The sequence below is a fragment of the Lemur catta genome, chromosome 8 (assembly GCF_020740605.2).
Source record: "Lemur catta isolate mLemCat1 chromosome 8, mLemCat1.pri, whole genome shotgun sequence".
NCBI classification, from domain to species: Eukaryota; Metazoa; Chordata; class Mammalia; order Primates; family Lemuridae; genus Lemur; species Lemur catta.
In genome coordinates this window covers 13937242-14081420 of record NC_059135.1, presented here as the reverse complement: position 1 = coordinate 14081420, position 144179 = coordinate 13937242, and the positions used below count along the sequence as shown (strand labels likewise).

The 144179-nt window shown below is 41.2% G+C and overlaps 1 protein-coding gene across 2 annotated transcripts; it reads left to right on the top strand.

The window, feature by feature from the left end:
- Positions 1-33709: 33709 nt before the first annotated feature.
- Positions 33710-138992, top strand: SGPP2 (sphingosine-1-phosphate phosphatase 2). 2 transcript variants are annotated; one of them, XM_045559228.1, is made up of 5 exons: positions 33710-34001; positions 76127-76285; positions 108059-108238; positions 109661-109750; positions 135603-138992. In XM_045559228.1, the coding sequence occupies exons 1-5, from the start codon at positions 33810-33812 to the stop codon at positions 136152-136154; spliced, it is 1173 nt and encodes a 390-aa protein (XP_045415184.1). In that variant the 5' UTR covers positions 33710-33809; the 3' UTR covers positions 136155-138992. The 2 variants fall into 2 exon arrangements, with proteins under 2 accessions (XP_045415184.1, XP_045415183.1); XM_045559227.1 differs by having other exon boundaries at positions 108044-108238.
- Positions 138993-144179: the final 5187 nt, after the last annotated feature.

Below are 144179 nucleotides of genomic sequence, written 5' to 3'. Positions count from 1 at the left end.
AGACTAAGGAAGGGGAAAACTTAGAATAGAGCATGTAACATCTGTGTCACAATACCATTCAGTCTAATGCATATTAAATTTGATTCCCAGAACTAGAGAAGAGAGAGAATGGTGGCAAAAGAAATGTGTGAAGAGAGGATGTCAAGAACATTATAAAACTGATGAATGATATTAATCCACAGATCCTTGAAACTCAAGTAACCCAAAGCAGGCTAAATAACTCCCAGCATAAATATTAACGTTGTCAGTGCAACCACCAAAATAATGCCCATTGCTCCTCACATTTCCAAATGGTCCTGAAGGCACTATACCACTGGATATGAAAGGGCTCCCAACCTTAGCAATATTGACATTTCAGGCCATATGATTCTTGGTTGTGGGTGGCTGTGTTGTGCATTGTAAGATTTTTAGCAGCATTCCTGGCCTCTGATCAATCAATGTCAGGAGCACCCTTCTCGCAGTTGTGATAACCAAAAAGATGTCAAGACATTGCCAAATGCCCTTTGGGGGTGAAATCCCACCTCCCTTTCTCCCCATTAAGAACCACTTGTATTTGAGATAGCAAAAGGAGTGAATCTTTAAAAGGAGGGAATGAAGCACAGTATTAGGAACAAGAAAGAGGTAAAGGAGAATGTTTGCAAAAAAGAAGAAAACACTTTCAATACAGCAGTGGATACTGAGGTCAGCTTGCAGAAGGGAATGGGTTCTGTCAAAAGGCAGCAATAGGCTGAGTGTGGTGGCTCCTAACACTCTAGGAGGCCAAGGTGGGAGGATCACTTGAAGCCAGGAGTTCAAGACCAGCTTGAGCAACATAGTCAGACCTACAAAAAAAAAAAAAAATTAGCCAGGCATGGTGGTGCATGCCTGTAGTACCAGCTACTTAGGAGGCTGAGGTAGGAAGATTACTTGAGCCTAGGAATCTGAGGCTGCAGTGAGCTATGAGGATGTCATTGCACTGTAGCCCAGGGGACAGAGCAAGACCCTGTCTTGAAAAAAAAAAAAAAAACTAGCTTTACTCTGAAATCATATGAATACAGCTGACAATTAAGCAAGTAGGTAGACATGATGTAGGAATTATATAAGGTAGTGTTTCTGCACCTTCTGAAACCCATCTGCCATTTTATAAAATAAGGCTGTTATCCCTACTTTGTTTATGACTGAGACAAATCAATGGGTCAGAGGTTTACTTTGTTTTTAATCTACATATGACTCTTCCTCTCCCAGATCTAATACCCTTCCTGGGTGAAGTGCTTCCTCCAATCCCACTCCAGTTAGAGAATCATTGATTTGCAGCATATAGGTAAAATCAGTTTTCTCACTTGCAGACAGTGACTAATGAGATAAAGGGGGAGGAGCTGGAAGGGAGAGGGGTCGAGAGAGGGTGAGGGTTAGAGAGAAAAAGGGAGAAGACAGAGAAGAAGAAAAGGGAATGAAGAAAGAGAAGGAGGAAGAGGAGAAAGACATGGCTGAAGAGGAGATATTTAATAGATTTAGCTGAATTTTAGTAGTGTCAGTAGTTAATGTACAGGAACCACCCCCACTAGTAAGAAATAGAGAAAGATAGTAGATAAGTCTAAATTGGATAGGGGGAGCTAAGTTCCTATCTCACCTCCTATACCAAAATAAATTTCAGATGGGCCAATATTAAACTTAAAAATTGAAATTATAAAAGTGTTGGAAGAAAATGTGGGTAAACTTTTAAAAATAATGCAGGCATATAGAAGACCTTCTAAAGCACATTACAAAATCTAAATTCCACAAAGGAAAAAAAGTGCTAAAAACAACCATAAAAATTTTAAAATTCTACATGGTAAAAACAACATCATAAAAGTCAAAATACAAAAGACGCTGGAAAAAATTGCCACACATATTATGGACAAAGAGCTACTTTTGTGACTATACAATGAACTCATAAGCAAGTAAAAAAATATGGATAAAGAATATAAAAATGAGCAAATGACTCAGCAGACCATAGCAAAAGAGATACAAAAGGGCAATGAACATTTATAATTACAAAAATGCAAATTAAAATAACATGCCTTTTCCACTTACCAGATAGGCAAATACTTAAAATATTGAAAATGCTCAATATTGGCAAGCATGTAGCAAACTAATTTCATATCCTCTTAGAGGGCTTTTAAATTGATGACCTTTCTCTGCAGGATAATTTCAGAATATCTTTCAAAATTAAAAGCACACAACCCTTTGACCCAGCAAGTATACTCCCAGGAGATTTTCCAGAGACATTAACAGAAGCCTGCACCAAAATGAACACCACAGCTGAAAGCCCACTGCAGCCTTGTTTCTGAGAGCAAATGCTAGGAACAACCTTAAGTGTCCCGCAGCAAAACTGAGTCAATACTGATGCCGATTCCTCTTTTCAGGGCCAGGATTTTTTCCTAGAGAGTGAAGCAGGGCTTAGAGCAGTGAAGAGAAGGCCGAGGTGGAAAATCACTGAGACAACACACAGCATCACCCAATGCTTATTCTCAGCTATTTTAATTTTTTTTTAAAGCATCAAATAGAAAAGCACACTAGCATTACTCTTACCACACTGCATCTTTAGTAAGCATAGGGGCTTGAAAAGCCACATTGAAATCCATCTGGGGTCCTGCTCTAAGCCATGTCCTAGTTGAGAACATGGTTGGTATCAGAGCCCACATAACTCATCTTCCAATCCAGTACGTTTTCACTAGAAAAGGCATGGTCATATTTATTATTAATATCTTCTATGTTGGAATGCTCATACATTTGAATAGGACTTGAACAATATTCTTAGCATTTCCTACTGATTCTTGAAGCTTTACACTTTAAAAATAAATGCTGTAAACCTCTTGTTTTATGTTATCAGTGGCAAGCTACTCCTGTCTGTTTCACATGGGAGCGAATTTCTGGCTAATTATGCTAATGTGAAACTGGTTACCCTGCTTAAAAGCTAATTTACATCAGAACAATTAATTACTGAATTAATTTCTCTAGTATGAATAAGCTCATGTCATATTTGATATCATTAAATTAGAGTTTGGAAAAAGTGATTGTTTCCATAAAGACATTTCATAAAGATAAAGTTGGTGAACCAAAGACTAAATATTTGAAAAAAAACATGTATATCCAAAATACTTAACATAAATTAGAATGGGTGGAGTGCCTGAGAATCTTGAATAAATTATATTGAAACTCAGTGTTGCAATTCCCATAAAATGGAGACAGATTGCAACGTTTCATTTGGAGAGTATCTCACATCAATGTTTGTATCACTTTTGGCATTTTAAATAATACCTACCTATGTCTCTTGCCCAGATTTAGTTCAAGATGTGGATCAATACTTAATTCAATAGTTCTTAGAAGTTTACTCTGAATATATTCTATACCAATGAAAACATTTTCTATTTTTCAAAAGCACAAATCAATATATGCTTTCTTAGGGCATGTTATTGCTGTTTTTGTAATTCGCCTAATGTATCTATGGTAAGGATTATATTATGGTCAATACAGAAGTAGAAACTTTTCATTTTGCAATGAAAGTGATGGTCACTGTAATTATCATTTGTATGCCTGTATCCTCCTTCCTCCCCAACACACACACACACACACACACACACACACACACACACACACACACACACATCTTTGTAAACCTTGGGCCTTGCCCTAATATGACATACCCAACAAATATTTTTTGGATTACTGATAAAATGATCTGTTCAATGGTGGGAGACGCCAACTGTAATTCAGTCAATATCCATTCTTTCCTCTGCTTCTCCTGTGAAGAAAACCTTGATTTTTCAGTTGATTACTGGGTTCTCTACCCTAACCCAAGGCGATGAATTGTGATTGGTCTAAACCAGTCATTGTAATCTCATTCCCTTTTGCCAATGTTGGTCTAAGAGTGGCCACGAAACCCAGTTCTGGCCATTGAGATGTAAGTGAGTCTTCTGAGTGAGGTGTTTAGAACGTCTTTTGCTTTCCCAATACAACAGATCAGACTTTCTTCCTGACTAGAATGCATGCGGGTGCCTAGGGGGCAGCAGCCATCCTCCAATCATAGTAAATAAAGACAAAACGCCAACACCTTGGAAATGGCAGAGATTCAGAAAGATAGAAAGAATCCATGACAGTGTTATTGAGCAGCTGCCCCGTCTCTGAGAGGAAAATTGCTTATGTATTGTTAGTTGAAGATTTCATTCCTTGCAGTCAAAAGCATTGCTTACTGATACCCCCCTTAAATGTATATAATTATAAGAAATGTATGTACTTGCTGACAGGGGAGGCCACTACCAGCTCTTCCTATCCTCTTACTCTTTATAGTCCATTAGTTGCTGAGTTTCCTTTTGTAATATATCTTGCCCAAGATTCTTCCTGTACTAGTTTTCTGTTGCTGCATAAAAATCACTCCAAACTTAACAAGTTAAATCACTAGCAATTCATTATCTCAGAGTTCCTGTGGGTTAGGAGTCCGAGCACAGCTGAGCTGAATTCTCTCCAGGAGCACCTGGGCAGGCTCGCTCTTGCATCTCATTGGTCAGGATTGGGGCACGTGACCACCCTGGCTGCACAGGAAGCTAAGAAAGCATCTTTGGCAGAAGGCAGCCGAGGAAAAAGGGGACCAGAGGTATCTCTTGGGTTTCTGTCCTCATGGGATTTATAATTTTTTTCACTGTATATGAGTACTCTGCTATTCTTTTTTAGAGACATTCGTATTTTAGTGAAGAGTTAGGGTTATGTCTAGCTGTATATAATGTCTCTCCACGAAGAGAGTCACATTTAACTGACTCTCAGGAATTATTTGAGGGTACGAAAATAGGATTGTGATTATTTCTAAGACCTCTATCTTTTAAAGATACATTCTGAAATGCTTACAGGTGACATTGTATGATATCTAGGATATGTACTGGGAAATAATCTGGGACGGGGGAAGCAGATGGGGGTACGATGGGGCAGCGTGGGCCGCGGGAGGTGATTGTTGGGGCGAGATGAGGGGCAGGCAGGGGGTTCGTTACCCTATTCTGTCTGCTTTTGCATGTGTTCTACATTTTCAATAACAAAAGTATTTAAAAGATAACTCTAGACCGGGCGCGGTGGCTCACGCCTGTAATCCTAGCACTCTGGGAGGCCGAGGCGGTGGATCGCTTGAGGTCAGGAGTTCGAGACCAGCCTGAGCGAGACCCCGTCTCTACTAAAAATAGAAATAATATTATCTGGACAACTAAAAATATATGTAGAAAAAATTAGCCGGGCATGGTGGCGCATGCCTGTAGTCTCAGCTACTTGGGAGGCTGAGGCAGTAGGATTGCTTAAGCCCGGGAGTTTGAGGTTGCTGTGAGCTAGGCTGACGCCACAGCACTCACTCTAGCCCGGGCAACACAGCGAGACTCTCCCTCAAAAAAAAAAAAAAAAAAAGATTACTCTAACATCAATCACAGTAGTAGCAGGCCTGACTAGAGCCTTAGTGATGGTGATGACCCGTCTATGGAAAGACTGTATCTTCTGACGGGAGAGCACATGCCGGCGGTCGGTGCAGCCAGGCTGAACCGTGTTCACCTGGTATCGTCTGGGGGGATCTGCCGGTCATAGGGCTCGAGGAACAGCCCCTGGTTCGGGTCAATCCTCCTGCAGATTTTGAGTCTTCAGGTTTCTGGCTAGACCCGGCTGGCGAAGATTGCTCAGCTAGTGGCATTCCACTCTACTCCCCAGAGGGATTTTCAGAGGAGAGAATATATAGACTCAGAATTCGAATGTCAGGCCCCACGGGATTTGTAGTCACTTTTTCTCTGTAAATAAATAATTTGTAATTTTTAAAATATACGTTGGATTTCTAATTGTTTTTTCACTGTAAATGAATAATTTTCTATTCATGTTTATATACATTAGTGTTTTGGTGTAAGAATTAGGGTTATGTTTAGCTGCATGTAAAGAGAATCCAAAATAAGAATGACTTACATACACAGAGTTTCCGCTCACTTGCAAAAGAAGTTCACAAGTAGGTAGACCAGGGCTGGTATGGCTCCACAAAGTCAGTAGAGACCTAAAGCTATTTCTGTCTGTCCCACTGTATTCGTCTGTTTGGGCTGATATAACAAAAATGCCACACACTAGATGACTTAAACAACAAACGTTTATTTCTTGTAGTTCTGAGGGCTGGCGAGTCCAAAAGCAATGTGCCAGCAGACTTGGTGTGAGGTGAGGATCTGCTTCCTGGTCTGTAGATGGATGTCTCCTTGCTGTGTCCTCATATGGTAGGAAGAAGTGAGACAGCTTTCTAGGGTCTCTTTTATAGAAGCACTAATCCCATTCCTAATTACCTAATTGCCTCCCAAAGGCCCCACCTCCAAATGCCATCATATTGAGGATTAGGATTTCAACCTATGAATTTGGGGGTGGGTGGATACATAAATATCCAGTCTATAGCACTTACCATCCCTAGTGATCAACTCTGTAGTCACCTTTTGGTTCAAGATTGCTGTTGGAGCTCCCCCTATCACCTGTATTTCAAGAAGCAGGAAGAAAGAAGAATGTAATACTCCCCATTGGCCAGAACTTTGATGATTGCCGCATTTATCTGAATGAAAGACTGAGAAAGGTAATTCTCAGCTGAGCACATTGCCATTCCAAGTAAAACAGGGTTTAATTACTAAGTGAAAAAATAGAGGGAAGGTATGGTGGGTTGGCAACTAGCAGCCCAGTGACTGTTTACTATGATCCGTCTTCAGAGTCTAGTTGACCATGAAGTTGACTAACCCAAGTTGTTGCACTTGCAAAATCAAAGGAAGGAACTGGTAGGTTCACCAAGGCAATACCTCTACCAAGAAATTGAAAGAAATTAAAAGCTTGGGTAAAATGAGGGTATATTTGATAAAAGAAATTTAACTAAAAGAAAAATATAATAGAACACTCTGGAGATAATCAGGTTTTAGATTTAGTTTGATCCAGAGGTTCATGTGGCCATTAGGCTTTAGCCCTGATTATTTGTGTTTCTTAAAGCTGTGCTCTCCTCCAGCTTCACTCTCAGGATGACTTTGGCTGTGGTAGTTAAGGTGGCTGACAACAGCTACTAAGTCATCTATTCCTTCCCTCCTTCCTTCCTTCCTTCCCTCCCTACTTCCTTTGAAGTGTAAAGCCTTAGTTTCTTAATTTAAAATTTCCCAACCCTTTCCCAGCAACTTGTAAAGTACCTTTAATAGAATAATGGCTCCCCAAAATGTCTACATCTTAGTCCTCATAACCTGTGAATATGTCACTTTCTATGGCAAAAAGGGCTTTGCAGATGTGATTAAGTCAAGGATCTTGAGATGGGGTGATTATCTTAGACTATTTAAGTGGCCTGGTATAATTGCCAGGGTCCTTAATAAGAGGGAGGCAGAAGAGTTGGAGTAAGGGAAGGTGACACAAGTGGAGCAGAGGAGAATGTAAGCAGCCTCTAGAAGCAGAAACACAGCTCTGCAATACCACGATTTTGTCCCCATAAGACCCATTTTGGACTTCTAGTGTCTGGCACTGTAAGACAACACATTTGTGTTATTTTAAGTCACTAAGTTTATGATACTTTGTTTCAGCAGCAATAGAAAATTAATAGTCCTCAAACCAATGCTCCAAATTATAATGTTCTGTGAACTTGCTTTACATTATCCCTGACTAAAGGGCCCAAATGTTTTAATCCTATTTTAAAGTTGTTTTCACATATTTACCAATTGTAATATTTAGATATGTGATATCTGGTAGCACAAAATAATATCTACTGGATAGATCGATAAATACTTGTGAACCCACTACCAATTTACAAATGAGAGCATTACCAATTTCATTAAAGCTATCTGCATGCTTCATCTGATCTTATCACTCCCCCCAAAGATAACCATTAATACTACCTTGAATTTGCAATTTATAAAATCTTTATTTATATATAATTTTAAATGTGTCACTAAGCAAGACGTCGGTCGCTTAGTTCTCAATTTTGAAAAGGGTGGTATTGTAAGTTGTTTCCTATAAATTACTTTTTTAGAAAAATTGTTTCTAATATTTACCCATATACTTATGTGAACCTATAGTTCATTTAACTTCACTGCTGAAATGTATTCTGAGACTGTATCACAATTCATCCATTCTGCCGTAGGTGAATATTTACAATGCTTCCAGTTTTTTGTTGTTATGAACAATGCTACTATGGACATCTTTGTATATGCCTACTGGTACACACATGTAAGAGTCTCTCTACTTTACAAGATAATGCCAAATTGTTCTTCAAAGTGATTATAACAATTTACATTTGCACTAGCAATGCCAACATGCTCCCATTGCTCTAATTACCAACATATGGCATTTTCATACCTCTTGATTTTTGCCATTTTATGAGTATGAAATGAAGTTTCATTACAGTCTTAGTTTGCATTTTTATGACTATTAATAGTGTTTAGCATCTTTCCACCATTAGAGTTTCTTTAATTATGTGTTTCAGGTCTTTTATTCATTTTCTATTGGATGGTTTATCTTTTTTTATTGACTTGCAAATAGGATATTGTTATATAGACTTGTAAGTATCTTCTCTGAGTGTTGGACTTCTCTTTTTATTTTCTTTATAGCATCTTCTGCTGTGCATAAATTATTAATTTTAATATATTCAAATTTATCAATATTTCCTTTCACAATTAGTAATTTTATCTTATTTTTTAAAAAATCCTTCCTATTCTGAAAATATATTTTCTTATATGGCCTTCTAAACATTTTTAAGGTTGGCTTTTCATGTGCAAATCTATGTTCTACCTGACATTTATTTTTGAGAGTGGTGTGAAGTAAGAGTTCAGATTTATTTTTTCTATATGGATACCCAGATGCTGGCACCAACACTGAATTTTCCATACTTTTCCAAACGATCTGCAATTCCATATTGTCATATTTAAAGTTAGCATAAGCGGGTAGATACATTCTGGGGTCTATATTCTTTTAATTTAATTTTAATTTTAATTATTATGGGTACATAACAGTTGTATATCTTTATAGGGCATATGTGATGTTTTGATACATGCATACCATGTGAATTTATCAAATCAGGATAATTGGGGTATCCATCACCTCAGACATTTATCATTTATTGTGCTAGAAACATTCCAATTCCACTCTTTTAGTTATTTTAAAGTATACCCTAACTTATTGTTGATTATAGTCACTTTATTGTGCTATGAAATATTATTCATTCTATCTAACTATATTTTTGTACCCATTAACCATCCCCACATTATCCCCCATCCCGTTACCCTTCCCAGCCTCTAATAACCATCATTCTACTCTCTCTTTCTCCATGAGATCAATTGTTTTTAATATTTAGCTCCCACATGTGAATGAGAAAATGTGAGATTTGTCTTTCTGTGCTTGGCTTATTTAACTTAACAGAGTGTTCTTTAGTTCCATCCATGTTGCAAATGGCAGGATTTCATTCTTTTTTGTGGCCATATAATATTCCATTGTGTATATGTACCACACCTTCTTTATCCATTCATCCACTGATGGACACTTAGGTTGATTCCGAATCTTGGCTATTGTGAATAGTGCTGCAATAAACATGGGAGTGCAGATATCTTTTCAATATCCTGAATTCCCCTCCTTCGGATATATACCCAACAGTGAGATTACTGGGTCATATGGTAGTTCTATTTTGAGTATTTTGAGGAACTTCCATACCATTCTCTATAGTGGTTGTGCTAATTTACATTCCCACCAACAGTGTGTGAGAGTTCTCTGGGCTCTATATTTTGTTTCACTGGTCAATTTGTCTCTCCCTGAGCCAACACTAGTGGACTTAATTACTCTGGGTTTGAAATAAGTTTTGACATGTGATACTGTGGGCATTTATAAAACTGGAAAAATATGTAATACAACAGCACAGGGCTGTGATCCCTGAGAAAATAAAACACAGAAGGGGAGTTCCAAATCTGACTATCTTTCTGCCTGAAGGCATTTTTAAAACCATAGCATAAAGAAGTAGAGCCTAAACAGAAAACTGTGCTCTGGCTGAATGGAGGAAAAGAGATTGGATTTGGGGGCTGCTGAGGCCTGGAATTTGTGAAGCAGGTATGGGAAAGAAGGGAGGTACTAGAGAAGGACTCTAAAAATCTGAGTGTTTGGTTGAATACTAAGCTCAACCTCTGAAGGTTTCACAGTGCTGAGGTCACTAAAGTTCTAGCCAGAGTGGAGATCCCTTTCTGGACACACCAAGCAATGAGTTGAGATCCCAGAGAGACTACTTTAATGAGTGAAGCTACTCTAGCCTCAAAGTCAGGGCTTACAAAGCTGATCTTCCAGCAAATTAACTCCCTGCAAGAACAAAGCTCAACATTTCTTAAAGGGGGAAAACAAAATCCAGACTCTCAACAACATAGTACAGGTCGAGCATCCCAAATCTGAAAATTCAAAATCCAGACGTTTTTGAGCAACAACATATGATACCAAAAGTGGAAAATTCCACACCTGACCTCATGTGATAGGTCACAGTCACAACATAAGTGCACAACACACTTCAAGAAACAGAAGGAAAAACTGTCCCAAGTTTTATGCTGAGAGTGATGAACAGAAGTTAATTAAAACTAGAAAAAATAACACTGTATAAAGCTAAAAAATGAAGATCTCAATTGTGTATTGAAAGAGTGGGTCCATTTGCATCATAGTGAACATGTGCCACTTAACGGTGTGTTGATCATGAAACAAAAAGATCTATCTTAATGAACTGAAAATAGGACACTGTGAATATTTAACAGCTGGTTGCAGAAATTTAAGAAAAAACATGGCATTAAATTTTTAAAGATTTGTGGTGAAGCATCTACTGATCACAAAGCAGCAGAGAAATTCATTGACAAGTTTGCCAAGGTCATTGCTGATGAAAATCTGATGCCAGAACATGGCATGGTTTCTAGCATGCTGATGAAACATCACTGTCTTGGCTTTTATTGCCCCAGAAAGAAACTGATTACAGCTGATGAGACAGCCCCTACAGGAATTAAGGACGCCAAAGACAGAATAACTGCTGGGATGTGGTAACGCAGCAGGCACTCATGAGCGTAAACTTGCTGTGATAGGCAAAAGCTTGCGTTCTCACTGTTTTTAAGGAGTGAATTGTTTTGGCATTCCGTTATGATGCTAACAAAAGGCACGGGTCACCAGGGGCATCCCTTCTGATCGGTTTCACAGACATTTTGTATCAGTGGCCCATGTTCACTGCAGGGAAGCTGTACTGGATGATGACTGTAAGATTTTGTTATTCCTTGACAACTGTTCTGTTCATCTTCCTGCTGAAATTCTCACCAAAAGTAATGTTTATGCCTGTACTTCCCCCCAAATATGACTTCATTAATTCAGCTGTGTGACCAGGATATCTTACAATCAATGAGGACCAAATATAAAAGCACTTTATTGAACAGCATGCCAGCAGTGGGAGGTGTGGGAAGTTTTCAAAAGGAGTTTAGCATTAAGGATGCCATATGTACTGTTGCCAATGCTTGGAAAATAGTGACTAAAGACACAGTTGTGCACACCTGGCACAACCTCTGACCTGTGATTATGTTCGGTGATGATGATGGATGAAGTGGTGACTTTGAATGAATATATATGTCAAGTGAGGAAAAAAAGTCCGACCTCCTTACATATGGAAAAAATATGCCTTCAGAGTCCATCAGTAAACTGGAAGAAGTGGATACCAAAGAAGTTTTTAACATTGATAATGAGGTTCTGGGTGTTTATTCAATGACCAATAGTCAAATAGCCAAAATGGTCTGAATCAAGGAGATTGTGATAATAGTCATGATGAAGATGATATTGTTAACAATACAGAAAAAATGCCTTTGTATGGCATGGTGTAAATGTATGATGAGCTTACTGAAGTACTAAAGCACCATGCATTTGTAACAAACAGGAAATCCCATCAGTTTATAAAACCAAAGAGAGTCTTCTAAGACAAAAAACTGTTGTTAATGAAGCAAATGATGCTGGAGGAAACATTTTTTTTTAATTCTTATTTCAGCATATTGTGGGGGTACAAAAGTTTAGGTTATGTATATTGCCCTTGCCCCCCCACCCCTCCGAGTCAGAGCTTCAAACGTGTCCATCCCCTAGACAGTGCGCATCGCACTCATGATGTATGTATACACCCATCCCCTCCCCTACCCATATCTGTCCAACACCCGATCAATGTTATTCCTAAATGTGCTCTTAGGTGATGATCAGTGAAACCAATTTGATGGTGAGTACATGTGGTGGTTATTTTTCCATTCTTGGAATACTTCACTTAGTAGAATGGGTTCCAACTCTTTCCAGGAAAATACAAGAGGTTCTATATCACCATTGTTTCTTATAGCTGAGTAGTACTCCATGGTATACATATACCACATTTTATTAATTGGAGGAAACATTTTAAAAAGCCATCCAGGCCGGGCATGGTGGCTCACGCCTGTAATCCTAGCACTCTAGGAAGCCAAGGCGGGTGGATCGTTTGAGCTCAGGAGTTCAAGACCAGCCTGAGCAAGAGCGAGACCCCCATCTCTACTAAAAATAGAAAGAAATTATATGGACAACTAAAAATATATATAGAAAAAGTTAGCCGGGCATGGTGGCACATGCCTGTAGTCCCAGCTACTTGGGAGGCTGAGGCAGGAGGATCACTTGAAGCCCAGGAGTTTCAGGTTGCTGTGTGCTAGGCTGACGTCACGACACTCTAGCCTGGGCAACAGAGTGAGACTCTGTCTCAAAAAGAAAAAAAAAAGTCATCCAGCAGAAGGCCTCCTCACCACTAGAGGACTCACTTTCTGGTCCCTCAACTGCTTCTGATGTTTCTTGTCACCTAAAAAAATAAAATACAGTGTACGGTATCTTTCTAATCAAAGCACAGAATCCTAGGTGGAGACTGAAACCCTGTCATTATTTGTTGTTGCTGTTGTTCAGCAACTGATATGGGTATGCTGGTGATGCTACTGTGCTGCTTAGTTACCCTGAACACATCTTTTTTTCACAGTATTAATGATATGTCATATTTTGTGCCAAGTCTTTATGTGTGAGTAAGTGTAAGAAATGATTCCTTACCAATGGCATATAATTTCAGAGTCTGGAATGATGGTAACATCAAGCAACCACAGGTTGTCCCTATGGGTGGCTGAGACAGTGATACCTTTGCTTTCTGATGGTTCAATGTACACAAACTTTGTTTCATGGACAAAGTTATTAAAAATATCATATAAAATTACCTTTAGGCCATGTGCATAAGGTGTATATAAAATATAAATGAATTTTGTTTAGACTTGGGACCCATCCCTAAGATATCTCATTATGTGTATGCAAATATTCCAAAATTCAAAAAAAAAAAAAAAATCCAAAATCTAGAACACTTCTGGTCCCAAGAATTTTGGATAAGGGATTCTCAATCTGTATCAACAATGGCCAGCATACCATAAAAAATTACTCAATATGTGAAGAACCAGGAAAATGTGAGCCACAACTGGGAAAGAGAAAGTTAGCAAACAGAGATCAGAAGATGAACAGATGTTGGATTTAATAGATGAGGACTTTAGCCATTAGAAAATATGTCCAGGGATATAAAAAAACAACAATCCATGAATATAATGAGAAATCAAAATGGAAAATGTTAATGCAGAAATGGAAATTCTAGCAATTAATAATAAAAAATTTGAAATGAAAAAGTCACATTTTCAGAAAATAATGAATGGATTAAGATTGGAAATTGCAGAAGAAAAGATCACTGAACTTGAACAGAGAACAATAAGAATTCTGTACTACTTTGGCAGGGCTGCCAGAGCACAATACCACAGGCTGGGTGGCTTAAACAAGAGCTAGAAGTCCAAGATCAAGGTGACAGCAGGGTTAGTTTCCTTTGAGGCCTCTCATTGTAAATGGCCACCTCTTGCCACGTTTTCATATGGTGTCACTCTGTGCACATATACCCTTGGTGTCTCTTCTCTTCTTCTAGGGACACCAGCAGGTCAGATTAGGACCCCACCATAATGTCCTCATTTTAACTCAATCACCTCTCTAAAAACCTTATATCTGATACATAGTATTTGTACATGTTTATAAAGCACATGTGATTTTTTTGTTACATGCACAGAATGTGTAATGATCAAGTCAGGATATCTGGATCTCCATTACCTCAAGTACTCATTTCTATGCATTGAGGACAATATCATAATGCTTAAACTATCTAACTGTTCAATAATTAAGAATATTTAAATAACCACAATGTGTCCACATAATGAAATGGCATGCAAACATTAAAGTAATGAGTGTGGGGTCTTACTTTGGAATGATAAAAATCTTCTAAAATTGATTGTATTAATGGTTGCTTAACTGTGTGAAAATACTTTGTGCACTGTAGTCTTTAAATGAGTGAATTGCAGGATATGTGAATTATATTTCAATAAAGCTGTTACCACATAAAGAAAAACTAAATATAGAAGTAAAAAGACCTTATCTCTAAATATGATTACAACCTGAGATACTAAGGATTGAGACCTCAACATATAAATTTCGGGGGGACATAATTCAGTCCCTACCACTATCCAAACTGAAGACAAGAGAAATTTTACAAAGCTGAAAAAAATGGAAAGCACCTCAGTGACCTGTGGCAAATATTAAGCATTCAAATATATAAGGAATTATAGTCCCAGCAGGAGAGGATCCAAATATTAGGACAAGAAAATATTTGAAGAAGTAATGCCCAGAATTTCTCCAAATTTGATGAAAAATATCAAAAAGCCCAGCAAAGCCCAAGCAGAACAGGCCCAAAGAAAAACACACCTACACACACATTAGTCAAATTCCTGAATTAAGTAAAAAGATATTACATTTGGGAAATAAACATAAGAATGACCACAGGCTTCTCATCAGAAATAATGGAAGCCTAAAGATAAGAAGAAAACATCTTTAAAATGCTGAAAGGGGAAAAACTCTGTCAACACAGATTTCTATGTCCCGCTAAAATATATTGCAATATAAAAGCAAAATAAAGACCTTTTCACATAAATGAAAGCTGAGACAATTTATCTCAGCAGACCTGCATTGTAAATTTTTCAGGCTCAAGGGAAATTATACCAGAAGAAAAGTTAGATCTTCACAAAGGAATGCAGAACACACAAAAATGACAAACATGTAGGTAAATTGAAATAAATTTTATTTCTGGTAGGATAAATCCCTTTATTCCTTCTCCTCCTCTTCCTCCTCCCATTTTTTTCAGGAGTGTCTGGACTATTCTTGGTCTTTTCTATCAATTTTAGAGTCAGCTTGTACAATAGACATTCATATTGCATAGACCTCCTTCAGGGAAGAGTTTGCTGGCTCACTGAAAGGAATGCGGTTGGTTTAAGGTCAGCCTTAGCTTCAGAGAACCACTGCAGATGAGGCTGTGCCTTTCCAGGGGCAGCCTGTATCTGGTGATTGAGTGCGATGAGGGCCATTTTGGCCTGAAGTAGGATGCTCCAAAGGGCACACTTGTCTCAGAGCTCCCTGCAAGGTTGGCTGAGATTTGTCAGAGGTGCATCATAGTTTAACTTCTTCCTCTGCCCAGTCTTGATTTCTTCGTATTCCTATCACAGGTTCCTAGTAAACATCTAGCACCTCAAACTCCATCTCAACATCTGCTTCTGGAATACCCAACCTATCAAGTTCCTTGAAAAAACTTATTATAATTTTCCTCGCAAATTCATTGATAGTACAGAACAAGTTAGAAGTGAAACTTTTTTATATTGCCATTTCAACTTATTAATATGATATTTCTTCATTTCGGTCTTTAATGTCTTTCAATTAAGTTTTTATATTTCTCATTAAAGGTCTTGTGCATTTTAAAAAATTGTTTTGATTGATATATAATAATTGTACATCTTTATGAGGTACATGTGATATTTTGATACATGCACACAATGTGTAGTGATCAAATCAGGGTATTTTAGGCTATTTATCACTTTGAACATTTATCATTTGTGTTGAGAACATTTTGAATCTTTTCTTCTAGTTATTTTGAAATATATAATTTATTATTGTTAACTATAGTCACCCCACTGTGCTACCAAACACTAGAACTTATTCCTTCCATTTAATTGTATATTTGTACCCATTAACCAACCTCTCTTCATTATGCTTCTTCCCAGACTCTGTAACTGTCATTCTACTTTCTACTTCCATGAGATCAGCTTTTTTAGCTTCCACATATGAGTGAGAACATGTGATATTTGCCTTTCTGTGCCTGGCGTATGTCACTTAACATAATGACCTCTGGTCCCATCCATGTTGCTGCAAATGATAGGATTTCATTCTTTCTTATGGCTGAACAGTATTCTACTGTGTATACAAACCACACGTTCTTTATCTGTTCATCCATTGATGGACACTTAGGTTGATACCATGTCTTGGCTATTGTGAATAGTCTTGTACATATTTTGTTAGATTTTTTCTTCTAGGTAGCTTATACTTTTTACTATATTTGCATATACATGCATACACACATATTTGTTTAAAATATGTTTTCTAAATATTTGTTGCATGTTTGTGAAACTGTAACTTGCTTTTCTATATTGATGGTATGTACTTTCTTATTCACACGCAGGGCAGAGAGTTATTTTCATACTGTGACAACCAAACGAAAGAATTAAGCAACTACCAAACAAAAGAATTCAGCTGCACTTTGATTGGACCAACTTGACAAATATTTAGGTTGAATTCCTTATTTTATTTTCCACTCAATTTAGATTCAAGAGAAAAAAGATGAGCATAGTTTCTGTCACTCTGTTTTGTTATCTTATTCTACTTCCACAGTGTCCATTGATTTTTATTAATTCCATTTTATAGAAGAGAAGACTAAGTCTCAGAATAATCCTGTGGATTCTTACCCTGAGTAATACAGCTACTAATATATTGTGACTCAAAATCTAGTATCTACTAAGTTGCAAAACCCAATCAGGTGAATCTGGTCTTATTGTATTAAAATAAATGGTCCCTGTAACAATGACTATTTTGAGGATAGAAATTGTTACTATGTACATAGTATCATTTGCATTACTCACTCATCAGATCTCATATTTCTGTGAGCATTTTCTTCCACTGGCATGTTGATGATTTTGTGTTATTCTTCTTGATGTTCCTCATAAGTGGAAAAGCTGTACGAGATACTTTAGTTTTGCCAAATGGGGTCTGACAGCCAAGATACAGTGGTCTATTATTTCAACTGTGTCCCAGCGTACCTTGTTGCAGCTATTTTGCAAGGTATTCTTAGCTTCATGCATATGGTCCTGTGTCAGCCCATTTGTTATCTTAAGAGCCACACGCTGGTGTGTATTTTTAGCAACTTGATTATTCTTCTTCCTTTATCTGCAGAAGCCGATCTCTTTGCCAATTATAGGATCCATTAGCTGACCAGCTGCCATGTGAGCTCTGCCCCTGATAGTAGACACATTTTTCTTCTTTATGATCATTTTTAGAGGAGGAGCTATCCTCTCCTGAAGCAACACAAGTTTTGCCAGATAATATACCTGAGGTAAAGGATTCACTTATATAATCTTTATTAATGTCAATACAGTGATACAATGAAGCTTTTTTTCCCTATATTTTGAGATTAACATATTCAGATCTGAACCATTTGAGAAAACAATGGATTCTAGGCCATTTTTATGGTGTTATATGAATCAAGCACATAATTTTTTTTTTAAATGTCCCATTTATGTGACCAACATCTACTGGTACTGACTTCTGAGCTAGGGCCAAAACATAGGGAAATCCTTCTTTAAAGTATTTAATCACTATATGGGACCCAGTCTAGTTCTTAAGATGATAACTGGTTTCACTTTCATGGTTTTATACTAATGCATGTTGTTTAGGGACTATGCTTGTGTTGAATAACAATATTTTTTGAAAATTAATATTTGGTAAAATGTTATCAGAGTCCTTCATAATTAAATTTACTAATTAGAAAAATATTTGCACTTACAACTATCATATATAAATTTTTAAAATATACAAAAAGAAAAATATTTGGACTATTGGTGAGAATAAAATGATTTGATATTTCAATTTCATCCTCATATAGCCTGTCTGTCAATGGCCACCATTTACTGAGTGCCTACTGTGTGCCAGGTACTTTCTAAGTTGGCAGGTTATAAATATTATCTCTAATTATTGCAGCAACTGAAAAATTAGGAAAAGTTACCACTACCCTATTTGACAGATGAGAAAACTGAGATTTGGAAAGTTAAATCACTTGGTATAAAATATAACTTTAACCTATTAGAAACCATTATCAACACACTAGTAGCCTAACCATTAAGAAATAATCAAGTACTTTAGGACAAAAAACCCAACTTTTCTTTCTTTAAGCTGTTGTTGGTGAAAAGTTCCATTTAACCCTCCTATCTGACAATCACCTATAAAATTATTGGGAAGGCCAACATTATATGCTAGACTGGTAAATAATTTTTTGCACAAAGTGAGGAAGGCAGGCTTGAAGTCCATTCTGAAGGGATGCCCGGTTGGATGGTCTGCTCTCCTCTCCTCTCCAGTTGGTTTCCAACTTCCTTCAGGATGTGGGACTGTCCCTGTACATTATTTGGTGATCCCGTGTCTGTTAACACATTCTCCCAGGGTTGTTTAAAGGCCATTTTAATTCCAGGATCTACAAAAACCATGCAGTGGAGTCCCTAATTCCTATTAGAGAAGATCAAGGAAAAAAAGAAAAATAGGATTCCAATTCAATGCTGAATTTTTCAGCACCAGCTAAATGGAAAACACTATTTTAATGCTTTAAAAGTAGAAAGTTGAAAAAAGAAATCAACATAGTTCTTGTCATACATGAATAGTCTGTATATAGGTAGGTACGGTAATAACTATAACAGCCAAACTGTGATCTAAGATGGTACAATGGAATAAGGGAGGTAGAAATTAATTACAATCAGGAGATCACAGAAAGCATGATGATATCCCCTGAGAGGCTTGGAGTCCGGCAAAAAGGGACGGTGAAGCAGTTTTTTTCTCCCACACTCACATCTCTGACAGTTGGTGGGCTTCCAAGCTGCTGGAGAGGCTTTCTGCCCCTGCGAGTCCAAAAGCTGCTGCCGCTGGGGAACTGGGCGCTTCTTGCGGACGAAGTATTAACACCAGGCTCCCAGCCCCTGCGGGGTGCTTCCCATCACCACAGACGGAAACTGAGACAGCAGGAGCCATATTGCTTCTCTACCCGCTGTACACCTTTGTCCTCCCTAGGGGGCTTCAGCCTCTCAGTTTTTGGTTTGCTCATTCCCATGCAAACATTTCCCACCTCTGGCCCCAACTGCAGGAGTCACGGGGGGGGGGGGGGGGGTGTCCCGTGAATCCCCGGGGGATTTGCGTGACCCTGGAGCCTGGACATTCCAGGCAGGCTGCCTTGCGGAGAGGGGGGCAGAGATGACCAGAGTACTAGCTTTCTCCATCCAGACCCTTTTCCTCCCCTTCCCCTCCACCATCTGCCGCTGCCAGAGAGACAATTAAGCCACCACACCAAGACTTCTACAGAGAGTGGGGCTCAAACCATTTCCTCTTAAAGTCCTGCAGCAGACTAAGGAGTGCTTGGATTGTGAGCTCTCTGCTCACAAGCCCTCCCTGGTGCTCCATGCTTGATAACTCCATCAGAGCAGGGCACACACCAAAATGGACAGACAGCAAACCTGTTTGAGTACCCCATTGGCAACTAGGAACCTGCACACTTCTTCCTGGCATGGTCGGGGATTGATCTTTGGGGACCCAGGGGCAGGCCTGCGGGACTGATCCCATACCCCCAGGACTTGATTGTGTTGCTTGGAGGTAGGGAGGTGAGGGAGCCTGCGTGGGCAGAGCTGAGAGGAGAGGGCAGTGCCAGTCCCAGGTGTGGTGTACTCACTGAGAACCCCTCCCCCCATAGGAAGGCCATGCTCTCAGCCCAAGCTGCGATCTTGGGTGGGGAAGTTCCCCAGCCTGCAGTGCAACATGGGGGAACTTAGCTAGTTCAAGCTCCTGCCTGCTGGCAGAGGTTGAAGAAAAACTGTGGAGCAGGGAGCAGGGAGCAGGGTGAAGAGCCAAACCCACTCCTGACAGCCAGATTGTGAATCTCAGATGGCTCTGTCTCCACAAGCAGTCTTTCTGCTTGGGTGGGCCCACTTCAGCCCCTCCCTGGTGGCTTTCACCAAAAACTGGGAGTGGACCTTTGACCCCTGCCAACACAGCTATATTGCCAGCTTTTATAGAGCCTGAGGGCAGGTTCATCCAACCCAGCCCAGCCCAGCCTCACTCCCCCACTCTGCTGTAGCAGAGAATGGGGACACACCTGGAAGTTCTAGGGCCCCACCCACCACTTGGGGCATTTGAGTGCATTTCCTGAGGGACTAGAGCTGGTCAAAGGTCCCCAAAACAACAGTGCAGTTTATGTCTCCTGGCAAGCACCACCTATTGACAAGGAGATCAATTTGCACAGCCCTTTACAGCATCTGTTGACTGAATCTTACAGGGTGTGGTTGATTCTCACCCACAAGCACCTCCTACAGTCTCAGAGATTAAACTGGGTGTGCCAGTACAATTCACACTGTTAAGAAGCCCACAGGGCTGGGGAAAGAGAAAGGATTTCAAAGACCTCTAGCCTCCCCCATCAAAGAGAGAAAGGGAATCTGCCCACTCACATAGCTCACCACTGCTAAGCCTACAAATGTCTAGCAACTGAGAAAACTATCACATTAAGGATATCTATAACTAAGGTATCCATCAAGAAACTAGAGTGCCATCAAAGCACCCACAAACAAAGCCAAAGTTCTTACCCAACATATGCTACAAACATGCCCATACAAGTGAGGGAGGAGGGAAAAGCCCCACCTAAGCAAAAGAAAATTCAAATATAAGAAGCAACAGCTGCTCCAGATGAGAAGGCATCAGTGAAAGAACTCTGGGAGTATGAAAAATGAGAGCAAAAGGACACCCCCAAAAGGGAATACCAGCTTTCTTAGCAATGGATAGCAATCAAAACAAAAATATTGAAATGACAGATAAAGAATTCGAATATGGATTGCAAGGGAGCTCAATGAAATCCAAGAGAAAATGGAAAACCAACTCAAAGAAACCAGAAAAACAATTCAGGAAATGAATGAAAAATTCACTAAAGAGGTCGACATATTAAAAGGAAACCAAATGGAACTTCTGGAAATGAAAAATTCACTTAAGGAATTATAAAACACAGTGCAAAGTTTTATGAATAGACCATACAAGGCAGAAGAAAGAAACTCAGAGCTTGAAGACACCTCTTTTGAATTAATTCTGTCAGTCAAAAATAAAGAACAGAGAATTAAGAGGAATGAACAAAGCCTCCAACAAGTATGGGATTATGTAAAATGGCCAAATATAAGAATCATAGGCATCCCTGAGGGTGAAGAAGAAAATGCACAAGGGCTGGAAAATTATTTGAGAGAATAATCGAGGAAAATGTCCCTGGTTTTGCTAGAGATTTAGACATCCAGGTACAGGAAGCTCAATAAACACCTAGGAGACTCATAGCAAAGAGGCAATGAGCCTTCAGGCTGGAACTACAACATTGGCTTTCCTGATTCTCAGGCCTTTGGCCTCAGACTGGCACTGCACCATCGGGTCCCCTGGGCCTCTGGGTCACCAACTCACCCTGCAGATCCTGGGACTTGCCAGCCTCCATAACTGCATAAGCCAATTCGTTATAGTAAATCTCTTTCTTTATATATACACAACCTATTGATTTTGTTTCCCTGGAGAACTCTGACTAATACACTATTTGATGTAGCAAGAGGTTTAATACAGGAGTTAGAAGCTCATTACCCATCGGAAGGACTGGAGAATCATAAATTATGGAATGTACCACTGACTTTTAGATAATCAGAACATGAAGGAATCACAGGATCCTGTGGTGATTCACAGGATGTGGGTGATTCGCAGCAAGACACCCAGCCAAACTTCATGTCTGTCATCTGCTGAAGTGCTCACACCAGGCTGCCTGTGCCGCAGGAGCACGATGGCATCTGTGTTTCTCTCACCTTCAACCATCACACCAGCGTCTCGCAGGAGAGGAATCGAAACCAGAATTCTGCCAGTAAGGGTGAGTGTGGAAATGTAGTTTTTAGGGCTCCAACCCCTGTGATAAAGGGGATGGCTTAGAAGGATCATAAAGAAAATATTAGAGAATAAAAATGAATCCATAGGGTGAAATCCCATTGACCGGAACAATGACAACAACAACAACAACAAAATGTCCTTCCTCACACACAGCAGAAGCACCCGATTTGGGCGGGGGTGGGACTCTCGCAGGGGGTGTGAGCACTCCTGCACATTGACCCCATGCAGTGTCCATGTGATACCAGGAACCCAGCACTCTGATTCACAGTGGCAAAGCCACTTTCTCCTGGAAATCCCTAAGACATCATCAGCTTTCCTGGTTCTCAAGGCCTTCGCACTGGGTAATATTTGCTGTTTGTAGGTCAGTGACATTTGAACAGATTCGGCTATACTATTTCCCTGACACTGACCCCCATAGTGAAGAAAAAGAAATTAGAAATTTAAGCCAGGCTAGGGAGAAGATTTTACATTCACTAAAAAGTAGAACAAGCTCCTGGCCCTTATGATGCATTAATAGCCCACTGCTGTGGAAGCAATCTGCAAAACAACTAAAAGAACTCTCTAGCATTCTGTCTAGTGGTCAGCGAATCCAGATATCAATTACATGTACACAAATGGTATTTACCATGGTTAATAAACTCAGTTCATGACAAGACTGGATCTATAAAGCTCTGTAAGTGTTTATTAACCAAGTAATACACCGGTATTTTAATGGGGAGCACAATGGCAACAATGAAGCATTTTGTAAAAGCTGTAAGTACTGAAGACTCTACAACGTGCAGGTAATGCGTGCAGTTCAGAAATCAAAGTGTGTCTGATCATCTGGTTAGCCTCCTGTGACCAGCTGGTCATCACGAGGGCTGTCCTTCATTGCGCACTAACCACAAAGGTTAGCAATATGCAGTTTTATGGCATTCAAACAAAGCTCTTTATTTCACCTAACAGAGTGGCTCCAACCATGAGTTAACTTAATGATGTAGGTTAAACTGTGTTTACAGCAATGCAGATAGGAAAAAGTTTGGAGAGCTGGAGAAAATCCTATTATGTTTAAAATAAGGAAGAAAGAAGTATCCCATTAACTCCATGAAATGCCCCTTTGAGGAAAGTATCCGGGTGGTACAGATGGTTCAACTGGGGCACAGAGAAGTAAGAAGAATTGCCAAGGACTAAGAGACCTGGATTTGGATCTGGGTGTACCTGACTCAAACCCATGCTACTAGATCAGTCTGCCTTCCAGCATTATTGGTAATAGAAAGGGCATTATTAGCAATAAGGAAGGATATTATTAGCAACAAGAAAATACCATGTACAAAATTATAAAGAAACATTCTGTTAATTATTTTAATGGGGAGATAAGTATTTAAGACAACATACCTTGTTAAAATTGCTAGTAAACATGCTGACTCCCCTTGAAAGAAACTACTGCAAATGTGAAGATAGGTAAAATTTAAACATATGTAAAAAAATTCAAATGCAGGATCATTTCCTAACAGACACAAACTATGTGAAGGAAAGCAAGATTTGGGGGCCAAATATATAACTAATTTAAATGATGCCTGTCCTATCTCCTCCACTGTATTGTAGATTCCTTAAGGCAAAGGCCTGTGATTTCTTTTTGGATTAAACATTGGGAGATGGGATTCCAAATAAACAACATTGCTAATTGGCCTTTCTTGTTTTAAGTGTAGTGGTTGTAAATGCAAATGCTTCAGGGGGAAGCTGGCAATGAAATGAGCAATGGGGCAGGATGTGAAATAATACAGGGTGGTGAGAACTGTGGAAAACCCCCCAGGCATGTCTTGTCTAAGGAGAGCAGTGGACCTTCAGCTCCGGGGATTGTTCACATGAATGCTGGCCCGGTGATGTCAGATCTTCCAGCTTTTTAAGAGAAGTAGAGATCTACATTTTATATGAAATACTCTAATTCTTGATATTTTTATTTCTTTTTTTTTCAAATTGAAAAAATTGCATATATTTATGGTGTACAGCAGGAAGTTGTGAAATAAGTGTATGGTGTGGAGTGTCTAAATCAAGCTAATGAACATATCCATTACCTCATATACCTTTTTGATATGGTAAGAACTCTTAAAATCTACTCGCTTAGCAATTTTCAAATATTCAATACATTGTTGTTAGCTATAGTCACCATGATGTACAATAGATCTCTTGAACTTATTCCTCCCATCTAACCATAATTTTGTATCCTTGGACCAACAATTCCCCATTCTTCTCTACTCTCAATGTCCTGGTAAGCACTATTCTGCTCTCTGCTTCTGTGAGTTTGACTTTTTCTGATTCCACCTATAAGTGAGATCATAGGGTATTTGTCTTCCTGTGTCTGACTTATTTCACTTAGCTTAATGTCCTCTAGGTTTATCCATGCTGTCACAAATGACCGAACCTCCTTCTTTTTAAAGGCTGAATAGTATTCCATTGTGTATATATGCCACATCATTTTATTCATTCACACATTGATAAAGACTTAGGTTGATTCCATAGTTTGGCTATTGTGAATAATGCTGCAACAAATATGGGAGTGCAGATATTTCTTTGACATACCGATTTCATTTCCTTTGAATCTATACCCAGTGGTGGGATTGCTGGATCATAATTTTAATTTTTTGAAGAACCTCCACACTGTTTTCCATAAAGACTATACTAATTTGCTTTCCCACCAATGAAACCATCTGAATTTTAAAGGTTGGCAATTAATTCCATTTTTAAGATGACAGTGTGGGCTGTCCATGTGGGTTCCCGCGTATGGGCAGCTCTGATGTGGGTCTGAAGCCTGTTCTGCAGACATTCACTCTGATGAGTGAACACCAATGGCTAAACTAAAGCCACAGTGTAGCCTGCAGTTCCTTCTGGTTCTGAGAACCTACACTGGCAGGCATGATAGCCGGGGCCTCTGTATAGAGTGGGCGCTGGAGTCTATGTGCACAGGCCAGCTATAAGATTGGTCACTTGCCCATTGTAGATAATAATTGGAATTACAGATGCTTTAGTTGGATAAGCCTCTGTTAACTTGCCTCTTGACATGGAAAACACGGAGACCCAGGGGATTACGAGGCGCCCCCAGCACCTCCACACTCCCCTCCCTGCCCTGGGCCCCTCTCACCACTGCTAGATGACTTAGAGATCACTCAGTTGGAAACCCACGTGTTTAAAAATAATTTTATTGTTTATCAGGTGAGTTTGGCAGGGGTATTGTAACTTTGCAAGAAAGATACACTTGAGCTGTGTGGTGGAGCACGGCCACCTTTCAATGACTGTAATCTCTCCGTGTAATTACTCACAATGATCTCTTTTACATAAGCATCTTAAAAACCTGTTTCTCTCCCTAACCAAGCCTAACCAGTTAGCACAGTTTTAAAAGAACAATAAATCTTTTTAATTACAAAAGTAATACATGTGTGTGAAAAATTCAAACAAATCCCAGGTATGCAGAGTGAAAACTGGAAGTCCCCCTTAGCTCCTATTCCACACCTCTCCCTACAGGTAGCTACTGTTAGCAAATGGGTGTTTTTCCCTCTGGATCTTTTTCTATTCTTGTGTATGCAGACACACACACACATGTATACACACATGTATATTTTAATATTTTAGACATAAATAACAACATGCTATATATGTGCTCTATTATTCTGGGATGTGCTTTGTTTATTTGACAATGTGTGTTAGAGGTAACTATCTGTGAAGTTTTCCAACCAACTTTTAGCTTTTAGATTATTCACGTAGTTGAATATATTAGTGTGTATAAAATATAACCAAAAGTGCTTCACTTAGATTTGGAAGCTTATCCAGAGGGACATGAGGCTTTAAAATTTTTGATAACTAAGTGGTCCAGCTCTACCCAGATTTATGTAGTAAATGTTGTCTTAGAAAGTGTTGTTGAAGCATAAAGGTGGGAAGCAGCTCAGCTTTGAGTCTCAGAGACTCTCTTTCCATGCTCTGCCAGTTCCTGGCATCTGAGTATGGCCTCTTCAGGCCACAAGTAACAGAAATAGGGAATTTGTTAACAAGAATTTAGGGGTAGCTCAGGGAACCCAAAAGCAGGAAGAACCTCACAGAGGCTGGAACCAGGCACCAGAGACTGTCTGTCAGGGGTAGGTCTCTCACCTTGTCTGATAAAACAACCCTGCCGACATATTGATTTTGGACTCCTGACCTCCAGAAGTAAGGGTTTTGTTAATAAATTTAATAAGTTTCTGTTGTTTAAAGCTACTCAGTTTATGCTAATTTGTAACAGCAGTCCTGGGAAACTATACCTGATCAATTGATGAAAGTTAACATTATTTATGTTAATAATTTAGCTACCGTGGCAATAACCTAACTTCCAGTGGTAAAGGAGGCAAGCGGTAACCACACGACTACTTTTACTGGGAGGATTCTCTACAGCTTTGCTACCAGACCCACCCACTTAGCCCTGGGTTGGAGCAAGTTTTCTAGACCAGGTTTGGTCCCCTTCCCAGTCCCCAAGGTAGTCCTATGGCTTCCAAAGATACTCCAGGACGAGCATCAACTCTAGCACTGTGGTAAACATTGGACTGGAGCTTCCTGACATAGTAGGGTGAACATGGCATTCAAATCAGAAGACTAGGGATCTAATACTTTCCCTGCAACTGACTGGGATAGGACAGTGTTCTTACCCAGATCTGTCATTCGGGGACAAGAATAGACCCTGATGTTTCTGTCCAACTCCATGAGAAAAAGATGGCTAGCCTCACTCACAGTAAGAGATATGCAAATTAAAATTACCATGAGATTCTGCAGTTGTAATATCAGATTGGCAAAGATCAAAATGTTTGGTAATATGGTGTAGCCAAAAGTATAGAGGAACAAGCAATTTCATTGACTGAAGTGGAAGTTGGTACATCATTCCCTAGGGGTCAGTTTAGCAATATCTAACAATTACAAATGCACGGATCTTTTGACTCAGGAATACCATTGCTGAGAGTTTATTGTATAGAAGTATAGGTGGGGACAAAGGTTATTTATTGCAGCACTATTTGCATAATAGTATCATTGTTTAGGAACCACCCAAAGGCGCATCACTGGTAAAATAAATTAAAACATATAGAATAGAATACTGTGCTGCAGCAAAAAGAATGAAAGAGGTATTTTTATACTGATTTGGAATAATTTCCAAGTATATTGTAAACAAGAAAAGCAAGACAGAGAACATTATGTAAGAATGCTACCACTGGTGTAAAAAAAAAAAAGAGAAATCAGTAGATTCATGTTTGCTTACATATGCAATTGAGTGAAATTTCTTCCACTTGAAAAAGCCCTTTTAAATCTGAATTATAGAAATGGGCTGGTAATGAATTCCCACATCTCCAGCATTTCCCTGCTTCCGGACACCACTCATCCAATAGCAAACTGCCTAATTAATTTTATGGAAACACTGCCTTTTTCATGTTCTTTATTTTCTTTTCAAAGACTTCTCATTGCCTCAAACATATACTATAAACTATGTAAGCTATGAAGCCTGGAATTCAGGACTTATTGCTGGGAAGTCATGATTTATCTTTCCCACATTATCTTCCATTACTCAAATACATAAACTTTCCACCCATCCAAAAACATTTGCCCACTGACCCCAGACACACCAAACATTCCTCATTTAATAAGGAGTTTTGATAAGAGTGAGTGTTAAATTTTGACAAATGACTTTTCTACATCTATCAAAAAATTGTGCATTCATTTCTTAGGGCTGTTGTAACAAAATACCACAAATTGGGCAGCTTAAAACAATAGAAATTTGTTGTTTCACAGTTCTGGAGGCTAGAGGTCCGAAATGAAGTGCCATGCTCCCTCTGAAATGTGTAGGGGAATCCTTCCTAGCCTCTTCCTAGCTTCCAATGGTTTGCCAGCATCTTTGACATTCCTTGGCTTGCAGCAGCAAAACTCCAACCTCTGCCCTCATCATCACAGGATGTTCTCCCCGTGCACGTCTGCCTTCACATGTGTGCAAAAGCACATAGGGCATCATGCATCACAGGTCCACTCTGTCACAGGACCAGTATCTCTTATCCAAAATGCTTGGGTCCAGACATATTTCAGATTTCAGTTTTTTCGGATTTTGGAATATTTGTATTATACCTACTAGTTCAGCATCCCTAATCTGAAAATCTGAAAGCTGAAATGTTCCAATGAGCACTTCCTTTGAGCATCATGTCAGTGCTCAGAAAGTGTCAAATCTTGGAGCACTTTGAATTTTAGATTTTCGGATTAGGGATACTCACCTGTAGAGTATGACCTCATCTTCTTGACTAATTACATCTGCAATGGCCCTATTCCCAAATAAGGTGACATTCTGAGATACTAGGGGTTAGGATTTCAACATATCTTTTTTTTTATGGGGGGGCGGGGACAGTTCAATTCATAACAGAGCATATGATTTTTCTTCTTAGCAGTATTAAAATGATGGATAATATCGATGGATTTTCTAATATTTAACCTCCTTGCACTACTGGAATAAATCTCACTTAGTCATGAAGTATTGTTTTTTAAATGAGCTGCTGGAGTCTGACTGCTGATATCTTAAGATTTTTGAATCATATTCACAAGCAAAAGTATTCTGTTTCATTTTAGTATGATTTCAGGTTTTAAGATCAATAAAATTGCTTTATAAAAATAATTTTGGAAACTTTCTTCATCTATAATCTGGAGTGGGTTAAGTAGCATTGAGATTATCAATTTTTTTTTTTTTTTTTTTTTTGGAGATAGGGTCTCTCTCTGTCGCCTGGGCTAGAGTGCAGTGGCATCATCATAGCTCACTGCAACATCAAACATCTAGGTTCAAGTGATCCCCCTGCATCGGCCTCCTGAGAAGCTGATGGTGTGTGCCAAGGTGTGCACCACTATGCCCATCTAATTTTTCTATTTTTTGTAGAGAGGGGTTTGGCTCTTGCTCAGGCTGGTCCCAAACTCCTGACCTCAAGCTATCCACCCGACTCGGCCTCCCAGAGTGCTGGGATTACAGGCGTGAGTCACTGCGCCTGGCCTAATATTATCCATTCTTTAAATGTTGGGTAGAATGTTTCTGTGAAACCATCTAGGCCTGGTGCTTTTTATGAAAAAGCATTTTAACCCATTCTCTAGCTGTTTTATGATAAATAGTCTGGTTAGATTTTCTTTTACTGGAGTCAATTTTAGTAAGTTGTGTTTTCCTTTAAAAGTATCCATTTCATCTATATTTTTATTTTCATATAGGTGTACAAAGTAGTCTCTAAAGCTTTTAAAAATTTCCATGTTTGTAATAATTTTCCCTCAATATTAATAATTTGATGCTTTTTTGTTCTTTCTTTATTAGGTTAGCCAATGGTTTGTGTATTTTGTTGATTTTTTTCCCCAGGGATCATATTTTGCATTTATTTGTTTCATTATTTTTCTCTTTTCAATCTTAAGAATTTATGCTTTCTTTTGTTTTAAGGTATCTGTAATTTTGGCAGATTTGTGAGGTAATTCTGATCCCAGATTTGGGAATTACAGCTGTGGTGCCTGTAGTTTTTTTACAGAAAACTAGTCATCTGATGCCCTATTTCTTCCATTATACCATTGTTTTCAAATTATTGCATATTTTTTTCTGTGTGTGTGCATCTTATTTCTGCAACAGATGGAAGCCCTTTGAAGTCAAGACTGTGTATAATATTTCCTTTGGACAAAAAATACTGATATTGTGGCTAAGTTAGAGAATTAATGGAAATGTGAAGAACTTGTATTAGACAGCTTCTGAAATGGCTCCCACCAACCCCTGCCTCTCAGTGTTCACATTCTTGTCTCACTCTCTCTGTCCTTGAGTGTAGGCTGGACCTAGAGACTTGCTTCTACGAAGTAGGATATGACAAAAGTATTGGGATGTTACCTCCAAGATTAGGTTATAAAAGTCTTCTACTTTGTCTTGTTTGGACTCTCTGTATCTCTAGACTGGCTTGTTTTGAGGAAGAAAAGGGCCATACGATGAGCTGTCCTATGGGCAGGAAGGGAAAGCAGCCCCTGGACAATAGCCTGCAAGGAACTGAGTTCTACCAGCCACCACTTGGGTGATCATGGAAACTGATCCACCTCCAGCTGAGCCTTGAGATGACTGCAGTGTAGACGGACACCCTGATTGCAACCTTGTGAGAAGCCCAGAGCTGGCTAAGATGCACCTGGATTCCTGACCCACTAAAACTTCAAGATGGTAAATGTTGTTTTAAGGTATTAATACTATTTGTGGGGTAATTTGTTATGCAGAAATAATCAATACAGACCCCCAACTTTGTATAACTCTCTTGATCCAGGAAACATTGCCCAGTTGAAAACTGAGTAGTCTAGTTGTAATTTGGAAGCAACTTGCTCTGTAGAGAAATAACTCTAAATCAGAATTTAAAATGCAGTAATGCCATTAATACCCAAACTTTTCATTTAAAAGTGAAGGTATTTTAACATCATTTGCTTTTAATTCCTTCATTTTAATTCATTAAAGGCATACCCGTTGTCCCTTAAAATGACTTTTCACGCCTTCTTTTAAAAAAATTGTATCTGCACATGAGTATATAGAATGTGCTGAATTAATCACAAATTACCTAAATAAAATGCACAGATCACGGCTGAATTATAACACGGAATTTTATTGTACAACATTTTAACCAATATTAGTTTGTTTCTATACTCTGGTGGAGACTGCTGGTTGTCCACCAACAAATATGTCTTCCTCTTCTTCTTGTTTTAAAATAGAGATGGCGTCTGTGCTCTGTCACCAAGGCTGGAGTGCAGTGGCACCATAATAGCTCACTGCAACCTTGAACTCCTGAGCTCGAGTGATCCTCCTGCCTCAGCCTCCCAAGTTGCTGGGACTATAGCCAGGACACTGTGCCTGGCTGTCCTCCTTTTCTTCCACAATAATATAGTTTAAGCTGGACATAAGGCTGTTGTGCTAGAGATGACATTTCCAATTCTTTCTTGAGGCCATGTGACTACATTCTCACTGATGGAATGTCAGTGGCAGGGATGGGTGAACTTCTGCCTCACTTGCTTAATAAGAAATTGCTGCTCAGGACACTTGTTCTCTTCTCTCTTTCAAGGGTTGGACCTCAGATGTCCTATAACTCAATTTCAACCATGCAAAAGAGGACAATGCCCTAGGGCTCAGTCCCAGGGCATAGTGAAGCAATAAGATAAAATGTACCTAAGTCACTGAGTGGTGTCAGGGAGCAGAGCTTCCTACCAACCTCAACTGCTGGCCTTGGAACTGTTCTATGAAAGGGAAATATTCTTTAAGCCATTGAATTTTGAGGTCTCTTTGTTATAGCAGCTTAACTTTTACCCTAAGTAATACATCCATCATTGATTCTTTTAAAGTATGTCATTTTGTATATAATTGTTATATACACACAATTGAGTGAAGTACAAATAACTGGATTTCTGTTCTGGAAAAAAGAAATCAAAATGTATTCTCCCAGGAATGACTAATATTAAACTACCAAAGAACTACAAGTTATTTCTTTGACATCAACTTTTTGTTTTGTTTTTTGTTTGACTTCATGCTATTATTAATATTTAACATCTCTGCACTGCTAGATCAGTCTTTTAGCCCTATCACTTCTCAAAGATATTGATTTTTGTTAGATTGGTTCAGAAATTTATGTTCATCAGCCTGTGCTTGAAAAGAAAGGCTCCGGGAAGTGTACCCACCACTGCTCACGGGCTTCTCAGTATCACTCAAGATGTTGAGAGCCAAATTCTCCTGAGGATTCTTCCCTAAAATGATGGGTCCAGCACAATACACATTGTTATGGCTATCTCACTTTATCTTGAGATTTTTCACCAGAGCCTTACAAGAAAGGTAAGAAGTGAGGATTCTTGTCTCATTACAGGAATGAACCCAGGCACCCGGTGACTTGCTCCAGGTGATGCCATGAGTTGCTGGAAGCTGCAATCAGTACCTGCTCCTCAAAGGACATAAAATGCTCTGCCTGCAAATACACTTCTTTGGCATTAAACTTATGTCATGTGTGCCACATTTTGCTTTGTTTCTTTTTCTTAATTGGGAGGAAAAAAATGAAGCACTAAATTTGGGAAGTTACACCATGCCAGTGCCTTCATGGGAGAACATATTTCTTTAACACAAACAGGACAGGTCCTGCACTACCACAACTCCAGCTTTTAAAACTAAACCACGGGGTTTTGTTTCAGCGCCTTTCAATGACAGCATTGGGAAGAGAGGCTTCTGCCCCCTGAGCCGGACAGCTCTGTGTGTGACACAGCTGAGGTATGACAGCATCTCTGTGCTCCTTCTGTAAGAGGAAAATGCTATCCCTCCAGTACTTTCTCAGTCCCTTTGACCTTGCTCTCCAGGCAAGACTGAAAAGCAAGAAAAGCAGAAACTAGGGCTTTGGGGAGAGCAACTCATCGCAGAAAGTCACATCCCAAAGACTCCCAGGCCTAAAAGGACAACTGGTTAAATATTTACAAGGTAATGGCAGGTGTTCACTCATCATCATTTATACAACCAAATACTTAGTAGGCTTTGCACGGGCAGCCAGGAAATTCACAGCCTTCTGCTGCAAACTGAAGACAGGAGGACTGAATTGCACTTTTATTGCAGGCTGATCACCTCGGCCTAATTTGACTGTTGCCTCTCACTCCCTGTGAGGAGGTGCAGAGGGCCTCTCCCGCGGGATTTCAGAGCCCCAGGAGGGATGTTTAGGAGCAAGGAGGGAAACCCAAGGCCTATCTGTAGGTCATTTCCTCTGCTGCTCTACCTTTGAAAGCTCTAAAGCTGGGGCAGGTGCAGGTGAGATGCCCAATTTTTTTCCCAGTCCTTCAGCACCTTGTTTTCTTTGGGCCTGAAGTCCCCAAAGGGTCTGGGTCTGTTGTCCCAGGGTCATTTTTTAAATAGAACGAAAAGAAGTAGGAGAGAGGAGTAAGCGTCTTCCTTCTCAATGCGGAAAACCGGAAAGGAAGCTGGTCTCCTCCCCACCCACCTAAAAGTGTTCCCGTTGCCAAATCACAAGGGCAGGGGCAGCTATGAGGAGGGTGACTCAAGGCCCGCTTTGAACTTTCTCGGTTCTTGAGCAAGGTCGAGGGTGCTCGGGCCTCTGGGGAGACGTTGCATCACGCAGAGTTTGGAAAGGACTTGGGAATTTTCCCTAGGGGGCTCGCTGGACTTCCTGGGAGCGAGTCTTGCAAGAAGCCACAGAGGTGAAGTAGTGGGCCGGGTGTGGGAAGCTGGCATGGGGGGAAATCCGACCTCGCCCTGGGCTCAAGAGTTGAAAGGAAGGTCGCTACAGGATGGGCCAGCGCCTGCAAGGATGGACTCGCGCGGGTGCACGCGTGGGCGGCTGCCGCCCATTAATGTCACATCTGCGCCCGGCGGGAGGGCGGAGGGCGCGTGCGTGCGAAGAGAGGCGCAGTTCAGACACCTGTACGTCTCCTCCCAGTTCCCGGCGGGCCGGACGCCGCGACCGCCCGAGCACGCAGGGTCGGAAAGGAAGGGGGACGTGCCTCGCGCAAGGTGGAGGCGGATACCTGGGCCCCCGCGCGCGGGCGGCGGGCGCTAGGACCCGGGCTGCGCACCTGTTGGCCCGGCCCAGGGCCCCGCCCGGACTGCGGGCCCCGCGTGTGCCAGGCGTGAGCGGCGGCGCGAGCGGAGGGCACCGGGCGGCCCGGCGCGGTGGCAGCGGCAGCAGCGGATCGCGGGCCCGGGGCTCACCATGGCCGAGCTGCTGCGGAGCCTGCAGGATTCCCAGCTGGTCGCCCGCTTCCAGCGCCGCTGCGGGCTCTTCCCGGCGCCGGATGAAGGCCTGCGGGAGACCGGCGCGGACCCCGCGGAGGGCGCGGCGCAGGCCCCCGGGGTCGGGCATCCCCCCGCGGCCAGCCGGCTGCAGAGCGCCGCAGTCCCGCAGGTAACCGCGGGCAGGTGTCCGCCGGGGAGGGGGAGGGCCGCGGCCCCGCAGCCTGCGGACGTGCGGGGCTGGGCGCCTCCAAGACAAGCCAGCCGGGCGGAGAGGGCGCCGTCCCCGGCCGCGACCTGGCTCCCGCAGCTGTGTGTGGAGGGGGCGGCCTGATGCTTCCAGTCAGCAGGATGCCACCTTGTAACGCTGCCAGGTGGCAACCGGGTCTATTCGGACTCTAAATAGACCCAGAACATTTAAATGCAGTCTATGTAGTCTTTCTACTTTAAAAAGTAGTTAAATTCACGTCCATGTATATTCCAGCAAATATGCAGGAGTTACGTAATTGAAAAGAGCGCAGATGTCCTTGGCGCTTACCTGGGGAGACATTCTTAGAATCTCCGTGTATTCTTGAGTTCCCGCCCCATCCGCACAAATGAGGGTGTAGCTGGGCTCAGCCTCCTCTGAACCCTGCTGCACCGCCCGCCCGGAGGACGGAACTTCAGGTTTACATATAACTCCCAGAGAGACTTACAACCTCCTGGGCTGCCCCCCCCCGCCCCCCGCCGTGATGATGGTCTAGCAGCACCTCCCTCTCATCCTCCCCCTGAGTTTCGGGGTCCCTGCCTGGTGGGTCTTTTATTTAACTGGCAGTAGTGACTTTTAATAATAGATGATTTGGGGAGGGAAGCTCCCCACGCTCCCCGCAAGGTGTTCAGAGTGTGATTATACAACCCACTGCAGCTTTGGGGAAACCAGCATGTGTTGTCGCAATGCACAGGGACTCCAGACAGAAGGGACAAGGCAGACTGCACATGGCTACCGAGGACAGTATCTACCCCGGGCACTGGCAGAAGCTGCCCTTTCCCTGGGCAAAGTAAAAAGTGTAGCAAATGAGAACAGAAACAACATATTAACAATTCTAATTCCTTTCTAAAAAGCCACATTTTGTTCTTCCTGGAAGGTTTTGGTGACAGGAAGGTGGCATTTATTTATGTGTAGATTTCTAGATCTAGTAATTGAGGAAGAACCTGGCTTCTTCTATGTGAAAAGAAATATTATGGGCATTAAATTATAGAATTTGTTGGGGAGAGCAGGGGTGGGATGTGTGTTCCACTCCAAAGAAATCCCCCTCTGTGTTTTTTCTCCTTTTATTGTTTCTTCTTTGTCCCATGTGACATCCCACTAACTTTTAGATGAGTTTGAGACACCCACCTTTCTTTCCTCTTGCCTTATCTTAAAACCGGGGCAGAGTAGAGGGATAAGAACCAGTGACATGGCTGAAGTATGCCATGGCATCTGTGCACACACTGTTTACACCCACTGGTGTAACAGAAGGACACATTTCTTGTGCTCTCTCCACTAGCTTCTATGCTGTTTCTCTCACTTAGGAAGCTGAAAAAGAGTGAATTGCTCCACTAGTGCTTTTCAAACTGTTTGAAACATTACCCTTGGTGTCTTAATTTTAAAATCGAGAGAGGGATCCTCTTTTAAAAGCCAGACAGGCAGCTTTCTTGCAGTGCTGTCGTCTTGCTGCTAGAAGGGCCTGGGTTGTCAGTGAGTCAAACTGTGGGGATTTCCCCCTTCCCGTCCAACACAGGACTTCTACTCACAGATCGAGAAAAAATAAGAGAGAGCTAAAAATCCAAGGTAAGAAATCGCCGTGCTGGTATATAATGGGGAAAAATGAACTTGAGAGCATTTGATAAATGAAAGGTTAATGAATGCTTTTAAAGGTGGGTTGCTTTCAACCCACTTGGAAGATACTAATCTTTACAAATACTCGTGGATTTCCCAAAAGAAAATGATTGCCTACCTGCCCCCAGGTAATTTACGGGACTTTAAGGGGACAGTTGGGAAAACTTCTCTCCAGCAGCTTTGCTTCCCTCTCTGCCTCAGGCTGCACCAAGGCTGTGGCCCACCTGAGCCGCCTGTCCTTTCTCTAAATTCCCTCCACCCACGCTTCAGTTTCCAAAGGTCAATTCCTTGATAGGCTAGCTAGGAACTGACCCTGGAAGCTAGCTCCCCCTTTTAGAAACTCTCTCTGCTTGCTGTGTTTCTTCATCCCTGCATGGTGTAAATATGCCTTTGTGTGGTATCTGATTAGTGCCAGCTCCTCCAGTGGATGGTAAGCCCTAAGAATGCAGGAAACTTGTCTGTTCCACTCATTATTTTCTTCCCACGGTCTGGCACACAGTAGGAACTCAGTGACTTTTGTGAATACATGACTGCACATTGCAGTATAAATATAAAGTCTGTAGTTTTTTTAAACAGAAGAGTGAATGCTGAAAATCAAATGATTTTTCATATAGCCTAGAAGGCAGCACTAGGACATTGATTTAAGACCCTTCCAACAATAGAGAAGTTGTTTTCTTTAATGAAGTGTTTTTAGATCTCAGTGAATCTAATTCACCTTCTATGTTTTCTATATTTATTTTAATCCGTAAAACAGGAAAAATGCGAAAATGATTAACGACTTCCTCTACAAATTCTCTTTATAACACACAGCTAGTTTAAAGCTTAACTGAGTCCTTTAGAAACCAGGGCTGGGCTGGGCTTGCATAAACCTGTCATGAATAAATTGGACTGGGTCTTGGAGACTGCCTAGTAGACATGAATTTCACAGAAAGTCTAAGTCCCAAAGGGTTAAGTGATTTGTTGAGTACTTCTCAGATATCCGCACAGTAAGAGGAAGTCAGATCTTTTGACTCCCAAGTCTAAACTTCTTTCCACTGTGCAGCTTCCAGGGGAAAAGTCCAGGGCCTCACGTTATCTGGTTCACTGAGAAAGTGTGAGGCGTTGGTGCTGGCTGGGGGTGAAAAGAGGCAGTATTGCTTTTAGTTTGCAAGAGTAACCCATTTGTGAGTATAACTATACACAGGAGGACATTCTTGGTAGTTGCCTTGGGAAGTATTGCCCTGAGCAAAAGGCAGAGCTCCTAGGACCTGGCTATGAAGGCAAAGTCATGTTCAGAATTGTTTATTTATTCTGGGGTAAAGCCAGCTTTGGATACAGTGATATTTTGATTTTCAACATCTTTGCTTGCCCAACAAAGTTTTATTTAGTTAGACTTTGCAGTTCCTTTCCCCATCATTACATTAGACTAGAGCTAATCTTTCCAAATATCATTATGTTCAATATTTTTTGATAACTGCTCAGACATAGTTCTAAAGTTGGGTTGGGAAGAAAATCAAAGATAGGATGTTTTTAGAAGTCTATACTCCTAGTTTCCCTCTTGAAATATTTGGGGCTTTCTAAATGTGTTAATCTATAAAACCCCACCCTTGATTTCACTGGATTGCTAAAGTGCAAAGAATATATCCTCAGTCGGGTGTAGTGGCTCATGCCAGTAATCCTAGCACTCTGGGAGGCCAAGGTGGGAGGATCCCTTGAGCTCAGGAGTTTGAGACCAGCCTGAGCAACAGTGAAATCTCATCTCTACTAAAAATATAAAAAATTAGCTGGGCGTGATGGTGCGTACCTGTAGTCCCAACTACTCAGGAGGCTAAGGCAGGAGGATCGCTTGAACCCAGGAGTTTGAGGTTGCTGTGAGCTAGGCTGATACCACTGCACTCTAGCCCTGGTGACAGAGTGAGACTTTGTCTCGAAACAAAACAAAACAAAAAACCCCAACAATACATCCTGGAAATTAGGAAACCTGAGTCTGGGTCTGCCTCCATGTCATTTTGGACTTTTCTGGGCTTCAGTTGTTCCATCTGCAACATGGGCAGAGTAGAAAAGAACCATGGTTTTCCAACCATGCCTCTACATTGCAGTCACTGAAAGGAGCTTTAAAAACAAAACAAACAAAAAACCAATGGCCGGGGACCAGGTTAGAAGTGAGGCCCAGATAAGCTGGCACAGAGAGGTGGAAAGCTCTGGATTCTCTTTTCCTGGGACCCATCACCCTTAGTGTGTGCAGTATAAGGATGGCAGTGGCTGGAGGCAGAAGTCATGGCAGGTGTGACATTTTGGCTTCATCATAACTAAACTGGCCAACAGGTCAAACTTCAAGTTCTTTAAAAATTATGATTTCTTTATTTTTTGAGATGGGGTCTTGCTGTGTTGCCTAGACTGGTCTCGAATTGTTGGGCTCAAGCAGTCCTCCCACCTCAGCCTCATGAGTAACTGGGACTGCAGGCACACACCACCACACCCAGTAAACTTCAAATTTTGATTACCCTTAGTTGGATGTTCAGATCTGAAGTGGCAAAATGAGCCGCTTTATAAATATACATTTGATCATTTTCTTTCAAGTTACAGATATCATTGTTCACAGGAGACCTAGGGGGAAAAAAAACAAAAAGTTAAATCCATGCCCATTATACCATTCCCAAAGATAATCACTCAGTAAATGTTCAGCCTGATTTTTAATGGCTGTGTATTCCTCCATACCATGGATATGCTATAATTTAGTAGGCCAGTTCCTGGGCCTTTAGATTGCTGCCAGTTTTTGCATTAACAATAACATCTTTGTATGACTATCTTTCTGCATATCTTTGATTATCTTCTGGATAAAATTCCCAGACTTGAAATTGCTAAGTGAAAACTATGCATATATTATGGCTTTTAATGGATATTACCAGTTGCCCAACATAAGGGTGTGCTAGGATAAACAACTATGAGTGCAAGTGTTCCCACACCCTCACCAATATTAGGTATTAATACTCTGCTTAATCTTTGGAGAAAATAGGCTGCTTCTGTTTCTGCTCATCTTTGCTTCCTTCGTTTCTAACCAGCATTAATTGATTAGCTGTTATATTCCTGGGATAGTCCTCAGCCTTAGAGATATAAAGAAAAATAAAATTTAACTTCTGCCCTGGGAAAGCCCAAATAAAACGGTGCAATACAAAAAATACTGGAATAAAAGTATGAACACAGGGACCGAGAGATAGCAGGAAGAATTTGCCTTCCCTAGGGGAGCCCATGAAATCTTGAGTTGGTGCTTAAAGAGTGAGTAGGAGTCAAATAGGCAAAATTGGGAGAAGGTCTTTCTTTTACCTGGTATTGTCCCATGCTAAAACATAAAGACACATGTCATTTTTGGTGAATGGTGACAAGTTCGGCTTGGGTATCATCAGAGTCTCCGCAGGAAATAGTTGGCCTACTTAACAAGGGTAATTGAAACACTTAAAAATAGCTAAAACGGTAAAATTTTATGTATATTTTACCTCAGTTAAAAAATAAAAAGAACATAGACTCTACTACACCTTTAGGGAGGTGAAGCATAGCTCCCTAATTCTTAAATGTAGGCCGCACATGGTGACTTCCTTCCAAAGTATGCAACGTGGAAAGAGGAGGGGAAAAGTAATTTTACAGCATAGAAACTCGCAGACACTACCTCGGCCGGATGATCAAGGTTAACATCAACAGTGGTAAGTCATGTTGATAGTATGTTCTCTTGGTGTGTATTGCAATTATGTACTCTTGAAATATGTTGAGGGACATTCTACAAAATGCGTGATCAATACTCTTCAGCACTGCCAAGGTCATCAAAAACAAGGAAATTCTGAGAAACTGTCACAGCCAAGAGAGGCCTGAGGAGACATGATGACTAAACGTAATGTGGTATCCCAGATGGGCCTGTGGAACAGAAAAAAGGACATTAGGTAAAACCTAAGGAAGTCTGTATAAAGTATGGACTTTAGTTAACAATGATGTGCCAAAGTTGTAACAACTGTACCATACTAATGTGAGATGTTAATAATAGGGGGTAATTGGCTGCAAAGTATCTGGGAAGGATGGAAACGTATGGAATTCTCTATCATCTTCTAAATTTTTCTCTAAATTTAAAACTGTTCTAAAAAATAGTCTATTTAGAACTTTTAAAAGGTGGAGGTAATTGAAGGGAGTTCAAAGATGGGACTGTTTACAAAGATGTAATCAGGGTTGGGTGGGGGAAAACTAATTACGGGAAAATGAAGCATCTTGGAGCAGGCAACTCCAGCCTAAAAACGCAAGAAGCAGGCGTAACCCTAGACCCAGCAAGAGCTTAGATGTTAGAGAGCAGCTGAGGCTGTTAGTAGGGAAAGGCAGCCCCAGCTGGGCAGGGAGGAGTGGGGGAAATACATGTCAAGCTCATCCCCCATGTGCCCACTCTCAAACCCTGCACCCCTTTAGCCAAATCCGATCAGAAGCCAGGGAGCCTGGGAGCCTGGCTGATCCCTGGAGAAAGGGGGAGAGTGGACCTGGAAGGACAAAGGGAGACTGTCTAGCACAGGTTGTGTAAAGAAATTTGTGTGATAAGACAGCCGAAATTTTGGGCTGCACCCAGAGTCTTAGGCTGAAGCCTTAATGAGGCTTACTGCAGAATTGGACTTCATCCTATAGACAGGGGGTTGGCAAATCAGCCTCATCCCGCGTGCAAAATCAGAATTGGCAACTTGAAGCACTGTGTAAAGAAGGGATTTCAGGGTGTCTCTGTGCTGAGTGGGAAAGAGTGTGGGATTGACGGGGATGCCTGCGTGGGTACTGAGGGAGCCTAGTGCCGAAGCCTCTAGGAAATGGTGATGTTGAAATCAAATGGCAACAAATATAGGACTAACATGAAATCAAACCTTAATGTCTGTTTTGGGTTCTTCATGATACTTGTATTGTCACTTCTACGCATCGACACCTTGTGGGGGAGAGAGAGCACAAATGCTTTCTTAAGATATAGGTTGCAATGTCCTGAGTCCTGGCACCCCATCACTATGGCTGCAAGCTGGTTGGGTCAGGGATCAGCCTTTGATTGAAAGGCAGCTTTCCATTGTCTGGTCAACATTTTATGGCATGAGAACTTCATCCAAGTAAGATGTTGCATCTTGGATATGCAATAGTGACTAACAGAGTCAGTCAGATTACTCCCTTTAGGGAGCCTGAATGTAAGACCCAGACACAGGGGCATAAATGGTAGAGTCCTACCAAACCTCAGAGAAAGGGGGGAGGCCATAAAAAGAAGCCTCGAGGTTCAGAAAGCAATTGGAGCACAGAAGCCCAAGGTAGAGAGGAGAGCAAAAAGTCTGCAGAAATAATCAAAGCAGAAGAAAAATTTCTGAGTGGAGAAAGAAGCTGAGACTTGAGTATGGTGGATTCCACTTCTGAGCATGAGCTGCCAGAGATAGTCAAATTTCAGGGTAGAACTGTTCTGGAGGGACCTTGGGAAAGGAACTGGCTGCATGGCTGTGGCTGCTGTTTCTTTACTTTTTTTTTTTTTTTTTTCAGCTCATCATGAGGGTACATAAGTTCAGGTTATATACATTGTCCATGTCCTGCCCATCCCCCTGAGTCAGAGCCTCAAGCGTGTCCATTCTCCAGACAGTGCGCCTGGCACTCACCATGTAGTCATACCTCCATCCCCTCCCCCCACCCCTCACCTCCCCGAGTCAGCACCTTCAAGCATGACCATTCCCCAGACGGTGCGCAATGCACTCATCATGTAGGCATATGCAAACCTCTCTCACTGGAGCGAGCCTGTGTGCATCTCCCTGTGCAGCCCGAATGTGCTGGTCCCTACTACTTTGCAGGGTTTGCACATAATTGCAATTAGGTCATTATTTCTATCACTTTTGTTTAGTTGTGAATAATCAGGAAGTTAGCGCCCTCCCGCTCACCTGTGTAACCTCAGGGCCTAACCTGTGCCTGAAGCACGGGCAGGTACTTAATACTGCCTTTGAATGGAAGCTTGAAGGGAGAGTTAAACCTGCTCTCTCCTACTTGGCAGAAATGCGATCTTCTCTCTCCTCTCATAGCAGGGGTAATTTTATCCCTGAACACTTTACCTGGTTGTGTTTTCTTTTAGCGTGATGATTTTTTTTTTCAGTGTTGGTTCCTTTCTTTTTATCTAGGAAACCGATAGAGGGTTTTGATTAATGAATAACTTTTTAATTGCCTTTTGATAGACACGGTGAAGGGAGTTTAGATATTGCTTAAATGTTGGTTAATGGTGAAGCATCTGTCAAGCTTAAAAGTGTGGCTCAATTACTATGTTTTAGAAAGGCCGTTGACAGCAAGCCTAGTCTAATTTTAACTTTCTTGACTTATAATTCAGATGTCAAGACGTTTACATTTTGAAAAAGCACTTTCACTTCTGTTGTTATAGTTTTTGTTAATGATTAAATCCTCTGTGGTTTCGATAAGAATGATGTCTTGAGCAAAGGCATTCTTGCATTTTATTTAGCAGGAGATTTTCTTGGGAGAAAACACTGTTGCTGTTTCCAGGCAACACATTGAGAGCACTCCTATCTATGTTAGGAATCTATGAAAATGCTAAAATTTGGGGCAACCACTGGTTTTTATTATTCTTCTTGCCTGGTGAGATACATTCCATATATAGAAAAAATGAAATACTGAAAAATCCGGCCAAAACCAATTTATGTTTTTTAGTACTTTTTTATAATTGCTGCATAATAATTGCACATATTGATGGGGCACAATGGGATGTCTCAATGTGTGGGTATGTGACTCACATTTTCCCCTCTTGTGGCAAGCATAGTATATAGACTAATTGGCAAAGTGTTTTAAAAACAAAGAAAAAAATCCTTAAGTTTAGACGTTGGTGGATGAAAAGAAAATGCAGGCATCAGCCACCTAAGATCTTGAGGATAGGGCTTGGAAATCTTGGGAAAGGGGGGAATGGTTTCCTTGAACTGTTTTAAATCTTACCCCCAGATGTTCACTGGCAGTGTTATACCCCTATTGTTTAACTCAAAAACAAAACACCCAGTTGATTGCTGCTTTGTTCATGCTGTTATTTGGTAATCATGCCTTCCTGAGAAATGCCCTCTCTGTAATCCCCAGGTATGTTTTGATTTCTCCAAATGACAAAAGTTTTGTTTCCATAGAATTTTATGGGAAACAGTCCATCAAGGCAGGGATTCCTGTAGGTAGGAGGAAGAAGAGGTAGGTAATAAGAAGCCTTCTGAGGATAACATGTTGGGAGCTCAGAAAGGCCAGGCCTTAACTGGCAGAGAAAGCGCTTAGGTTAAAGATGACTTAAAAGGTGACGATGAAATAGAACATCAAATATTTTGTTAAAAGCATGATAAAGGAAAGGAGGCTTTGTTAGAGGTCAGTTTTCTTTTTTTCTCTCTTTCTGAATTTTGATCTTTGGCCGAGTTTTAGCTAGGAAGATACCAAATTTTTTGAAATTAATTTTTGTAATTTCTAACTAGTAAATAATACATGCTTATGTCAGAAAATAGTGGAAGACACCAAAAAGTATAAAAAAGAAAACCAAAATCCCATCATAATTTTGTACACCAGAGAATAAGATCATGAACATTTTAGAGTATTGCCTCCTTTTCTTTCTCTGCACATGTAGAATGTTTAAGTTATGAACATGCTATATACATACAATATTGGAATTAGCTTTTTTCACTCATATCGTGAGCATTTTCCCACATCACTGAATATTCTTTAATTTATATAATTTTAATAGTTGTATAATAATTCATCATATGGTTATACCTTTTAAAAAACTATTTCCTGATTATATGTATTTAAATTGTTTCAATGTTTATATCTCAACTTGAGTCCAAATATCGACAGGCTTATTTCAGAGTTCTTCACACTTCCACTTCACATTTACTGCCAAATGGCCTTTTGGAAAATGTATATCAATTATTGCTCCCAATAACATCCCAAGACTGCTGGCCCAGCATCAGCATTTAGTATTACCCTCTTTTGTTATTTTTATTTTTATTTACTATAACTTTCATATAGTAAATGTGTAGATCTTAAGTGTACTATGACTTGATAAATTTGACTATATGTCTGCATCCTCATCCAACCAAATGAAGACATAAAACAATTCCAGAAACTCCGAAGTCTCCTTCAGCCTCCTACTAGTCAATACCACTCTCACTCCTGGTAACAATTATTTTTCCCTCTATTACCATGAATTAGTTTCACCTCTTCTTGAACTTCACATAAATGGAAGTATATAGGAGGAGTAGCAGTAGTGTTTTCATTTTTCATACTGTGTAGTATTCATTGCATGAATATATGACAGTTTATCCACTGTATTGTTTATGAACATTTGGGTCAGGAATAAAGAGCAGCATCAAGTATTACCTTTAATTCTTTTTATTTTTAACTTTTTGATATAATTTCAGACTTTTAAATTTTTGCAAAAATATTTCAAAAAATTCTTGCCCCATGTTCTTCTGATGTGAGCATCATACATAATCACAGTATAATTATCAAAAGGTGTAAATATTATGTAATCTATGGACCTATGGACCTTATTCAAATTTTGGTAATTGCTCCACTAACATCCTTTTGCTCTTCTAGGCCCTAATCCAGAATCATAAATTGCATGTCATAAGTTGATTTGTCTCTTTGGTCCAATCTGGAAAAGTTCCTCAGTCTTTCTTTGTTTTTTTCTGACTTTGACAGTTGGAGAGTCCAGGCCAGTTATTTTGTATGATATCCCTCCATATGGGTTTGCCGGATGTTTCCGCATGATTACATTCAGTTTCTGTATTTTTGGTAGGTATACCATGAGCAAGATATTGTGTCTGTCCTAGTGTATCATACCAGGAGGCACATATTGTTGATTTATTCCATTGCCTGTGATTTTAAACTTCTTTAAGGCAGTGTCTTCCCAGTTACTATTTTTCTCTTTGTAATTAGTAAGTATCTGGTAGACTGATGTTCTGCGGCATTATAAATATCTTGCTTCTCTGCATATTTCCACCCAGTAATTTTGGCATCCATTAGTGAAGTGTTATCCTTTAAAAAAGTAATCTTCCAATTTGATTGCAAAATAAAAGCATCACATTTATTTTACTTTTATATTTCTTTTATCTCTAATAATATTGACTATTTTTCTTATGTTTGGTAGACATGTGTATTACTCTTTTTGTGAATGATCTGGTTATGGACTTTACCCACGTTTTCCACTGTGATTTTAGTAGTGCGTCCATTGTGCATCAAGATCTTCCATTGTACATCAGTTAACAAAACCTTACTGTTAATACATTTCTAGTTTTCCTTATAAAGAGGAAATATCAGGAATCTGAGGGAGAGAAGGAAAGTAAAGAGGGAGTGGTAACTCCCTGGAGGGTATCTGCGGGTTTGGATAAGTCATGCTGGTTCTCTTGTCCTGCCAGGTGCTTTCCAGGTAAGGCCCATCATTTGCATTGTGTGAAATGTTTGTGACATTTGAGTAATCTGGGGCAGGGGTTCGGGATTCTGAAACGGTTAGGGAAAGCATACATTCACTGGCAATTCTTAAGCCAAGAAGACAATATATGCTTGGAGGGTATTACCTGAGTATTGTAATATTATGATATTGAAACAAGAAAATGAATTAGTTCTATGCATTGCAGAGGGTGGCAGACAACTCTGGAGACCACACCTTAGTCTCTTAACCTTGGGTCTCCTCCTAGACGGCTACTAGGGGTGGCTTCAGGGCTGCCTTCTTGCCATTCTCAGTGATATCACACATGTCCACAGATAGAGTGGAATGGCTGTCCCCTGTAGTTATTCAGTAGTATATTTCTGAATAATCATTACTTTTGGAGAGGAGGTACTAACATTCCTTGATGACTTCATTTTGCTTCCGTCTAAGCCCATTTTTTTTTATTTCTTTTTTTTTTTTTTACTTTTTTTTTATTCTTATTTCAGCATATTGTGGGGGTACAAAAGTTTAGGTTATGTATATTGCCCTTCTCCCCCCCCCAATTGGTTTCACTGATCATCACCTAAGAGCACATGTCGGAATAACATTGATCGGGAGTTGGGTAGATATGGGTAGGGGAGGGGATGTGTATATACATACATAATGAGTGCAATGCTCACCGTCTAAGCCCATTTGATGCCACATGTCATATTTTATTGTCTAACAATTTTGCTCTTGAAGGAATTGTCTGAATTTTTCTAATATGTTAGGCTGTAAGTGGTCTAGCCCTGATTTCTTCCTGCTTTCCACCCTGGGGCCATTGCAGGGATGGAAAGGGGATTTCCCACACTAGACCTGAGTATTTCCTGGTGTAGCAGGTATAGCTGCGTTGATTGTGCTGCCTGTGTGTCATAACAAGGCCCGTCAACACAATATCCTTGCCTAGATCTAGAATGATTTATTTGGTAATCAGTGCTTTTTCTCCCCAATGCCACCTGACCCCAGGCACAGTTAACTCACTAGATAAATAATCTATTATGGGAAAATGTTATTTTAGAAAAGAGAAACTTATGTCTTTAATATTTAAAAGTTAGTACTAAATATACATTTACCAAGTAACCCACAAATTTCACCGCTGGGCATTTGTCCCAGAGATAGGAAAACTGATTCACACAAAAACCTGTACATGATTGCTCACGGCAGCTTTTTGGTAACAGTCAAAAGCTGGAAACAACGAAAATGTCCCTCACAAGATGAATGGCTAAATAAACGGCAATACATCCGTACCTTAGAATACTGCTCAGCAATAAAAAGGAGTGAACAATTGGCACACACAACAGTTTAGATGAATCTCAAGGGCATTAGGCGGAGTGAGAAAGCCAGTCTGAAAAGATCACATACTGTATGATTCCATTTATATCACATTCTGGAAATGACAACATTATAAAGAGGGAAAACAGGGATAAAGAATAGAGGGATGCCTACAAAAAAGTGGTCTGAGGGAGATCATTGTGGTGGTGGAACAGTTTTGTGTCTTTGATCACGGTAGTGGTTCCAGGAATCTGTACCTGTGACAGTGGCATAGAACTATGCACTCACGTGTGCCAACATCAGATCCCTGGTTTTGATATCACGGTATAGTTATGTAAGATGAAATCATTGGGAGAAAATGGGTGAAGGGTATATGAGACTTCTCTCTTTGCAACTGAGCTGCTTGTGAATTTATAATTATTTCAAAATAAAAAGTTTTTTCAAAAAAAATTAACACTGCCTTATAAAAATTGGCTCTGCCATCTTTCTCCCAGCTTTCCCTGTCGGCATTCTTTGCACACTCTGCAGGAAACCGAGGAAGTGTAGAGTAGCATTCGGGAGATTTTCCTCTGAGGTGCCTTTCGAGCCTGCTGTGCTGCTGTGTGTTTGCAGAGCCTCAGGGCTTGGCCGGGAACCTCCTGCTCACTGACCTCTGCTAGGTGCCAGGGAGAGCACACACAAGTGTTTCAGTGTCAAAACACGTTTGTCCTTAATTTTATTTTGACTGACTTGTTTTATAGCTTCGGGTTTTTTGTGTGTTTTAAAATTTTTTTTTTGTTGTTTTCTTTTGTTAAGCTACTTTAAATTGGTGTTGCAAGTAGGTCAAATCCTCACATGGCATCTTCGGTCTCTCTTCCAGTTGTCTTTTTTTCCCTCAGTGTACAAACATGCTCATAATCATTAATCCCCTTCTTCACCCACAGCAGAACATCTACTTTCAGCCTAGCAGCCCTGGAATCTGATATTCTCTCACCTTCCTTTAACCACGAAACATCTTAAAAGAGTCATCTGAAATCTACACTCTCTTCTACTTTTTCACCCATGTTTATTCGTGCTGCGTGGCTTTACCTGGTATAGTATGTATGAACTACAGTAAAATAAAACCAGGAGAGCATATTTAGCATAAGATATAATTTTTGAGGCTTCCTTTTTCCATGTGTAATTTCATTGAAAATAAATTAAAATTATGAAAGAGATAATTCTCTTCTGATGTACGTAAAAACTAAAGTCTATTTCTCTTTATTAAACTGTACTCCAGTTGCATGGCCTGGGGCTATGGCAGGGAAGCTGACTCATACTTTAAAGGCTGCTTTTCCTGGTCCCAAGGTCAACAATATCTAGTCCCTGGCTGAGTGTGGTGGCTCACACCTGTAACTCTAGCACTCTGGGAGGTCGAGGTGGGAGGATTGCTTGAGCTCAGGAGTTCCAGACCAGCCTGAGCAAGAGCGAGACCCCATCTCTACTAAAAATAGAAAAATTAGCCAGGCATCGTGGTGCACACCTTTAGTCCCAGCTACTCAGGAGGCTGAGGCAAGAGGATCGTTTGAGCCTGGAGTTGGAGGTTGCAGTGAGCTACAGTGATGCCACTGCATTCTACCTGGGGTGACAGAGTGAGACTCTGTCTAGAAAAAAAAATTCCAGTCCCCAAGTGGTAGAATTATTACATTTTTTTAATTGTTAGATTTATTTTCTTCTCCCACAGGTAGTTTTCATCACCAGAAAGTGTTTATTAAATAACTCATTGTAAAAGGTTTTTTCAACTATGTTCTGTAAAGGGAAAAACTTAATCATAATACCCAAAGGATATCATAAAAGGAATTAAAATTCCATGTATTTCTAGACATGGAAACACATTCAACCAAAAAAAAAAAAAGACTAAAAAGTGAAGTTTTTAATATGACCCAAATTTTAAAACTGTATATGCACATATTTGAATATGTTTTTTAAAAAGATCTGGGGTGATGAACCAAATGTCACCAATGGATCTCTAGGCACAGTGGGTTTAAAAGTCATTTTTATTTTCTTATTCATGCTTTTCTGTATTTTCTGTATTTTTTACTGTAAGAAGGTAGGAGTTTTATGCTTAGAAAAAATTAAGTTCTTTTTATTGTATATAAAAAAGTTCTAGATTCCAGGGCTGCTAGATGTTTTGTACTTTTGAGGAGTATTAGATAGTTACTGAGATTACTATCATTGTTCCATATTAGAACTTTTAAAAATTATCATTGATGTCTTTGTAACAAAGTGCCAAATATCAGCTGTGTTGATTATAATCCTTACCTCCAGGGGACTATTCATTAAACTGTGTGAAGTACTCCAGTAGCCATTTTAAATGGAACAAAACGGTGCCCCTCTGTCTCTGCAGAAAGACCTCATGTGAAATTACAGTATATCTTTTCTTACCCTGTCCAAGCAACTATATGAAATGCCAAGAGCTTAAAATACACAATGTTCTTTTGCACTAATGGGAACTTCTTAATGTGCTGAAAGATTTTAGCCTCAAAAAGATCTCTTCTTGCCAGAAATGCATTATTAAAGAACTCAGGAACATCTTAAGAAAAGCAGATGTTGAATGATATTTCACCCCCTCCCTTCAGTAAATTTTTGGCACATATTTCTTGTTGTTTCTTCAAAATTTGCTTTATGATACCTCTTTTTGATTATTGTAGGTCCTGGTTCTAGCTGTTTAGTCACCTTCAGGCAATGTCTTGGGCTAGTTTTGTGTTGGATCTTGGTTTCTCTTAATCTGGTGACAGAGGTTGAAGTAAAGGAATCTTAAAGCAGGATGCAATTTAGGAGCATCACAACTAATATTTTCAAATAGTCAATCTGGTTCTTAATTGAAGAACAGGAATTTTTTCATTGTTATTTTAAAAATAAAATGTAATTACTGACTTTAAAAACTAGAATGAAAGGATTTTTTTAATGAAAGTTCTAAGAATAAAACCTTCTTTACTTTCCCAGAGAAATGCACAATAATTTAGAGATATTAATTTTGATGAAAGTTGTATTAAAACTGTAGGTTAATTTGGGCATAATTGAATCTTTATGATATAGAGTCATCTTATCTCTGAATATGGTATGTCTTTCCATTTACTTTTTTAAAATGTTTTTCAGTACAGTTTTATAATTTTCCCCACAAAGTCTTGCTGGATTTATTCCTAGGGACTTTATTTTCTGTTACTATTAAAACAACATTTTGAAATTGCATTTTCTGTTTTCTACTGGTGTGTTGGAATGCAATTGAATTTTGTGTATTGACTTGGCAATCTTGCTAAACCCTTATTAATTCTAACAAATCACATCTTATTTTGGGGGGTTTGCTATGAAAACAACCAAAAGAACAAGGTTGGTTTCTTCTCTTTCAATTCCAATACCTTTCTTTTCTTCTTTTTTTTTTCCTACCTTACTGCACAGGCAAGAACCTCCAGTATAATGTTGAGTAGAAGTGGTGATAGCAAACACTCTTGTCTTGTTCTTCATTTTAAGTGAATGATTTTAACATTTCACCACAACTTAATATATTTTATGTAGTCTTTTTTTCCTGTTGGAGCTAGTTTTCTAAGAGATGTTGTCATGAATTATGATTAAATTTTATTGAATTCTTTTTCTGTATCTAATAAGTGCAATATGCTTTTTTCTCCTTTAATCTTATAAAAGGGTGAGTTAAAAGAGATTTTTCTATTATTGAACTAACCTTCCATTTTTGAAATATACTCAGTCTTTGTCATGATATAATCAATAGCAATATTTAGTGCTTATAGCAGACATTATAAAACTATCATCTAATAGACTTTTTGTACTAATATTATTTTAAAAGTATCTTTTTACCTCCACCCTTAGCTTTCTTGGATGATGATTTTTCAAAAGCACAAAAAACACTGGACAACTTAATTGTGTAATTCATCTTTATGTGTCCATGAATATTGGACACCAGAATCATAAAATTTGGTGTCATGCAAATATCCATGAACATATAAAATATCCAGTTCCTAAGGTGATAACTAAATTAGTTTCTTTTGGTTAAAAATCCAAAATTTGTTTTAAGATGTAGTTTCTTTTTGCAGTGTGTTTCTGTACTGATGTTTGAACTCTGAGGCATCTAGCAGTTTATGACTCCACTGTAATATGATGGTGTAACATTGGAAAGATTTGACTCAGGGGACCCTTAACTTCATCCTCCCTCAGAGCAGACACTGTTTTATAGTGCTCAGTAGTATTAAGGTTCAGACCACAAGTTCAGCAAGAATCAATAGATCAGTTAGAGTGAAGCCTGGCTGGACAAACCTGAAATTAGAATGATCAAATATTGAATCACAATATTATACTAAGGAACGCCTCACAAAGAATTGTCACATTTGTGTGTACTGACCTTTCTAAAATATCCACACTCGAAAATGACATTTTTAGTAGCTTCTCCCCTAAAAAATATCACAATCTTAAAATTGAAAATATACTACCAGAATGGTGTTGTGTTGTGAAGGGGAAGCACTACATCATGAAAAGGAAGTGTACGTGGCTCTGCCCTATGAATCATGTTTTTTTTAAATTTCAACTTGTTTTATTTCTGGAAGAAAGGATTTATGAGGGGCCACCAGAGAGAGAAGGAGTAATATTCTTTCCTACTGTTTCTTCTCTCTGGTGGTTCCTTTGGAAATCTGCATTATGCCAGAAGCAGGTATTGTAGTTTGTTTTCCAGTTTTGTTGTTTAAACGATTGTTTTTGGTGCTGTTGGCATAGTTTGTGTGCTGCAGGGATTGCTGTACTTTGAGCAGTGTAATGGGCTGAGGTGGCACTTGGCTTCTTACACGTCCCAGCAGTGTCACCTTGGGCGTATCACATAACCTCTACTGCCTTGGTTTCCTTATCTGTGAAATGAAGGGGAAACAATCACACACACCTCCGAGAGTTCTGCGGTATAAATGAGATCATCAGTGGGAGTGCTGAACACACGGTGTCTGGCATCAAGTAAGCCCTCAAGCCCTCAAAGTTTATTTTCACTATTGTCTCTGCCATCCCACCACCACTGGTGCTGCTGCCACTGCTACTACTAATGCCACTTCTACTATTTTCTGGAATGAAGTTGATCTCTTGGGGGAGGGGTATGGGGAGTGGGGGATGAGGGGGCTTGAACCATATAGATGGTCCAAATCTGCTTTCTTATGCCACTTCATGATGGTAGACCCTAAAATTGGGCTAATCATATGCTTTAAATTGTTGCGTTGCAGCACGTTGAAGCATTTAACCATGTTGTTTTCCAGAATTTTCATGGTAGGAATTTTATAGTCCTTCTTTCTAGTAGTCTCTGTGACCCAATCATCTGCCATAAAAATGCTTTTCCAGGTTCTGATTCCCCCTATCTAAACTTACTGAGTTATGGAAAGTATATTTTAGAGTGTTTCTTATTCTGAGATAACACTAGTAATATTCAGCCAATATCTATGAGGTGCCTGCGATGTCCCAGACTCTGAATTACACTCTGAGCTCCCCGGGAGGGATGTGCCTGCTGCCCCTACTCTTGAAGAGCTCTCAGTTCATCAGTGGAGACAGGTAAACGGATGAGCATCACGTAAGAGGGAAGAGGACAAATTCTTTCTCAAAGATCATGAAAGTTCAATTGAACAAAACGTTTTTTCCCCGGATTCCTTGGTTGCCCACAAGAAAACACTCAACCAACATTGTGGAGAGAATTTGCATCTAAGACTTCTGACCGAAACGTTAAGAGGGTTTGAAACTTACCAAACGTAGCATTAGGTACAGCAGAAGATCCCAGGTCTCAGAAAACAATGCATATGGACTTCCTTTGGGGAAAAAAGTCCTTGGGGATTTTTTATTAGAGCATACAAAATATAGATTTCATGTTTAAGACTAGAATATTTTAAGTTAAGAGAATTTAAAAAATAAAAGAAATTTTAAGCATGAGTACTAGGATAAAGCTTCGGGCATGTGAACGGCCGGACTCCTGTTAGTCTCTGGCCAGACCCCTGACTCAGGAGAGAGTTAACTGCTCAGTGACCAGGAAAAGGAGGATCTTTTAACGGTCCCTGACTCCGTGTAGAGGTGTGAGAATAGAGCCACCCCTGTAGAGCCCCATGTGGCTAATGGTCATGCCTGTAGGGTGAAGGTAGTAGCTTAACTGGTGCTGCTGGGACCTGGCCTCGCTGAAGCTGGTGGCCCTCATTGGACCTCAGAGCTGGGGTCCCAAAGCAGGACCTATTGGACCAAACATGGACCGCAGACATGCTTTGTTCACACGTGGTTTTATTTGCGTGACGTTTCTAGATCTTCTGGCTTCTGTTCTTTAAGAAAACGGGAGATACAGCAGCACCGGCCTGCATCCCCGCACAACCTTGAGAGGTTGGTTTCCAGCTACGGTTGCCTCCTTGCTCCATAGCAGACCCCCCAGTCCCTGCCACCCCTGCTGTTTCACACTGGCAATTGTTTTGTTGACTTATCCCCCTTGCTTAACCCCATGCAGGCATCTGAATTTGCTACCCCTGGTCTAGCAAATTCTAGAGAGAAGGAGAAGAGCCAGGGTTCCCAGGGTAGAAGCTGCCCCAGGGACTAGGATGTCCCTATCTCATGCTCTCTGATGTAGGTGGTGGTCCCCAGGGGAGAGGCTCAGGATCACTTTGGGGTGATTAGGCCATACAGAGCCACTGCTGTTGATGGGAGTGTGTGTGGAAAAGGCTGATGGCCACTGATTGGGTGTGAAGTCATTCCATGCCTGCTCTGTAGATCCAGGAGCCTTGAACTTTGTCCTCTCCTCTGAATCCTCCCAATCCCGGGCTTAAATGCTGCCTGTCTCATCCATGTACCAGCCCAGGAGCTCCTTTCTTGGACTAGGCTTGTGAGAAAGGATACAGTAGGGCCGGGTGCGGTGGCTTATACCTGTAATCCTAGCACTCTGAGAGGCCGAAGTGGGAGGATCGCTTGAGGTCGGGAGTTCGAGACCAGCCTGAGCAAGAGCCAGACTCACACCCCCCCGCCCGCCATCTCTACTACAAATAGAACGAAATTAGCTAGGCAACTAAAAATAGAAAAAATTAGCTGGGCATGGTGGCGCATGCCTGTAGTTCCAGCTACTTGGGAGGCTGAGGCAGGAGGATCACTTGAGCCCAGGAGTCTGAGGTTGCTGTGAGCTATGATGATGCCACTGTACTCTAGCCCAGGCAACAGAGCAAGACTCTGTCTCAAAAAAAAAAAAAAAGAAAGAAAGAAAGAAAGAAAAGAAAGAAAGGGTATGGTGGGCTTTGAAGAACATAATGGATTTGTATTGTCAGCAGTGAACATTCCAGGAGGAGGGAACCATGGAGTGAGGTACCAGTGGTGGGAATAAACGTGCCTTATGGAAAGAATATTTGGGAAACCAGACTAACGACAATAAAGGAAAGTGTGGAAATAAAGTTGGTCAGGTGTCTGTGCAATCTGTCCTTGAACGCCAGGCTGAGGATTTAGGGGGCTTAATCCTAGAGGAACCAGTCATCGTTAACTTAAAGAGGAGTGTAGATGATGAGAAGGGTTAATTTGGGGGCTAAGTACAGCACAGGTTGAAATCGTGAGATAAGAGGTGGGGCAGCCATTGGAAGGCAGTGGCTGAAGGGTTCCCCTTGGATTCTGATAATGGCAGGAGAGTGGAGAGACAGGGATGAGTCAGAGACGCCAAAGACAAAAATAAAACAAGCAAAGCCTTTTATTCTTATTGTACAAGGAGTGTGTTTACTACAGAAACTATAAATAGTCAAAAGTTTTGAATAAAACAGTCAATCTCTTGGCCAGGCACAGTGGCTCACGCCTGTAATCCTAGCACTCTGGGAGGCCGAGGCAGGAGTACCGCTCAAGGTCAGGGGTTTGAGACCAGCCTGAGCAAGAGAGAGACCCCATCTCTACTAAAAAAAGAAAAAAGAAAGAAATTAGCTGGACAACTAAAATATATAGAAAAAATTAGCCAAGCATGGTGGTGCATGCCTGTAGTCCCAGCTACTTGGGAGGCTGAGGCAGTAGGATCGCTTAAGCCCAGGAGTTTGAGGTTGCTGTGAGCTAGGCTGACACCACGGCACTCTAGCCCAGGCAACAGAGTGAGACTCTGTCTCAAAAAAAAAAAAAAAAAAAAAAAAAAAAGAAAGTCAATCTCAGTACCCAGATCACTCAGAGATATTCACTGTTACTAGCTGGGGACATAGCTTTCTAGACATCTTTTCTATGCATATGTTATATCCATCTTTAACAAAAATACTGTCTTCTAGGCTGGGTGCTGTGGCTCATGCCTATAATCCTAGCACTCTGGGAGGCTGAGGCAGGTGGATCGTTTGAGCTCAGGAGTTCAAGACCGGCTTGAGCAAGAGTGAGACCCCCGTCTCGACTAAAAAAAAAAAAAAAAAAATAGGAAGAAATTAGCTGGACAACTAAAAATATATAGAGAAAATTAGCCGAGCATGGTGGCACATACCAGCAGTCCCAGCTACTCGGGAGGCTGAGGCAGTAGGATTGCTTGAGCCCAGGAGTTTGAGGTTGCTGTGAGCTAGGCTGACACCATGGCACTCTAGCCTGGGCAACGGAGTGAGACAATGTCTCCAAAAAAAAAAAAAAAGTCTTCTAGCCTGATTTTCTAAATAACACATCTTGGGCTTTGTTCCACATCAATAAACATTCATTTACAATATTTTAATGACTGTATAATATTTCATTTCTATCCATTATTTATCATGATTTATCTTTGCCAGTCAGTTAAGATCCTTTCCATTTTTGCTAATGTAAACACAGATATCTTTGTGCATATCCCTATTGATTAGACCGAGACATTTTGAACAGATTGACAGGGCTTGGAGATGGATGCCTTCTTTGTCCTTCATATTCAAAGATAACATTTTGAGCCTAAAAGATTTGGGGCCTTGATAATGATATTACGGATATAAATGGGAAAATAAGAAAAAAGGAAGACTACAAACTCAGGTCAATTAAGGATTTTTTTGCTATAGGTTAACAGTAAATTTTGCTGATAGTTGTTTGAAATTTTTATTTTTCTCATATAACAAGAGGTTTAAATGTTGGTGAATGCTGACATTTGTTTAGCTGCTCCACAATATCATCAAGGACTCCTGCTGCTGCTTTCTTTCTGCTCATCCATCTTAAGATTGTTGGCTTGTTGCCTCATGATGCTAAGATAGCTGCTGTTGCTCCTGGCATCAGAACCATGTTCAAATTAGGAACAAGATGGAAGTAGTGACAGCTGCCTGTATCCTTTTTACAAGGAAAACAAAAGCATATACAAAAGACTCCCCCACCCCAATTCTTGCTGACCGGACTGGGTCACATGGCCACCCCTTATTGCAAAAGAGGACCTGAGTCTGTGTTCTGCTAGCAAGCCAAAAGGAAGTGGATGATATCTAGTAAGCAATTAATGGTGTCTGTATGCCATGCTTTGAGAAATTGAGTTACTGGGCCATTCAGGAGATATTGCTATAGGCAGCAAGGAACCTTGATATCCAGGCCAAGGCTCCACAATAAAAGAGAAGATTGGAGTGGTCATTGCATAACCATGGAGGGAACCCAGGTGGATAAATCAGACACCTAAGACAAAGTTAAATAGCATATTATTCAGTTTGAAGGAGAAAACCTCATGAGAAGTAGGAAGAACTAATCTTCACTACATTTTCCAGAGGTGGTTCCATTTAATTCATTTAATTCTCCTAGTGATAACTTAGTCATCCTACAAATACTTATTGAGTGCTTACTGTCTGCCAGGCCTTGAGCTAGGCACTGAGGATACAGTGGTGAGTAAAACAGACAAAGCCCCTTCGCTACTGACCTTACAGTCCGGTGAAGGAGGCAAAACCAAAACAAAAAAAAACCGAAGAGAAGTAAACAACAAGGAATGTCAGGTAGAAATAAATACAGTAAGGAAACTTACAGCTAGACGCAGGGATAGGGGGCGGGGAGAGTTGTACCTCCAACACCAAGAAGCAGCTTCCACTCTCACCATGTTACTGTCAAAGACACTGAGGCGGACAGGCCGGTATCCAAAGTGACCAGGTGGGATTTAGCTTCTGATCCAGGTTGGACTCTGAAGCACACACTTGGGAGGACATCATACAGCTGGGAACTGGGGGACCATTTAGTGTCTACATCTAAGTGGAGACCCGAGGTCTCTTGCAGGACTCTGCGAGAAGAATTCGATCTCAGTGACAGAAAGCTCTTTTGAATTTTATCTGTGCACTAAGTCAGGAGCACCACATCTGATTTTTAGCATGACGACTTGGTCTCTCCTGGCCAAGTGTGGCTGTTGAAATAAAAAGACTGTATTCCACCGTGTCGTGAGCTGCGTGGATGCACCAGCCCCTGGTTCATGTGCGGGATGGAGGGCTGGCTGAGAGAGCACAGGCTCTGGAGTCTAACTGCTTGGGTTTAAACACTTCTCTCCTATTCATTGGTGTGTAAACACGGGCAAGTTAGCCCCTGTGGGACTGAGTTCCCTCACCTGAAAGTGGGACTAATTATAATTCCTAGTGTGGTGTTGTGAAGAGCACGGGAGATTATGCAGATAATGGAAGCACAGGCAGCACTTAATAAATGCTACCTTGGTGTGTTGTTTTTGTTGGTGGCATTTAGAGACTCTTTGCATTATCTGATGTTATGCTCACGTTGCGGAGCTAGTGTTGTTGTTTTTCCATGCAGAAAGCTCACATTCACAAGTTTATTAATTGTGAACAGCCTGGTGACATGACAAGGGACTGTGTTCCCCTGATGGCACATTTCTGAAGCACAGCACGCTCAAAATTTTATCTCCCCGTTTTACATGCTTTTGCAGACAGCGCAATATGGAAACGGTCAGACTCCTAATTATGACAGCAGTCCAGAGCCAGAATCCAATCATCCAGTTGACAAAGAACTTGGTGCAGAGAACGGTGACCAGCTGTTCCCCATCGCCAGTGAGCATCGAGTAAGAGGAAATAGGTTTAAGCTGCATGAAGGATTTGGGTTATTTATGGCAGAATCTCCTGACCGTGAAGGTTGCTCTGCATTAGGACTGGATTACAGAGAGAGGTTGCAGAATTCCCGGCTGTGGAGATTTTGAAAACATGTTCTTGTTTGTGAGATTGCTACAGACGCTGCCTCCCAACTGTGCTTTCTGTCTTGTCCCCTCCCTCTCTACCCATATGGTCCTTGTAACCACATGAACCTTCTCTGAAAGACCAGGGAGGGGGAGACCGCTATGTAGAGAGGGAAAGAGGGTTCCCAGTTAACATGTCAGAATATCATCCACTTTTGACACTTGGATTGCAGGCTTTGCCATTCTGGGTGAGGACACACACAAATTTATTTAGGTAAGCTAGGACTGAAAGCCCACCCGGGCCAGACAAAAAATTAAAATGGTCAGAGGTCTATGACTTTGATGAACATGAGAACACGCGCCCCATTCTTAAGGCTGCAGCCGTTACTCACATCAGCTGGTTCCTATTGCAAGTCCCGTGGGAATGCACACTGTTGCCAAACTGATTTTCAAGAGGGCTATGAAATCTGGGGAGTTTTAAAAATTCTGGCAACTCATTTTTTAAAATTGTGTGCATGCCACAGTGAGTGTAGATCTGGGGGTCATAATTCTGTGTGTGGGGTGTTCGTTTGTGACCTCCGGTCTGTGAGGTCACTTGGGCACACTAGCCCCGTCAGCCAGGAGAGGGATGAGCATCTTTTCAACTGCAGACATGGAGTTGAGGTGGCAGAATTCCTCTTTTAAAATGAAGAATTTATGAGTTGGAACATAAGAAATTGACATCTTCTGCGTCAAAAATAAATACTGTCAATTCCATATGCTTCAATCTAATCATCCACTTAAGAAAACTAAGAATACAAAATGTAGACTGTGTTCTTTCCTGCAGCATTGTACACTTCTGCCTCTTCCAAGACAAGGAGGGCACGCGCCTGTTGTTCCAGCCCCCCACTGTGTTTACCAGCAAACCACGCCTGGCAGATGAAGATGACATCAGCGATTGCCTGAGTAACACCCTCTCTCCTCTGTACCAGGCAGCTTCGTGTCCGCCCTTCCCAGGACTAACGGCTTTAACCTTGCAGCTCTGTTCACAGCAGCACGGGCATTTGTGGAAACTCCTCAAAGAATCAGCATCCTTCTCTTCTTTTCTCTTTTCTTTCACTTAGTTATAGCCTACCATTTTCTATAAATATCGTTAGTCTGGAGTCAACCAAGCATAGCTGAGGCTAAAGTAATTATCTGCAGGCAGGCAGGCAGATTTCCCACTCCAAAGGCAGGGAGAGTTCAGTCTCATCTGGGTTCTGCAACTACGATGATTCAGTTGGACTCAAATTGCTCACTGGTGGTGCATTCTCTTAAACAAAAAAGTGTATTGGGGAGATGAGGCTGGCAGGACTCCTGATAGGGGAGGTTCTCTCTAATGCCATGTCTCCCTGCTACCCCCAGCCTAACTCCTGGAGGAGGCCCGGGCCCATGCCAAGCCTTTGTCATGTTTGAGGAGAAAGGCATGAGAAGAACCTCCCTTTTCTCTTGGCTTTTCCATGCATTCTAGAACTCAAACTCTGACAAAAGGATTTCTCCAGTTCCGAGAGCTCCCTGAATGAATAGGGTAACAGGTTTCTTTTTCTTCTCTTCTTTTTAACCATTTAATGATTACTCCATATTGATTTATAAATATTATGCCCTTTGTGTAATTTCTTCATGATATAGAGAGGATGATTTGACCAAATGCATAATGTGTTCTATTCTCTTAATTAATTGGAACTCTAACACCCCTTCCCCCATTTCTTCACTTTCAATGAGAAGTAGCAAATGAATTAAAACCATACTAAAGAGAAGAGAGAAGGAGGGGCGAGCCGTAACCAGAGACTTAACAAAACTCCCCACTAAAACAAAACTTCCCAAAAATAATTTTCAAAGTATCTATGAAATCAATCATCTGGGGGATATTTTGAAAAAGGAAAAGTGACCTGAAAAATTATTAGCTTATTTCCTTCATGTGACCTAAAAAGTATAATCTGCTCCTCACCCCACTGATGATGAATACTTTGAAAGTCATCTTAATCATTTAGAGAACTTGTGACCACGCATGACACTCTCCAGCTGCCTCTTTGTCTAGTCTAATAAGTGTGTAAAGAATTATTTTGATGTGCCCGAAGAGCCCATACCCTACACGTTGTGTGGCTGACTGAGAAATGGCAGAAGAGATGCCTGAAGGGCTGACGAGCCGAGCCTGGGCTGTCTTGTGAGCCACAGCCCTCTCCAGACATGGCCAACACGCCTCTCCTCTGAGGGTGCAGAACCTGGTGCTTGCTGTGCTTTCCTGCAGCCTCTTAGCTTTTTGCCTTAGTTTGCACACTGACGGCTTTACAAGGGCTTTAAAAGTAAAGGAGGGTAAATATCAAACTCTTAAATGAATGGAAGGAAGGAAAGGGAGGGAAAAAATAATATGTAAGTTTAAAAGATATATTTTCCTGTTCACTGAGCGTGGTAGCAGAGATACATGGAAACCTGTTGCCTTGCAGTTGTTTAATGTCTTGCAGGGTGAAGTAATCATCATTATCATTAACATCAACAACTTACATTAATGTCAAAAACTTTCTTTTTTAATCAATTATTTTTAACTTTTTTTAGAGACAGGGTTTCATTCTGTCACCCAGGCTGGAGTGCAGTGGTATGCTCATAGCTCACTGTATCCTCAAACTCCTGGGCTCAAGTGATCCTCTTGCCTCAGCCACCACCATGCCTGACTAATTTTTTAATTTTTTGTAGAGACAGGGTCTCACTGTGTTGCCCAGTTTGGTCTTGAACTTCTGGTCTCAAGAGATCCTCCTGCCTTAGCCTCCCAAAGGGCTGGGATTATAGGTGTGAGCCACCACAACTGGCCACTCGGAACTTTCTATATACGTCAGGCACAGTCTAAAGGCTTCACATACATTGATACATTCAATTTTCACAGCTATGTAAGGTAGATACAGTTGACCCTTGAACAACACAGGCTTGAACTGTGCAGAGCCACTTATGTGCAGATTTTCTTCTGCCTCTGCCACCCCTGAGACAGCAAGACAAACTTTTTCTCCTCTTCCTTCTACTTAACGCGAAGACAAGAATGAAGACCTTTATAATGATCCACTTCTACTTAACGAATAGTAAAGATATTTTTCTCTTCCTCATGATTTTCTCAATAACATTTTCTTTTCTCTAGTTTATTGTAAGAATATAGTATATAGCATATTAAAATATGTGTGAATTGACTACTTGTGTTGTCAGTAAGGCTTCTGGTCAAAGCTAGGCCATTAATAGCTAAGTTTTGGGGGAGTCAGAAGTTATACATTGACTTTTGACTGCACAGGGGTCAGTACCACTAAGGGTCAACGGTATTATATTCTCTATAGGTGAGGAAACACAGAGAGATTAACTCACTTGTCCAGGGCCACACAGCTAGCAGATGGTAGAGCAAGGATTGAGACCCAGGTTCTTAACCAACCGTGGTCCTGACCTGCCTCTTTTGATAAGGGTGGTTTTGGAAGAAAGTACAGATGCATTTTGTGATCCTTTTCTTTTGTTAACAATTACCATTGAATTTTCCTCTGTAACAAGGAGGTTCTTTCAAAACCTTTAGAAATGAGACCATTTTTACTTCATGTCTTTTTTGCCAATACAAATCAGAAAATTTTCTCTTTAACCTGCCAGCATCTAAAGGTAAAGAGAGGAGAACCTGGGAGATTTTATCTTTCTAAATAAATAAATAAGGGAAGATAAAACCCAGGTGGCTCTTGGTGGGTCCGCTTCCCATTGTCACTGTCCAGTGTTTTGTACCTTTCTATCAGGGTTAAAACTCTGGAGAAAACCATCCACTGTGAAATGTGCTACAGCTCTCTGCTGAGGTGGAAACCTCGATACTAGGAGAACTTGGAAGAGGAAGGAGGGAGTTCAGGCATAACATGACTCTATTTTGTGATTAATTTTAAAGTGGCCTGTTATGAAAGGTCTTTCCAGACCCGCGGTTCGAAAACCCTAGGTTTTCCTTAATGCGCCATGGAGATCTCTGCAGTGGAGGATCCAAAGCACACGTAGACTTGTTCCTGGGTAGCTGAGCTTCTTGGACTTGACAGCCAGGCTTCTTGCTTGACTGGCTAAAAACTCAGGCAGGTCTGAGCCTCGTTACCCCCTCAGAAAATGAGGCAATGGGACTAAACAGCAGAGCTTATTAGAAAACAGACCAATTTAGGCCTCGCTCCAGATGTAGGAAATCAGACTCTGGGCGTGCAGTCTAGGCGTGTGTACTTTCCAAAGCTCCCGGGTGGTCATCAAGAACCCCTTGGTGGCTATTTTCCAAGCAGAATGTGTGCTGATGGTGGGCTCACCCTTTGTTTCTCTGTTCATCCAACAAATGTTTACTGGATGCTTACTGTGTGGTGGGCAGAACAGCAGTCATTGTGCTGGGTGCCAGGAATTCTGCAGGAACAAGGTGGTTGAGGTCCCTGCTGTCCAGGAGCTTGTGGTCCGGTTCAGACAAACTAGCAGGTACAGGAGTAAGGGAACTTCCGGTGGGCTACAAACTATGAAGAAGATAAGGCCCTGCCGGGGAGCTACAAAGGTTGCAGCCAGGGAAGGCATCTCTGAGGGTGGAGACATTTGAGGGGACATCATCTCAGATGAGAAGGAGCCAGCCAGGAGGAGAACATGCTCAGGACAAAGCCACAAGGCTGGAATATGCCGGACATGCTCGAGTAAGAGGTCGTACTGTAAGGCCAGAGTGGCTGGAACATAACAAAGGAGGTGGGAGAGATGAGTGGAGCTCAGAGCTCAGCCTTTGACCGTGGCCATGCATTGGGACTTTATTCTGAGTGCAGTTGGGAGCCATGGGAGGATGGGGTTGTTTGTTTTTAAAAATAAATCAGTTCTCTCCAATTCACATTCACGTAAGACCATCTTGGCTGCTCTATATGATACTTGACAAGGCGGTTATAACATCATTCCTTGATATTTGACCAATTAGGCTTTATTTTAAAAATTGCGGTATAATTTATAAAGTTTACCCATTTAAAATGTACAACTCAGTGGTTTTTAGTGTATTCACAAAGCTGTGCAACTATCACTATTATCTACGTCTAGGATTTAAGAATAAGTTGCTTTAAGTTGCAAATACGTGATGGTTTAAGAAATCATAGTACCAATGCCAGAGTGAGTAAAAGAAGACTTGACTGAGATTACAGAAACAACATTCAGACTCTTGCATTCAGCACGTCCAATAGAACTTTTCTGTGATGGTGGATGGCTTGTACATTGTGCTGTCCAAATTGGTAGCCACCACGCATGTGGCTGTTAAGCACTTGAAATGTGTCAAGTACAATCCAGGAGCTAGATTTTTTATTTAATTAAATCTAAAAATAGCCACATATGGCTACCATATTGAACAGCATGGCTCTATGACAATTTACAAATTCATAGTCTTATCTGAGATCATTTTCCCCATCTCCACTACCTCCGCAGTGTCTAAAATGATTGAAATTCTGAAGCATGTGCTGTACAATTGGTTGTATTTAAACCTAATCCTCACTACAAAGAAAAAGCTGGAGAGTTCCCACAAGGAATCCAGATGACAAGAGGCATAAGGGATGGGGTAGCATGTTCTGAGTGTCTTCTGGGGTAGGATATATGTGAGTGGGTGTCAACGCAGCTGGCACCAGGCATGGGTGACATCTGTGCGCTCAAGGGAAGCAAAGGGAAGTTGTGAGCTTGGCCTCAGCTTCTCAACTCACAATGAATAAACACAATTCCCAAAGCAGAATATTCTGGGAGGGCAGTAAAGTAAGGTTGTTCCTCCTGCTCCAGTTTTGGGTTGACACATGACAACAAGAACAAAATCACCCCTTCTGGGATTGTCACCAAACTCTTAGTTAAGAAGAATCAAAGAGCCATGAGAGACGCTTTAAACTCTCATGGTTCAACTCATTAAGTCCCCCCTCCCCAAGTTCCATTTAAGCTGTTTCTGTTATTAAAAAAAAAGAAAAAAATTCTCCCGAGGCTTGCATTTTTCCCCTAAAAGATTTGCTCCTTCAGAAGAAGAAAAGTAGCCCAAAGAGGAGCCTTAAACTTTATTAATATTGTAAACTATTCAGTGGTTTTTTTCAGCATTTTTCACTTCCTGTTTTATTATGTTTTTAACTACCATGTTTTGCAAATATGAGGCATATACGAAAGCAAACGTATTTAAGATGCTCCTTGTTCTACAACTTCCTATATTGTTTTGGAACAAAAAATAAATCTTTGGTATTTATTATGTATGAAGTTATGAAAAGATGAGATGGCCTTTAATGCATAATTAATATTTACTTATAAAACAGCATGTTGAAGGGAAGACCAAAAATACTCACTTATTGCTTGACAAACTTAGAAGGAAAAAACAATCAGGTAGACCTCAAAGTTTTAAGGCAAGGGCACACATGTAGACTGAGATTCCATAGGTCAAAATGTTTTAAAAGTTATTTATTAAGCTAACCATTGAATAATAATGTTTGACGTCGTACTTTGATGTCTATATCTTCATGTGACCTGCAAAGTTAGGCTCAAATTTAGAATTCCCCGACTGCGTGGCGTTCACCACTGAAACATGGCAAAGTGAGGGAGGCAGCCTGCTGCTTATTCGGGACTGTGCAAAGGCTCTGCCTGAGTTCTGCGTTCCCACAAACAGCCATCCTCAGCCGGGATGTTGTGTCGTCATCCATCCCGGGGAGGACAGACCTGGGGCACAGACCTGTGTAGGCATGGGACGTGGGCTCGGGTACTTGGGTAGGAACTGCTGGAACTGCAGATGCCTAAAGAATGATCTGGAAGACTGGGCATCTTCTCTTGCTTTGTGGGGCAGAACGTGGCTGGAGGAGCATCAGAGTTGGGTGTCTGGACACGCACCGCACCTGCCTGGGTCTAGGGGCAGTGCTGAATCGTTTCTGTTTTAGGAGCCAGTGACGATTTAGTGCCTCTTGGCTGAAAGAAACTCTGGTCCCTAACGTTCGCTTTATGGAACCTCACCAAGCTGGGACAACAGGGCATCGCTTATTAGAGTTATCCCTTAAGATCTGGACATACAGGTGGTCTCTGCTACAGTCAGGAGTCTTCAGTTTGGTATTTCCAAGGCTGCTGAGTGCTTTTCCTTTTTTTCGAGCTTTATTGAGACAGAGTTCACAGACCACGTAATTCGCCTGCTGAAATGACTTTTTGGTATATTCACAGAGTTACGCAACCATCACCACAATGAATTTTAGAACATTTCAACCCCCAAAAGAAACCCATGTCCATTGGCAGTCACTCCCTTTCTCCCCACATCACCCCCAGGGCTAGGCAGCCATTCATCTACTTTCTGCCTCTGAATATTTGCCTGTTCCTCACTGAGTGCGTTCGTGCTTGTAAGTAGTTTCCCTACCCATGTGTGCATATCAAATAGGCCCAGAGGGAATAATAAAATCTCAGTACATTCAAATATTTTCTTTTCTCGGTAGATGTAGATCGGTGCTTCTCAAACTTTAATCTTCTCAAACTTAAACGTGCGGGAGAATCACCCAGAGAACCTAATTAAAATTCCCAGTGATTCTGCAGGTCTGGGTTAGGGCTGGAGATGCTGAATTTCTGACAAGTGATGCCCATGCTGCTGGTCTGGAGGTCACACTTAAAAGGACAAGGACACAGATGATGCTGACGTCATTATTTTGACCAGAGCAGCCTCCATTTCAGACAGTGTCTCAGGACCGGAGATTTATAACTGGTTTAGTATGGCAGGTTCTTATTACAGAATACAAAACAGGGGGGAGGAGTGTGGGGTGTGTGTGTGTGTGTGTGTCTGTGAAAGAGAGAGACTTGGGCAGTAGGTAGGGGTCTGTGTCCACAGAACTCTGTCAACCATTCTGAAACGAGGGCTGTGAGGACCCCAGGCATTCTCTCTCTCCCTCTGGCCTTCAAATCCACGCTCTTCCTGATCCTGTCATCCCTGTGTAAGCAGAGATACCGCAGGTTGTTTACCTTGGTCTGGTTCCCTTCCTTATCAAAGCTGCAAAACCACGTCTCTCTGCCCATCTCTGACGCAGCAGGGTCATCATTTCTGGTCACACAGCTCTTTCTGGAAATTCCTGTGAAAAGAAATGATAACCACACTTTCCACACTTTGATATTTTCAACGAGTTTTGTTTCCTTGGGTCTAGGAACCGCAGTCCCTGTGTACAGAGGAGGAATCCGAAGCACGCGGCACTCGGTGATGGAGCTTGGTTAAAACCCAGGGCCTCCGGGTCTATTCAGGGTGGGTCGTCGCACAGCCTGTGGCATTGGGTTGCCATCCGTGGAAGGAGGACTCACTTTCCCTGGGTTTCATCAAATTGTTTTTGTTTCTGTGGTTTCTTGCTAAATAACTGTATCATCAGATGCCACATGGCAAAGCCAAGGCCAAACATAGAAACCAAGCTTTATTCATCTTCCAGGATGGCCCACAGAGACTCCTGAGCCCCCAGATGTTATTTCAGACGTGAAATGGGAGCACGGGGAGGCCCAGATGGGCCTGCTGGGCTATGGGTGGCGGAGGCCAAGTTGTGTGTAAAACCCTCTGAGGACACGGCCTCAGTGGCTGAGGCTCATGGGCGTGCGGCAGCATGTCTGCGACTTCTCATTAAGGCAAATTTGCTTCTGAAAAAGATGCAAAATCACTGAGGAAGGATAAGAATATGAGTACAGTGGTAGCCATTTGAAGTAGCACATCTCTGATCACATCATTTCCTGGCTGAAGCACTTTCAGGGGCTCCCCGTTACCCATGTGTGAAGCCCAAACTTATTACAACTGCCAGGGCCCTTCCTGCTGGCTCTGGGCTCTACTTTCAGCCTCGCTGCCTACAACTCTGTTTACAAATACCTTATACTCAGGCTACACTATCCTGGGCCATGCACTACGCCTGGAACACTGTGCCTTGCAGCTTCCATGCCTCTCTTCCTGCTGCTCCTTCACTGGAATGTCCCTCTTTCCTTCCTCTTTCTGGCAAAATTTGGGTCATCCTTCCCAGATGAATGACTTGCCTCCTCCCCTATGATGTATTTTTAAAAATCTTTTTATTAATTCCTTCTTTCTCTCCCCTGTATTCTACTTTAATGGGACATTCTTCTGATATTTTATTATTATTAATATTTACATTGTTAATAAAGCAATGCAAATACAACTACCATTTATTGAGCACACTCTGTGTGTCCGATATGGTATGATGTGGTTTACATAAGTGACTGCATTTCATTTTCTGCATACCTCGATAAGGAAGCTGGTGTTATACCCACCACGCAAGTGAGGAAGTTCAAATTTCCCCAGAGTTGCCAGCAGGTCTAACATTGAGCCCAAAGGTGGTACCAACCTCAAGATCCCCTCCGGTTCTGTTCGTATCTGTTTATCTCAGCCAGAGCTGGCTGATGCAGACAAAGGCAGGCTGTGGTTCATGAACAAATCCCCAGGACTTCCAACCATAAAGGACTTGGTTTTACCTATGCGAGATGGCACAGGGGACCATCCCTCCACCCCAGCATAGCAATTGTCATGGGCCATGCCTGCCTCCAGGTCATTCTTTATTTCCTCAGCAGCGTGTCTCTGAGCTGTTGCCCTTGGGAGGCGTTAAAGTGTATCCCCAAAGCTTTTGAAAAACATGGCAGGGAGACCTTAGATCCTGGAAAACAAAACAAGCAAGCATCGGCTAGTCCAAGAAATTCAAGCAGCTGGTTGCAGGAAAACATCAGTGTGGATGTTTATTTGGTCAGGTCAAGGAATGAGTGAGGTAGAGAGAGAGGCCTGTGGGTGCCTCTGTGTGCCCCAGCAGACATGGGCAGGGAGCTGGTTAGAAAGGGTGATAAGATTCATGCTCACGTGGGCATCTGCCCTCGGGCAGGCTCAGGCAGCTTTTGGATCTGCTGTGAGAACAGGTGAGTGAGAAGGTGGAACACAGCAAACATGGAGCTAAAAAGTTGAAAAGTTAAGCTCAACCAAAATCATCTAAAATGACATTTGGGGACTTAGGGAAATACTTCAAAATGTAAGATTCAGTGCAATCACAATGCTGTTAAAATACTTACCGCCACAGGCATTCACATTTACGCATGGGAAAAAGACCAGTGGGGACATTCAAAGGGGTTGAGTCTGAGGGGTGGGGCAATGGGCAATTTTGATTTTATCTTTATATAGTTTTTAAACTTCCAATGTTCTGAAGGAAAATGTGTTAATCAGGAAAAAAATAAGTACTAATCAGATAATCAGGGGAAAAAAAAAACCACCCCTAAGTGATATATAAAAAAAAAATCCAAAACTTTAACTCAAAAAAATTAAGCAAAAAAAAAAAAAAAAAACTTTCCAGGGCACAAAGAAATCAGAGTGTCAGGGACGGGCAGGTTGGGGAGGACCATTGTTCCCACCCAGCATGGTTTTCTTCTTAATGTTCTTTTATGTGTGTACACACATTTTCAAAGCTTTTCCTGACTTTATTTTTGCGACAAATGGCTTTAAACTTTCTCAGAGATAGCCTTCCAGTGGGGAACTACGGTTTGAAAATGTGACAGAAATTGATGGAACGTCTCGAAGTTTTTGAATAGACAAGGCTCAGGAGGAGCGTGGAGAGAGCGAGACCCTCTTGGCAAAATGTCCTCCCGCCTTCATCATGTCCCACTTTGGTCTGTGCCATCCCTGCCTGACCGCAGGTATCCACTAGCACATCTGGACATTCACCCCAGGCACTGAGACGGATCAAGAAAGGAAAACCATTCCCAAGTGCTGTTGTCACCATCTTGGGTTCCAGAGCTCTGGAAAGTGAAGGGCTGGATTGAAGAAATGGGGAGGGAGGACGTACCTTTTCACGTCATCCTCCTTTGCCATCTACACACACACCTACTTAAAATGATCGTCTTGGATAAAGAAAATCCCAAGCTCCAAATTTTGTGGCCCTTTACCCCAAATAGAGAAGCAGGAAAGTGCTTGGATAAATCCTCCTTGATTTCAATGACAAGCTAATGAGACTTGAGTTTTGTTTTTATCTGATTTAAATGTTTGCTTTTAAAATCTTTGTACATAAAAAATTATCAAGAAGAAAACCATATATGTGCCCGAATAACTTTCTTACATTTTGCTGGTGCCTTTTAAAGCTTTAGAAAATGGTTTGGGGAGGGAATTAGGAACGCTCCCGGATTAGAAGACACTGAGTCAACCCTCCCAAGTTCTGAATTCTATGTGTGTATGTTGGGGTGGGGGGTTGGGGGATTCCTGGATTAAAACTAGTGAACCCAAGTTTATAAGACTCCTTCTTGAACATCATATAGCTCTTCCAAATGTCATTTTGATAAGTTAATACAAGAGAATCAGAAACATCTGCCCCCCGAATTCCCCTGAACACACAAGGGCTTAACAATTAAATGGAAGAATGTTCAGCACAATGTGTTTCAGGTTTTAGTGGATCCAAAATGTTTTGAAAAACGGTTAAGTTCTTAAGATATTTTGATTATTTAAAGGGAAGCTGGTTCTCCCACCTCCTTTAAAAAAATGGCAATGGTTATTTCTGCTCTTTGTGTCGATTCCTGTTGCTCTTACTGTCTGTGGAAGAAATTCTCTAACAGAGGCTCACGCTTTCTGGTCTCTGAAATGACGGCTGAAATTGCTGTTCTATCCAGACGGACGGCTCACTTCTAACCCTCGCCCTATCCCGTTCCTACATTTTCTTCCTCAGCAAACAGTGTGTTGCAAGTGCAGGGTTTTAAAAGTGATGATGAGGCAGTGTTTTGTCCAGCTGCAAGACCCGTTTCTAGATTCAGGTGGAGGGGCATGTTGCCACCGTGGGTCACTGTCTCACGATTTCAGGGATTTCTCAATTTGCGGTACTGGTTCAACCTTTTCCGATGCGATAGCTGGCCCTTGAGGAAAAGAAAGAGGAGATATATGTTCAGAGGATGAGCTAAAACCTGGCAGGTTTTCAAGAGGAAAACAGGGCTCAAATTGTATAAAAGGCTACGACTAAGTCTCTGCTGTAAATATTAATAAAAGCCACCTTGGCCTCAGTCCCCTCAGACCTCCCTCACGTTCTTGAACACAGCTGAGGGATCCCAACAAATGCCAGCTAAGCAGGTGAAAGAGATTCGTGTGCAGTTCTCCTTCAGGCCCTCTTACTCGAAGTTGTCCTTCCATTTTATTGACTTTCGGTCTGGCCATCCTGAAATTTTAATCACCCAAGCACTCTGCAGACATCGGTTAGATCACCCAACTTGTAATTCTATCTGGACTTGAAGGTGAAAGAAGAAACCATTGCACTTTCTTCTTCCTTCTGTTTTCCCCTTCAAGGGACACTGTCAATCATTCTTAGGCTTCCTAAGTAATCATCATTTAATTTACTTTATAGGGAAAGTCTTGATTCCCTAAACTTAAAAAAAATAGGAGTAATTAAAAGTGATGGGAGCATATTAGCAAATAGATTTGTGAATTCAGGATACCATGTCTCCCTCGTGGTAGAAGCGATGTGACTCTGCCCCAGTGGCTTTTTAAGTTCAGCACTGTTCATTAATGATGTTTCCCCACTAAGTTTAAGAAATCAAAAGCCAAAAGAATTAAAGCAGGGCTTCACCCCACTATTTCTAAGCCAAAATTTGTTTTAGTCCCCCTAGAGTAGAGCAAGTCTTGCTCCTATTTAAAGCCCCCCTCCCCCGTGGCTTACAATTGCTTCCAGCCTCACCCTCACACCTTGGCGTGGTCTAGCTTCTGCTCTGACGCCAACTGTCTTTCTCCCACACCTGCCACGTTCCAGCACATGCAGCTGTGTCCTGCTCTGGGCCGTTTACTAAGTGTGTCTCTCACTGCAGACCCCAGCAGAACCAAGTCCTCTCTTCATCCAGGGTTCAACTGACGTGGCTCCTCCTTGGACAGGATCCCCTAACACATATATATCACTTTGTAGCACATTCTCCTGCCTTCATTTCACTAGAGTACTTAGTGCTAAGTGAAATAGTCTTGCTTATTGTCAGCCTCCTGTCACTGAAGTGTGAGCAGTGAACGAATGGTCTATGTAGACATATTCTGTTTGGAAAAGATTTGCTGTTTTCAATTTTTTAAACAATTTTGGGCATTGCTGGGTTTGCACCTGGTGTGTTAACATGCTAGTTGGTGTCTTATAAGGGCTTGGAGAGAGTGTTTATCTGACAACTATTCCATCTCTGCAGTGTATCACGGCTTGCCACCAAAGCATAGTCTTTCAGAAAGAGGTAGCAGGACCAAAACCTTGCAAAGTATGGCTTCTATTGAAGAGTCATCATATTCCTTAGATTTGCCCTTCCCATTCTCTAGGCTATCAACCAGAATTTCTGTCTGAGTGTACACAGAGCATGAGAGTCAGTGAACAAGACTATGGAGAGTTTTAGTTCTTAATCTCTTCCCTTTGTGAACACCACTCTGACCTTGGAAGGAATTTTTCCAAGGAGGCCCTGGTCTCCATAAATGGCTATCAATCTGGAGACCATAGGCTGATATTCCGTCTCCTCCCACAATCCCGAGCACCTGAAGACGTTGCCTACCTTGAGAATGATCTTGGGCGAGCCTGTGGCCATGAGTCAGTCCTCAGGAGCTGTTAAGAAGGAGTGTGCAGGCCTATTTAGGTTGAATGTATATTATTGCAGATGTAGCTAGAAATGACAAAGAATTTCCCAGCCAGGTTGAGTTAAAAAAAAAAAAATGTTTAGAACTTCCAAAAACCAAAACCATTGATCTTAATGGGATACTCTCCTCTTAGTTTTTATTTTCAGAGAACATTATGGCAAATGTTCCCTGCGGAGGTCTGAGAAACTTGTTTCTAAGCCAGGATTCTGACAGCAGTGTGAAAAAAGCCCTTTTTAGGTTTAAGGAAGCCAAAAAGCCCTTTTTGGTGTTTGGTATTGTGATGGTCTAGGAGGTTAAGCATGCTTTTCAAACTTTGTGACTCCTTCTTAACTAACTTTGGATGTGTCATCCTGGAATTTATGTAAACCCCTCTTGGATCAAGGCAAGAAGCTTGCTGACTTATTTCTTTCTGCATAAACAGTTGGTCTTGTGGTCAGGCTGCTATTTCAGTGGGGCATGTCTCTCGTGTGCTCTTCCCTTTGGGACTTTCGATGGTCCAGCTGTTTGCCTGGGCTCAGTTCCTGCATTGGGACTGAAGCAGGATCCTCTGCAGAATTTGCTAACTGTTCCCCTCTGGCTTGTTACCAGCATTTTTATCTGTCACTTTTATCATGTTATCATGCTCTTTTAATTCTAGTTGAGGCATTCTCTAATACTGAGGATTAAATCTGAGAGCCTTACTTTTGTGTTTAACAACGCTTCACCTGTCCTTAATTCCCAAGCTACTCAAAGTGTGGTCCATGGGCCGGCAGCATCAGCATCACCTGGGAACACCTTAGAACGCTCAGCCCTGCCCCAGGTTGACTGCATTAAAGTCTGCATAGTAATAAAATTCCCAGGTGATTGCATATTAGAATCAAGAAGTGCTTTCCAGAATTCCTCACTGCCTCTGCTGCTACCACCACCACCACCACCATCATCATCATCATCATCATCATAGCCAAAAGCTAAGACTTGCTGAGAAATTTCTTTGTCGGCTCTAATGTAAGTACCTTGCACGTGCCGTCAACACTCTCTCATTTAAACCACCAATGTCTCTATGTGGTATGTGCCATTACTATTCCCACTTGCAGATGAGGAATTGAAGCTCAGGGAGATCAGGTAATCTATGTAAAATTATGCAGATGGTAAGTGCAGGTAGCCTGCATTCTGTCTGAGATGCAGGGTCTGTGGCCCTCCCGCTCCCCTGCTCTCCAGGTGAGCGCCTTCTGTATGCATTTGCTTCCTTCTCATGTCAGTCTATAAAACTTCAAATGCAAGGCCTCTGTGAAGGGAACGCTGCTGCTTGGTGTGTTCTGTAAAAGAGCTTTGGATCTTAACATCATTTTTAAATAAGACTGAGTTGTACCCTGTATGGATTTGATCTCTCTCAGCCCCAGAAATGAGCTCTTTCTACTGCTTCTAATTAGAGTGGATCGCTTCGAGTTGCAGATTACCATCCTCCGGATACGAATGCCTTCTGGCTTTGTGGAAGGCTTTGTGGAGATAGTGGAGTATCTCAGGCTTGTCCTTTGGAAGAAAACTTACATGTACAGCTCTGATTTGAAAAAAATGGAGGCAAGAAAGATGACCTTGTCAATGACATTGGTCTATGGTTTATCAAATCCTTTAAAGAACTCCAGCTTGGAATATGTGTAGCCTGTGTGCTCAAGGCCAGAAGTTAATTACAGGACGGTGATAACTGGGGTCTGGAAGAGGTTAAGGTCAGTGGTTTTCAAACTGGTCACTGAACTGCTCTGCTCTGTGGGGTGTTCCAGAGAAGGACTTGGGGAGGGGTTGTTGAGATAGTGGTTCACTGGGTCCTTCTTCACTTTCAGCCAATTAGTACACACTTTTAATCTTATTTCATATGGTAAGCCTGGGGAAACACTTTATTTAATGGGCCTTTCCCTCACTGAGAAAAATTTTTGTACCGTAAAAAGCAACTGAACTAATCCTGCTCCGTACTCTGCATTCTTTGCTGTTGCGGCCGTTGAGGTTCAGAAAGGCAAATTGACTTCCCCAAGGTCACACATTGTTTTGGCTAAAAGCTATTTCTTGTATTTCTCCTTTCAAAGCTCAGAATCTGGGCCAGCTGCCAAGTCTGCTGGGCATTTGCTCCTCTGCCATCGGAATCAGCCCTTATTATGTCCAGTGGCGCTGATCTGGGTTTATTTACTTTGCATATAGGACTCCTCAGTGTGTGCTTGGAAAACAAAACACTGTTCAGGTGTTTGTGGCAGAGCTGAGTGGAGAAGTCACACGTTCTCGGTATTCTTTATCTTCCACCATGCAGTCAATCTGCGTGCCTCCCTCTCTTTCCTCATTTGTCTATACATTGAAAGCAGCCTTGCAGAGAACACAGAATACTCTGATCTCGGCAAAGTAGAGCAGCTTTTCTGCAACTGAAAGGTTGAATTATTGAAAACCCCATTGTAGGAACATGTGCACTTGAAAACTCATGACCAAAAAAGGAAGGTGGGGTTGGGGGACTGAGATCACAAGGGACCCCATGAAAAAAAATTTTTTTTAACTTTCAGGAAAATATTAATACATAAGATATATGAATGAGAATATCAATGACATTTTGCAGTTAGTAATAATGGATACCTGGGTAATTTTCATTTCATCATCCCTTGTTTACCAAACACTTCATCATTTGGCTGTGTGACAGATGATATGCATACTAAGCGTTTTATATCTATGAGTGGCTCTTCACCCACCTAGCAGTTCAATGCTTCCCTGACTTTTGTCTGAAAGATTACTTGCTAACCCCTGCCCCCTGAGTGGGTGCCCTAGAGATGCTGCCCCAAAGCCTGGGCCATAAGCCCCTTGTTCATGGCCAGTTTGAAATGCAGAAGTAGATTTCTGGGACTTGGTTTCCTTTCTCTCAGATTTTGCCTTTCTGCTCTCTGCCCTTCCACTTTACCTGCCACTTCTATTTCTAACCCATTTCTTCTTTCCCTAATTATTCCCAATGGGACTAACTCATGCACCAGAACTGAAATTCTTGCTAATATGAAGATAGATTGAAGTCATACACGCTAAGATGTCCTGCAAGGGAAACTCAGATTCTTGTTCTGAAGAGACAAGAACTTACTGCTTTATTTAAGTTGTATCTAATCCCCAGGAATTTGGAGGTAAATATTGGCTCTCAAGCTATGTAATCAGGTATACAGAGAAGTTATCTAAGAAATCCTTTGGTTGTCCTCTATATATGTTCACATTTTAAATTTCACCTTTGGTTCTTCTGTTCCTAAGAAGATTTGGAGAATATTTAGCTCTCCCCCGAGGAAGAGAATTTCTGAGAGATTATTGAAAAAATGTCTAACAATATTAATTGGAAATATGTAGCACTGAAGCAGTTTGCTGTCATCCTTGATGCTCTTTTCAATTGTTTGCTAGGATTAAGATATGGAACTTGATCTCAGGTAAATCTCTAGAGTAGGGGAAATGATTGTCACTGAGTATTTATAATGTCATATAACACTTGGGTACCATGAAATGACACCAGGGAGAGATTAAGCCCTTGCTAAAGTTTGGCAAAATATCTCCTTGTAAAGCTCCAAAGCAGGACAGATTACCAGGTGTACCTGGCAGCTGGTGGGTTGAAATAACTGACCTTTATGTAAGGAGGGACTCTTTATAGCGTTTGCCTCAAGGTCAGGCCTGTTGGATGTCTATTTATACAACAGAACCTGCAGAGATCAGTTCTGACATCAGGTAGCTCTTGGTTCTGCTCTAGAGAGAGGCATTTGTCATTTATTTGTCGCAGTCCCTTGTCCTTGTTTAGCAGATCCAGCCATAACATCTCAGCAGAGAGGAGAAACTGTATACTTCCTTATCTAATTCATTTTGTGCATTACTGTGTTTCCTACTTAGGATGGATCTATTGCCATTCTCTCCCATTTGAATTCATTTAGAAGTCAAGTTTATCTCTAATGAGAGACCCCTTTTTAGTTCACAACATGTGCTCTGTCTGTGACCAGCAACTGTCTCAAGGGTAGTCTGTGCCCTGCATGGCTTGGGGCTGAATTCTTGTCCTTACCATGACTCCTTTAGATGAATCCAGATCCACTACTGGAGCGGAGGAAAGTGTTGACTTCCCCTGAGTCACAGGGCTCTGTAGGGGAGGTAGAGATGCTGGAATAAAATTTGGAACCTCTTAGGGAGGAAAAAGGGAAGAATGCATGGTTGGCAGACAGCCAACAGTGTCAAGTACAATTATATCCTTGCAGTTTCCACGGTCATCTTTTTTTATTCCTCAAGTATAAAAGTACTCTAAGCCTTTTTTAAGGCCTCAGACATCATACTGGTCCTTTTAAAAATTTATTCCCCAAACCATACTCCTTGGTGCCCTCTCCCTCCCCCCAGAGTAAGAGCTCCTTACACAGAGCATCCCACCTGGCTCTGCTGCAGATGCTAGCAGCCAGCACAGGTGCTGGTTGTCATAGGTGCGGAATGAATATTTACAGAATAAGCACATATAACTTGTTCTCTGAAATCCCCCAGGATTCAAAAACCTCAGACTTTGTTTAGAATGAAACAGAAATCCAGACTAACCAAGTCTTGACCAAATTGCCCTCTAACAGTACTGCCTCTTTTCTTCCCCATTTGAAATGTTGGCATTTTACTTTGATTTTCTTCTTATAAAGTTTATGACTACTTTAAGTAGCATTAAAATTCTATTTTTTATGCCAGGCATAGTGGCACACACCTGTAATCCTAGCACTTTCGGAGGCTGAGGCGGGAGGATCGCTTAAGGCCAGAAGTTTGAGACCAGCCTGAGCAACATACAGAGACCCTATCTCTGTAAAAAATAGAAAAATTAGCTGGGCGTGGTGGCACAAACCTGTAATCCCAGCTACTCAGGAGGCTGAGGCAAGAGGATTGCTGGAGCCCAGGAGTTTGAGGCGGCAGTGAGCTGTGATGATGCCACTGCACTCAAGCCCTGGTGAGATCCTGTCTCAAAAAAAAAAAAAAAAAAAAGGATGAGAAAGGAGGAATTGCCTTGGCAATGAAGACCTATGAGTTTTAGATGGAAAGTTTTTAAAACTTGCTCCATAGTGACATGTTGAATGAACTCATAGAATCTTCAAACTTTTGTCTTTTAGGCTTATGTACAGAAGTACATTGTGAAGAATTATTTCTACTATTACTTATTCAGATTCTCAGCCACTTTGGGTCAAGAAGTGTTCTACATAACATTTCTTCCATTCACTCACTGGAATATTGATCCTTTTCTATCCAGAAGGCTGATCATCATTTGGGTGGTAAGTACAGTTATTACTTTTTAACCACTACTAAGGCAACTACCCGCTTTGGTATTCAAGTCCTTGGTGCATATGTTCTTTGTTTTTTTAACCACTTAGAGTTGGATTTGGTGTCTGATTTACTTCGGAAAAATTAAAAAGCTACAAACACAACTTGTTTGTAAAGCCTAAACAAACTTATAATTTCATGTACTTTGTATACCTTCCCATGGGTAAACCAAACTAGGAGAGGAAAGAAGTGATGAACAGACAAGAAAGGGCCGTTCTAAAAACCTGTAAAGGAGTATACAACGCACCCTCCCAAGGGGCCCATTTTAGTAAAACTTGATCAGAAACTAAAACCAGAAGCTGTTGAGTAATAATTCCAAGCAGTATTAAGCAACTACTCTATATATATTGAAGAGACTAAAATACAAGGCAAAGAACCTTCCATAAGTAAACTTCTAGTGAGTGGGGGCAGCTGCAAATACACAAATACCTGATGACACTCCCAGGTAGACAGGTGGAGCCCCTTTCGCCTCTTTTGTTGGTGATCCTATCATTTAACTTTGTTCAGGGCCAAATGAGTTCGGTTTTTGTTGTTGTTGTTTAATTGGGGGAGATGGTGGATATTTGCAAGGCAGAAAGGCACACTGCACACATACAGGTTTGTATCAGATAGGCCTGCGTTCAAGTGCGATTCAGCCATATCTGTGTACTCTTGTCCAGAGCCCTACCTGCCTCGTTTGTGAAATGTTGTCAATAATGTGCATCCCCAGAACCACCACGAAGATATCTAGAACGTGCACAGAGCTCAGGGCCTGGCATAGTAGGAGGACTCTACAAGTCGCTATTGGAGTGTGATAACATGTAATGACTAGTCCATGACAGGGAAGAAGTCTTGAAGATCAATCAGTTCTAAAGTCAAAGATTGTTTAGCTGGCAGGGGGGTGCTTCAGGGACAAGACCGTTTCCCTGACTCAGAAGTCTGCACTAGAGGTTCAGGAGTGCTTGGTTGGGTATAAAAGTGAAGCTGTGTGATCATTAAGTGACCCCCACACTGGGTTTTATTTTTCTCATTTGTAGAACAAGTTAGAGCAGACTTGTTTGGAAGCAATAAACTCAAATGTCCTCAAGGGCAGGGGAGAGAAATAAAACAGTGACGTCCTGGGTGGGGAGGGGGTGTCTGTGCAAATCATTTGCAGAGTGGCCGTCTGGAGGTGCAAGGAAGCAGCTGCCCCATGGCTGTGCCTGTGACTGCAGTGAGAAAAATGGGCCCAGAGTTGCCAGATCTCCCTGTTTTCATGTGAAATCTCCCGGTTTTTAAATGTAGGTTTACATTTTAAAAACATCATATGCCAACTGAACAAAGACTCCTTGAAGTCCAAATGTATGGGCTCGGTTTGAAGCCTCTAGTCTAAAAGACTGCTGAAGCTTGTGGTTAGGATTATTTGACCCCCAATTCCTTCTGACTCTTTTATCCTTTTTTCTCTAAAACTACCAACGATTTTTTAATTTCCCATCCCTGTCTCCCTGTAGCCCTCTTCTGAAACCTAGAATCTGCAAAAGCATAGGCATCTTGCGGATCAGAAAGGGAATGTCAGTCCCATTGTCCCCCTCCCTTTCTGAGGCCAGCATGGCGGAAGGTTTCTTTCTGTTCTTAAGATTTGAAAATCCATGAAAGGCCCATGGTGCTCGAGTTTCTGTCCCTCTGTCATTTATTTTCTAGGAGACATATATATTTTTAAAATCCCAAAGCCTTAATGGTGGTTGAGTGGGGCAGATGATGTGAAGTACGTTTAATAACCCAGGAATATCTTACAATGTGTCTGGTCAGCTCAAGGGCATTGGTTTCCCCCAGTGAGGGTGGAAGACTTTTCCTGAGGAGCTGGGAAGACCTTTAGACTTGATAGAAGGATGTGGGTAGGGGACTCTGATTGTCATTGTTGTATTTTATCCTTTGGACTCTGATTGTCATTGTTGTATTTTATCCTTTGGACTCCTCATTTCAAAGTGCTTAACGTGCCTGCTTTTTGTCAGAGAGTGTGCAAATAAAATCTTTGCCTGAGAAAGGAAAGAGTAACAGATGAGTCTGCAGTTTGTCCTGAGGTTTGGTGGCCTGTTACCTGTTTTTTTTAAATGGGTACATGGCCTGGTCCGCAAGGCATCCATGCTCAGAGTTCCATAGTTAACTCTGGGTGGGCAGCTGTATGTGCAAGGGCAGCGTGGGAGGGGTGAGGTGGTGTGCACCTTCCTGCGGAGTTCTTGGTGGAGACAGCGGAAGCCATTCCTGGGAAGGGAGAGGCCGAGGGAGATGTAGGAGTGCTCTTGTGTGTTCATGCATGTGCTTGCATGTGTGCGTGTGTGTGTGTGTGTGTGTGCGTGTGTGTGTTGGGATGGGGGCTGCTCTCTGCTGGGCTGCAGAGACAATAACAAGAGCTGTTTGGTTTGGCTCCAGTGCTGAAGGTGGATGAAAGGTCAGGAAATTCCTGGTGGGGTTGGGGCTTGAGAGGGGAAGTGGGGTGGAGCAGGGTGCAGTTCTCCTACTGGGGCCAGCCAGGGCAATCAGCTTCCTGCCGAGGCAGCCTTTTTTCTCTAAGGGGGACCCCTAAATGAGTGGCTGCCTCTTGAAGGGGTGGAGATCAAGAAATGTTAATTACATAAGGGGCAGCGCTAAACATCTTATCTTACCTAAAATTCACTGAAAGGCAGCTGCGTTCAGGAGTGCCAAACCTCTTGTCAAATTTTATATCAATCCAACTGTTGTTATTAGATGAAGAGCCAACAAGTTTTATTGCTTTTAAAAATCATTTATTATGTTAGCGGTGATTCACACTGTCCGAAGTAGCTTAGCAGAATTCATGGTTATATTAACTGCTCTCTCTTCACAATCATGATTATTCCTCCTCTCTGTTGTACATCTTTTATTGCTTTTATTGGCATCTCTGTCCATTATCTCATTTGAGCTTCATAACAATGGGTTAGTATCATTTTATAGATTGAGATAGTAACACATCAGACATTAATAAGCCATATCACATGTTGCGCATTTAGTATCCATGCCATGCACTGTAATACTGCTTTACATACCTACCTCTTTAGTCTTGCCAGCAATCCTGTGTCGTAATTGTTAACATTACCAGCCCATTGAATAGATCATGAAACTAAAATATAGGAAAGCTAAGTAACTTGCTCAGAACCCACTGGATGAAGCAGCAAGTGAATTTGATGCTGCCCCTGGGGCCTCCTCTGCCAGAGAGAGCTGTCATTAAGAACACAGTCAAGTGGCATGAAGAGATTCACTGTCAATTTTTTTTTAAGATGTTAAAACTGGGGCTTTAAGCATTAAAATGACTTGCCCAAAGTTCTCTTCTATTGCATATTTGTTTCAGTTGTGTTTCAGCTTTGCCCTGATGGCATTTATTAACCCTATATTCTACTTAAGTAGACTCTACCTTTCTTGGCAAGCCAAAGGTATTTTATCCCAGAAAATTTAGATAAGCTTTTGTTCAATTAGCTGAAGGACTTCCATCAAGGCATTATTTCTCTCTTCTGTCTTGTATCAAGGTTTTAACCTATATTTGGGCTCAGAAGAATCTCAGACATTAGGACAGACGAGCCAGTGAATGGGTTATCTGATAAGAATGCTCATCGAGAGATAGTGTGGATAGTGTTTTACAAGATGAGCCATTTTCCAGTGGAGTGGTTATCTAATCTCCTGACCTTCACTTTGGCATGGTGACAGCCCTATCAAAAAAATAAAAGCTTTAAAGTTATCTTGCTGCATCTTGGGGAAAAAAAGGCAATTTCACTGAAATTAGATGGTGTTCAGCTTTGTAACATGAAGCAAAGTCTCACTTTTTGCTAAATAAAGTTATTCCCCATTTTGTAAAATAGCAATGCAAATACTGATACCACAACTGATTCTTGAGGGCTGCAAGCCTCATGTTCTCTGTTCTTATGATGTTTTACTTATTTATATTCTGCTGCTTTTCACAGATATTTCATGGCATTAATGATGAGATGTAAAAAAAAAGGGGGGGGGGAATAAGTAGATAAAAATCAAAATTAGGGGAATAAAGCCCAGACTAAAGTTAAATGTAGTCAGCTGGTTCAAAGGTGAGCCACAAATTAGTCTTTGAACTTTGTCTTGAGCAACCGAAATGAAATGATATTACATTATCTGCTAAGAAATTATAGGCATATTCCTAAGACAGCAAACCTTTTCCTGACACATAGGATTGATAGAATTGTTGAGGCTGGTGATACATGTTACTAAATTATTTTCTTACAACTATTGTTTGGTATCATTCTGACTTCTCTTCCTAAGCTTTGTGTGTTTTCATTTTTAAATCACTACTAATTTAACCAATGAAAAAATTGTATTTCAGTTCATAATTTTGTTAACCATTTGTGTTCTTGCCAATTGTCATTCTGCATTTTGAGTATGTTTTTAAAAGGGGCTTTAATTTTTTTTATTTCCATCAGTTGTTAACCCAGAAAGATAAAGAATTTTCCATGTATCAAAGGCAATGTGTCCATATATAAGATTTTTAGAAGTTTAAGACTTTGAGAAATGGTATATAACTTTATAATATCATCAGTAGTGAACTAGGAAAATCCTTTAACATGGAATTTGTGTCTATGGCCATACCACCCTAAAAGTGCCCAATCTCAATCTCATCTAAATTAGAATTTGAATGCTTTCATACTGAGCAGTCCTTTAGTTTAGGCACAGACCTAACCACTCCCTGTTGTCTTATCTTTGTGACCTCCCTGGTCCTTTTAAGGCAATTGAATTTGAGACTTTGGTCTTCAGGTACTTAGTGTTTCTGGCTTGTAGTTTCGCTGGCCATAAAATAGCTTACTCAGTCGGAGGTGACCAGCTCTTAGAAGATCTGGTTCATGCTTCCTGAACTCCAATAAAGTTAAAAATTGTGTTTCAGTTTTTCCTTGCCTTTTTTTTTCTCTTTGTAAAAAAAATTAAAAAATTTATACATCAAAAGATATTTCCCCCTCCTTTCTAACATATGTGTGGTTATTTTTAAGTGAGTCTTTATCATAGACAAATGATTCATTAGAGTGTTTCTGATTATGTCCCGAAGGCCCTGGTCCTGAGAGTGTCTAGGCAGGGTTAATCTCTCTCCTAATAATTCATGGCTTTTAATTATGTCCCTGATAGGAAACAAGAAGTATCGGTGGGGGAAGAGGAGTGGTTGCTTCTACCTACATCAGCAGCTTTGAGGTTTGGTCAGAGGTTTATGGTCCTGTAATACCATGAAAGGATCGCCAGGCTGATGTTATATAGTTAGCGTTTTTAGTTTCCAGAAAGAGAGACTCACTTAAACTAATTCAGCAAAGGGGGGATTTGTTGCAAGGTTATCAGGAGTCCGAGCACCAGAACCTCACAGGAACTGAAGCTATTGTGTAGTTTGTCTGCTACAATTCAGCTGTCTTGTTGGCTGGTAATTTTCTCAAATGTCTTTTAGTTCAGATTTCTAAGACAGCCCGATGTAGCTCATTAGGTAGCCCAGTTACACTATTCCATCCATTGCCAGCCAGTCCATAGCTTGGCTGGACTTGGTCCAAACAGCTGTGTTAGGGGTGAGGATGGACAATTAATTGGGGCCCCAGAGCCATGGGCCAGGTTCTGGAACGTCAAGAGACCTAGACTGTAATCCTAGCAGGGAAACCTTGTTCAAGGCACTTCATGATTCTGGCCTGCAGTTTCCCTGGCTATAAAATGAGAGGACGCAGCTAGAGGAAGCTTGTGATATGGTCATGAGTCTTCATTACATGTTTGCTGTGTGACACTTAAAAGAGGTCCATCCACAGTGCGGAGGAAAAGAAGAAAACGGAAGGTGGGCAGGATAACATTTAAAAAAATATATAGACTACAAGGTATTTCATCTCTTTTGCATATTGAATGCTAATGTGGCTTATTTTGTTTTGGTTTTCTGAATCCCCTCAATATGAGACAGTGCATTTGCAATGCATATCAAATCCATTGCTAAATAATTGTTAGTTTGCCTGCCCTTTTGTATTCAACATGACTGATGGAATCCTTTAAAGGAAAATGCTTAATTGTTTGGCAAATATAAATTCCATTTCTTTGTAGACCCAAAGCCTGGTGACAGGGAAGCCATCACTGTAGCAGATTCCTTTTGGCAGGCTCTTCTGTTCCTATTCTCCTAAGACAAATTAACTTATGTTAGAGAGCTCCAATCTCAAATGATGGTTTTCCACATCTCTCACATTCTCATTATTAACAGCTAGTTAGCTGATACCTACGGTAAAAGGCAGACCAAAAATTTGCCTTTAAATTGGGCCTACTGTGTAGATAGCGTCTTAACTTTTGTAGCGTATAGGGTGTTATTTTATAACAGTCACATAAATTGGTTAAGCGGTGAACTTTGTAATAATACGTCAAAATAGAGTAGTGTCTTTTTGGATGTGGGCAGGCTGCCATCTGGCTGCATCACAAGGGAGTCGGTCACCTGGCTGGGGAGGAGAGGAAAAAGCCTTTCCCCAGTCCTGTAATTCACTAGACTGGGGTCAATTTTAGTGCCGAAAGATGACTTTAAATGTGATTATCTCTTAATCCTCTGTTTAAACCACTACCACCGTTCACTTCAAAAGGTTGCCCTGCTTGTTAAGTTGGTTCTTGCTTGAGATTAATGAGTCTTTAAAAGTATTCAACAATGGCCAGATTGTCACCCTCACTAACTTGCATTGAATGAAATAGAATTAGGCGTCAGAGATTCTGCCCAGTCCCTCTGAAGTGGAATCTGTAATTTAGCCTTGGTTAAATATTAAGTAGATGTTTCTGGGGGGAGGGTAGACAAATTGCATTGGTTTGGTTTTGAAACACAATAAGGAAAAGTTTTGGTTTTGGTGTAGGTTTAAAAAAAATCCTTAAAACTGGACTCACGGTGAACAAATAAATTCGGATCTCTCTAATTATTACCATCATTACCTGGTTTCCCCCCCCCCCTAAATGTTGATGACTAGAAAATTTGCCCACAGCCTTCCGTAAGTCTCTCCCTCCTTCCCACTGTCCCTGCCCTACACCCCCTAAGGCAGCAATGCTGTTCATTGAGCAGAATCCGAGCTCTCTCAGATAGAGTCCATCACCCCCTCACTGCAAGTATCTCTTCTAATGCTTATATAGTTCATCGCGTGGATGGGTGATTGCTTTAAAGCTTACCTAGGTATTAGATTGTATGAAACTCCAGGGTCCTGGAGGCAGGATATGTTTGAGGATGAAATTAGGTTGGATCTGCTGACATGATGCAAAGAACCAACCACTTTATACACAGTGTGGTTATAGAGTTAGTCCTTCTCCCCTTTTTGGTTTTATTCTAGCTGCGAATGTCTTATCAAGAAAAACAAATAGCCTTTGCCAACTCATATCTAGACCCCAAACCAAGGAGCATCCTGATATGGCAGAGGGAAAGGAATTCAGTGTGTGTCTTCAGAGTTAAACCTGCTTTCCCCTCATTGCCTGCAGGCAAATCGCTCCCTAAGAGTCTTGACAAAGGCACCATTCTGGACTAGATTTGGTTCCAGATCCTCTCCCACTCATTTGTAAAACAAAAGGAAAGAGAATGAACTAATCAATAGGCCTGGAGGTGGGGGTAGGGCTTTCAGATAACATTTTCAACTAAAATCTTAATTCTCTTTTTCTCTTTAAAAACCAAATCAATTCCACTTGCCAAGCTGCATTCTTGAATTGATATGATCCTCCAAGCTGCTGTTTCCTGAGTCTCCACTACACGCCATATACTTTACATGCAAGAACCCCATTTCACAGATGAGAACACCAAACCCCAAAGAGATTGAGTGACTTGCCCAAGGGGACACAAGCAGTAAATATAAAATAGAACCAGGTGTGAACACTACCTATTCTAGCTCTAAACCCCATCCTTTCCACTGCACCGTGTTTCCTCCAATGGCTAAACTTTAGTTTTTTTCCCCAATCCAATTATTCAGAAATGTGTTTTGCCCATGTGGTTGGAAAGGCCTTTAACATCACAGTCTCATTTGCAAGTGCCTGTATGTACAGCAGGCATATGTCACAGATTCTCCAGACATCCTCTTGTCAACCCTCTGTAATGTGGTCCCTCTGAGTATCCCACCCCACTTTTGTTGGACACTGTGTCCCAAATTTTTTACACTTACTCAAAGGCCAGAGCATCACAGGGACCTAGTAAGGTGGAGGAGGGCTTTGGTACTTTAATTTCCAAGCTGGAAGCCTGCAGAGGGCTGCCCGCTAATCCCATGGGTTTGTCATTCCTGGGCCATGCTCCGCTTCCTTATCCCATTTTGCAAAGCAGCCAAGTGGAAAAGAAGGAGTGAGGAACAGAGTGGCCCTTTGTCCCTATTAGGAGGTAGGGATTTGACCTCAGGGGTCTGGGCATTTTTCTTGTCTGTGTGCCTCCTACTTCCCAGGCTTCCTGCCCCCGGGTGGCTTCATATTCCCTGTGCCCCGCGCCTGTCCAGTCCAGTGGGCGTGATGAGCAGCCTGAAATTCCTCCCCACTCTCCTGGAGCGTTTGGGGGTTGGGAAGCGTTCCCTGTGCCGGCAAGGGAAAGGAGAGGCTTTCATCAGTTCAGTGCTCTGTCAGTTCACAGCGGTTTCTTTCCAGGCCTCAGTTTGACCATCTGTAAAATGTGAAGTTGAACAAAATGACCACAGGGCCCCTCCCATTTAAACAGTTTTATGATAATAAAAATAGGGGTGGTAATACATCTTTTAGGATATTCAGTCTGTTTAATCGTATGCACTGGCTTCAACAGTGCATCTGCCCCTGTAAAATTTCTTCTGGGTGTTCCCCATACACCTGACTGGGTTGGCTTCCACCAATTTTCTTGTGGTCCCCTGTGACAGGGAGAGGGAGCAATAGTCAGTGATCCTCTATGAAAGGGGTCCTTAAAGGAGATAGCATGTGAACCTACCCTGAGTCCAAGCCACTAGGAATCACGAGGCCTTGCAAATGCAAGCCAAAGGGCAGTGGAATTCAGTGAGGGCCAAACACAAAGGCGTGGGGAACATGAGGCACACAAGCCTTGCTGGCAGCATCATTTAGAGTGTGTGTGTGTGTGTGTGTGTGTGTGTGGACGCACACATGTAATTTCATTGTTTGCATTACATATGCTCAGATTTAAGTAGAAAAAGATGTTATGTTTTTGTTCCTTTTAAAATTAAATTTCTTCTGGCATTCACAGGCACGGAAATCAGAAGGGAAAAAAATGTTTTCTTCGGTTTCAAAATGCTTTTTGAACACATAGCAATTTGACTCTGAGGGTTGCGGAATGACATTCTGAAGGTTTTAAAAAACACAACCTCTAACTTGGAAATTAGCAAGTTATGAGCAGCATTAAGCTTGCTTCCTTTCAAACTAATACTGGTAAACAAACAAAGGCTAAACGAGCAAAATAAGAGAGCTGATTTCTTTTAATGGTCCATAATAGAAGCTCCAGGCAAAGGAGAGCATTAAACCCTGCATTTCAGACCAACTCTACCATCTATTGCACACCTGGATCATGCCACCAGCAGGACAGAGCCCGTCCCAGTCAGCCTGTGAGGGCTTCCTACACACGTGCTGTGTGAAATAGAGGTTGAGCAATTTTCCATGTTTGTCTGCATAACTGGAAAAAAAATACTTAGAAAGAATAGACACAGGGTGATGAACTAAAAGTCTCCATTTTTTCTGCAGCCAACAAGGATTATCTCTTGGCTGTTTAATTAGAATTTATTTTAAAAGGAATAAAAGAAAGACCGGGGGCTCATTCAGTTGGGTAAGTGTTCAAACAAGCTAAATGTTATTCTAGGCCTCTGCCTTTTTGCAGGCTGGGTTCAGAAATTTAAACCTAAATTTGTGCTATAGAAAGCTTTTAGAACATATGTTGAAGACTAGGTTTCATGCTTTTTTTTAAAAAAGTCTACAAAGAATGTTTGGTTATTTGCCCTGGAGGGCGATCAGAAGGGTGCGTCTTCAGCCCTGAAAGGATTAAATCATTAAAACTCTGTCAAGGCCTGAGTTGCAGAAAACCAGATGCCTGTCTTTGTTTAAAACATTTCAGCTACCTAAAAGGATGTGTTTAAGGGTGTGCTAATCTATTATCTAGCTTTCTTATGGATGATAATTTTGAGTAAGTTTCTATATTCATGAGAAAAATGTCTTAAGAAAATTCTATATGAGAGATATGAAACCACCTAGATCCTTTTTAGGGTGTCGCCTTTAAGATTAAAACATAAAACGCCATGCATGGGATGGACCCTGGTTCAGAAAATATGCTTGGTAAATGGAACAGAGGGTTTACAATTGAAATCATTCTAAAAGTGAACGCAAACTGGCACTCAAATCAAAATCCAAGCAATGATACACACTGTTTCAGGGTCTTTTGGACATTTACCAGACTTTGCAACCCCAAATTCTGAGATTATGTGCATTTAAACACTAGAGGTTGATACAGGTGAGCAGACGAGCATAGCAATCTTTTTTTTTTTTTTTTTTTAATCAACATAGAGTCTTGGTCTGTTGCCCAGGCTGCAGTGCAGTGGTGTGATCACTGCAGCCTCGAACTCCTGGGTTCAAGCAGTTCTCCTGCCTCAGCCTCCCAAAAGTGCTAGGATTATAGGCGAGAGCCATCTCATAAAACGTCTTCTGAATCTTGTATTCTTGCAGATACATCAAGCCTGGGTCTCCACTTGTAGTTCTTGGTTTAGGGGTCTTGTAACCATGAGCATAATTCATTAGTTATCTATAGTAACACCTTGTTCCTAAACTATGTCTGGATGCACTACCACCTAGTCTGAAAAACATGTAAAAGAAGATGATGTAATGTGCTTGTCCCTTAAGGGGATGTGATTGTCCTTGAGTAATAATTGCCTCACTCCAGCTCTTCACCCCTACTGAGAAAATGGCTGGGCATAAGCATACACAGGTACTGCAGCATTTCTGTGTCTAAAAATATGATGTCCAGAGCACATAAATAGGGAAGAAGAATATAAGAACCATGAGTCCATCATTGATCTCTTTGGAGCATTAAATAAAATGTACAGGCAGTCAATGGTTTGGACTGAGCTCCTCCATTAGGCCCAACAGACCAAACCAAAGCAGAGTCACTCATGCTGAAGTTCTGGCACTAAACCGATGCTGTTTATCTGACCTTCCAAGAAATCGAGAGAATGAGAGCTGATAGCCAAATTCCCAAACAGGCCAGTTTCAGTACAAATGATAATGAAGTCCCCTCTGTGTTAATCCTTACAAGAAAGTAACCTGATGTCAGCCAATCAGTTATTTTTCTATTGTTCTGTCTCCCTATTCCCACCTTTCAAGGAGAGTAGCTTTTGGTTCTGTGTTTCTGCTTTCTTCAGCCCTTCTCTGTCTATGAAACCAGTCTCCTCTGCTCAGCTTATGGGAACACTCATTCCATTTTAGGGAATGAAGTGTCACCTGATTCTAGAATCAAAAGCCAATTGAGATCTTTAGGCTGGGGTGAGATGGCTCACACCTGTAATCCTAGCATTCTGGGGGCCAAGGTGGAAGGATTACTTGAGCTCAGGAGTTTGAGACCAGCCTTAGCAAGAGCAATACCCCATCCCTACAAAAATAAAATAAATAAAATAAAGATCTTTAAATTAGGCTGATGCCATCTTGGACTCAGCCCGTCTGTACGCAGACATTAAAATAAACTTCTTTTCACCTAAAAAAAAAAAAAATCTTTAAATTGGTTATCTTTCAACAGGAGGAAATGAAGAGTTTTGGAAAAGACCCAAAAGGCTGGACCGTATGTAGTCGATATTGAGAGAATATTCACTGAGGGGAAATGGGTAGCAAGGCCGACTCGTAGGGGAAAGGCTGAGAGGTGGCAGCTGTGGTCTCTCAGGTCACCTGCCAGCCCACAGCTGGACATGTGCCTTCACTTGATAAATGTGCACACACAAGCAACACGCCAAAGAAGTCGAGGCAGCCCTGCATGTGCATTTAGGCAGCTGTCACCAGGGGAACCACAGTCACCAGCCTATCTGAAATCGTGGGGTTTCTCTAAGGGGAGCTAACCAAGAGCATAAATTAACCACCCAAAACAACTACGGAACTAGTCACTGCAAGATATACTGGGCGAATCAGGACAGGATTTAAAGACCTCTAAATGTTCGCTAAAGGCTTTACTACTTTATTTCTTTTTCATTTTTTTGAAAAGAGGTTTTTCTTTCAATTTTAAAGGAAAGTTTGAGCTTTTCTCTGTGCTGGAAGGACTAGCTTCACCAGGTTTGGGCCTCTCAGTTCCTGGAGGCTTTTCTTCTGCTTTGACTTAACCCAAGAGCCTGAAGGGCTTTGCTAATGTCAGAGCTTATTTTAAACTACTTGCACCAAAGCCCCTTTTATATCCACACTTTATCCTGCAAAGGAAGAACTGATTAGATGAAGTGGTCAAGGTCTTATTTTAAAAATAAAGGAGGAAGAAAGGTGACCTTGTTGAATTTTTACCTGAGTTCTCTGTGCTAGTTTCACGGTTTTCAGAAACCGTGAAAATAATTCTCCCACCCTTTTGTGTGTTCCAGGAAAGGATTTGCTTAAACGAACTACCCTTCTCCATGTGGCTTAGCTAAGAGCCACAGGTGCCCCCTGCCCCCTTATTTACCTATGACAAGGCCAGACAGAGACCCTCCAAATTCCCATGTGTTATCTCATAAATGATTAGCTGAACTCTCTCCCCACTGGCCAAACTGGGTAAAATACCTGCTATGTCGACTTGACCAAACTTTAGTTAAGGTTCTCTCCATCTGCACACCCCTGAATTTTGACCTTCCTCCCACCCACGCACCTCTCCCAACCGCCTACCCCAGCTACAGCCCCTTCTGAGAACAGGCTGACTCTCAGGTGAACGTGTCCTGGTCTCCTGACCTAACCCACCTCTACCCTTCATCCCACCTCCCGTCACCCAGTTGTTGCTAGCCTTGTTCATTCTCCCCTATGTGATAGAAAAGCCCTGTTCTGCCTAACCTTTGAGACATTAGAAGATCTCATGGTTTTTATATTGTAATAGTCCTTCCACCCACTTCTTGCAAGAATCCTTTCGAATATCTTATCTCCTTTCCTAAATCCAGATTTGTTTCTTACTTGACAAAGATAATAAGGAAGCACAGAGAATTCAACCCTAGACTAGTCTGGCTGCCTGTTAAGATCTCTCCAAACACAGGGAGATGTGAAACACAGATATAAAGCAGTTTCTGTCCATAAGTTCTTCACCTCTCAAATTGAGATGTTTTCTGAAGTAGTGAGCAGGGTCTGCCTCTCCAGTGAATCAGGGTTTGTGCATTTATTCATCTAATAAAGATTTATTCATCTAATAAAGATTTATTCTATACCGAACACCGGTAAAGTTCTCACTTTCAAAAATTACTTTGTGGCCAAATTTACTTTGTGTTTACTCCCCTTACAAACCCACAGACTTTTATATGGCAGCATTTGCATTTCTGTAAGCAAAACAATATATAAATAACAAAGAAGAGGAGTCACTTCCTTTAGGCTAGTATTTAGCATACTAGATGCAGAAACTAGGTAGAGATCTCTACATTGCTGCTCAAACACAAAGTAGTTTCCTAACTTTTTGCTTTTTTTAAGCTACTTATCTTGAACTACTGTAACTTTATTTATATAGCTCCAAATTCACAAGCAGCAGCTATAATTATATTCAAATGTAACTACAAAAGCACCTTCCACAATCAAATATTAAGTATTTATTTTCTCTCTGTTTTAGAGCTGCCGTCAACTGCCTTAACAAGATTTACTGAGACTGTGCTATCTAGTACCTCCTCCTCAGTTGTGTCCACAGTCTATTTTATTATTTAGCATTATTAGCCTATTTTATTAATTATTGTTTCTAATGAATAAATAGTTTACAAGCCATAGTGGTTTTAAGGAGTGCTATATCACTTAATGTATGGAAAATCACTTTAAATTCTGTTAGGGCACCCAGGCTATTGATTCACTGCATCAAACAGGTGTTCTGCTTTATCTACCAGTTAATTCCACAACATATACATAAAATGATTAAATACTACAGACCTAATTATACATTAGTTAAATTAGGGATGTGGAATTTTACATAGGTATACAGATATATCTACCTCTCCCTATATGTATATATATGTATAGATATAAACAAGTGACTTGTTTACTCTTCTTTGTGAGCTCAGTAGATCCAAAAAAGCAGGGTTTTTAAACCAGAACATCTAAATGGTTTCTCTCTACACGGGGAGAGGTGAAACAAAAGCTGCACCGTAAACACAACCAACTTAAAACAGTTCCTGTCCATGAGGTCTGCACTTCTCAGATTGGGATGTTTTTTATAGTGAGCAGAGTCTAGTTTTCCAGGGAGCCAGGATTTGTGCATTTATTCATTTAATAAAGATTTATCCTCTACTGGACACTGATAATTTTATATTCCAAACATTCCTGGAAACATTCTGGAAGTTTCAGCCTGCATCTTTATTTTGTACATTTATCTATTATAAATAGTCTTTGCTTATTTTAGAACACTGTGTCAAAGTGACATTCTAATCAGTCTCCCCTCCAGCTATTTTTTTTTTTCCCAGAGATAGGGTCTTACTCTGTTTCCAGGCTAGAGTGCAGTGGCATAATCATAGCTCACTGCAGCCTCCGACCCCTGGGCTCAAGGGGTCCTTCTGCCTCAACCTCCCAGGACTACGGATGCCACCACTCTGGCTAATTTTTTTTTTAATTCTTTTTGTAGAGAAGGGGTCTCTATGTTACCCAGGCTGGTCTGGAATTCCTAACCTCAAGCTCCCAAAGTGCTGTTCTTGGCCAACTCCAGTTTTGTTATTAATATAACCTTCAGTCCTTCCCCCGCACAGCATTTTGAGTGATCTATCTCAAATGCAAATAGGAACAAACATACAGCAAGTGCTAAGTGGCAGGGATTGAGCAATGAACCAGACTCCATCCTGCTGTAGGGTTCACATGTAGGCAAAGCAGTAACAGGTAAATCAGCCCAGTAATTAAAGATTGTATGGCTGCCATTTAGAACACGATCAGGGAGAGCAGAGACCTACTTTAGAGAAGGGGGGGCAGGGAAGGGCATTTCATATCATTTAACTTAAGGCTTGAGTGTGAGAAGGCGCCAGCCACGTGAGGAACTGGCGGGGAGAGCCCCAGGGTGAGAAAGTCCTGCAGTGAGTCAGCGAACCCCGTGGAGGAATGAGCGAAGCTAATGTGACTGAGCAGAGGCAGAGGTGGCTTTCTTCTGAAAGCTTCCAGGAGACCACATGCCACACGTTCCTTGTGTACTCACACAGGACTCCTTCTCGGTGTCCCTTTGAGACTGCAAAGGCTGTGGCTCCTTTCATCCTTAGACCTGGTTTGCTATCATCTCAGCCATCTCCTTGCCCTGAGGCCTCGGGTTGTCGCCTCACTGATTTACACCTGGGTCCTCTCATATGTGAAAGGAAGAGGTTGGGTGAGTTGATCTCAACTCTATAGACCACGATGCTGTTACCATTCATTATGAAAAGATCCCTGAATCCCCAGAGGCACCGTTTGTTCATTCAACAAGCAATGTTTGAGTGCCTGCCAGATGCTGTTCCAGGTCTTGGGCCGCACCGAGGCAGAGCATCAGCTCAAGGTGGGGATGGGGCTGATAAATCTACATATATATAGTCTAAGTGCAGGCAGGGTAAAGTTGTATGAAAAATAAAAGGCTGTGGGGAGAAAGAGTGCGAGAGGCATGCTGTGTTAAGTAAGGTGGTCAGGGAAGGCTTTTCAGAGGCGGTGGCCTGTGGGTACAGGGCTGACTTGCCTTATAATTTACTTATAACTCACATTTATATTGTTTCTAGAAGGTCTAGAATGTTTGAAGTTTATCAGCATCCTTTCGATTGGTTTCTGTATTTATTTGGAAACAGTGTTCCTCAGAAGTCTAAACAGCCTTCTGAGAAGACAGCTAGATTTTAAAAGTGTAAGACCATCATCTTCGAATTGGTCTTTCCATCTTTAAAATAAAACATGTGTTGTGATTCCAATCTGATAAGGCATTTCATCAAACAGGGATCTGTAAAAATACTTGCATTGTCGCCATCACATGAACCTCAGCCTTGGAGTGTACGCGGAGGTTGCAGAGAGAAGAGCCAGGGTGTACGTGCCTGTCTGCCCCAAGGCAGACTCTGACAGTCAAGCCTTTCTCATTAAAAAAGGGTCATGGGGAGGTTACAGCCCTGGTTACAGTCTCATTTGGGAGGTGCTGATGGTGTGACCAACAGCCCCTCCTAACAGAGTGGAGTTAATCACTCACTGGCCAACTGGAAAATCAATGGCTTCCTCCCCTCTGCCTTGGTCAGTCTCTGTCCTCCCTGCAGTGAACAGGCGCCAGGCAGGGACTCAGGGACTCTTGTCCCTTCTTGCTCCAAGACTGGCTCTCCAGGAGGACAGTCATCTCACCCCAGGGGAGATGAGCTTGTCCTCCTCTGCCAGGGAGAAACCTCATCATAAAGCGGTTCTGCCAAAGAGGAGGAGGAAGCAGGAAAGAGGGGACTTGGGGGGAAAGACAGTCTTTCAAGGTATGACGACATTGCAGCCGAAATGGAAAAGAAACTTGATGTTCGGAGATGACGGAGTAGAGAACGGTTACGTGTCTACAGCAGCGTGTCCGAGTCAGTGTGAGCTTAGCTCTTAGCACCTTTCTTCCATGTAAGGAGGTGGTGAGTCACCGTGTTTTGGCTGATCTGTCCAAGCTGATGTCTTCTCTTTACCCCAGCAACACCGTCCATGAGCTAGACTGGAAGTCCCTTGGCAGAAAGTCTGGAGAATCAGGATGGCAGTGCCCTGCACCAGACCTTACCATGTTAAGTTCTCACCTTGGACCTGACCAGCAGTATATCAGAACCTTTTGGTTGGGAGAAAGGTGTTACCAGCAGAAAGAATCACACCTTAGGGTCAAGAGAGCTGTTCCTTCAGATATCCTGGCTGAGAGGTGTCCCTCCCTGAGGTGTGAGAGCCTCCACCTGAACTTCAGGGCTTGAGTGTTCCCTCATGTACAGAAGAGACTGTCTCAAGGTCTGGAAATTTCCTAGGAGAGAGGATAAATCTTAGACTAGGGGCCAGTACACTTTCACCAGTGAGATGTGAAGGGCTGGTGCCTGGTGGTGGGATGGTGGTGGAGGGTGGGACGGGGCTGGAAGCATGGAGGGCAGCAGCTGAGGAATGCGGTATTGATCCTGGTTGCCATCTGGGTGTCTCTGTGCCCAGTTTGGAAGGAGGAAAATCGACAACCAGAAAATGGGAGGGGAGCAGTGAGGAGTAAGTGAGGTATTGATAACAGACAGCTGCTTGGAGGGTGCGCAAGGAAATATAGCATACTCCATTCTCTGGACTTTGGAGTGATTCTGCCACACACAGTTGGTAGCCACCCCTGGTCACGGTCATCACGTCGAGGGTTGTTTGAAATGAGTGTGAAATTGTCGTTTCCCAGTGCGGATGGCGCAGCCCATGAATGTCAAGCTGAGAATGGAACTGTATGTTGCATACGTAAAGAAATGGAAGGGTCCGTTTGGCTGTGCCCCCGATTAGTTGAGCAGATACACATCCAGGGCGCCCTCAATGATTACTGGCATCGTCTGCTTTGCCTTAAGTGAATTTTCCTCCCTACATCCTGTGATTACAGCTCCCGTAATTTTGTTAGCCTTTATATTGAGTTTTTCTTCTTTTGCATTTCCTTAGCCCTTCATTTCCTTCGAAGCGTCTTAGCTGGTGTAATTTAGTTTCCTCGTGGCCAGCTGCACAGCCAAGCACCCTTCGTGGAAGGGCACTGCCCCCACACACATGCAGCCGCTCCAGCGTGAGCAGACACAACGGGCAGTGGCAGCTTCCAGAGACAAACCCTCCACCTGGAGTTTGGGGAGGATCCTCTACTGTTGTCCTCACCATTTGGCTCAGTTTAAATTACCTGCCACGTGAGAGGAAGAGGAAGACTCGGGCACTTGTGAAGGGAACAAAATCCAGGCAAACAGAAAGCCTGTGACCCTGGAGCTTTCTCAGACAAGGCCCATTTGAACAGGTGCTTCTATAATGTTGCTTCACTGTTAGACGTGGCTTTGATCCCCTGGGGTTACAGCCCGAGTCACTTGACCCTGCACCATAAACCCAGATTGCTTTCTGGCAGCACATCCAGCTGCTCTTGGGAAAGGCAAGCCACTGCGACTCGGTTGAAAATTCAGCACTTGGGTGGATGAGGTTGCTGTCGCCTGACTCCTTGGAGTCGTAATCACTCCAGAAATAAATCTTCTTTATTTCTTTCGAGTGACCACCACTCAGATCTTTTTCGAATTCTATTAAGAATGTAGGCCGGGTGCGGTGGCTCACGCCTGTAATCCTAGCACTCTGGGAGGCCGAGGCGGGTGGATTGCTCAAGGTCAGGAGTTCGAGACCACCCTGAGCGAGACCCCGTCTCTACTAAAAATAGAAATAAAAATTATCTGGACAACTAAAAATATATATAGAAAAAATTAGCCGGGCATGGTGGTGCATGCCTGTAGTCCCAGCTACTCGGGAGGCTGAGGCAGGATGATCACTTGAGCCCAGGAGTTTGAGGTTGCTGTGAGCTGGGCTGACACCATGGCACTCACTCCAGCCCGGGCAACAAAGTGAGACTTTGTCTCAAAAAAAAAAAGAAAGAAAAGAAAAAAAGAATGTAAACCTGTGACAGGTGCACTTGAGGGTTCCCTAGCTCTCACTGCTCACAACATGAGGGGTTCTTAAACCTCAAAAGCTGTGTTGTCACAGGAGGCCAACATGAAATGACCCAACTCTGACCAAATGTGGAAGGAGATTAGACAATTGTCTGAAAAACTAGGTGTTTGATATTAATGACCTTAAGCTTACACAGGCTCTTGGTCTGTCGGGTTGGCACAATGGCTCAGCTCATCACATGGAGAGACTCTTCCTAAAACAAAACCAAGACAAAACAAAAACACTGCCATAGAAAGACAGGCAAGTGAAATGTGTTCACGTGCTCTCTTGTCTCAGGGTAATTCAAAACTAGACACTCTCTGAGGCTAGATCTATTTCAAGATATAATGAGCCCATATCTCATTTTAATGATATCTATGCTTTTTCAACTAAATTTTTTCCCCACAAATTGTAAGACATATTACAAAAACCCAAACATCTTAGTCTACAGAGTTGTTTTTGTTTTGTTAGGGTTTAGGTTTTTGGCGATGGTGGAAGTGGGATGGACACAGGTAAAAATATTTGTTTTTCTGACCAGCATTTTTTTTTTTTTTTTGGAGACAGAGTCTCCCTCTGTTGCCCAGGCTAGAGTGCCATGGTGTAAGCCTAGCTCACAGCAACCTCAAACTCCTGAGCTCAAGCAATCCTCCTGCCTCAGCCTCCCGATTAGCTAGGACTATGGGCACACCACACCATACCTGGCTAATTTTTTCTATTTTTAGTAGAGACGAGGTCTCACTCTTGCTGGTCTCGAGCTCCTGACCTCAAGTGATCCTCTCACCTCTGCCTCCCAGAGTGCTAGGATTACAGTCACAAGCCACCGCACCTGGCCCTATGACCAGCATTTTTGAAACAAATGCTCTCTCAATCTTTATGGTGAAACACACAGTTTACCTGGGTGCAATTAGAATTGACTAGAGCTGTAAGAAAGGTCTGGGCAGGTGTTGCTTATGCCACTCCCACAAGTTTTCCCATTTGTTAGGTGTGCTCAGAGAATACAAGTGATTGAATTGGTTTTTTAAAAATAGATGTGAAATAAGGAAATTGGCCTTGGCGGATTGGGAGATTTGCTCAATTAAATTTTTTAAAACCACCAGGAATCAGGATATATATATTGAAGTATCTTGAGAAAATTATGTAAGTTTGTAATTTAGATTTAACTTAACCATAACTACTTTTTATTACATCTATGGAGAAAAATGCGAGTGACTTTCTAGGGTGGTTTGAAGCAGGCAGGCTCCTTTGAAGGTGGAGAATTTTGCTTTCCTTGAATCACTGCCAGGTGTATCCCATGCAGGTTGAGTGTCCCTTATCTGAAGTGCTTGGGACCAGAAGTGTTTCAGTTTTCAGATTTTTTTAAATTTTAGAATATTTGCATTCAGCATCCCTAATCCAAAATCCAAAATTTGAAATGCCTCAATGAACATTTCCTTTGAGCATCATGTCAGTGCTCAGAAAGTTTCAGGTTTTGGAGCATATTGGATTTTGGATTTTCAGATTAGGGATACTCAACCTGTATTTGCTTTATACTGTGGGCTATATAGAAGTTGCTGCTCACAATGTTGATTTTAAATATTTAAATGGCTCCCGAGCTGCTGTATTTATAAGTAAGTGATGATTTAGATAAAGGCAGCAGGAGCTCAGTATTCGTGCACCGTGCTGAGAAGCTCTTGTTGCTGTGAAAGCCAGGACGCTGGGGGAGATGGTAGCTCATCTTGGAGACTAACATTGGAAATGGTTTGTATTGGAAAGGGCACCACTACCGAGAGAAAGTTTACTCTGAGTACACAGTTCTACCTTTTGACAATTCTTCAGTTAGAGAGTTGTATTGCCTTTTAAAAACATAAAGGAGAGGAAATAAAAATTTGATGTATTCTATGTCTTATTTTTGAGTTGGTTGTTAAGTATTAATAATACGTAACTGGTTTATTTCTATTTGAAGAAAAGGTATCCACTCTAAGGACATGACCTAGAACGTCTTTTTACCCTAATCACCTGCTATGGAACATTCTGCTTTGGGAGACCTAGGGAAATATTGAAACTGTATGGTCCTGGTAGAAAGATCTCTAATTCAGATTAGATAACCCATTCAGGAATAACCAAGTAATAGACCAAAAAAGGGTGAAAACCAAGAGCATTGTGTTGCTAAGTGCAATGAGAGATGATCGGGAAGTCCTTCTGTTACAGCAAAAGCTATATATTGAAATAATAATGAATTATAAATTTTATTAAACATTTCAAACATATTAAAGTTAAAATAAGGAGATGGAAAAGAGCATGGTGAATTCTTGTTTTCATTTTAAGTGTTAACAGCCTGGATTTATTTATACTGGTTCACTTACCTTCAACATTCGTCTTCCTTTCAAGGAAGATGTGAGGCCCAAGTGTTGGAAGTGCTGTTCCCATTGTGAGATGACAAGTATCTCAAGTCCCTGGTAATACTTGCTTTGAATCAATGTATAAGTAAATTACAGACCATCAAGGTTTTTCTTGTCCAGTGTGTGAGTTATAATGTCAGTAATTATAATGTCTATTTCGTGTGCCTCCATGGGTTTTATTTTCTTATCCACACCCCTAGAGCGTACAGTGTAAATTTAATTGGTGGTACCAGTGGTTCTTGACACAGGAAGACTCTTAAATTCGATTCATTGGTGGGATGGTAGGGATAAGCGCTTGGCAATTTTCTCACCAGATGTGACATCTTAATCTCTCAGCCCCCAAGGGCAGTCAGTGTCCTCTATTGAGCTCCAGATGGATCTCATGGATTAAGATAATAGAATTTGGGTTCCTTAAGGATAGATGTATGTTCTCATGTATTATATATGCCCTTGCTTGACTTAGAGGCAGTAAGTAGTAAGTTTGTTAGATGCTAGATGGTGTGGTGTGGTGAAAAGATGATAGTACTTGGAATCAGAAAACTAAATTCCAGTTCCTTCACACTGGTGGCATGATCTTTGGCAAGATACTCACCTTTTCTATGCATCAATTTGCTCATCTGTAAAATAGGGATGATGTGAACATTAAAATAAATGTTTGTGAAAGTATACTTTCAAAAGTTGTTGCACAAATGATAGTTATTATTTAACCCAAATCGTTCCTAATACTGAAAAGAAGGCATAAGTGTTTTGAAATGATTTTCCTAAACATATACATACATCTATCACTTAAATTACCAATCTTTGTACCTTTACTGTTTGTATTCAAAAATTTCAGAAGCCGATCGGAGCTTAAAAAATGCAGCATCAGAAAGAGCAATAAAGTGTTGTAACTTAACTATTTCATTTTTCTTACCTGCCATTTGTGCTTTAGTTATTTTATCTCCATTTTTACCAAACTTGGAATACATAAAGATCAATTTTCTGATTGTCTTCTGTGATATATGGTGTTTGCTCTATAATTTCATTGTTTTGGTGCTTCAGGCACGAGTAAAGTTTTATAAATTTGAAATTATGATTCCTTCTTTCAGTGATTCTCTCTCACATACAGCAAAAAAGCTCTGAATTTAAAAAAATAAAAATAATGCCAGAAGTATGAATGGACATTCACCAGTTGAAAAGAACTTTTCACACTGGATGGTAAGCAATAGTCTCTAGAATGTTCCCAAATAATCATCACAAAGAAATGCTTTTAATTCACTCCCTGAAGCCAAACAGGAGACCACAGAGCAGTCTGTATTCCAGGGAGGAAAAAAAAAGTCTGAATGCTGAGTAAATAAAAATATAGGCTAGTGCAACCAGTCTCTTGTTTGTAAAATTGTTAACTGAAAAGCCTCCACAATGTCCCAACATAAAGGAGTGAGTTTGGGGTGATGGATGTCCCAGCTGTTCTGGTTTGATCATTATAACATTGCACACATGTATCAAAATATCACATGTACTCCCAAAATATGTACAACTATTATGTATCAACAAAAAAGTGTAATTTTACTCACATGTTATATGATAGAATATTTTGAGAGCAATATTTTAGACCTTAATATAATGTACCATTTTTAAAAAAGCCTCCATGGCTAAAAATTGCTCTTAAATGAATCCTACAGTCATGGTTTTGACTAGGTGGATTTTACCAGCTCTCTGTTGTATGCGTGTTCACCTCCTCAGTGCCATGTGTAGGGGCAGAGTTGGACAGGACTTCTTTTTTTTTTTTTTTTTTTAAGAAGAATGAATTAGTAGTAGATTTATTTTAACTGAATTTATAACAGTGCTGTCAGGTTTCAGTCTGAAATGTTGGTTCTTGTTGCACTCATGGCCAAAAAATGACCAGACACACCAACGTAAGGCAAGCATGAAAATGAGGTTTATTGAGGAGAGAAAGACAGGATTGTCGAGCAAGAGCAAGATACAGGTCCACAGAGCCTGATACATACCCCACAGATGATGGTCCAACCTACTGTTGCAGCAAAGGAGAGCAAAAGGAAGGGCACTAAAAGGGCCTGGTTATGGTCTGCATCTTGTTTCATAGTGTCTGGATTGGGACCTCCCTGTGGTTCTGGACAGGACTTTTGAAGAAAAGACTATGAATAGTCCCAACAGCTTGCTTCTGTTGGAATCAATATTTGAGGCATTGTCAATCACATTTTGGAACAAAGGGCTTCAGGGATACATAAAAGAGGTCCATCAGAACTCATCTTGATGTGTGGTTTCTCTTTCTTTTTAACAGTGAGATATAATTCACATATCATGATAGTTATCCTTTTAAAGTATACAGTTCAGTATATTCACTAAGCTGTGCAACCATCACTGCCATCTAACTTCAGAACATTTTCATCACCCCCAAAAGAAACCCCATATCCATTAGTACCCACTCCCATTACTCCGCTCCCAACCCTAAGCAACCACTAATCTACTTTCTCCCAACCAAGTACTAACCAGGCCTAACTCTGCTTAGCTTCCGAGATCAGACAAGATAGGGCGCGTTCTGGGTGGTATGGCCGTAGACTAATCTACTTTCTGCATGGATTTACCTATTCTGAGCATTTCACGTAAATGAAGTCATACAACATGTATCCTTTTGTGTCTGGCTTCTTTCACTTAGCATACCATTTCAAGATTTATCCATTTTGTAGTGTGTATCAGCACTTCATTCCATTTAATATCAAATAATATTCTATTGTAAGAATATATACTACAATTTGTTTATCCATCAGTTGATGGATGTTTGGGTTGTTTAAACTTTTTGGCTATTGAGAAGAATGATGCTAAGAAGATTCAAATGCGAGTTCCTGTGAGGACCTATGTTTTCATTCTCCTGGGTATGTACCTAGGAATGGTTGGGTGTCTGGTGTCTCTTTATCCAAATCATCCTATTAGTAACCTGAGAAACAAAGATAGAACGAGCTTAATTTGGATGGATTTAAAAAATAGGATTGGTATGTACTGGTAGAGAAGTTGTGGTCTTTGGGTTAGGTTATATCTCATTGTTTTCTTTTTTTTTTTTTGAGACAGAGTCTTGCTTTGTTGCCCTGGCTAGAGTGAGTGCTGTGGCATCAGCCTAGCTCACAGCAACCTCAAACTCCTGGGCTTAAGCAATCCTACTGCCTCAGCCTCCCTAGTAGCTGGGACTACAGGCATGCACCACCATGCCCGGCTAATTTTTTTTCTCTATATATTTTAGTTGGCTAGATAATTTCTTTTTATTTTTAGTAGAGATGGGGTCTCGCTCTTGCTGAGGCTGGTCTCGAACTCTTGACCTCAAGTGATCCACCCACCTCGGCCTCCCAGAGTGCTAGGATTACAGGCATGAGCCACCGCACCCAGCCTTCATTGTTTTCTTGTCACCAACAGTTAAACAATGACATAACTATTAATACTTCCCGACTTTTTGGAAACAAGCCCATGGATCAACTATAAATCCCAGTGGTTCACAATGTTTCTACCCCATGAGATGTGAGGGGTAATCATACATTCCTGTTAGTTAACAGTGCATCACTTGGGCTGAGATTTCCCCATGGTGGCGGGGGGGGGGTTGGGTGTAGCCAGGAGAAGGAAGAAAGATGTTAGAGTTTATCAAAATTTTTTTGTATGTGTGTTGGGGCATAATTTAAAAGAGCCTCTTGATGCTCCCTTCATCCTGCAGAGGACTAAGCTTTTATTATGATCACAGTGGAGCCTTCGCTCTGTTGGGCTGAGGGGGCTTTGTGGGAAGGAGGACAAAAGGGGGAGCATCCCACAGTGTGCAAAAATGAATGTGTGGCTTTGCTGGTTTACTAGTAATAATGTTTGAAGGATCTATTTAGGTTTTATTTATGCTAGTGTGAAGAATAAAGTCCTGCTGATTACAGATGTGTTAGACACTGCACAGTTGGCATTTTGGATTGTAATAACCAAGAAAAGGCCACTACACTAAGAGAAAAATGTGCTATGTTCTCTACCCACCCTCATATAAGCCCAGCCATCCAGAACAGACCCTGCGCTGGAAGTTCTTCCATACTATGAGGACACGTTTTGTATCGACAGAATTGGTTCACTGGAAAAGCCTTTTGTCTGCCAAGGATGAACAGTAGACTATCCAGAAAACCAGATTTCCTTTCTACCTATATATTCCATTTATCCCGCAATGAGAGCAGAAGAAAGAAAACAGACTAATTTCTCTTGGTGAAAACCTCCCGAGCCTCTGTGCCTTCCCTCAGAACCACGTCAGGGGACCCAGCCAGTTGGCTGAGGCAGTAATGATCTATAATTGCTTCCTGTGTTGCCTCCTTGAGGATTTTTGCTTTTATGTACAGGCCTTTGGGGCCTCAGCCCAAAGGAGTGTGATGGATGATGGAACTTAATTGGGTCCCTTTAGGTAGTAGGAGCCTTCAACAATACAGAGCAAAGTCTTCCATTTAGGGCAAGCCGTGTTGGGTTAATCATTACACTTTTTAACTGAGAATTAAATGGAAGAATAGTTCTCTTCTGCCATAGTAATTTTTAAAATAGACTTTTTTTTTTTTTTAGAGCAGTTTTAGGTTCATAGAAAAGTTGAGGGAAAAGTACAGAGTTCCTATCCACCTTCCCTGCCCCACAGCCTCCCCCACCACCAACACCCTGCACCAGAGTGGTACATTTGCTACAGTCAGCAGCCTTACATTGACATATCATTATCACCCAAAATCTAAAGTGTACATTAGGGTTCACTCCTGGTGGTGTACATTTTATGGGTTTTGGCAAGTGTGTAGTGATGTGTATTCACCATGATAGTATCATACAGAATAATTTCACTGCCTAAAAATTCTCTGTGCTCTGCCTGTTCATCGCCCCTTCTCCCAACCCCTGGAAGCCACTGATCTTTTTACTGTCTCCATGGTTTTACCCTTACTAGAATGCCATATAGCTGGAATCATATAGTACATGGCCTTTGCAGATGAGCTTCTTTCACTAAGTAACATTTAAGTTTCCTCTGTGTCTTTTCATGGCTTGATAGCTCATTTCTTAGTAACACTGCAGAATAATCCATTGTCTGGATGAACCACAATTTATCCATTCACCTACTGAAGGACATCTTGGTTGCTTCCAAGTTTTGGCAATTATAAATAAAACTGCTATAAATAGCCACATGCAGGTTTCTTTTTTGTGGACATAAGTTTTCAATGCACTTGCATAAACACCAAAGAGTGTGATTGCTGAATCATATGGTAAGAAGAGTATGTTTAATTTTATGAGAAACTGCCAAATTGTCTTCCAAAGTGGTGGTACCATTTTACATTCCTGTTACTAGCAACGAATGAGAGTTCTTGGTGCTCTGCATCCTCACCAGCATTTGGTATTGTCAGTGTTCTGAATTTAGCCATTCTGACAGGTGTGTAGTGGTATTTCATTGTTGTTTTGATTTGCAATTTCCTAATAACATATAATGTTGAACATCTATAGTAATGTTTTTAAATCTTAGATCAAACTTTTCAATACTGTCAGACTGAACATCTTTTTTTTTTAAGCATGGTGAGGCTGTTTTATTGGAAAAAAATCCAAAGATATTAAGCATGCTTGTTGCTGAGGTTTCAATTCCTATGCTCTGATAAAAGCAATCTTATCTGTCTGGTTCTCCATAGTATTCCCCAAACCAGCACAGTGCCTGATCCACAGCACTTCACTCACTAAATACATACTGTGTAGTGGGTTGAATGGTGACCTCCAAAAAGGTATGCCCACATTCTAATCCTCAGAACCCGTGAACATTACCTTTTCTGAAAAAAGGGTCCTTGCAGATGTAATTAAGTTAAGGATCTTGAGACAAGGAGATCATTCTAGATTATCTGGGTGGGCCAATCAAATGCTAAGTATCCTTGTAAGAGAAAGGCAGAGGGAGAGTTGAGATAGAAGAGGAGGAGACAGAAGAGGAAGAAGCTGTGTGACCACAGAGGCAGAGATTGGGGTGATATGGCTGCAAATCAAACCTATAGCTACCAGAAACCAGAAGCGGCAAAGAAAGGACTCTCTCCTAGAGCCTCCAGAACAAGTGTGGCCCTGCTTACCCATCAATCTCAGACTTCTGGCCTCTAAGCCCTAGGCAGCCACTAATCTATTTTCTATCTCTATGGAGTTGCAAATTCTGGATATTTTATTATACATAAATGGAATCGTACAATGTGTGGTCTTTTGTGTCTGGCTTTCTAAACTTAGCATAATAGCACCTCCTTTTATATTCTCAATATGTTATAATATTCCTTTTATTTTCTTGAAATAAAATTCACAGATTCTTTGGCCTACTTACAGATACAACTTTTAAAAAATAACATGACTTATAATAAAAATAACTTTAACTTAAAGTAGGTAAGTGCTAGGGCATATCTACACTAGGATATTTCATAGGGCATCAGGATCCTTGACTCTACTTTACTGTTTATAAAGCAGTAGCCCCATGAATGTGCCAACAACTGTGGCTGGCACACAGATGTGCAGTGTTGAAATCTCAAATACAGCAGGCAGCATTTCCACTACTGACCTGATTTCTTCCAATGGCAAACAATCCTGATAAAGTTCCAAATAAACTACAGTTCAAGCTTCCCTCTGTCTACACAGTAGTTATAGTCTTGGAGACTTCAGTGTGTGTTCACACCTTGCAAGAAAGTATTTGGTGTTTACTTGTGAAACAGAGTTAGGCTCTTAATTCAGAGGATTATAAGTGGGTTTTTCACCTACATAAATATCTAGTAGAACACTCTAGAGTTACATCAGACACAAAAAGCAGTTGTCATAGAATGGCACTGTCCTATGTGTTGGAAGGCATGTTGTATCCCTGGCTGTCTCCCCTCCAAATGCCAACAGTGCCTGCAGTCACTGAGCCCACCAAGAATGCCTCCCAGGAGACCACCCACATGTTGGGGACTGGTGGTTCAGTTCTTCTTACCTTAAAAAGCAATTCCACATTCCTGATCACCTCTGGGTCCATATTCTATCCATTTCTTTTTTCTCTCTTACTGATGTAATTTCTCCCTGTTTGTCACTCACCCTACACTTGTTCAACATTCTTCCATCTTACAAAAGAGAAAAAAGGAAAACGTTTTTCAAATCTCTCTTCTACTCCACTTCTGCTGACCTACATTACGCCATTATCTCTCACCCCAGTTTTGCAATAATCTCTTATCTGGTGCCCTTCCTTCCAGTCCAGATGTCCTCATCCCCACTCTACCCTTGGCGTCAGAGGGATCTGTCAGACTCGCAGAGCAGCTCTGGCCATCCCTCTGCCCCGAATCTCCAAGTAGGCTAAAGGGCCATTCTACAACATGGTGCCTCGTTGCTGGGTCCACCCCAGACATCTGTTCCTCACATTTCAGAAAAACTTTGAACCACTTTTTGAGATGTGATTGACATATAATAAACTGTAAATATTTAACAGCTTTATTGAAGTATAATTCCCATACTATACAATTCATCCATTTAAAACATACAATTCAACAATTTTTAGTGCATTCACAGGGTTTTCACATATTTAAAATGTACAAGTTTGCACATCATGGCATATGTACCTCTCCCTGAAATAATTCCCACAATCAAGATGGTATCTGTCATCCCAAACATTTTTTCATGCCCATTTGTAATTTCTTCTGCCCTCCCTAGCACCCACTCATCTGCTTTCTGTCACCATAGTTTACATTTTCAAGAGTTTTACATAAATAAATCATTTATTATGTACTGTTTGTTATTTGTTTTGGTCTGATTTCATTCAGCATAATTATTTTGCAGTTCATCCATATTGTGAGCATGTGTTGATAGTTCATTCTTTTTTTGTTGCTGAGTAGTATTCAATGGTATGATTATACCACAATTTGTTTATCTACTCACCTGTTGATGAAAATTGGGTTGTTTCCAGTTTGGGGCTATTATAAAAAATCTGCTGTGAACATTCATGTGCAAGTCTTTGCATGACATATGCTGTCATTCCTCATGGGCAAATACCTAAAAGTGGCATGGCTGGATTATATGATAAGTATATATTAAGAAACTTATCAAGTGATAAGTATATATGTTAAGTATAGTTTCATACTTTTAAAGAAACTATCAAACTGTTTTCCAAAGGGGTGGTACCATTTTGTGTTTCCTCCAGTGGCATATGAGAGTTCGAGGTGCTCCAAAGCCCATCAACAGCTGATAACACATAGTGGTGTGCCTCATAGCTTAAATGCTAGTGGTCCTCACCTCCTAGTAGCTCCTGCTATATACCCTCCAGTATCACTTCCCCAAGCCTTTGCTGCTTCTGTTCTCGCAACCTGAATATTTCTCTGCCTCTCCCTCGTCTTAGTTAAACCATCTTCCTTTAACACCCAGCCCAGTGTTCCTGGCCCTCCAGGTTGAATTAGAGTCTCTCTCTCTCTATGTATATATACATACCCATAGAATTCTGTGAAAAAAATATATATATATTTGCATTGTGATGAAATTCTGTTTGCATTACTGTTTTCCATATTCGAGGACAGGTACCTAATACAGGGCTTGGTACATCATAGGTTCACTGTCACGAATGGCAATGGCAGAAACAGGACTCAGCATTTTCAGAGTTGAGCTCTTCCCCCAAGACTTGAAAAATGTAGCTCTGACTATATTCTCTTGCTTAAAGAGGGCTCTGATTACAGTCATTGTTATGTGCAATTTATTATTCAGAAACAATTTATAGCTGTGGTAATATTTTTAAATGGAATGAACAGTTGTCCTAATTCTTTAAAATGGCCTTCAAACATAGCAGGTGGAATATAAACGAAGTCAAAGGAACTCATGAACTTCAGAGAAATTAAACTTTGTCTGAGTGTGGGTCACCCAGTCAGTCTTCACTTTATGATTTTAAGATCGCTGGTCTTTGAGGATTTTCAGTATTTTTGAGTGAACCAGAATCAGTCGTCGTGCCTGTAATATTTTGTTTATCTTGGTGGCTGAGGCAGGGGTGGGGCTGAGAAATATATTTCAAGCAGCTTCTGAGAAATTCTCAGTCAATAATATCTGCAAGTTTTTCAACTCTCCAGATAATAGTCAGTTAGATGTGGCTTTTACAGGTTCCCAAGAGGGGGCAAAAACATAAAAAGAGTGAGCTGGTTTCCAGGAGAGTAGTTCCTGGTAATAAGGGGACGGTAAAGAGGTTAAGTTGCAAAGTGTGATTAGAAATTGCAGTTATGGAATTCAGAACCATTGTCGCTGAGGCTTTATAGCCTGCGGATTTGGCCTGCTGTGCACAAGCAGTGGTTCTTGGTTTTTAGCCCAGAACACAGTGGCAGTGGAGCACAAAAACATATGCAGCGCCTTCTGGGGGGACGCTGGGTTTGCTGGAATAATGCTCAGAATTAACCGGCAAGTAAAGGAGTTAAAAGAAAGCACCAGAATGTGGGAACTCCTAAAGCATCCTCGCTGACTAAGCGAAGTTATTTTGAAATAGTCTTTCATGGACGATTTGGTTCCAAAGCAAGAAAGCTAAATAAAACCCTAGCAAGATCAGTACGGTCATGATAAAGTGTTATGATAAAAACCCATGACAACGTGATCTGTGCAAGAATGTCATATAGGACGGTGCTTCTCACATTCTCCTGTGCGCACAAATCAGGCAATCTTGTGAAAATGGAGATTCTAATTCAACAGGTCTAAGGAGAGTCCTGGATTCTGCGTTTTAAAACAGCTCCACATAGCCCTGGTACTGCTGGTCTCAGACCAAACTTTGAGTTGCAAAGGCAGGTACTTAAGTAAACATGCCGCTCTTTCCTTTTTCATCATAGCTCATAAAATTGTCCCGTAACTTTGTCTTTAACAAAATAAATTAATCTGCTGTTAATATTACATCAAATTCTGATTTCTATCTTCTGCTTAAAAAAAAAAAAAGAGGAGACGATTTCTTCATTAATGGCCTCATGGTAAAAACATTTGAAAAAACTCCATATTGAGTTGTCTTTATTTTAGCGTTGAAAATATTCATGCCACTTATTTGACGGATGCTCCTGATTATGGAATGAAGTTAAATTAAATCCAGTATGTTGCCTACATACAACAGTGGCATTCAAAAAATGTTTAACTAGAAGTTCTGTAAGAACAGTTGCTTTTGTGGTTAAAATTTGAAAACAAGCACTGCCTGGTTTTGGTATTGGATTATCTTTAGCATAGAACTGTCCTGGGTTTGGAGGTAGGATCTTGGGGTAGTATAAAGCACAAAGTCTGAAGCCAGAATTGCTGGATTCTAATCCCAATTTTGCCACTTACTGACTGTGTGTCTGTGGACACATGTGCAATGGTTTACTCACCTGTAAAATGGGTCTGCATTCTACAGGTCTTACTGGATGAAGTGAGTTCATATCTGTAAAGCTCTTAGAACACTATATGACCTATATAAGTGTTTTTTTTTAAAATATCTGATTAAAATAATGTATGTGTTAATGTCATATCTTAGTAGCTCAGTGGTCCGTGGAATCCAGAAAGCCTGTTCTCTTTTTATCAACTAAAACATCCACACGACTTTCTCAATAAGTAGATGGTCAGAGAGAAAAGAGACTTCAGCCAGAAAACTGGGAATCCTGAAATATATCCCTGACATTTAGAAATGTGTCCATTTTCCATACTTGGTTAGACTTACCTCAGCCTTTGGTTTTGCAGTTGGTGATGTATATTGGCCAGGTGGCCAAGGATATCTTGAAGTGGCCCCGTCCTTCCTCCCCTCCCGTTGTGAGACTGGAAAAGAGAGTGATTGCGGAATATGGAATGCCGTCCACCCACGCCATGGCGGCCACCGCCATCGCCTTCACCTTCCTCATCTCTACTATGGACAGATACCAGGTAAGGAGGCCTGATTCTCCCTCCAGGGTCCAACGCTCCCAATATAAGGAGGCAGCAAATCGAGGTTGCGCTTCAGAATTTTCTCTTAAATCTGCTTTGAGGGACTTTAAGTTTTATGAAATACACACTGAAGGGAACTGAAACCAATTGAGCTGTTGATGGCAATTGCCTCATACATAAGTGACCATATAATTTAGCACCCCAAACAGGTTGTGCCTGAGTGTGAACGTGGGCACCATTAATAATGACACCAGGACGACTAGCATAACATGGGTTGTCCCGGGTGACCTGCGCGTGTCATCTCCCTGAGCTGCCTGAAGAGACAGCACTTGCGTCAGTGCTCTCATCCTCTGTTTGCAACACGCACAAAGAGTTTGTGGTCCTAGTGAATGATCCTCCAGGGCTGAAGATGATTCCACCAAATCCCTCTGCCAGACTCCCCGGGGCCCAAATTAGCCTCCAAGGATGCCTTGGCCCTGGTTAAAGCTCGGCCACTAGAAATGATGGTTCTTAAGTTTTCTAGAACTCTCTAACTGATAGGAGATCAATAAATGTTGAAAATAGAAGAATTTCACTTAATATGTACTTTAATGCCAATTACAGTAAGAGTTTTTAAAAGTTATATTATTACTGCAGTGAAAGTTTTTCTTTCTCCTATTTGAGACCTATTATGCTGATTTTGTGTTTAAGTTCATAAATTTTACCTTTTACCTGTTGGAAGTTTTAGGTTTCATTAAATCTAGCAGTCATGTAGGTAAATGGCAGTATTGTTTGCCCCGCCCCTTTGCCCCAGAAACCCAGGGACGTCCCATATTCCGGGTTGTGCAGAAACAGGGGAGTCAGCCCAATGTGGTCGGCAAGGTCAGACTAGTGTAGGATCCTGCTCTGATGCTGCAGCTCTAGACCCCATTTCCTAAATCAGAAAGGGACATTTATAAGGAATATATTTGACTAGATATAATCTTTTGTCATAAGCTACTTAACTGCCATGGATCAGGAGGAGGAGAAGTTGCTTGTTGTGACTTTCGGATTACAGCACTGGCCATCTACCGTGCCCCTTGGTTAAATTGTTTCTTTCTTAGGTTCTAATTTAAGAATAGGTAGAAATAAAATTTATTCAGTCCACTAAAACTGCCAACACAATAGTTGTGGTCACCAGTCTTAAGGGCAAGTTCGACTGTCTTATTTGCATGTTTACATGTTGTGAAACTTCCTCCTGGAACTATATTCCTAGGCCTCTCCCCCTACTTTCCCTCATTTCCCCATTTAAAAAATGTTTTTAGAGAATCAAATTGCTGGTGTGTGGAATGCAAGATTCAGACTGGTGATCACTACACGATGAATCCTTTTCCTACCTGTGACACCAAATGGTATATGCCTGAGTGTGGTCTAATTTCCTTGTTTTCCCTTCTCCCCCCGCAGTACCCTTTTGTTTTGAGACTGATGATGGCCGTGGTGTTTTCCACCTTGGTGTGTCTCAGCAGGCTCTACACCGGGATGCACACGGTCCTGGTAAGGCTTTGTGGTCGGGTCTTGCGGTCATTGTTCAGATAACATGGTCAGTGTGTCAGTGTGTCTCTCATGCTACTTATTTATAAAACCATTTGCATATGTAATTATATTTTCATCAGGCCTATGAATTAAGTAGTTATGATGTTAGGGCGCAGGCATAATAATAGTAAATGAAACACTGAGGTAATATTAATGAAGCAGAGGTAGGCTAGACCCTCAAGACTTTGAAGATGAGCTAAAGTGGCAACAGAGACTCAGGTAATTTATTTTCACGTCGGTTTACTGATGCTGCAGCAAGCAGTACAGAAAAACCCCCCCGGGGTCAAGGAACCAGAGAGTGGTCACAGTCCCCACTTGGGTTTTTACAGAGATGGGCCTGAAATTCAGGGATCTCCACTGCCCTTGCAGGTTAAGGGTCATGCCAGGTCACAGGAGTCCAGAATCACGGCTTTGCTCATTCTATATGCTTTTAGACTGGAGGGGGTATTGGGAACAGGGAGATTATCTACGTTTAAAGGTATGTCCACCTTGTTACCATGTTAGGAATATTTCCAGGGCTGCCACAGTTAGCACAGTTAAAATTACTTAAGAATTTTTTTTTTTTTTTTTTTTTTTTTTTTGAGACAGAGTCTCACTTTGTTGCCCGGGCTAGAGTGAGTGCCGTGGCATCAGCCTAGCTCACAGCAACCTCAGACTCCTGGGCTTAAAGCGATCCTACTGCCTCAGCCTCCCGAGTAGCTGGGACTACAGGCATGAGCCACCATGCCCGGCTAATTTTTTTTGTATACATATTTTTAGTTGGCCAGACAATTTCTTTCTATTTTTGGTAGAGACGGGGTCTCACTCTTGCTCAGGCTGGTCTCGAACTCCTGACCTCAAGCGATCCACCCGCCTCGGCCTCCCAGAGCTAGGATTACAGGCGTGAGCCACCGCGCCCGGCCTTACTTAAGAATTCTATTTCCTAGTGCATCAGCCGGCTGCCTTGAAGTCGCAGAGCCTACAGCTGGCCCATGGCTTACCACATCGTAATTGCTACACGAAAGATTTCTTTAAAAAGAAATGGGTCCTTGCTCTTCGTGTGTTCATCTCAACTGTGAAGCTCAAAAATGAAATTAGCAAAAGACCTGGGAGGGAAAGGCCACCACGCTTCACGGGCCTTCTTGCTTCTGTCCCCGATGCCCGGGGTGGGTTTTCACGAGCACGGGGAGGGGGCGGAGGGGCAGAAGCGACAGAGCGAACAGATTAAAGAGTGTCATTTGTCAAGAGAACTGAGGGGAGGTACACCCAGAGAGCGCGACATCATGCTTCCTCCGAACGCGAAGGGTGCGGAGAGCAAGTCGGGGCCAGGCCTCGCGAGAGGCAAGTGAGGCACAAAGCTTAAGGGGTGCTAAAAACTCAGGAATCAAGATAAATAATTTTAATACAATTTTTTTTAAAAAATGAAAATTAATGCCCCCAAATCCATGATGAACAAAATATTCAAATTTTAAATAAGGACAAGATCTGCCCCTGCCTCGCCTGCCTCCCCTAATCCTGGCCCTGACTAGTGGACTGTTGGGGTGAGAGGGGTCCCAGGTCTCGGAAATACTAACAAGCGGTGAAGGCCCGGCCTGTTCTACCCACCGAGGCACATCCGTGCCGTCCGGTCCCGTCTGCCCCTCGCCTGGTGGCTGCGGAGAGGACGCGGAGGGGGCAGAGCGCATTCTCCATTCGCTACACCACTGCTTCGCATTACAAAGAGGTTCTCTCCAAACATGTTCGTAGACTGCAATGTGGAATTAAGGAGCATTCTCTCGGGTGTTTTGGCATCTCTTTTATCTGGGCCTACTTTTTAATTTCCATCGGTTTTAATAAAATGATGATTTGGGGAACTCAGGTTAAAATTAAAACCAAAGTAAACACGAGAATGTAGAGCTACAGACATGAATAAAGAGCCCACAAAACCCACCTCAGTAAACATACAGCTACATTTTTTCCTTCCCTTTTTAAAGTGGGTTATGGGGGTCGGGGAGCAGATATTTGCGGAAAGATAGATGAGGCCTCTCATTTAGACGCAAGGAGTGAGTGCAGCTACTCTTTCTGGAGCGTCGTCCCGGAAGAAACTGGGGCAACGGGCCACAGCAACCGTGGGACCCAGGGCTGCTTTCTCCCTGGTGATTCCACTTCATACAGATCTTAGGCCCTGACTCAGGCTCAGGCCCGGGTTCCAGTGAGGCTACAGACCAGAGTGTGGCCCAGGGTGCAATGGTACGTGACTTCTAGTAGCAGAAGGAGATGATTGGTTTTAATAGTAGGATAAAGTTAAATTGTGCATTAGCACTCTTCCTTATTCAACAGCCACTTAAGAAGTTCCCACCGGGTGACAGGCTGGGAGCTAGGTCTGGGAGATACTGTGGTAAACAAACATACCCCACCCTCCTGGGTCTCCAGTGTATTCGCTGCTGACTACTTGATATGATGACTACTGTAATTAGCATGGAACAACCAGACCGAGCCAGCTAAGGTAGCTCGCTTCTTCCCTGGACCCATTGCAATCTCCGGGGACTGCCCTGGGTAGTGGCTCTCAACCATAGCTGCATAAGCAAACCCCATGGAAACTCTTAAAACATCTCAAGAGATATTTGTACACCCATGTGCAATATTATTCACAATAATGGAACATTAGTCACAATAGCCAAAAGGTGGAAGTAACCCAAGTGTTCGACAGATGAATGGATAAACGAAATGTGATATACAGGCATAACTTGGAGATATTTCGGGTTCAATTCCAGATACCCCAACAAAACAAATACTGCAACAAAGCAAATATCACAATAAGTCAAGTGACACAACCTTTTTGGTTTCCCAGTGCATATAAAAGTTATGTTTACACTATACTGTAGTCTATCGAGTGTGTGATAACATTGTCTAAAAAAATGCATATACCTTAATTAAAAAGTATTGCTAAAAAATGCTAACGATCATCTGAGCCTTCCACAAGTTGTAATCTTTTTGCTAATATAGAGGGGTCTTGCCTCATGTTGAAGGCTGCTGACTGACAGGGTGGTGGTGCTGAATGTTGGGGTGGCTGCGGCAATTGCTTAAAATAGGACAACAATGAAGCTTGCTGCGTCGATTGACTCTTGCTTTCACAAAAGATTTTTCTGTAGAATGCAATGCTGGTTTTCTTCCTTTTATATACAGCAAGTCATGCAATGCTGTTTGATAGCATTTTACCCACAGTAGAACTTCTTTCAGAATTGGAGTCAATCCTTTCAAACCCTGTCACTGCTTTATCGACTAAGTTTATATAATATTCTGAATCTTTTGTTGTCATTTCAACAATGTTCACAGCATCTTCACAGGAGTAGATTCCATCTCAAGAGACCACTTTGGCTGAGTGCAGTAGCTCACACCTGTAATCTAACACTCTGGGAGGCCATGGCAGGAGGATCGCTTGAGCTCAGGAGTTTGAGATTGAAGGGAGCTACCATGATGCCACTGCACTCTAGCCTCGATGGCAAGAGCGAGACTTTGGCTCAAAAAAAAAAAAATCACTTTCTTTGCTCATCTATAAGAAGCAATACCTCGTCCATTCAAGTTTTATCATGAGATTACAGCAATTTATTCATATCTTCAGTCTGCACTTCTAGTTCTCTTGCTATTTTTCGCACATCTGCTGTTACTTCCTCCACCGAAGTCTTAAACCCCTCAAAGTCATCCATAAGGGCTGGAATCAACTTCTTCCAAATTCCTGTTTATGTTGATATTTTAACCTCCTCCAATGAATCACAAATGCTCTTAATGCCACATAGAGTGGTGAATGGTAAATCCTTTCCAGAAGTTTTCAATATGCTTTGTTCAGATCCGTCAGAGGAATTACTATCTATGGCAGTTACAACCTTACAAAATGTATTTCTTAAATAATGAGACTTGAAAGTCAAAATTACTCCTTAATCCATACATAGGCTGCAGAACGGCTGTTGTTTTAGCAGGTACAATATCCATCTTCTTGTATATCTACATCAGAGCTGTTGGATGATTAGGTGCATTGTCAATGAGCAGTAGTCTGAAAGGAATCTTATTTTCTGAGCAGTAGGTCTCAAATGTTCGGTAAACCATGCTGTAAACAGATGTGCTGTCGTCCAGGCTTTGTTATTCCATTTATAGAGCACAGGCAGAATAGATTTAGCATAGTTCACAAGGGTCCTAGGATTTTCAGAATGGTGAATGGGCATTGGCTTCAGCTTAAAGTCACCAGCTGCATTAGACCCTAATAAGAGGGTCAGCTTGTCCTTTGAAGCTTTGAAGCCAGGCATTAACTTCTCCTCTTTAGCTATAAAGGTTCTAGAAGGCATCTTCTTCCAATAGAAGGCTGTTTCCTCTACATTGAAAATCTGTTGTTTAGGGTAGCCACTTTCATCAATTAATTCTTTAATTAATTGATGAGAATTGAAGAGAGTTAGGGCCTTGTTCTGGATTAGGCCTTGGCTTAAGGGAATTGTTGTGGCTGGTTTGATCTTCTATCCAGACCACTAAAATTGTGTCTATATCAGCAATAAGGCTGTTTTGCTTTTTTATCATTTATATGTTCACTGGAGTAGCACTTATAATTCCTTCAAGAACTTTTCCTTTGCATTTGCAACTTGGCTAACTATTTGGCACAAGAGGCCCAGCTTTTGGCCTATCTCAGCTTTCGATATACCTTCCTCACAATTTCTAGGTTTTGATGTAAAGCGAGAGACATGCCACTCTTCCTTTCATTTGAACACTTAGAGGCCATGGTAGGGTTATTAATTGGCCTAGTTTCAATAGTGTTGTGAGTCAGAATAGGGAGGCCTGAGGAGAGGGAGAGAGATGGGGGAATGGCCGGTCAGCGGAGCAGTCAGAACACACACAACAGTTTGTTATCTCATATGGGAGTAATTTGTGGCACCCCAAAACAATTACTATGGTAATATCAAAGATCACTGACCACAGATCACCATAACAGGTATAATAATAATGAAAAAGGTTGAAATAGTGTAAGAATTACCAAAGTGTGACACAGAGACACAAAGTGAGCTCATGCTATTGGAAAAATGGCACCAACAGACTTGCTGGGCAGGGGGTTGCCACAGATCTTCCATTTGTAAAAGCAGTATCTGTGAAGCACAAAAATTAAAGTGCAGTAGAACAAGATATGCCTGCATACACACAATGGAATATTACTCAGCCTTAAAAAGGAAGGAGATTCTGGCACATACTGCAACATGGATAAACCTTGAAGACATAACCAGTCATAAAAGGATAAATATTGTATGATTCCACTTACATGAGGTATCTGGAGTAATCGAATTCATAGAGACAAAAAGTAGAATGGTGGTTGCAGGGGCTGGAGAGAGGCAGAAATCGGGAGTTGTTGTTTAATGTGTACAGAGTTTCAGTTTTGCAAGATGAATAGAGTTCTGGAATTGGATGGTGGTGATAGTTACACAACAATATCATGTTCTTAATACTGCCATATACTTTAAAATGGTTGAGATGGTAAATTCTATGTTACCTATGTTCTACTACATATATATACAGTAGAATATATATGTGGAAGTGTGTCCTAGGCTTTGGTATTTTTTTAAAGCTCCCTGGTTGATTTTAATGTTCAGACAGGATTCAAAATCATTGATTGGACTAACAAGGTAATCATGGGCATGCACCTGGCCAAGACTGGGCTGGAAGATGGTAGGAAGGTGGACACAGATATTATGTAAGCATCCACAGGGTCCACGTCATGAACCATCCTCATCGCACGCAGCTTTGATGCCCATGGCATGTGAGTGCATTATTTCAATGGCTGCCTGCTGTATATAAATGATTCTCTGTGCATAAGCAGGAAGAGCAATTCATGGAGAGAAATAATTTGGTTGTCTCACCTCTTAAGAAACCACTCCTTGTTAGATGTGGTTTGCTGTCCCTGTCGAGGCTTTTTTTTTTTTTTTTTTTTTTTGAGACAGAGTCTCGCTTTGTTGCCTGGGCTAGAGTGAGTGCCGTGGCGTCAGCCTAGCTCACAGCAACCTCAAACTCCTGGGCTTAAGCGATCCTCCTGCCTCAGCCTCCCGAGTAGCTGGGACTACAGGCATGCGCCACCATGCCTGGCTAATTTTTTCTATATATATTTTAGTTGGCCAGATCATTTCTTTCTATTTTTAGTAGAGACGGGGTCTCACTCTTGCTCAGGCTGGTCTTGAACTCCTGACCTCGAGCGATCCACCGGCCTCAGCCTCCCAGAGTGCTAGGATTACAGGTGTGAGGCACCGCGCCCGGCCCCCTGTCAAGGCTTTGCTGACGGGCCCCAGCTAGACTCCTGGGCAGGCCCCAGTGAAGCACAGGGAGATACCAAACCTGCAGGGCAGTGTTACCATTCTTGCCAAACCAGATCTGGGCCCACCAATGGGAAGGGCATCCCTGTCTACCAAGATGCCCAAAGAAGCAATGTGGGCAACACCCCGGCTCCTCCCTTCCCACGCCTCTTTCCTTCAGGTAGTCACCAGGCTGAATCAGTTCTGGCTCTTAAATATGTCTCAAAGCCGTTCTGACGCCACTGCCAGGATATTATTTCCAAGTCTGATTATGCTGTTCCGTGCACGGAGGAGTTTCTGCCTCCTGCTGGAGGTGAGCAGCAACACAGATAGCCCCACTTACAAGCAGCGGCCAGTTGGGGAAATTAGGGGAATTGGCCTTTAAGAGAAGTCAGCACCATCCGTGCCAAAACATAGAAATAAAACACCGGGGCCTTGAGGACATCACTGAATAGCTGGTTGTACCATACCTGGGGCCACCCTCCCTCTGGGCTCGCCATTCAAGGTAAAACAAAGTTCCTTATTGCTTGAGCCAGTTTTTGCCAGAGGAAAGCATTCCAAGTGAAGCAATGATTTACAGAAACAGTTTTTTGCTGTATAATTTCACGTTCTCTTGGTTTGAAGAATAAACCAATTGGAGCCAGCTGAAGGAAAAAAGGGGGGGGGAATAGAATGTTTTGGAAAAACTGGGGTAGCTCATGGAATTCATGATGGGGTCAAATAGCTAAGCCTCAGGAAAGATGGGAAGCAGGTGGCTCTGAGGAGTGTCATCTTTGTCCCTTCGAAGTGTCACTGGCCACATATCCCAGCTCTCAACAACTCCTCCTTCAGATCAAAACTCTAACATATAGAGGTGGGACTCTGGTTGGACCCACCACTAGTGAGCCTTGGCAGGGGGACCGAGTCACAGAGCAGAAATGGGACCCTGGAACCCACCCCTGTTGGGTACAAAGGCAATGTCCTAAGAATAGGGCCTGGAAAGAGCCCAGTAAGGTCACCACAGTGGAGTGTGCCTGCACATCAAGTGGTTAGCATCTGCAAGTCAGGACTCCTTGAATGCAAATAACAGACAAATTAGTTGGGGTTTAAAGGGAAATGTATTGGTTTTTATAGCCACAGTATAAGGAGGTAAAAGGTGCAGCTGGCCCCTAGGAGAGTGGGCCCCACAGCCTTGACCTGCATCAGAAGCTTCCCGCACCACTCTTTCCCAAGCTCATCTCTCTCTGCATCATTCTGTATGGCCGGTTCATGGTCTTGGGCTGCTCTTCTCCCTGAGGTTAGACCCAGGGAGCTCTGGGCTTAAATTCTTTCTGTTTCATTCTTGAAAGAACTCCAGTGAGGAGAGTTTCAGGAAAGATCTCTAGTTGGTTCTAGATAACGGGTCCATTGCTGCACCAAAGGCCGAGCCTGTGTGAGCAGGGGCTCTGATTGGCAGCAAGGGTCAGAGTTAGGATTGGCATCCAGGGGGGCCAGTTCTCTAAAATAAAGTGCCTCCTCTTCTCAGAAGAAGAGAGCAGACAGAGCTCCAGTGGTCACTTTCTGCATTGACTTCGTGGCATTTTTTCTACTCTTTTGAAGGCTCAAAAACTGGACCTAATATTGTATTTGCGTTTGTGGGGAAAGGAGGACTAGAGCAAATCAAAGTTGATCATACTATATTTGTGATGTCCTGAATGGTTTGACTTATCCCAAATAATTAACAGTAAAATTAGCCAGAATTTTTGTTGTTAGATTAGTTAATGTAAAATATGAATAAATAGTGAATGGCTGTTTCATTTTGTGGGATGGAACTGGCTGAAATGCTGCTCTATTTTATTGTCCCTAAATTGTTTGGTCTGTGCATAATTATATAGATATCAGGTTTTATTTGCTTACTCATTTATTTTTCCCCCTAAGTATTGCTTTAGTTTTGGTTGGAGTTGGAGGATATTGAAAGGCTTCTCAAATATTAAATTATCTGCAGACCATACAAAACTGTGTCCTGGCTTTGGACTAGAGCATTTTTGGTATGTTTTTTCATGTTGTCTGAAACTACTTGTTTTAGAAAAAAAAACTTCAAGCTGCTTTACTTAATAGGGGAAAAAAGCTGATTATAACATAAATTATACCCTAGCAAGCCTTACTTTCTGTTACATCCTGTTGGTTGAGTTACTGAGATAAAAAAGGGAATTTGCTTATGTTTTTGAGCATCAGTCGTCATGTTATTATGCCCATTGTTTTCTTTTTACCCAGAAGAGAAATATTTCTACCCTTTTGTAAAAATAGAGAATTATTTCTGGTTTCGAAAGTAACAAATGCTCATGGTAAAACATTCATCTCCTCTTGTTTTTAAAGGTTTTTTTTTTTTTTTTTTTTTTTTTAGGACAAAATAAATCATTATTAGTTAACCACCAAAGGAGAAGTTCTGTTGTTGGGATGATGTAAGGGAAATTGAAGGCATTTTATACTTCTATATTAGCTGAAATTAGGGCTTAGCACAATTTCCAGCAAGAACTGTTTGTGGTATGTATTCCTAACAAGAAACATAGGCAAATTAATTTTTTATCTCCTTTCCCAACACTGTTCAAAAAGCTACAATTGGGGCGTGATTCTCATGTGATCTGTAAGTGTGGGGTGCATAGGCTGCCGGAAGGGCTCTAAATCTGGGAGGGGAGCTGGAGTGAGCCCTGAGTGCAGCTCGAAGAAGATGTGCAATGACAGAAGTTGGTGACGGCACCAGAATGATGCCCAGATCAGAGGACCCTACGTGGCAGTGAGCCAAGGTCTAAGGGCTGAAGCAGGCAGGCTGGCCCCGGGTCACTTTGCCTCAGACCAGAAACCACTCATGTCCTTCCTGCTGCACGGGGCACCAGGTGGCCTCTGACATTCTGAGGTCTGGCACCTCAGAGGCTGCTCAGTGGGGTGTGTTGTCAGACGCAAAGGAGCACGGCAGTGAATTGACGATTGGCCTGACTGGGAAGGGAAGATGGGGGGACTCCCTGAGGCTAATGGCTGGGTAGCCAAACGAGCTGGGACTCTAGCTATGGAGACGGCCCACTGTGGCTGAGAAAGCTAGTCGAGGTGGCTCTTGGGAAGCAGGTAGTTTACCTCGGTGAGAAAGATCCAGAAGTGCTACTTAAATCCCAGATTGCCGAATAGGAAGTTCACTCGGGAAAGTGCTTGCAGGTTGAATTGAAGATGCCTCCACTTTTCCCAAATAAATAAAAAACAACCACATTCAGGGATAGCAGATTTGAGATCTAGCACTGCTGTGTGTTACATCTGTGTTTCTAGGTAAGTCCCAGTTATGGGTAAAATAATTAAGAAAAAGGGATTAAACCATCCATAGTAATCAGTCTCCGTTTTTTCTCTTTTATTAGGTACTTGCTTTTTGGATTATAAATGCATACAGACATCTGAATTAGGTTGTAGTGTTACTTAAAGTAGTGCAACATTGGAAACAATCTAATATGCAACAGTAAGGATTTACCCAATTAAATAATTGATATATCAAGATACAGAACAATATTCAGCTATTTAACATTGCTCAGTGAAATATTTATTGATATAGCAGCTTTATTCCTAATTTCTAAAAGCTGAGAACTACCTGATGCCCTTCAACTGGCGAATGGATAAACAATGGTACATCCATTCAATGGTTACCACACAGCAATAATAAGGAGTGAACTATTGCATGCCACACCTTGGATAGTTCTCCTGTGAATTATGCTAAATGAAAGAAGCCAACTGAAAAGGCTACATACCGTTAGATTCCGTTTCTATGACATCTGGACAAAACAAAGTTATAGCGATGGAGAACTATCCAGTGGTTGCCTGGAATTGGGGTGGTGGGAAAGCTTGTCTAGAAATGGGATACATGAAAGAGTTTTTGAGGGGATGATGCAACTGATTGTTGCGGGACCCGAGTCTAAACACAAAATTCATTTATGTTTTACATACACCTTATACACGTCTTGAAGATAATTTTATACAATAGTTTTAATAACATATGACCCATCATATGAAGTCAGGTGTGGAATTTTCCACTTGTGGCATCATGTCAGTGCTCAGATAGTTTCAGATTTTGGAGCATTTCAAATATGAATTTTCGGATTAGGGATACTCAACCTGTATTGCATTTTAGTGTATAAATACAAGTTTATTTACAGTAAAGGCAAGCTATGACATAAGCATATGGTTGGTTATATTCATGTCTGTTCATCCCATTAGATTGCGAGTCCTTTCAGGGTAAGAATCTTATTTTCTTCATCTTTGTATGCCTGCCCCCCTCCACACACACACAGTTCCCAGCAGCGTGCCTGACAGTAGCGTACAGTAAATGTCTAGTGGATTGCAATGGATGTTATCTGTCATCTGTTGGTAAATATATTTTTTCTATTATTTTTCTATACTTTATTGAGTCAGATTTGACAAGATTCATCCATTAGTCTGAATATTGCATTCATCATGGGAGTCCAGGCTAGATCATACATCTAATATTCTTTTCAACATAATTTCGTTTTGCCTGTAGGAATAAACTTTAACATGTGAAAAATGTAATAGAAAGTGTCATGCAATAGCAAATATCATTCAAGCATGGATGTTCATTTTTGTGTTTCTAGAACTCAAAAGAGTTGAGTGTGGCAAGTGTAGAGATGTTTAAGAAGTGACCTCGGGGGGGTGGGCCAGCAGCATGAGGCTCTGAGGCTATTTGAGGGACCAGTTTTTAGAAGAGAGGGAAGACTCCTGGCAAGAGTATCTCAAGACATGCTGCTTTACGCTTTGCACATTTCATTTAATAAATGGGAGAATAATGTCACCAGGGATGGAGGAGAAAGTTCTGCAGTTCCTAGTGGATTTGAGAATTTCATAGAGATCTGGTACCTGGTTCTTGGATATGGGTGTGTAAGTGGTACCTAGAGATTAAGGAGAGGTATTGGTATGTTACATGTGTAGGACAAGAAATCTGGGGCTCCACTTTTTTGGGTTCAAAACAAAAAAATTTTTAAACTTAATGATATTTTATTCATGTGTAGCATACATAGAGAAAGGACACAAATTATAAATGTACAGCTCAATTAATGTTCAATCAAGTAAACACACTTAAGTAACCATCACCCACATTAGGAAACACTGCATTATCAGTACCTTGAAAATTCTCTTATGCCTTCTCTGCATCTCCCCAAAGGTACCTGCTTCCCGGATCTCTGACACCATAGGTTAGTCGAACTTCATATAAATGGAATTATACAGTATGCTTTCTTCTACACTGGGACTCTTTTACTCCCTGTTATGTTTGTGAAATTCACATGAAATTCACAAATTCACATGTTGTATGTAGCTTTAGTTAATTAATTTTTATTGTTGTATAATACTCAATTTGTAACTACATCACACTTTATCCCTTCTAATATTGATGCGCATTTGGGTTGTTTCCAGTTTGAGGCTATTATAAATGATGTTAAACCCAAACTTTCTTTTACAAGCCTTGGTGAACAGAAGTTCTTACTTCTAATGTAGTCCAATTTATCAGTGTTTACCTTATGGTTATAATTTTTTTGTGTTCTGTTTAAGATATTTTTGCCTACTACAAGATCATAAAGATATTTTCTTATGTTATATTTGAGAAGTTGTATTATTTTTCTTATTTAGATCTACATCAAATTGATTTTGTGATTCATTTTTGAGCTATGTGAATACCCAATTTACTCAGCACAATTCTTTTGTTGAAAGAATTATCCTCTATCCTTTTTTTACTGAAATAGCAGCTTTGTCATAAATCAAGTGATTGTTTATACTTTCTATATACAGTAGTCTCCCCTTGTCCAAAGGGGATACATTTCAAGACCCCCTGTGAATGTCTGAAACTGCAGGTAGTACTGAACACTATATATACTGTGATTATTCCTATCCATACATACCTATGATAAAGTTTAATTTATAAATTAGGCACAGTAAGAGATTAACAAAAATAACTAATAATAAAATAGAACACTTATATTACAATGAAAGTTATGTGAATATGATCTGTCTCTTTGCCTCTGCCTCAAAATATTGTATTGTACTCACCTATTTTCAGAACACAGTTGACTGTGGGTAACTGAAATTGCAGAAAGTGAAACTTGCCAGGCACGGTGGCTCACACCCGTAATCCCAGCACTTTGGGAGGTCGAGGGAGGAGGATCACTTGAGGCCAGGAGTTCAGAAAGTGAAACTGCGCATCTGTACTCCACACTTTTTCTATTAGTCTGCTTGTCCATCTTCATGCCAATATTACTGTGTTATTTACTGTAGCTTTGTTATAAATATCAATGTCAGGTAGTGAAAGTCTTCCAACCTTTTTCTTCAAAATTATCTTTGCTATTCTTGGCCCTTTGTGTATTTTCATACAAATTTTAGAATCAGCTTGCCATTTTCTCCATTGCTGGACTTTTTATTGGGATTAAATTGAATCTATAGACCAATTTGGAAGAACTAGCATCTTTTGCAATATTGAGGGTTCCAATACATGGGCATAGTACATCCCTTTATTTACATCTTTGATTTATCTCAGTAATGTTGTTGTTTCTGTGTAGAGGTCTTGCATATCATATATCAGATACATTTCTAAGTATTTTATCTGCTAGGCATCATTCTAGTACTTTACTACTATATTATCTACCTCATAGAGTAGTTAACAGAAATGCTATGAGAGAAGTACTATTATTATCCCTTTTTTACAGATGAGGTATAGAGAAGTAATAGATCAAGGTCATGTAGTTGGTGAAAGACTGAACAGAGATTTAAAACCAAGTAGTCTGACTTCAGAATGTGTGCTTTTAATTACCGTTCTATACTGTGCCTCCAGAATATTCATGAATGCATTTAATTGCAAACAGTGAAAATATATTAAGTGTCCATCAATCAGATCTAGTTAAATAAAGCAAGGTATTTCCATAGAATAGAATATTATACAGCCTTTAAAATACAGTTGTTCCTCAGTATCTGTGGGGCGTTGGTTCCAGAACCCTCCATGGTTACCAAATCCATGGATGTTCAAGTCCCTTATATAAAATGTCATAGTATTTGCATATAACTTCTGCACATCCTCTCATATATTAATACTTTAAATTGTCTCTAGGTTACTTACAGTACCTAATACAATGTAAAATCTATGTAAACAGTTGTTATGCTTTATTGTTAATAATGACAAGAAAAAAAGTCTGTGCATGTTCAATTACAGATACAATCATCCATTTTTTTCCCTGAATATTTTTCATTCTTTTTCTTTTTTTTTTGAGACAGAGTCTCGCTCTGTTGCCTGAGCTAGAGTGCCATGGTGTCAGCCTAGCTCACAGCAACCTCAAACTTCTGGGCTCAAGCAATTCTTCTGCCTCAGCCTCTTGAGTAGCTGGGACTGCAGGCATGTGCCACCATGCCCAGCCAATTTTTTCTATATATTTTTAGTTGTCCAGCTAGTTTCTTTCTATTTTTTAGTAGAGATGGGGTCTGGCTCTTGCTCAGGCTGGTCTCAAACTCCTGAGCTCAAACCATCCACCCGCCTCTGCCTCCCAGAGTGCTAGGATTACAGGCGTGAGCCACCACACCCAACCTTTCATTCTGAGGTTGGTTGAATCCATGGATACAGAGCTCACAGATACAGAGAGCCACCTCTAATATAGCTCTGTTATGCTCTGTTATTATGGAAAGGTGTCTGTGACATATTAATTCTAAAAAGCAGATTGCAGAACAGCTTGTACAGTATGGTACTACTGTTGTAAAAATGTGGGTATGCGTTGGGGGGATAGGCACAGGGCTCTGAAATGCTTTTTTTAAATAGTGAGCCTGACTTGTTATTGAAAAACAATAGAGCTATTTTTGCTTAATGGACAGATAGTATGTCTTATTCTCCCTCTATCCAAATATATTTCTTGGTAAGTAATAGCTAATTAAAAATAGAAACACAGGATAGCTATTGAATGATTGAATAAATAATTATCTGAGCTCCATTATTTACATGAGGATTTCCTGGAAGAGAAGGAAGATTTTAGACTTTACTGTGATAAAAGCTAACTCTTCTTCTTCCACCAGTACTTGTATTTATGATTTTTTTTTTGCACTGTATCTTTTTTTCTTTTTTAAAAATAGAACAACACTTAGAGTTAATTTTGGCAACCAAATGAGTACATGGGTTTCAAAGAGCTTATGTTTTTTGTCCTTTTTATTGTTTGGGAATCAATTTTAAAACTCATAAACCATTGATTTGCAAAATTCCTCTTAATCATTGCAACCCTACCTCCCAAATGCAATTGAACAAGGGTACCAAGATCTCAACAGAATTAATATCCCTCCTTTCTCTCTCTGTGGTGGCTGTTTCAAAATGAGAAATTCCACCTTAAAAAATTTAGAGAATTGAGCTGGGCCAAGTCGCCTGTGAAAAGAAATAGCAGTAGCCAGTCAGTCACAAAAGGGCAATTGGACTGTTTATCTACCATGGCCATAAAACTGCCCAAGAACTGGTCTATTACCAAAATATATCCTGTTGGTGATCTGACGAACCTTAATTGGGGTGCAGCAGACAGATGCAGAAGAGTGACATAGCTGGCTTGCATCTATGCTCTGAAAATCAGCTAAAGGTCTAGAACTTCATTTTAAACTCAAAACACTACTGAAGTCTGTGTTTATGTACATCTGTGCAAATGTTCCTTAAAACACACTCACCTGGGAAAGGAAATAAACACTTCTTGTATCATATGTTTAAATGCACATAGGGTTTCCTGTAAGTACTGTGATATATTTGATTTTTTTTTAAGCCCTGACACTGGCATAAAGTTATTTCACGTGCATAGATCCATGGCACAGTTTGCTCTCCACACCGTACTCCTGGGCTCTCACTACATTTCTGAAAACGAAGGGTCACCCAAGCACCACAATCTTGTACCTCATTACATCTTGGATGTCACGTCTCTCCATCATAATAAAGTTAAATGGCTGTAACTTCTTCTCACTTGATACATACCTAATGACAAGGAAGGCATGAAATCTATAATTTAGATTGGTCAGCCTCATCAAAGAGAGAACATGGCTGTATCTGACTTCGCTAGATCAGTCTGCAAAGCAAGACTGCCCTTTTATAAACATCCAGTAATGGCTGCTTCCTACCATGGTAGAAAGGCTGCAAAGTATTCCCCCAGGGAGTTCTGGTTTTACACAGGAGCCAGGCCTCAAGGGCTCAGGCCATCATTCCCCAGGGGGTCAGTGACAAAGGAATAGGATAGATTTACTTTTCCTCTAAATGTGAGCACCCACATCACCAGGCCTACAAAGAATTCCCAAATCTTTTTCTTGTGCCTCTTTGCGTACAGGTCTTACTACATTGGAATATCACTTTAGGACTTTCAAAAACTACAATGATAGCACTAATAAAATTCACAAGTTTTTATTCTTTTACACGTTTCCAAAAATCACTCCAGAAGTTCTAACATGCCACTTTCAGCATGAAGAGCTCACATTGGCCCGTGATTTAGATGAGATAGTGTTTGCCATTCACAGGTGTGATCCACTGATGCCTCAGCATCACCTGGGAGCTTGTGAGAAATGCAGACTCTTAGGCCCTGCCTAGACCTACTGAATTAGAACCTGCATTTTAACGAGCTTTCCCACAGATTTGAATGCAGGATATAATCTGAAAAGCACTGAGACAATCTACACACATCCCAGCAAATATGGTGACAACGCCAATTAAATTTCAACATGCACGGGCCTGTTTAACAATTATATTACATTGAATGTGACTCTCTTTTTTCTTTGTTCTCAGAGGCTCCTCTGCCCACCCAGATTTGAGAAAAATCACTTAAATATTTGACAATATGTTTTGTGTCTTCTACCATGTTGCCCTTCCCTATACTTGTCATTCTCACAAGCTGCTTAGCAGTTGTCAAAGATGATGTTATAACCTGTCTGGAGGCTTGTTTGATCTAATGTCATAATCCCATTGATCTGCCAAATCCTGTGATTCATTATAATTAGAACTGTTCATATTAATGTGAATTATGGGTGGGGAAATTTTGTCTGTTTCATGAAGAACTACTGTTTGGACTTGTTAGATTCTGTGAAGCCAGAACAAGCAAGTGATTATTTCCTAAATCATACATTGAATAAAGCTTAGAAATATATAGTATACCCAAATACCTTTCTAGTTAATATTGATATTATAATATAAAACACATGCAATAACATATTTTTATATCATCACATTAAGAAGTATAATACCTGCCTTATTTACCTTTTTAGCAAACTAGTGCCATTTAAGGAGAATATAAAAGGGAAAATAAGATTAAAATTATCACTACATGGAATGTGCATATGCAATCATCTAAGATAATTTTCTTTATAAATCTTCAGTCATATGAATAAACACTGAAATAATTATCCACTTACTAGAGTATACTTTTAAATGGTAAAGTCAAAATTTTCCTCTAAATATAAAATGAATATGTGGCAAAGATTTTTTATTCAACTCATCAATTAATGAAGGCACCAGTAAGATTTAATGAAAGAACTAGTAAATAAATTGTATAGGCAATTTAATAAAGAAGCATTAAGATTGCTGGGTTATATACAGAACTGGTTATATGTTCTATGGAGTTACTGTTCTATATGGCAACAAACTGTAATCTTTGGAGGAATCATTTCCACTGAACAGAAATTATTTACCCTTCAATCGGATAAAAATCTGCCAACTAACCTGTCACTCCACTAAGTCTGAGACCTTTAATCAATAATAAACAGTGAGTTGAGCAAAGTACTTTCTCTTCTATAATTCTTGGGTGGCCTTTGCCTCCATATGACATAGAAATAAAGTTTTACCTTATGTCAGTATTTTCTATAATTTTTCTTAAAATACAGGAAACCATTTTCTGTTTTAGAAAAGTCAACATAATTTCTACTTAAGGTTTAAATATATTTACTTTCCAAGTGGCATTTATTCTAAAGTTACAAAAGATAAGAGCTGACATACCTTTGTCTACCTCACATAGTTACTGCTGAGCTTCAGTGAGTTTTCAAAAAGTTTTATAACCATAGATGTCCATGCCTAGTGTCCTTAGTTCCTAGATTTGTAACAATGCTAGAATATCTAAAATGGCTCAGAAAACAGTCATGATATGGAAAGGAAGGGTTTCAGTGATAGAGTACCCCACTCAAAGACCTATTAATATCAGGAGGTTCTATTGCTTTTGCTCACACCTTGTGGCAAGGTAAAAGCTTCCTGCTTTTGACTCATCTCTATGGACATTGATGTGCTTTAACAGGAAAGTAATATTTTTGAACTTTATGTATACTCACTTTTTCTCCCCTATACATATGCTAATTATATAACTTGTAGATTTCTCTCTGTAATCATTTATATTCATATTCATGAACAACCTTGCTTCCTTCTTGCCATTTGGCTGCTATTGAATCATCTGCGTTATTCTTAGAAATCGAATTGTGAGCTAGCATAGAAAAGAATAAATATTCTGAGTGTTTGAACTAGGAAACACTGACTGATCTATAACTAAAAGTTATTTTCTAGAATAACTGCAGGGTTTGGGTTTGTGTTAGTTTGTTTTAATGTCAGTGTCTGCTTGCATTCAAAGCATTCATGGCATCTGCAAAGAAGTAGGTCTTGGCTTTTACTCTGCTCCTGGCTTCAGCTCACTCTGTGAAGGCAGCCAAGGGCAGAGAAGGCCCTTCACATTCTCAGCGGGGGACCTGGCAGAGGGGAAGATGCCAGAATCATAGAGTTCTCAGCATAAATAGTTCCAAGATCTGAATGCATTCTTTCCTAACAATTGAATGAATGGGTTTGTTCTCACCCCTTCTTTCTAGCTAGCTAACCTTGTGTTGTGTTGGCCTGCTCAATAGCATTCTTCAGTGAAGATGTTTGGAGATAGAATGTAAATTTGTCGCAGGAAACTGCATATGGGAATGTGATGTGGGGTCAGAATTCACAAATGCTGGGAGTTCTCAGGGTTAGGGCCTGCTGTTGAAATACTTAGAGGTGTTTACTAAAAAGAGGAGTGTTTCTGTTTGGCTAAGAATAAAAACGCTCTATTTTGTGTGTTTATATAAGCATTCACTAAAATTTGTTCTGATGCTTGGGATAGCTCTATTAGCATTCTTTTCTAAACACTTAGATTGTCTGTCTCTATTATTGTTTCCTGTAATGAGTTATAAAAAACTCAAGCTTTTATCTAAACACTAAATTTTATAAATGTGAAAATGAGAAAGGTATAAAAATCAAAGGAATTTAGATCTTCTTGCATTTTAACTTTGAAAAATATTAGTTTCATGTAATGATTTTTTTTTCAAGCAATTTAAAACCTTGAATGGTAAATTGAATTAAATGTTGATTCTATTTCAAACAATGCAATCTGTGGGGTAGCGCTGGGAACGCATCTTATATGCCTTTATTTTCGATGTTACTTAGATCATGGAGGGATGGTATGTTGATTATTGTACAGGTTCTTGGGGGCATTTCATTTTTTTGGCCAGTGAAAAATTATAAGCCTTCATTATTCCTACTTTAGTATACTTTGAACCATTCTGATCTTAACATCCTGGTTTTTTTCCTCCTAATTACATTTTATTATAATAATGATAAAACAGGCATTGACTGTAGAAAATTTGGAAAATACTATAGAGTATAGAGAAGACAATAGTTATCTGTAATACCCTAACACAGAAAACTACTCTTAACATTTTTATTTTCTTCTGACATTTTATCCAAATATACAAGTATATATTTATATAAAATTAGGATCATCCTTTATGTAAAGTTTATAACATTTTACTTATGGTTACTTTGAAACCATTAAAAAAAAGAGGCTGCAGAAATCTACCTTTTCAAATGGAAAATATTCCTGCTATATTATTAAATAAAAAAGCAGGATGTATTTTTATCTCATTTTTGGAGTAAGCAACATAATATGCTTGATTTATATCTTTGTAGATTCCTATTATGGCATATGCTCCATTCTTTATGCTGTTTTTGCTTGTTTGTATTTCCTGATGTTTCTGTAATGGAGTATGTGTTCCTTTTTGGGCTTAATTGGCATGAGTTGCAGTAACTCAGCAAGAATCATCCCTATATGTAAATCTTTGTGAGCCAATTTATTATCTTCCCAGATTATTTTCTTAGAATAAATTCTGAGGGGCAGAATTATTGAGCTTAGGTGTTTGAATTATGTTGTGTATTTTGTATACTTTGTAGTCTAATTATATTCCTCTATGAAAGGTAGTTTTAAATTTGTTCTCTGCAAAGTAAAGAGTATTTATTCTGCCATTGTTGCTCTCATGTCTTTTCCATATCATGCCTTTTGCATAATTATCTTTACCTATCTTCTCTATATTTCATCTGTCTTTATAAACTATATGCTCTCCTTCCTCTCTTCTCTTCCTCCTGCCTATCCCCCAAATCCACCCATTCAGGACAGAATTCTCCCATTGCTGGCTAGTTTCTCCCCATCTCTGTTTTTGTTCTCTATTAATTGTCACTTGCCCTACAGTTTGCCTTTGCTGTTCTATAGCACTGTGAACTGTTTTCCCTCTGGCCTCACATATGTGCCAAACACTGTGCAGTTCCAAAGAAATTACCTCCTAATTCTGAATTTCCAAAAGAAAAAAAAAATGGAAACAAGAGATCCAATTCAAAGATGAATATTTTGTGAACTTTTATGTTTCTGTGAATTTAGTAACTTTAAAAAAACTAATGCAAAAAGTTGTTCTCAAATTTTCGAGTATTTACAGTCCTTATTTTTAGAAGCTGTTTAGAATAATTTTATTATAAGAAATTTAGAGCCCCAAATTAGAAAACTCATTAGCTATGGTTTTTCCTTATAAAAATACCTAAAAGTCTTATTACAATATCACCTTTTATGGCTGAAAGTCCAACTGTGTGGTTAGAAGGAAAAAAAAAATCTACACCAACACCCATATTGACTAAAATTACTTTTGCCTCAAATGCTGGGCTGTGGACCAAAATAGTCTAGGTTCCTGATGCATTGAAGACAAACAGAATTCGTTTATAAAGAATGTTCCAACTAGATGTCTGGGAATTTGGTAACTGCAGTTACAAAGCAAAACAGAAGGAAGGAGGGCACATTTTTATTTATATTTTGAAACAATGGGCACTAAATAGTATAGATATTTAGGGTAAGAGAAAGCATTCCATTCTCACAATCACTGTAACTAAGTGTTTGCTACATGTAGGCCCTGTCTGGGGGCTTTGAGGAATAATGTGAAAATGTAAGAGCCCCTGCCTTGCTGACCAACTTAGAGGAGAAGCAGGCAAACACATACCTGCAGCAAAAGGCAATACAAGGAGGGGCTGTTTGAATAATACTAAGCAAATCCCTCCATGTTCAATTCAGGGACAGGGAAAGAGAGGTTATTTCCAACTGTGATGCTATATGAAGATATTTTGGAAAGGAAGTAGCTTTTGAACTTAACCTTACAGGAACTGGTAAGATCTTGATAGAGATGGTTAAAGTATGCTGTACATAAAAAGAATATGAAATTGTGTTAGGCATGTTTGGGAAAGGCAAGTAGACCTATTTGAGTGGGGTGGAAAACTCAAATGTGAAAGTGAGGGAAAACCTGGAATAATAGGCTAAGGAAACTCATATCCTGAGAGGACTTTGACAATAAACCTCTAGGCTAGCATTTGTCAGAGTTTTCTATTCAGATTCGTTACATCAGAATTACCTTGGACCACACTTGGATTCCTGGACCACACTTTGGATCAGAATCAGAGGACAGCACCCTGAATCTATATTTTAACAATCTTCTTAGGAGATCCAGTGCACACTAGAATTTGAGGACATCTGCCATTGAAACAGCCATCAGGACTCTGTGGCTTACAGGAATGAGGAAGATGGAGTCTTCCCTTTGGAAGTTGCTCTGCCTCCCAGGCAACATTCTTTAGCTCAGTGCTTTATAGATTTAGGCAAAATGACTCTTTCACCTTTCCTAACTTCCTCAGGGCTCAGACATGAGTCCAGCGGAGCTGCCTGGGAGACAAACTAAGTGGCAGGATCTTCTCTTCCCCATGAGAGAAGAGAGGCTTGCTTGTGGCCTGCAGTCAAGCTGTTGTGTCTGGCTCCGCTCCTTCCCTCAAAATTCTTGTTCCTTTAAGAACACACAAACAAACTGTCCTCAGACTTCAGCAGGTGACATTCTATCATGCCATGCCATGCAGAGGACACAGCAAGGGTCCCGAGATTCCCACTCGTACGGAAGTTGAAAGGCAGGCACTGTTTGGAAGGAGAGACTGAATTTCATTTCACTTTCTTTTTAAGGAGGTAGTATATTCACATGATACAAAATTCAAAAGGTACACAGGGTATCTTGTGAAAAGTCTCCTTCCCAACTGTGTGCCCCAGTTATCCAAGTGCATCTCTTTGTGTATTCAAGTAAAAATGTATCTATAGATTCCCCCAGGTTTTAAAACAGAAATGGTAACATACTAACTGATACTGTATGCAATGGTCTGCACCTTGCTTTTTAAAGATTCATATTAGAACTTCCTCATTCTTTTTGCAGCTGCGTAGTATTGTATTTCATTGTGTGACTCTATCGTAGTTAAATTTAACTGGTCCTCTATAGATGGAACTTGGGTCATTTCCAGTGTCTTGCTATTACAAACAATAGTACAATGGATAACTTGTAAAAACCTTATTTCAGACATGGGCAGTTACATCCCTAAGGTCAAGTCCCAGAGTGAGATTGTTGGGTCAGAGGATAAATAAATGTGTAATTTTTAAAGCTATTGACAACTTTCTCCCCATAAAGTTTGCACCATTTTGCAATCATATGATTAATGAGAACGAGTCCTCCTTTCCCCCTGCAGTTTCATTAGCAAAATGTTAAACCCTTGGATTTTTGTCAGCAGGGATATGTGAGGAGCAGATTCTCCGCATGGTTTGTGTGGAAGGTGGAGGCAGGGAGCCGGCATGTTGGGAACCTCGCTAGGTGGCCAGAGCCTGCTTTGTAGACAGCAATGGGGCATCCGTGCCAACAAAGAGCCCACCAGCTTTCTTATTTTTGTTTATTTGTTCGAAATGTATTATATTTTTTTAATTTTATTTTTTAAATTAACAGTAAGATTGACTTTATTTTTGTCACAAAATTCTATGAATTTGAACACACGTATAGAGTTGAGTAACCACCACATTACAGAGCAGTTGCATCACCCCCAAAAGTCCCTCATACCAGCCCCTTGTGGTCACACCCTCTCCCCACCTCTAGACCCCCTAGGCAACCACTAATCAATTCTCTGTCACTATGGTTTTATCTTACAGAGAATGTCATGTAAATCGACCCATATAGTATGTAACCCTTGGAGCTTGGCTTTTCCCGGTCAGCATAGTTTCCTGGAAGTTTCATCTAAGTTGTCACATTCATCAGTAGTTTGTTGCTTTTTACTTTTGAGAAGTAATCCATTGTCTGAGCGTTCCACAGTTTACTTGCCCCTTCCAGCCACTGAATGACACTGGGGTTGGTTCCTGTTTGGGGTGACTAATAGAATTGCTGTAAACATGCATGAGTACTGATGTTTGTGGGGACGTACATTTCACTTTCTCCTCAATATGGCTCAATTTTCATGTCTTATGAGTAAGTTAAGGGATATTTTCTTATATTTAAAAGGCATTTATGTTTTCTTTTCTATAAACTACCCATTTCCTTTACCCATTTTTCTCTTTGGTTGTTAGTAATTTCCATTTTGGACAAGTTGGTTTTGGGGGGCTGACAGGACATCCGGATGAATGTATTAATTGATCAACACTTGTGTACACATAGGGGAAGTAACATTCATAGGGGGTCGGGCAGGGAGGGAGGGGGGAGGAGGAGATGGGTAAATTCATACCTAACGGGTGCAGTGCACACTATGTGGACACTTATAACTCTAACTCGGGAAATGCAAAGGCAATTTATGTAACCAAAGCATTTGTACCCCCGTAATGTTCTGAAATAAAAAGAAAAATAAAAAGAAATGCAGGCCTAGAGTTTGAGAGAGATGCCTGAGGATACAGATTTGAGAGTTCCACAGGTAGAGAATGGAGAGATAAGGCCATGGACCTACGCAGACTCTTCAAGAGAGAAAATACGTAAGGCTTGAAGATAGAATCTGTAGAAATGCCCACGTTTAGGATATGGAAAGAGGAAGATCTAAAGGAAGAAACCAAGAAAGAGACTTCTCACAGATCACAGAAGAACTAGGATAGTGCAGAGTAACATTAATAAAAGCAGAATATTAAAGGTCTGCTAAGTAAAGAGTTTTAATCTCCAAGGCACAGTGTTTGGAGGAAGAGAAAACATGTCTCTCTGAGAATTCCAAATAAAAGCCCTATGATTCATTCTGACTGGACTGGCTGGGTCACATGATCACCTCTGCACTGTCGTAGGGGGGTCCAATGCATGGATTGGCCTACATAGGTCATGTGCTTCAACTCCATAATTTCCCAGAACCTCATGGGGCCCCAAGGAGAAATATGGGGCTGTTGGTGGGAAGACATAGATGCTAAAGAAAAAACCAAGGAATGTCCAGTTAGTGGTCTTCGAGAGTAATGTATCATCTAAGTTAGGAGCTTAGGCAGCAGCTGTTTGTCAAGTAGAGAAACTGGAAGTGACATGTGTAGAAAATTCAATCAAAGAGTTTGGTTCAATTTGGGCAACCAGGAAGCTTAAATGAAGGATTTTTCTTTTTTCCTAAATCAAGACAACATCCATGCATATTCTTAGGTGCAAGAAAATGAACCACAGGGAGGGAGGCCGTGGAGATGTGGAGCCCGAGGGCATAATGGAGGGGAAGGATGGTGCAGGAAGTGAGAGGCTGCCCCCAGGGAGACAGGCAGGCTCCGCACCTCTCTGTACTGCAGTCAGATCCACCTTGTAAAAGAGAAGATCTAGTCATGTTGTTACCCAGTGAGAGCTACTTCAGGGGCTCCACGCTGCTCCAGGACGTCTTCCTTTCAGAGTGGATTGGACGGTACGGCCCTGTGTGGAGTGACCCCTGCCTGTGTTTACTCTCTCCAGCCCCAAGGGGCTGTCAAGATCCACCCACTGACTGGCCTCTTCCCTCTTAAATAACGGTAATTGTATGTCTCTCGCTAGACTGCAAGGTCTGTGGCATAGGTGGGCATTGTGTTTGTCTGGTCCACGCCGGTCTAGCACTGGGTCTGGTGCACAGCAGGCGCTCACGCATGCGCACTGGAACAATGGATGGATGCCTGCTACTCTGTGAAACTTGCTGCTCCCTTCGTGACTATTTCTAAGATCTAATGCTCACCCATCGTTTACCCAAATCAGATGTCATTTCTTAGACACCAAGCAAGAGAAAGAAATAATGAAGTTATTAGAAAAAGAAAGACCAAGCTTTAGCATTTTAATATACGTATGTGGGAAAAAGAGTAGAAGGAACCATGCCAAAGTATAGACAGTGTTTAACTCTAGGTAGTGCAACTATGGATCTATTAATTACGTTAAAACTGCAACTTTTAATAAATTTTGCAACAAGAAGACTTAAAAGGAAAAGAAAATGTGTGGCATCAAGGAGTTAAAGATATTTTCAGCAGGGAAGGAAGGGAGGAGAAGGGAAGAAAGAAAATCACTGTTCCAAAGAATGGGATTAATTAAATAAAGCTTGGTACATCCGCTCAATGAAATTTTATGTACACTATTTGAAATCTTGTCTCTGAAGACAGGGTGAGAGTGGCAAGGCTGAAATGGTGAAGCTTTGATACCATCACATCCCAAATGTCTCCTCAAGCCTCCCAAATGAACATATCTTCTAAATAACAATGCCGTGCTCGCTGTGAATATGGCTCCCCCCTCCAGCCGGCCTACAGCCCCAACCCCTGCCGCCAAGAGAGGATAGCACCACCGCTGTGAATACAGCAACAATACCTGTGATATAAGTATTTAAATACTTACAATATTTATGTAATAAAATAAGATTGGAGAAACTGAGATTATAGCTATTCATTAAGAAAAGAAATGTAGAGGCCAGGCACAGTGGCTCAGCACTTTGAGAGGCCAAGGCAGGAGGATCATTTAAGCCCAGGAGTTCAAGACCAGTCTGGGCAACACAGTGAGACCCCATCTTTACAAAACAATAAAAACATTAGCTGGGCATGGTGCCTGGCACCTATAGTCCCAGCTACTCGGGAGGCTGAGAGGCAGGAGGATCACTGGAGCCCAGGAATTCAAGGTTATAGCGAGCTCTGATTGGGCCCCTGCACTCCAGTCTGAGTGACAGAGCAAGACCCTATCTCTAAAAAAAGAAAGCAAATACAGAATTTATCCCAAAAGTTGGAGAAACTGGAAGAAAATATATAGCATGATTGTTGTGTGCATCTTCTCCTATTTTCATTTTAATTTTTTTACAGCCTTAAGCTTTCTTTGAATGTGTACTATAAAATGAAACAATGCAAAAATTATATTTTAAATATCAAATCATCCATATGCGACTCAACATTTTACGTATATACAAGGAAGCACGCGTTGGCTCACACTGTTCTTTTCTCTCCTTCTCAAAGGATGTGCTGGGCGGCGTCCTGATCACCGCGCTCCTCATTGTCCTCACCTACCCTGCCTGGACCTTCATCGACTGCCTGGACTCCGCCAGTCCCCTCTTGCCTGTGTGTGTCATAGTCGTGCCATTCTTCCTGTGTTACAACTACCCCGTGTCTGATTACTACAGCCCAACCAGAGCGGACACCACCACCATTCTGGCTGCCGGGGCCGGAGTGACCATAGGATTCTGGATCAACCATTTCTTCCAGCTCGTGTCCAAGCCCGCTGAGTCGCTCCCTGTCATTCAGAACATCCCACCACTCACCACTGACACGTTGGTTTTGGGTCTGACCAAATTTGCGGTGGGAATTGTGTTGATCCTCTTGGTTCGTCAACTTGTACAGAATCTCTCACTGCAAGTATTATACACATGGTTCAAGGTGGTCACGAGGAACAAGGAGGCCAGGCGGAGACTGGAGATCGAAGTGCCTTACAAGTTTGTCACCTACACATCTGTGGGCATCTGTGCTACAACCTTTGTGCCAATGCTGCACAGATTTTTGGGATTACCATGAGTCTCAAACAGTTGGAAATGAGCCCACTGGACATGAGAGCCAAAATAAGTTGTTGGTGGGCAAGTCTGGACAACTCATTTCTCTTAAAAAAAAAAAAAAAAAAATCTTAAGTCACATTGTGATGCTACAGTTGAACCCAGGTAAAAAACCACAATCAAGATCTTTAAGGACTGCTCTCCCCAACCCATTCTGTTATCTGGACTTGGGATCTAGTCATGAGCTGGAAGGAACTGTGGCCTGGCTTAGGAATGGCTCTGAGCCCTGCTGGGTTCTAGAGAGCCAGCAGAGATGGGTGATCTGGGAGGCTGGAGGAAGAGCTTTTCTCAGTTATGACCTTGCCCAGCCCTGAATCTCATTTCCAAAGTGGGGACTTTGGTCCAGGAGAAAGGGTGGGGCCGTATAAAACTGCATTCCTTGGACAGGGTGACTTCCTTGTTACGATCTAATTATACTGTACCTGCGTGGGTGGTAACAACACTCTGAAATGAAGCTTGCTGTGAAAAGATCAAAGGCAGCGGCAGAGCTATGAGGTCATGGGGAAGCGCCTGCCTTTTCCTTCAGAGCCCTGGTCTCCTTTTGGTGGTCATGTTGAAACAGGGACCTGCTCTTCCTGGTTGATACATTCTGCGGGATTCCAGGTGCCATTACTACGTGCCAGGAAACACACCGGCTGCTTCGCCTCACCAGGCAGGTGGGGGTTAGCCTTCAGCACAAGTGGACACATCTGGGACCCCGCCGCCCATCTTCAGCCTTTTTTGCTTTCATATAAACTCGGAGGCGCTGGCATCTGCCTAGGAAAATGGACCAATAGAAGAGCAGATGAACCCATTCTGTCCTGGAGCCTGACAGGGACAGGCCTCCCTGATGTCCCTCCTCCCTGTCTCAGTTACTTTCTGTCAATCCAGAATCAGGATCCCCTTCCATCTTCTCTCTTCCCACCTCTTATCTCTTGCCAATCTTAAGGGTGATTAATGCAAGAACAACTTTAGCTTCTCTTGGGAAAACAAGCCAGCCAAATAAAACACCCATTAAAGCTAGGGTGAGTCCTCCTTAGACTTAGGAAAGTGATTATTATGCAGACACCTAGGCTCCTCTTTAGTTCTTAAAAATAAAAAACAGGTGTCAACACCTTTCTTAAAAGTTAGTGTAAATATATACTTGACAAAGTATCTATTGAGGTATAGTGCCTGAACCACCGAAGCCAATGTTTTGTGAGCCTAACACATCATCACCATGCACACACTTTGGGAAAAATTACCCTCCTTAAAAGTTACAGACGTTCTTACCTCTGTATCCAGTGTTAAAACTGAAAGCTACGTTTTCCTGATTTCAGATATGTTCCATGGCCCTACTGTTGGGATGACCTTTGGGATTTGACTTACTGCTCCAATTTCTGGAGAAGAATAATTTTTAGTAAAACTCCTGCTTTCTCTTAAAATTCTTCTCACATTTATTTACATCATAGTTAGAAGGCAGGGATGAAAATGACCTGCCTTGATTGCTTTCACATCAGACTCTGAGCAGCATTTGCAGCACCAGCACTGGGGCAGAGACCAGTTTCCTGTACTTCCATCCCCCCAGCTGCCAGACCAGAGATCGCAACACTGGATATTTGCACAACATGATTTTAGTTGATTTGTCTGAAGCCAACTGACAAAAGGATTAGCTTTTCCCATTTGTATGTTTTAAAAACAGGGACTGTAATTATTGTCACAGCAGTAGGTGATTGTATTTCATAAATATATATATATATATACATATAAAAATTTTTACTGCTGTCTTTTAAAAGTCCCCAAAATAAGAAGGTCAACCAGCTGCATTGATGTATTTAAGATTGTATTTACCTAATTTGGATTAAGGATGAGTATATTAGCCACAGAACATTAAAAAAATGACCCAAGGATTTGTCATGGTCACTTTTTAAAGTATCTGATTGCAGAAACTGGAGAATAAAAAGTACCTCTTGGTGAGGCCAAGCTTATTTTTGAACGCTCCTGCTCTGTGGCACAGAACAAGCAGCAACTAACTGGTGGGAAGAAGTCATCATCTGGTTCAAACTCTTGCCTTGCCAGCCCTCTTCTTTTCACTTCTCACACAGCCCTTCACTCTCTTAAGTTCTCTCATACCCTCCTCGGACACCATCGCATGCCCCTTCGGAGTACGCCTTGCACGGCCTTTCAAGACATGGATTTTTCTCTCTGGGGAAAGACTGCCCCCTGCTGGTTTGGCTTCAGTCTTGGTCTGAAGCCCCTCTCTTGATCTGCAGTCTTGGAGACTAAGCATTTAAAAGTCAAGCTCATCAAAATGTAAACCTAGAACCAGTGGTCTGGCCAACCTTGCTTTCGGGAACTGTGACAAAGACACCAAGTCATCAGGATTATTGGCCCCTCCAGAAACCAGGGAGAACAACTTGACCTTTTCCTAATTATTTCCATCCTGCCCCCAACGTACTTCCACTTTGGGCCCTGGCGTCCATCCTGCAACCTTCATTCTAGATGGCTTTCATGCCAGTTTTGCTCAGACCTGCACCATCATAGAATACTCAGAAGATAAAAACGTAGAAGACACTCCTGAACTAAAATCCCTTAAATGGCAGTGGCTGAAAACACTCCACAATATGCCCAACAGTGTCACTGTAACATGGGATTTTCTCACCCAAATAGGCAACTCATGCTTCCAGTGTAATCCAAGCATGTGGTGTTTCGGTGCCATATGTCCCGGTTTCTATTTTGGAAGCTCTCAGCTGTCTCGCTTATGTACCATATGTAAATTTATTCTTTTGAAAATAAAAAAAATCACTTGTTTATGACTTCTCATTAAATGCTTTAAAAGCCAGTATTCTATTTGCTTGGATGTTTTTCTTAATCTAGACCTTTTTCTCCGGGTTCACTGGACCTGAGTTGAAAAAAGGGGACAATAATAAGTGGGAAGCTATAAAAGTTCTGCGTTGTTGCCATAATCCAGTCACATGCAAATGTTGGCCTCGCGGTGCTCACAGGTGTGATTAACAGGAAGTAAGTGTTATGCTGGCATGTTTGAATCCCCTAACTCCATCATACTAAAGTGTGTCTTTTTACTATGTGTGGAGACAAATATCACTATTTGTTGAGAGGTAAATGTTGTAAATGTTGCTGGTTAAGGTAACTAAACAGTTTTCAGGGATGAGTTCACTATCTGCTGAACCAAATGCGCACGACTCTAATTCAAATTCACATCACTGCAAAGATACGCTCTGCCTTTAAAGCATCCCAAATTTGCTATTTGAGATGGTGCAGAAAGTTGACACTCCCATTTGTAAAGGCAAATCTAGGACTCTATTTGTACTTTAAGCAGGATGTATTCATTACCCAATATGCTGGACACCTGGAGATGTGAAACTCCAACCTACCCTGTGCAGTTTTCCCAGGGAAGAGAAGACATGGGCTTAGAGAATTACAGCTCAAGATCCAAACTGCTAAGGCTGTAGGGAAAGATAACTATGATGCGGGAATTAGGAGGAGGGGGAGATTGCACAAGCCAGGCTTAGAGAACAGACGGGCTGTGCACAGGGAACGTGATGGGCTGGAGGTGTGAGATGATCCTCCATGGCTGGGGAACAGCTTGTCAGAGGCACTTCCCCACACACCTCCAGCTCTTACCAGGAAAAACCAAGCCCATGTCAGTGAGTGTGTGTAAGAATGATAGTGGTGGAACAAAGGATGAGAGTTAATCCTTCCACATAGCTGAAAATCCATATATAACTTTTAACTCCCCCAAAACTTAACTGTTAATAGCCTGTTGTTGACCAGAAGCCTTACTGATAACATAAACAGTCCATTCACATATATTCTGTATGTTATATTATATACTATATTCTTATAATACAGTAACCTAGAGAAAAATGTTAAGAACACCATAAGGAAGAAAAAAATATATTTCCTATTTATTAAGTACAAGTGAATCATCCTAAAGGTCTTCATCCTGGTCTTCACGCTATCTGGTAGGCTGAGGAGGAGGAGGAGGAGGGATTGGTCTTGCTGTCTCAAGGTGGCAGAGGCAGAAGAAAATCCACATGTAAGTGGATCTGCACAGTTCAAACCTGTGTTGTTGAAGGGTCAACTGTATTTAACAGTCCGCCTGTATTTAACAGCACCTTCCCCTTCCTCTGTCTCTGAACACACAGCGTCATTGCCATGTCGTCTTGTTCCCTCTTGGTGGAGATGACCACTGGGATCTCATTCTGTGTGTCTCGTGCCCACTGCCTTCTCCGGTTTTCTCTTTGCTCAGTTCCCTGAACTAGTCCTGTGAAACTTCACTTTAAAAATATTTTACTACAATCCTGGCTCTTTGGGGTACCTCAGAATGCTCCATGTCTCTCTTTAATGATTATGAATGAAGCCTTGGTCCTCTAGTTAGGGGCTACCTGAGAACCAAGTGGAATAGTGGCATACACACATCTTATTTTAGACAGTAGAGGTTTTCCTCAAAGCTGCTTGTGTTTTAATTTTTTCAGCTTGGATTCTAAGTGCTCCGAACACTTTGCAGTTTAAAAATCATAGGGCAAGGCCGGGCGCGGTGGCTCACGCCTGTAATCCTAGCACTCTGGGAGGCCGAGGCGGGTGGATCGCTCGAGGTCAGGAGTTCGAGACCAGCCTCAGCAAGAGCGAGACCCTGTTTCTACTAAAAAAATAGAAATTATCTGGCCAACTAAAATATATATAGAAAACATTAGCCGGGCATGGTGGTGCATGCCTGTAGTCCCAGCTACTCGGGAGGCTGAGGCAGGAGGATCGCTTAAGCCCAGGAGTTTGAGGTTGCTGTGAGCTAGGCTGATGCCACAGCACTCACTCTAGCCAGGGCAACAAAGCAACACTCTGTCTCAAAAAAAAAATAAAAATAAAAAAAAATAAAAATCATATGGCAATTCTTCATTTCTATAAACATTAAGGCTTTAATGGATTACTGTGTGCACACCATGCATCCGTTGTTTCCTTAAAATGGGGCACACCTGTAGTACAGACGTGAATATTTACAGAATGCATATGAAGAAGAACAAGAGTTGAATGTGGGCCATGAAGAGAATGCTAAATTCTTAAAACTGCAGCCACATGAGACAAGGGAGCTATACGAGCCAAAAATTTTTCCTCCTTTTCCACGCCTGTCTATATGGCATGTAAAAACAAACAAGAAAAGCAAGAGTGGAGCTAGGAGTTCCATTATAACACTGCTTTAACACACACACTCAACACATCTGCTGTCCTTGCTTCTTCTTTCTTGCTGTGACATCAGGGTCCCCACTGGTAGGAGCACAAGCCAGATTCTTCCCAGTGCAGGTGTTCCAAGAATATCGGTGCCTCTTTAACATACACAAAGCCGGCCTCACATTGTTGGGGACAGAGCAGAGTGGCAACTGGGTGCTGCCTTAATGCCTGTGCCTGAAGGATCTTATTATCTATCTGTGTCCATGAACGTAGATAGGAGTGAAGCCTCCTGGGCTTACATCTGCAGTGTCTCAGTCACGTGGGAACCAGATGGGTGACAATGAGTGGGGCACATTACGCACCGTGCACACTAAACACAGACCATTTTAGCCATCCTAATTAGGCACCAGTAAAAAGATGCTGAAGTATCTCAAAGGTCAAAAAGGGATTTCCATTATGCCCCAGTACAAACCAGGGCCTCTGTAAGACAGGTTTTGTGCCCCGTGTTTTGCACAAGTCTTCTTACCTAAACGATCTCTCTCCTCCCTACAGCATGATTTGCTTATGGGGCACCTCTCTGGCTTATCTTGCTTCATCTGCTGCAATGCCATCCCAAGTGATCCTTGTTTAAATATTCTGCCCAAGACTCACAGCTAGGTCTCTAATTAATCCCACCCACCTCAGATTGGGCTTTTCTTCAGTGTGTGTGAACACCCATTGTGGATGTTTACACAGGCTTCCATCCATCCCAACTGGTTTCTTCTTGGCCTTCAGCACATGCTTATTTTAGGGGTGGGCACATTTTTATTCCTCATGACAAAAAGTTGTGACTTGTGGAAAGCAGAAAATTCCTTTTGCTACCAGGTTTGGTACCAAAAAGGCACATTTTCTCCATGTCTTCACTCATCTGTCTTAAGGGCCAGATTTGCTTTGTGCCTGCAAGTCCTCTAATTCCAATGCTGCGTGTGGTGGCTCTCTCTCGGGCCTCGCCAGTGCTCTAACATCAGTGGGCTCTTCTGAAATGTTTTCCAGTGGAGAATTATGCCATGTTCCTGGGTTTCTTCAACAAAAATAATGAAGGTAAGACCTTACAGATGACGGGTGAAAAGCTGGAGTGTGGGCCTTGAGCATATTCCTACCACACTGCTTTATTCACGTGGGGGAGAAAAAACATTCACGGCTTTGACCAGACATAATTCAATTAAACCCTTTGCTGGAGATATTTGTTCACCCCACAGTCTGGCTACAAAGTTGATCATCATCCTTTCTGTCTACTGGAAAGCCAAGGCAGAGCAGAATGCCTGAACACAAAGCAGACAGTGGTGGAGACTAAAACCGCTGTGTCCATTGTGCCCTTCTTGCTGCCTGGCTTGCTTGTCAAGCCCTGTCATTCGGCTCCTCCACTTTTATCCAAGTGGTCACGTTCCCTATGCTGACTTTGCTCAGGAGCCTTAGGGAACTGCTTGCAGATTGTCCCAGAGCTGTGCTGCTGCCTTGAATTTGTTAGTGCAAATTTTCAATAATATATATCTTAGTCTTCTCAGGCTGCCACAGCAAAAGACCAAAGATCGGGTAGCATAAACAACAGAAATTTCTCACAGTTCTGGAAGCTGGAAGTCCAAGATCAAGGTGCCAGCAAGGTAGGTTTCATTCTGAGTCTTCTACTGGTTTGTTGGTGGCCACCATCTTGCTGTGCGCTCATGTGACCTCTTTATATGTACTCAGGGTGGGGAGGGAGGAGAGCAAGCTCCCTGGTGTCTCTTCTTATAAGGGCACTAATCCCATCTTGAGGGTCTCACCCTCACGACCTCATTTATCCCTAGTCACCTCCCAAAGACTCATCTCCAAATGCCATCACATTGTGGGTTAGGGGTAAACATATGAATTTGGGAGGGATACAAACATTCAGTCCATAACCATATACATTAAGCTCTTCAACGTCCTAATAACATAAGCTAGAATTTGGATGGTATCAGATGGGTCAAATGCTTTGATCACTTAGAGGGCATATTTTGCTTAAGGTAGTTGTGTCCCTTTTAAGCTACCTGCCTGCTTTTGGATAAAATGGACAGAGGAGCCAAAGTTAATAATCAAGCAGTAGGGCGGGTTAGTGATGTTTATACAAAACACCAAGTACAAACAGCGACTAGGACTAAGATGCAAGGTTTTAAGCCATGCTCTCTCTTACCAACGTGATGAGCCCATCATCGCTGAGAATAGGAGTAGCAGTTAGGCTACTCCTGTCTAAAATGTAAGAATAGTCATTCAACATGTTTTAAATTCAAAACAGACTTTGACCTGGCAACTCCTATACCTAAAATGTAAGCTACTAGACTAATATATCATTTAAGTACAAAAGTCACAACTAAGAAATATCTAATTCACCTCACACATCTCTGGATGTATCTATCAAACACCATTAGGACTAGTTTTTCTTGGGCCCTAAGCCAGTGCTATGTTAGCGGGAGTTCACTGGAGCACTGTTTATAATTGGAAAAAGTTGGAAACGGTTGAATGTCCACCAACAGAGGAACAGTTGAACAAACTATGGACATCCATATAATAGAATATTGTATCATTTCAAAGAATGAGGTAAGTCTATAGGTACTGGGAAAATGGGACATAATTGAAATGTCTTGAGATATAACATGTAAAATAAAAAACGTTGCAAATCAGTAAGTAGAGCATGACCCAAAAAATGTGGGCATGTGGCTGTGCAAACTAAGGAAAATGTCCAAAATAAGGAAATAATGCAAGTTAAATTGTTAACAGTGGTTAGTTAGGTAATTAGGGAGAAGGGTAGCTTAGCTTGGGAGGGGTTTACTTTGTACAATTTTTTAGGTGG

Coding starts and splice junctions, on each gene's coding strand:
- SGPP2 (XM_045559227.1), top strand. CDS start 33,810: ATGGCCGAGCTGCTGCGGAGCCTGCAGGATTCCCAGCTGGTCGCCCGC. Junction 34,002..76,126: donor AGAGCGCCGCAGTCCCGCAG/GTAACCGCGGGC, acceptor TTTGTCTTTTAG/GCTTATGTACAGAAGTACAT. Junction 108,239..109,660: donor CTACTATGGACAGATACCAG/GTAAGGAGGCCT, acceptor CTCCCCCCGCAG/TACCCTTTTGTTTTGAGACT.